The sequence below is a fragment of the Hippoglossus stenolepis genome, chromosome 10 (genome assembly GCF_022539355.2).
Source record: "Hippoglossus stenolepis isolate QCI-W04-F060 chromosome 10, HSTE1.2, whole genome shotgun sequence".
NCBI lineage: Eukaryota > Metazoa > Chordata > Actinopteri > Pleuronectiformes > Pleuronectidae > Hippoglossus > Hippoglossus stenolepis.
Window position 1 is genome coordinate 25,965,224 of NC_061492.1, and position 144,179 is coordinate 26,109,402.

Here is a 144,179-nt window from a genome sequence, read left to right on the forward strand (position 1 = left end):
ATGGGAATAATCTAGAGATTAAGGCTAAACTATGGGAAGGTAGTATAATGGATCCGCAGCAAAAACTGTGTGTGCTCATGTGGAACGGGAGGGGCACTCTGGCTCTGCAGATCGATGGTTCTCTTGGAGTGGGTTGAACAAGCTAAACCCAACAGAGTTCTGATCTGCAGTGACTCAGCATCAGCCCTGCACAGTCTTAAGCTAGGTACATCCAATAATCACCAAGACCTACTCAGTGAAATTACGGAAATACATGCACGATTAGTTAAACAAGGCACTATGGTCACATTCATCTGGATTCCTGCACACATGGGCATTATGGGTAAAGAGAGAGTGGACAAATTAGCCAAGCATGCTGTTAAAAAAATAAAACACAGATATCTCAATTTAACTTTTAAAATCAGAGGGAACGGGTATTGCATGGAAGAAAATCAATAATGAGTGGCAGCAGCACTGGGATCCAGGGACAAGAGGGAGACATCTGCATTCCATACAAAACAGAGTGGGTAATGAGACACTGAAACGTCTGCATGATGGTGGAGTGTGGCGAGAGACGACAAGGCAGGAATCATCTGGGAAACTGTCTTCGGAGAACAGGACTGATGACAATAATCTGACAAGAAAAACCGGACAATGTAGGAACTAAATAACACCAGAGGATGGCAGTAATGCAACAACAAGGATGCAAGCTGCCGTTAAACCCCAAAGAAGAAGAAGCCAGGGGACTGGGATTCTCGTTCTCTAAACGAGACTGGCGTGTCATTAGTACCGCGGATAGTTACGTAATATACGTTATATTTCTAGCGTAGCGGGGCCCAAGTGAAAGGACGTGGTCCCACCGTGAGAGGAAACCCATCAAATCGGATAAGCAAGGGTGGATGCAGTGAGGATATCAAACGAATGATTTCAAGCTATTTAGTCAAGACGATCAATCTACAAACATACACCAGGTGAGATTAAGTACATAATTGTATGATTCGTATTTCTCAAATACTGTTTTTAATGTGTCGGCCTTGTTAGCTATTAGCTAGCTAGCTGATGGTGCATGGCGGCTATAGTTGTTGCTTAGATGTTGTGTTGCATTACACGCTGTACATTTTGGATATGGCCATGTTTCAATTTAAATCTACAAATCACACAGTCAGAAACAGCCCAGCGTAATCGGAAATACGTTTCTTTGGTCAATAAGATAGCTAGGCCAAGATCTGGCTTTTGGCAGGCGCGATCCTTTTGAGTTCATATTCGCTAGCCATTTTAGGTTAAGGTACCCTGTTGAACACTGCAAGAGGGGTTCCAGTGCACCTCTTTGACTACTTGGTAACGTAAGACGCCAACGGACTGTCGGTGGCATTGCTTACTTCGTTTGTTCATCAAGTCTTTCTTTACTACTAGCACCAGTGAAGCCAATAAGCTAATTTAACATGAACTTTGTTGTTATTAGCAAACATTACGAATCACAATTTATCAATTTAATCAGGCCAAGAACCTTGACATGCTTCGTTGCTCCTAGTGTTAAGATGTTTAATCAGATTTCTTAAGATCGGCGTATTAATTCGTCTAACTGTTAAACAGTTTGTGCTAAATTAACTTTAATAGTTGTTGACAAACTTGCTTATATTAGTCATTGTGGTGTCTGCTAGTTAGTTCAACTGAGTGGTCAAGTGTCCAGCTACTTAGCTAAAGGCTTTACGTTTTAAAAAAAGTAAAGTGTGACTGGCAGGCGGTGGTTTGGGGTCTACATTAGTTTTATTGAAAGACAAGTTGACTAACTTTGACCCATTCGTAGTCTTCAAACATGTCTCAGCACTATACTCAGTTTCCACTGTTATGGCAAATCTAAAATAAAAACAAAATAAACTTGACTGAAATGTTGAAATAATATAACAAAGAATATATGTGGAGGAAGCCTTATAAGTGAACATTTTTTGTGTGTATTCTGCAAATGGGCGATTGAAATTTTATTTGTAGGGCTATTTACTTCTGATGATGATATTGTGGACTATAAGTTCAATATGCCTGCTGTTCACTGTGACTCCTGACTTGACAGATTTGATAAAGAAGAAATCAGGAGCTCACGAAATTGTGAGGATTTACATCAGTTCTGCATTGTGTCATAAGAATTAAAAAGCTGTTCTGGTTTTTGTATGTTTGTGGATCTGCCAGCTGCAACTGCAATGTTACTTCAAATGTTGTTGCCACAATGAATTGTGGGGCGTCATTTTTTCCTTTCCTTTTGCCAAGGATGGTCCAGTGTTTCCGATGCTAAAGATAATAAGATTTGAAACACTAAAGCTTGTTTGCTTATCATTTAAAGAATTTCAACAGTCTTATTATGGCGGTCACTGAAAGACATTCGGGTCATTTCCCTCCATTAGGAACCTTCTCTTACTTACTTACTTACTTACTTACTTACTCACTCACCCTCAGGTTCTGGGATCATAAATAAGCTACACAATTCTTTTTTATAATCATCCGCTCATATTGATGAATGTGACTCGGGACAAATGTGATCACTAGAAGTTTCCACAGTAGAATTTAGTCGGGAGGCGGCGCAAGATTTGACGGAGCCGTGTCGCGTTTTCAAATTCTCTTTTCTCTCGATTCTCTTCTTATTCTCTTCTCCTGAAAATGATTTCCTCATGGAAAAACCTGTCAATGATCTGAATGTCTTTAATTTATAATCTAGGACAGCAGGTCTCCATCTGATTGGCCAAATAATTTGACATGCAGAGCGTGAATGCATGGGGCATGAAACACCATTATCGCAGTTCAAGCAGTCTTTTGTGATACGTATATCACGTGAGTTGATATTGCGATAATGATAAATATTCAATATATCGTGCAGCTCTAACTGGAGTCTCAAACAAAACCTGCGCAAGACAAGAGACGGCATCGTCACGTGAGCTACACAAGGCAGGGGATTGGCTGGTTTACTGCCCCCACCCATCAGGAGATGCTGGCACAGTGTGTGCCGTGTATTATATCGGACCCGACTAATCAATTACTAAATTAGTTGCCAACTATTTTTATAATTGATTATAATCGATTTAGTGTTTACAGCCCTAGTTGATACCAGCTCACAGCCCAGCCTAAAAATAAATCAATATATGGAAAACTTTGAGAAGAGTAAAAGTATTATTACACCTGTATTTAGAGCTGTCAACTCATCAGATCACCTGAGACAGATGTTTACATTTGGCCTGGACAGAGACTTTTTTTTTTCTTTTCTTGAGAGTTGGGGTCTTGCCTATTTTTTCCATGTACAGCATGTGGTTCACAGCAAAATGGAGAGTGAAAATGATCGGTCACCACCTCTTTCAAAGTAAAATAATTCCAGCATTGCTGTTGACTGAATCCATTCATTTGTTCTAACAAGGTTTTTATTGTTATTGTAGGACCCGAAGATGCATGGCTTCATACTGTAGAGTCCTGGCTTTTAGTTGAGTAAATAGCCCTACTTTTATTCGAGGAAATACAGTAGTCATTGCAGAAACCTCATGTAGCACTTCTGCTGCTGGCATGCAGGGAGCCATGCACAGCTCCACTGCCCCAGGCAGAGTGCATGGAGCCGGGGCACGGACCCAGGGACCATGGACAGCTCCACTGCCCAAGCCAGACTGCCTACAAAGCCTGGGCAGACACCCAGGGAGCCATGCACAGCTCCACTAAGTCCGCTTACAGTGTTTATTTGGGGTCTTTTCATACATGTTTGGACTGTAAAATGACAAATCATTAATACCGTCGTAATTGTTTCTTATCATTAATTGTATTATTTATCATTACTTCATATAGTTCAATAAATTCTGTATTTTGATTTATCAATTAGTTGATAATTTGGTGGCTTTCATTTTCGGGATAAACAAATCCTTAATTTCCTTGAACCACTCAGATGAAAAAACATCCGTTCCTTCTGCTTTATTGGGTTTCAAATTAGATATTGCTCTTTTGATTTCTTCATCTGTAATTTCTTTAGGAGCTTGTTTTGTTCTTCCTTCACCTTAGGTAATTTTATCTGGTCAAAACATTATTTTATTTTAGTTTTGTCTACTTCGGGCTGCTTATATAGGTTTTTATAGAAGGTTTCTAATTATTGTTGCATATCTTTTAATTTGTAGTATATGGTTTTAGTTATGGGGTCCATTATTTTATAAATGGTGTTTTCTGCCTGTTGCCTTTTTAATCTGTAAGCAAGTAGTTTAGCTGACTTTCCTCCTGATTCCTAATATTTTTGTTTTGTGAAAAAAAAGCTTTTTTTAAAATATAATTTGAATAGATCTCATTTAGTCCATTCTTTTTCTTATCTATTTTTATTTTTGGATTTTGTATCTTTATGCATGTTCAAATTTTTTTTTTAATTAATTGCTCCATTTTTCTTTTCTCTGCTTTTTAAAGGGCCTATGTTTTTCACCTTTCTGGGATTTAATTTCAGGTATTGGTAAACCTAAGATGATATATCAGTGGTTTAAGGTTGAAAAAACTGCTAAGATGTGTATTTCCATGTCCTCTCCTCTGCCTCTCTCTGGAGCTGCAGACAGAACAGGCTGTTTTCGCCTGCCTCTTGAGCCCCTCCTCTGATTTGCTCATTCTGCAGATTGACGATCTCTTTGGTAAACACAGCTAAAAGTCACCGGACTGGTACCGGCTGGGTGGGGCAGAGAGACAAGTGCGATCCCGTATGACTTGTACGCGGGAGGAAGTACGAAACGAGACGTTTCGATAACATATTTCTTAGAATGGACTGAGTGAAAAAGTCCGGAGTGACTGTTTTCATACTTTGAGGGTCCCTACTGACCCCCTTCAAGTAATTACGGATAGTAAAAGCCCAGAAAATTTATTTTACACAATATGGGCCCTTTTAGGTAGAGCAGTAGCCTATAATATCCCCCCTCAGGACAACTTTACATGCATCAAAAAGTATTGGAGAAGACACTACCCCATTATTATTTTCATCAAAATAATCTTTAATATCTTCCCCTATTTGCTGCCTCTTTAAATGTAATATACCTATGTTCAGTCTCCAGGTAGTGGCTTTCTTTTTATGACCTATAGCTAAATCCATTGAGATTGTGATCTGTCAGGTCCATGGTCCCAATATTACAAGTTTTCACTCTATGAAAATCTCTTTCAAATATAAAGAGGTTGTTGAGCCTAGAATACACGGAGTGGGGGTGCGAAAAAAAAAGTATAATCTCTCTTTGTTGGAATTAAATCCCCCCATATGTCTGAAATTCCCACCTCCCTCATTATACATGTAATATTTCTTCTCACCGACTGGGTGAGGTTTTGATGTATCGAGGGTTGGATCTAATCTAACATTAAAATCACCTCCACAAATTAGAATACCCTGGGCTTCTGAAACAAAAAATTCAAAGATTTGTTTATAGAGTGCCCATTTAAATCTGGGTGTATAAACATTCAGAGAGGTAACTAAAACGTCTTGCAAATATCACCGGGCCCAGCACATATCTTCCCTCTGTATCTTTCTTTATAAAAGTTCATTCAATGTTTAAAGGGATAGTTCACCCAAAAATGATAATTCACTCATTATCTACTCACCCCTATGTCGATGGAGGGGTGGGTGAAGTGTTTGAGTCCACAAAACACTGCTGGAGTTTCAGGGGTAGACAGTGTAGCAGCCGAATCCAATATAACTGAAGATATTAGTGATTTATCTTCAGACGTAATAAAACAGAAAAAAAACACAACTCCATACTGCTCCTCTGGTGTCATCCAAGTGTTTGGAAGCCCTAATACTCATATTCAACTCTAAACAGCGTCATTTACACCGTGTTTTAAGCCTAAATGTCCTCTGATTTCCTCCGACGAGGTGTTTTCTGGACTCAAACACTTCACCCACCCCTCCAACTGCATAGGGGTGAGTAGATATGATCAGGGGCGAATTTTCCTTTCCAGACCATTTACATTATCGTCATCGCTTATATCAACGTGAGCAATAGACGTATCGCAAAAGATGGCAAAAACTGCAATAAATGATGATCCATGCGCCATGCACTCACACGCTCTGTATGTATGTGGCCGATCAGATGGAGCCCTGCTGCCCTAGATGATAAATGAAAGACATTCAGATCATTGATGAGGTTTTCTGTCAGTGAATCATTGTCGGAAGAAGAGAATAGAGAGAAAACAGATTTGAAAACAGAGTTGACAGAGCGACGCGGTTCTGTCAAATCTCGCTCCTCCAACTAAATTCTACTGTGGAAACTAATAGTGATTACTTTTGTCCCGGGTCCGATTCATCAATATGAGCGGTTGATTATATAAAAAAATTATGAAGCTTACTGCTCATCACATAATGATCGATACTTTTATTAATGAGTTAAGTCTTTCTTCAGAGCAGCGCATTCATCAGCCGCACTCACTCACTCACTCACACACAGTGCGATCGGACATATGTGTAAACTCAGTATTATTTAACTTTATAAACTTAGTAAATGTATCTAGAGCTGGAGGAGATGGCGGCGCGCTCCGTTTGGTTTGTCGCAGTTGCCGCAGCGCACAGCGTAAATGACAGAGACACAGAAGAGCAGTAAATTGCAGACAGAGCCGCTAAAAATGAAAACAAAATTACTTCATGGCCCAAACGTATATGAAAAGACCCCACATTAACACTGTAAGTGGACTTAGTGGAGCTGTGCATGGCTCCCTGTGTCTGCACCTGACTTGGTTGAGCTGCGGCCGAGCTGTGCGCCTTCTCCCGGCTGTGAAGCTGTATGTAGTCTTTGCGTCCATAGCCAGGGACGGTTTGTTTATTTATCGCAAGTCGTATCGTCATCGCGATATTAAACATTATCGCATGTTTTGCTAATATCGTGCAGCCCTAGTGACTACCTTAATTGACTTATTTTCCATTGTGTTTTTTAACTACGTTTTAAGCCCTTTGCACACCTTTGCATAACACATCATTTACACCCCTTGCGCTAAAGAAAACAGTAACACAAGCATCATATTTAACAAAATAAAAAACAATACCATTATTAGTTAGTTTGACTTCCAATAGTAAGGCCTCTTTTGTTGCCGCATGACTCTGTTGGAGTGGGAGTACAGAGGGAGAGTCCCTACCTCCTGGCTGTGAGAGGGGCCTCTTTGGCTTTGGAGATGGTGGGGCATGCTTGGTTTGGCTCGATTCGGTTGGCGCAGTGCACAGCACGAATGATGGAGACAGGGAGAGGAGCAATAAATTACTGACAAAGAAAATACTGTAAAAATAGAACTTTTCACGGTCCAAACGTGGGCATAACCAGAACTCCCTTTGAGCGGATTTAACCACAGGACACTTGTCAGGTTTTCGCTACACATGTAGGCCCAACTATTGTTCACCAATAGTAGGTCCCAGCACAGGTCTGTGTAGGGCCTAAATGATAATCAACAAATGGTTTTATCAAGAGCAACTGGACTTGGTTTTAGATTCTTAAAGAGGCTCCTTCAATTATGATTGACTGTTGGGGAGAATGATGTATTTACTCTGTGTGATCAATATCAATGGCACTGATGTCCAAGGATTAATATAGCTGTTGCTAATCACTAAACTTGTCTCAACATTCTAAACAAGCTGTTCTGTGTCTACTCAAACTTAACACTTAGTGCTGCCATGTTAAAAACAAACTTTGCAAATAGCACCTAAATGAGTGCCTCGTGTGTAACATTAATAAGGTAGTACATTAATGTGGTATCCTTATTTCCCTTGCCAGTGAACTTGCCAGTGACAATTATGAAATGAAATAAAGTGGACGACTGGAGGAGCCCAGCCCCCTGACCTCCACCTCTTTGAAACATGGCAGGCTTACAGCTTGTCACCCCTGCTACTTCACCCATGGGGCCTTTCTTTGGTCTGCCATGGCAGCAGGAGGCTATCCATGACAACATCTATACACCTAGGAAATATCAGGCAAGGAAGTTTCTATTCACATGCATGTTTACTAGCAGCATACAATTAGACAGTTATTCATTGCTGTTGCTTTGTATTTATGTATTAATTGATGAGTGTATTTATTTATGTTCACACTTTCCTTAATTTTTCTCCACAGGTAGAACTTCTTGAAGCAGCTCTTGAACATAATACTATTGTCTGCTTGAATACTGGCTCAGGGAAGACCTTTATTGCAGTACTTCTAACAAAAGAGCTCTCCCACCAAATCCGTGGACATTATCAAAGAAATGCCAAGAGGACTGTTTTTCTGGTGAACACAGGTAATGCACACATTGACAGCTATGGATCAGGAGTTAGTGCAGGTTGTTAACTAACCAGTAGGTCGGTGGTTTAATCCCTGGCTCATTAAGTGGCAATGTGTCCTTAGGAAAGACGCTGAACCCCCAAATTGCCCCTGACATCCGCTATGTCAGTGTCTGAATGATGAGTGATTAAAAAGCACTGTGTATACAATTAATGAATGTATGGGTGAATGTGACTTGTGATTTGTAAGGTGCTTTGAGTGGTGGATAAGACTAGAAAAGTGCAATATAACTGCAGTCCATTTACCACAATGCCTATTGTTTTGTTGATATTCTATATTTCTATGTGCATTATTCTTTATGGTTTGTTTTCAGAACTGTAAAGAAATTGAAAAAATGGCAATCTTAACCCTCCGCTTTCAGCCAACTCATTCAAATGCACAGTGTTTAAAGGGCCCATATTGTGTAAAATACATTTTCTGGGCTTTTACTATCAGTAGTTAGTTGAAGTAGGGACCCTTAAAGTATGAAAACAGTCACACCGCTGACTTTTTCACTCAGTCCATTCTAAGAAATATGTTATTGAAACATCTCGTTTCGTACTTCCTCCCTCGTATGATGTCATTCGGGATCCCACTCGTCTCTCAGCCCGACCCAGCCGGTACCAGTCCAGCCTCCAGCGGTAGACGTTACTCCGTATTGAAACTCCGTTGTGAAACTCCGTACTGTAATTCGGGACGTTACTCCTACATTGGCCGACTGTCTTGCTAAAACTTGAACAAACATGAGGACGATGTAACTTACCTTTCAGAAACATCCTGTTGTAACTAGGGTTGCAAAATTCCGGGAATATTCAAAGTTGGAAACTTTCCATGGGAATATACGGGAATTAACGGGAATAAACTGGAAATTTTGTGGGTAATTTATACTAACTGTATTTACCTTGTCATATACAGATATAAATATAAACATTTTGTTTTGTCATAAGCTGATTTGAGCCCTGAGGAAACTTTGGGCACTTGACTATATGCTTCTGCACAGTATTTGCAAATGAACACAGCCTTTCCTTCTACATTGGCTGGGGTGAAATGTCTCCACACATGAGATAGTGCACGTGGCATTGTTCTGTAGAGTAAGATGAGGAAAAAGCTTGTAAAAAACACTAATGCAATGCCAGAGATATAAATAGTTAGCTAAACAATTGGAATCGTCTTTAAAAATATTTTACAATTGATGGATAAATGAATAGAAATAGGCTAGATGAACAATCCTCAATCAGCATGCTAATATATTTTCCCCAGTAATATCATCAAAATTTCCTGACTACTGGGCTAATGCAGTAGTGTGGCCTCAATAGCCCTGCTGTAGTGTGCAGGATGCTGGGAATTATCTGTGCATGTGATGGAGAAATGCACAGTACAGGGTTGAAATTCAACGTGCAGCGTGTGCTGCATTCCATACATCTTTAAAATAGAGTTTTGAATGACGTTTTTATTGCTCAGCGTTTAATTTGCGGCAATTTTTTTTTTCAAAATTCCCCAAATTCCCGAGCTTAACTTCCCATGGAAAGTTTCCGGAAAGTTTCCGGAAATTTACCGGAAATTTTCCGCCCCTTTGCAACCCTAGTTGTAACCGACTATGACTATCTGGCTGGTCTTCTATAACGGTTTCCAAACATACCAACGTGACTTTCAGCTGTGTTTACCAGGTGAAAACAGCCTGCTCTGTCTGCAGCTCCAGAGAGAGGCAGAAGAGGGGACATGGAAATACACATTGCAGCAATTTTTTCAACTTTAAACCACGGATATATCGTCTTAGGGGTACTAATACCTCAAATTAAATCCCAGAAAGGTGTAAAATATGGGCCCTTTAAGGTGATTGATCAAACTTGAACTTTTACAAGTGGTTTAATCTTTGTATGGTCTGTATTGTCCAGCTTTGTCTGTAGTTCAGCAAGCAGCTGCAGTCAGGACTCACTCTGACCTTCAGGTGGGAGAGTACACAGATTTGGAGGAAACCTCAGCATGGACTGACCAACGGTGGAGTCAAGAGATAATCGAGAATCAGGTATGTATTTTTTTGCTCATGTTAATAATTTCAATTTGCTTTGCTTTCACGTGTTATGTACCTCGGTGCTGTGACCATCTGGCCTAATTTTCCATTGCTTTAGGAATAGGCTTCATGAAATTCTTCAATTCAGGTGGCCTTTTTATTCATATGTATAGATGTACAGGTGCATTTCAAAAAAGAATATTGTGTTTTTTTTCATAATTAAACAAAAAAAGTGGCCTGCCACTGCATTATTATTCTTGCTACTGCTTCAGGATCAGGGCAGATGCCTATTATGGGTCCGGTCGCCTTTTACTGTGCTGGAGAATCCCGCCGGAGTGTCCTCCCTCCCCGCTTGCCTGGGCTCACTTTGCACAACAATAAACACCAACACTAATCAGAAGTTATTGGACCTGCCCAGTTTTTCAAGTTAACTTTGTGTAGATTTTTGAGGGATGAATTTAAACACATTGAATATAAGACCAACATTTGCATTTATTCACATGTGACACACAACACGAGATACACACAGCCAGGGCATCAAGGTTTATTACCGGAACGATCCCAAATCATGACACCATCCATTAATAACTAAATAAATGTGATTGTCAGTTTGTGTGTGAAGAGTGACGGAGACGAGCTGACACAGACACACACACTGGAGTGTTCATTATTGCAGAAGAGGCAACGCGTCAGACATGGGTATTTTCTTAATGGCTGACATCACATTATTTCTCACTTTGTCATCATTCACTACCTCCCTCAGAACAGCAAACATGCAGTCTTTCATAGTCTCGAGAGTATGTGAACAGCTTCTTCTTTTTTGCTAGAATCCATGCTGCACAGAACAATGCTGCAGTAGGCTTCTCTTGATCCGAACAAGATGTGAAGGAGTTGATCATCATTTGCTCATAGCCAAACATGTAAGGCAGCACAGCATTGATTGGGAGCAGTGTACAGTGGTCTTGAGGTCTGTGTGTCAGCCTGCTCAGCCAGTGCAAGTACCTCAAGTAGAGCCAGATCCAGTTGGTTGTTTTGCAATCAATGCACTTAAGTTCTCACATTTTTCCCCATTACTGCTCTGTTTGACATACAACAGCAAGCAACTAAACATTTGTTATGTTAATGTTCACTTACGCTTAAGGGTCATTGAATGTCAAACCATCACACTTTGAGGGCAGTACAGTCACAAATATTAATAAAAAGAAAAACCAGGCTGATTTGGTCACTTGATACCTATGGAGACAAAATGTCAGACTGAAATTCAGGGAGATATGGACTATCAAGTTTAAAAGATTTTCAGGGGACTGTCTCCCTTAATATACATAACAGAAAAATTATTGTTCTATTATCATTTTAACACTATTCCAGCTATATATTTTACCCAATATAAAATATAACAGCCTTATGTGTGATTATGACAGTTAAAGTTGAATTGTAAAACTACATTTGAATGTTGAGGTCGCAATTAACCTATTGAAAGCAGTGGCTATTCTTAATTTCTGCTCATTCAGTGAATTTGAATTAAAAAGATTCAAAAGAAACCTAACCCTGACTATTAAGAAATATTTAACCTCTTTGAAAAAATAGAAATCATTATGAAATGGTGAGTGTGGCTATTGTGGTGTTGGCCACAAACAAATTGTGTGGGCACTGAGAAACAGAACAATACGATAGATTCCTTGTGAAACTGTAGTCGGTCAGACGTCGTCAGCTGAGTTGGTGGTCCTTCATATGTGGCCCAGGAGGCCTTTTTGTTCACACAGCTAAAAAAATGTGTCCCCATGCGTCCCGGACCACTTCAGAATGTGATCTAAGTGAATGGATCTCAAGATGCATTGAGGATGACCACTTGTAGGATCACTCACTGTTGGCAGTAATACCTTTTTCCCATGTGCATTCTCAACTTTGTCTCATACAGGTGCTGGTCATGACTTGCCACATATTCCTGCATGTTTTGAGGAATAAAATCTTACTGTTGTCTAAACTCAACTTGGTGGTTTTTGATGATTGTCACCTGGCCATTACAGACCACCCCTACTGTGAGATAATGAAGGTGAGATTGTCTCGATGGAAAACATTTCCTTTTGCAGAAGTTGTAAACAGTCATACAGAAAAAATGTGAATGATCTTGCTCTTCTCTATTTCTGCAGCTGTTTGAAGGGTGTTCATGTAGTCCTCGTATCCTGGGTCTCACAGCTTCTCTTCTCAATGGAAAATGTGACCCTTCAGAACTGGAGCAGAAGATCCAGAATTTGGAAACAATCTTGAAGAGCAATGCTGAGACTGCCACCGACCTTGTTGTCCTGGACAGGTACTGTAAGCTAATGTATATTCATTGACCATTTAAGGAACATTATATACAGGGTAGCCACAGGGTTGCAAATCAACCACTTTATACATTGCACTCAGAGATTTAGGTTTTATTCCATTTTTAGTCCATCACTTAGTATTCCTTCCATTATTAGACATAGGTAGTTTTGAGTGCTTTTAGTTCAGAGTTCTCTATTGCTCTGAAGAGAGGATACTGTATTGGTTTTAAAGCAACACAAAGTATTTTTTAACTTAAAAGAAATGTCTTTTAAAATAATTTTGATGGTTGTTATGACCAGTGTTGTGCATGAACTGGTGACATTTTTGATAAAAAGTCATTACCACAAGATTCAAATCTGTTCATTACTGACAACACTGAACGAACTGAACAGAAGGAGCATCTTGGATGAGAAATTAAATGTTTTACTCAATTACAAGATATAGCCTCAAAAAGGGGCTTTCGTTGACACACACTTGCACTGACTGAGTGAGGCCACACAGTGGTAAGAATGCTTGCAATCACTAGTAAATATAATGCCCTATTTCCATGCACCATGGCCCACCGTGCAAAGCGCTTTTAGATGTCTTGTGCCTCGCATCTCTTTCTTTCTCTCTCTTTTTCTCCCTCTGTCTTTCTTTCTCTGCCTTTCTCTCTGTCAAAATGAACAAAAAAATGAAAACCCCACAGACCAACCCATAAAGGGTTGTAGGATCTAAGGATCCTCATTTACCCAAATCAAGAATAAACCTAACAGAAATATAGCCCATGAAAGTTGACTACCAGACCCACCAGAAAAGAAAAACAATAATCTTAGTCATGTTTTTACTAAGAGTGTGTAAAAAAAAGTGTGTAATCTAAATCTAAATTATACGAATTGTTTTCTTCCCGTAGAATGGGCCCTTTTATATGTAAATACTTTATATTTCCATCTCGAGCGGGTCCTCTCTACAGAGTCCGCCATATTTTTATAGTAGTCCAAACTGGACAATCTAAAAACCTTTGAGTTTTATGGCAACTGAAGGCTACCACAGGTTCTGTTTCATGTTTGAAAGGGGAGGGTGAGGGGTATTCAGCTGCAAAATGCAACTTCACCACTAGATGTCACTAAATTCCACACACTGAACCTTTGAATTGGTTGATCTTTATCAGCCAAATTCCGTACACCTAAGGAGAAAATCTGGTTTTGTTCCACATTGTCTGCATAAAAACAACAGGGTTATGATCTGTATAAACCGCTACAGGGACACTAGACGAGCCAATGTATACTATACTTCAAAGGCAAATGTATTTGTTTAGCACATGTCGACAAAAAGGCTTTATATAAAATTGTGTGAATGCAACATAAGACGATACAAAAAAGAAGCATATAAAAATATATTAAAGTAGAAAAACAGAGTTGAATACAGAATAAAACATTTATTATTAAAATATGAAATAAAAGACTGAAGATAGAAGAAGAAATTTGGTAATTGCATGATTTAATAAAAGGCTGTGGCAAACTAAGATTTACAGCAGACATGCAGGTCTCTGGGAGCTTGTTCCACAAATGTGGAGCATAGAAACGGAACGCTGCTTCTCCATGTTTTGTTATTTTTGATTCTGGGGACAGAAAGCAGACCTGTTCCAGACAACCTGAGGGGTCTGGATGGTTTATAACCTAGCAGGAGATCCAAAATATATTTTGTTCCTAAACCATTCAGTGCTTTACAAACCAACAGCAGGATTTTGAAGTCAGTTATTTGACATATATGGAGCCAGTGTAAAGATCTCAGAAATGCAGTGATATGATCCATTTTCTTGTTGATGTTGAGCACTCCAGCAGCAGCATTTTAAATTGGCTGCAGCTTTCTGATAATTTTTTGAGAGACCCGTGAACTCAATAGTTAAGTCAGCAGAATATAAATGCATGGACATGGTGGAAGCATATAGATGTTGAACAGAAGAGGCCCTAAAATGAAGCCTTGAGAAGTTATTTTTGTCCGCTCAGATGTGTAATTACCTATAGACACAAAATAACCCCTATCCTTTAAGTAGGATTCAAACCAGTCTAGTGCTGTGCCAGAGAGTCCTACCCAGTTTTTTAGTCTGTCTAGTACAGATGTAAACTGGTCGATCTGGAAAGCCCTAACTGTCGATACTAGAGGTGTGGAAATTACTCGATTCGTAGATGCATCGCAATGCGGACGACTCTGCATCGATGCAGTGACAGAACATAATCCATTCATGTTTTGCGCTCCGTTCATTGTTTTAGCGATGTCCTGCCGCTGAATAATTATAACCAGCGCTGCTTCAGGACAGACGCTCATTAAAGGTCTGGTCGTCCTTTGTCAGAGTCTCTGTCGTAGTCTGCTTCCTCCTCACTCCCCCTCTGACCTGCGCTCACTTTACACTTTAACAATAAATACCATCACTGATCACAAGATATTAGGACACGTACAGTACTGACGTTTACTTTGTGTTAGTTTGATTTGCTTTTGAGTTTATGAGACGCATGTTTTAATGCACCGTGCGCACGCATCCCCCTGCTACACACAACACGAGACGTAACGTGACGCACACAGTCAGGACATCAGTGTTAAAAGTGACCGGAACGATCCGGAGTAATCATCCGACTTCATCGATTACTAACTAAATACATGTGATTATCAGTTAGTGTGTGAGAGACGACCACACACACACTCCTGCAGACAGAAATCCTTTCCGCAGATTATGACGCAACGCGGTGTTTTAACTTCATTGTTGCAGAAGAAGCGACGCCCCGTTTATCCAGGAACATAAATATGAATTCATCAGGTTTTTATAAAGATCAGTTCTAAATGTGGGTGATTGGAAAACATCAGAGAAGCAGAGTCACTTGTTGACCAGTGGAGTAATGCGCCTCAGTGCAGTGGCGCTGCCAGGCAGGGCCACCTTGATACAGTAAGGGCTATAATCAGAGTTTGTCCTTTTAAGTCTTAGGTGCAGCACACATGTCTAAACTGAATGACTGTCAAATCAGTGTGGAGAGCACTGACCACTGTCATAGACTTACTGTTGTCAGATTTTTTAAAATTGAGTTCATGTTTGTCTGAATGATTGTATTAATTGATGAAAAAGCAGCCAATTAAAGTATTATAGAAAATTATGGATGTGATGCATTGAAATTCATCGAGATGCATCATTGTGCATCCAATCCTTGACTGCCGAATCGTAATCGAATCGTGAAGATGCACACCTCTAGTCAATACTCATGATGCATTGGGACACACTGGCTGCAGTTGCAATGCAGATCTGTGTTAGCACATAGCAGGTCTGCACAGTGTGGGATTTGTCTTTATTCTTTTCTTCCCGGTGGTGCTGTGAGCAGTTGTGGACGCGAACATGGCAGAGTTTGAACCAGAGGAATTTGTTGAGGGTGGTGTGACTGGAAAGGCTCAGGATGCTTATGTTGCGCTAGGTCCAGATGCTACTTACGATTATGATCAGGTTCGGCTCGCAGTGCTGAGGGCGTATGAGCTGGTCCCAGAAGCCTACAGACAGCAGCTACTCATGAGGAGAGTAAAAATATAGCAGGGGGTTTTTACCTTCAAGATGATGTGCTTATGAGAAAGTGCAGGCCCCTGGATCGACCTTCCACTGAGGAGTGGGGTGGATGTGAGCAAATAGTGCTGCCACAAGGTTATCGGGAGGAAGTGTTGCGGCTGGCTCATGAGTCCCTTAGCTGGCCATTTAGGCATCAGAAAGACTCTGATTATTCGACTCTGGTTATTAAGCTAACATTATGGGACAATTCTATTGGCCGCATCTTCACAAGGATGTAGTAGCTTGTTGTCATTCCTTCTATCCTTGTCAGTTGGTAGGAAAGCCCAATCAGAAAGTTCCTGTAGCACCGCTTAAACCTATACCGGTGGTTGAAGAGCCCTTTTCACAGGTAATTATTGATTGTGTCGGTCCTTTGCCTAGGACAAAGAAAGGCAATGAATTCTTGTTGACCATCATGGATGTCACCACACGTTTCCTAGAGGCTGTCACATTACATAACATAAAAGCTTGAACATTTATAGAGGCTCTAGTAACTTTTTTTTCTCCACAGTTTAAATTGCCTTAGCAAGTACAACATGACCATGGGACAAACTTTGTGTTTCTGGCGTTTTTCAGGATGTTATGTGTTAGCTGGGCATTATGCAAGCTTTGTCATCTGCGTATCATCTCCCTCAAGCTCTCAATGGCTCAGTGAGGTCATGTCTTTGCGAGATAATGATGGGCAAGAATGTTAAATTGCAGGATGAAGAATGACATTTGTCACGACTATCAATGGCATTGGGATATATTTGACAGTCGAGCTTTCTAAAAATTAATTCTAAATACTACCTAGAACTGTATGAGTGTCAAACAAGTGCAAGTGGAACCTGTGTGAATCTTGTCAAGTCCCATCAAGACCATCCCTATACAGGTCTTTAAACAATTTCAGGCCTTAAGCGTACCATACAGAATAGGTGGAGTCTGTGAATGTGGGTTGGAGTAAGTTATTCTTTAGTAAGGGAGCTTAAGTTGAAGCTGAAGTAAATGTTCACTTTTTTCTGAATTGGTACCAGATCTTCATGGTGGAAATTACCACTTGGTTATTTGTAAAGCCAGAGGGGCTGGTTGGGTTGGAGGAGGTAAGTAAAGCCGACAGAGAGGACAAGACACAAGACTGTGCCTCTAACTTACACCATGGTGGATCGCTTAAGTTAAACCAAAATTTAATTTTGTGGATGTGTGCTGCCCAATATTACTGTTGGAAATTGGGGATAGATATACCACCATTAAATTTGTATCTCTCCAATAATGATTTGCGGATTGCCTTTCCACACCATAAGAAAGAAGAAATAGTTTTATCAATAGTTTTAAAAAAGCAATTTGGCAAGAACAGGGGGAGACAATGGAACAAAAACAGAATTTTGGGCATGATCATCTTCACTGCATTAATTCTTCCAATCAACGACAAAGGTAAACTTCTCCATCTTTGAAGGTCAGATTTGATTTTGGACAGTAAAGGGGAGAAGTTGACAGAAAAAAGAGACGTTAATGATCTGGTCAAATTGATACAACCAGATTCTTGAAGCCAGATCGGCTCATTTCGGCTATCAGTCTGATTAAGTTGTAGGGCCGAAGCATTGATAGGATAGCATTCACTCTTAGAAATATTTACTTTATACCCTGAGAATGAACCAAATGTCTGCAGGAAGGATAGGATAGGTATAGAATGATATGGATCTGAGACATACAGTAATAGATATCCGCGTAAAGTGATAGCTTAAATTCCATGCCTGATCAGAATATCCCGGCAAAAAAATGGGAGAGGACTTAAAATAGGTGTCTTCCCACATCAGCTTGAATTCGTCCAGAGCCATGACAATGTCGGAAATTGGTATAACTAGCCAGGTCTCTGTAAACCTCTAATGTCGAGTCAATGCTGCTAAATCCATTGCATTCCCTATGACAATGTAAGGGAGGACAGGTCTGTAGCAGTTCCTCCTCGCACGACGCTCGACCTGCTGGGGACATTGGGTCTCCTCGGGCCGCACTGCCGCACAGGGGGTGTAACGATTCTCCAAATCCACGGTTCGGTTCAGACCTCAGGTTTTATTTTGAGGGCTGCACGATATGTCAAATCTATCATCATCGCGATATTAACATGCATGATATATGTACCGCAGAAGATGGTGTTCCATGCGCCATGTATTCAGGCTCTGCGTGTCAATATATTTGGCCAATCAGATGGAGCCCTGCTGCCCTAGATAATAGATTACAGATATCCAGATCTGAATCATTGTCCGAAGAATAGAATAGAGAGAGAACAGAGAACAGCAAGGATGCTCCGTCAAATCTCGATACGCCTCCTCCCGACTTAATTCTACTAAGGAAACTTCTAGTGATCACATTTTTCCGTAGCCAGGGACTGTTTATGATTATTTATCACAAATCTTAACTCTCATAGTCCACTCCTTGTCAGAGGAAAGGTGTCTTTGTTTTAGTCTTAGTTTTTTATCTTTCCTCCACCCTCCCTGACAAAGCAGATGTGATGTTGCATTTATGGTGCACTCCCTCTGCTTTCCTTTCTGCATCCCTTTAGCACCTCGGCCAGCTTCTTTCAGGACCAGGTCATGGCCCCACCTGTCGCACCCCTGAGAGAGCGCGATGTGTTTGAGGTTTGGAGTGTTGCAGAGGGAGCTGCACTCCTTGTTCCCAAACCTCTGCTGGAGGTTCCTAGGACAAGGAACCGTATCATTGGTGGCTCTGTTGAGAAAGCTGAGTGGTATCTTCCACAGGTCAGACCAACTGATTTTCAACAAACCCCGACCCAGATTGTCCAGCATCCATGTCGGACTTGTGACACTTCTTTGATCTTATAGCACTCATCCTCCATCGTTGTCACCTCCGATACCACCATCTCCTTTCACTCTTTCCGGTTGGCCTTAGACCAAAAACGTGATGCCTCTCCCCATCCTAGGCATGCCCTGCCTGTCTAGGCTTTGGTCAATCCTTTTTAGAGCTGCTTCAGCACAGTTCTCATCATGTCTCCCCAGGCTTTTGATGGGTTGCTCAGACATGTGTGACTTTCTCGCCACCGATTATAAAGTTTGTGCTGTCATTACAATGTCCTTGTATGGGCAACAGGCAGCAGGATTTTGAGGGCTTGATCTTCATGTTTGCCCAGGACATCAGCTCAAGCAGTCTTGATTAACATGCTGCTGTCTAGAGGAGGCTGGTGACATTATCCATGTAGCTCCTCAGTGATGTTGGACTCTGTCCGGTTGGTAGCTTGATTTGTCCCACTTTCTGCCTAGTGCCAATGAGGATTACTTCAAAGGCTGCCACTAAAAGGATGGGAGCGATGGCACATCCTATGGCTATTCCATCTGCTAGTTGTTGCCATCCCGGTGGGCAAAGCAGAACTGCAGGCCCTTAAAGTAGTAAAATGTTACTGCGTCCCTGATTTTGTCTCACGATTCAGGTGTGGAGTCAGATGTGAAGATTTCAGGTCAATCCAATGACGTTTGAACCAGAAGGACAACTTCCTGCTTCCAGTAGATGGCACTGTCCCTGAATGAATACACACACACACACACACACACACACACACACACACACACACACACACACACACACACTTTTGCCCCCGCTTCTGTTATCCCACTGTCCTGAATGGGCAGTAACTAGAGAATTTTAACTGAAGTTTATAACAATGGGTGATGTGAACATGTTAGTTCAATTGTATCAAACATGTCCTTTCTTTTTATTTATTTATTTTATAAAGGAGGACAGAGCAAGCTTTGAAGGGGGGCAGACAGAGAGCGGGGGAAGAGATGTAGCACAGGGCCATGGGTCGGAATCAAACCGAGGCCACTACGGGTGAGGCCTAGCCTCAATGGGGCGGGAGCTCTACAAGGTGAGCTATACGCCGCCCCAAACATGCCCTTTCTGTTGCCAGTATAAAACATGGTTCTTTCTGTCACAACTAGGCGGCGCTGTGACTGTTATATTTTATTTGCATAAAGATGTGTTTAGGACGGTTCCTTATCTCACACATGAAGTTTGATAGTGAGGTGGCTGTGGCTGAGGGGTAGAGCAGTCGTCCTCCAGGTCGGCGGCTCAAATCCCAGCCAATGCCGAAGTGTCCTTGGGCAAGATGCTGAACCACGAATGGCCCCTCTTAGATGTTGAATGCACTAATTGTAAGTTGCTTTGGATAAAAGCATCAGCTAAATGTTATGTAATAGTGGTGATGTACTGAGTGTCGCCACGCCATGGTCACACCCCCTGACAAAACTCAAAAGTTTAATTCTATGCAATCACCAACTCTTCTAGGTCTTTTACACGCATCGGGTAAATGGGCTACCCGCAGGAAACCAAAATGTAATGTCAGGGCGGGACCTTTGTAGTATATGTAGGCAGATTGGACAATATACATGGACATTACAAGCACTTCCTAAATGTATAACATGACAGGTACAGCTAGTGGGTGCAGTGACTATTATTGAATATCATCATATGGTTCTGTTCATGGCGGCACCTTTGTTGTACATGTGAAGTTTGAGGCAGATTGGACAGTATACATGGATGTTATAAGCACATACTGTTTTCTGGCGAATCATCGAAATTCTCTGCCAAGCCATGGACACGCCCCCTGACGAAATGTGTACAGAAAATACATATTTTGATCAACACGTCCCTAACCTGACTTATCCCAAAGTTGAAGTCCATCGGCTGAAATCTGTAGGAGTAGGATGTTTTAGTACGAGTAAAAACACACAAAAAATCAAGCCAAATTTGCATGTTCAATCCAAAATGTCCAACTTCCTGTTGGCTGTGGCCAAGAATGGCAAGATGATGTTGTGTGTCTTGGCATGATGCACATTTGTGCCAAATTTCATTTCTCAAGGCCAAAGTAAATTTAATACGAAGACCCTTGGTGGAAATTTTTAAGGGGGACAATGGAACCATTTTTCCTCACCTGCCAAATATTGTGCTTGGGCATCCAAGCTTTTCAATTTCAAATGTCATTGATTCACCAGCATTAGCATAGATGTTATTAGGATATGATAGGTTTGTTACTTTAGTAACTGCATGCAATAGCATTGTTTTTTTTAAGATTTCAACAATGTTATTACAATGGCATCCCCTGCAAAACTTTTTGTCTCGTCTGTATACTTAGACCACTACTGATGATGTAACGGCTTCTTGAAGGGGTGTCCCAATTAGTAAGGAAAGATTTCAAGCACTAACCCTTGTGACTCTGCTTCAAGGGGCAAGATAACCCTCTAAAACAAGGGGTGGGGGTAGGGAGAAGGGGTGAAATGGGATTGGGCCTGGGCTTTAACCGTCACTGTATTCAATAGTGATGTAATTCTTTCCATGTTCCTCACACATCAATGTACTAAGGCTTGTGTGGTGAAAAACCTTGATTTTTAGCCTTTACAATATTTGAGTGAATTTGTATTTGTGTTAATGGATAAACTTTAAAAATGATTCTCCAACATTGAAGTTAAAACGCTGCATTGTATCATAATCTGCGGGACGAACTTCTCAGTTTGAGTTGGATGGCGCCAAGACAGCTGCCTTGTCTCAAGCTCCCCACAGCTCTGCTCTTTTTTTTCTGTTTTTTTGTTATTTAATCTGGATTATGCACACTGACCAAGCTAGCCCTATCATACAATATCATAGAGAACAGCTTTTACACATCAAGTCAATGGTGGAAAACACTTATTCACCATCAAAAGTGAACATGGCGATGTTTACCTGTTATACCTGGAGCACGGAGGTGATGAAGGAAACGAGGGTCGCGGGTCAGAATCCTAGTAAGGCTGTGGAAACATCGAGCTGCATACAGTTATCAACAGAACAGAGACCTGAAAGCCGGAGGCAGCGTTTATTGTGGCCGGGGATTTTAATGACTCAAAGCTGAGGAAGTCCTGCCGAGATACTATCAACACATCAGCTGTCCTACGCGTGGTGAGAACACACTCGACCATGTTTACACACCTTTTCGGGGTGCATATAAGGTCCTCCCTCGCTCCCCATTCCCCATGTCTCAGTTCTGCTGCTGCCTTCCTATAGGCAAAAACTCAAACGTGACAGACCGGTAACTCGGACTAGTGGTGCACCGATGTATCGGCCCTATATCGGTAGCGGCCGATATTCGCCTCGTTTACTGCCATCAGCGTATCGGTAATAAACTTGACTTTCACCGATAACATTGGCCGATGTTCATTGGTATGTTTTCTGCAGCCTGCCAATCTGGAATCCAGATTATGGTACACTGACGCCGGGTTTACACCGGGCGCTGAAGCGCAGCGCAGCGCCAAGGAAAGCCAGATCCACCCCCTGTTAAACCTTTGTGCGGTTCACATGGGCTGCGAGGTGCCGTGCCAGCGCCCTTCACCGATGGTTTTGGCGTGCGAGCGAGCGTATCGCGCCAGGAAACAGACTGAAAAATGATTTTAAACGATATATATATGACATATTTTATATGATATAAATGATCAAATATGCATCCCATACTTTGTATTCCCCTTCTGTTGTCCTGGAGTTTTAATTTTCCCAATTTTCCCAATCACATAATTAAATGTCCCCCTCTGCCCATCCACTACAGCCACACAAGCAGTCATATAGATAAAAAGAGATGGGGGGGGGGCTAAAGGCTTGCTTGGAGAATATGTCATTTACCCCCGACACCCGACATTGAACGGGTTACATACAACAACAAGCGGAGAATCGCGGGCTGACCGGCGCGGAGAAATGCGGGTCCGGTGTGAACATCCATGGCATCTAAAGTTACACTTGTCACTTTTTCTGTTTTTCATATTATTGAAGTAGTAAACAAATATCGGTATCGGCTATCGGCTAGATTGTTGTTTTAAATATCGGTATCGGCCAAGAATTTCCATATCGGTGCATCCCTAACTCGGACCGTTCAGCAACCAATCTGACTCGGCGCTACGTGACTGCTTCAGCACTACGGAGTGGTGGGTGTTTCAGGACAACAACATAAACACATACTCGGACGCGGTCATCAGCTACATCAGCAAATGCATCCATAACGTTGTACCGAAGAATACTGTACGGACATTCCCGAACCAGAAGCACTTGATAATGGTGACATCCATGCCAAACTTAAAGCAAGGACCGACGCCTACAACTCAGGTGATTTGGAGGAGTACAGGAAGTACAGGTGCTATTAGCAGTGTTAAGAGACAGTACAGGGACAAAATGGAGTCTCACTACCAGGGCTCCAACACTAAGAACATGTGGGCTGGACTAAAAACCCTCACAGACTGCAAAAGGAAGACCAGCAGTGCTGAGGTCTGCATATCTCCCATATGAACTGAGCACCTTCTATGCACGCTTTGAGAGCAACTCACGGGAGTGGAGGTACTGTCATCGGCCTGATCACCAGCGACGATGAGATCGTCTGGCGATCATCTGTATAGCCTTAGAACCCTAAGGCTATACAGAGGGTGTTGAAGTCTGCTCAGCACACCACCAGGACAGAGCTGCAATCCATGGAGGACCTCTACACCCAGCGGTTTAGGAAGAAGGCCAACAGGATAATTAAAGATCGCTATCACCCCAGCCATAAACTGTTCTGCCTGCTGCCATCTAGCCGATGGGACCCCAGCATCCAGGCCCGCACCAACAGACTCAGACAGCTTCATCCCCCAGGCCATAAGACTATTAAAACTCCTCAACTACCATAAGATTGTCACTCCTCTAAACTGCCTACTCCTGCAATATGATTGCACCTTGTAATATTTACACTACCACTAATCAGTATTACTTACATTCTTTCATTCATTCTACTCGCTAATATATTTTATTTTAGTTTATAATTTGTATTTTAGGTGTATTTTTATTTAATTTAATTTTATTACTTTAGTTTTATTTAATTTTTTATATTAAATTTTTTTTTTGCTTTTGATTTCAAATATTTGTGCGCATGGCTAGAAGGACGCCTACGACCCAAGAATTTAATTTCCAGCGACTGCTGTATGTAATTGTTGTGCACATGGCAAATTAAGTCTTGAAGTCTCTCCTTTCTGCAGGATTCTGTGTGTCTGCTCATCTTTGTCGATAACTGACTAACACATTTATTTAGTTAATCGATGGTGTCGGATCATAAATGCGGATCATTCTGGTCACTAACCCTGATATCATGGCTCGTCTCTTATTGTGTGTAGCAGATAAGAGCAAAATGTCACACGGTAATAATAAACATCGTGAATTTTACCATGGTTAATTGTAAAATCGGTTATTGTTCCATCTCTAGCCATGGCTACACACGGGATCAGGCATGGTCAAAATCCACCTTGATCATGAATACAGTTAATTCAATGAAGTAGTTTCTGAAATCAACAGATGAATGAAATATGGTAAGACTTGCAAGCCAGTAACACTGTATGCTGAAGTCTAAGCTGAGTTTTGTTTGTCCACCTGTTTCAGATACTCCTCTCAGCCAAGAGAAGTGGTGCTGGACTGCGGCCCCTATTTGGACAAGAGTGGTCTTTCCTCCCATTTGCTGATGGAACTGGACGAAGCTCTCCACTTCCTGAACGATTGCAACATATCTGTTGACAGGGAGGATCGCAATCCTACATTAATTTCCAAACAGGTCAGAGGACTATACCATACTGTTTGTAATTAACACCCAAGACTAATTTAATTACCCATCATCTTGTCTATAGATAAGGTAACTAAAGTCATACTGTTATACTATAGTTGACATGATTTTAAATTAACCTTTTCCACTAGTAGCACTGAAAGGTTTAGGCGCACCACTTACGACATGCAACGCAACACATTCATATTTTTTCCCATTTTAACTGTTTCACTGATAAATGTTTTGGTAATAAATAGAACATTTACAAAATAACAAACAAAACAAGTAAACAAGGAACTTCCTCTTACAGAAGGCCTCTCCTTCCCCCTCCCTTAAGAGCACATCCCCCAGAGGACCACTAGGGTCTGGCACTTCTGAAGGCCAAACCTTGTATTTGGACCTTTTAGCTCTTTAACCCTGACTGAACCTCATCTGTTCAGCCTCATTGACATCAACCTCCTCCAAGCTAGTTCCATCAAAACTTATTCTAATCAGGTCCTCCACTGTGTCCACATGCAGGGACCCATTAAGTCCTGGCTGTGCGCGTCACGTCTTGTGTTGTACTGAGCACAAAATGTTGACCACTCATTTTTCATTGTTTAAATACAGCCTCTCATAATACATAAACTCTTAAGTAAATCAAACAAACTCTAAGTAAACATCATGTACGGATCACTTGTGATGATTGTTACTGTTTATAAGTTAAAGTGAGCGCAATTCAGCAGGAGTGTGGAGGGAGGACAGAGGAAACTCTAACTGCTGCTTCTGCCCTGATCCTGAAGCATTGGCAATGATCATTGCGTGTTGGGGACGGGGCCTTTATGTATGTGTATGCATTTATAGACTCCACCTGGCTCCCAGTCTGAGGAGTCTGGGAGCACACACACATGTTCGGTCGCTCCTGGTATTTCACCTGATAGCCTTCACGTGATGATTTTATATATTTGCAAGTCGCAGTGGTGCGCCTAGTTCTAAAATTTAGTGGCACAGTCTCCCAAAAAATGTACTAAATGGTAGCAGTCTGGAGCCCTGTAAATAATCTCAAAGCACTTTGAATTGAAAGGTCCAGACAATATTGCAGAAAAACCGACAGTGGTGAGAAAAAAACCTCAGCTGGAGAGCACCACACCTGATCACACTGCTGTTTATACTGTCCCTATCCTGTCTAGATCCTGAGTGACTGCCGGGCTGTGCTGCAGGTGCTGGGGCCCTGGTGTGCAGATAAGGCGGCAGGCATTATGGTGCGGGAGCTCCAAAAGTATATCAAACATGAGCAGGAAGAGCTCAACCGTAAGTTCCTGCTCTTCACTGACACCATCCTGCGCAAAGTGCATGCCCTCTGCGAAGAGCACTTCTCCCCCGCTTCACTGGACCTCAAGTATGTCACCCCTAAGGTCTTCCGGCTGCTTGAAATCCTGCACGAATACAAGCCCTTTGAGAGGCAGCAGTTTGAAAGCGTGGAGTGGTACAACAATCGGAACCAGGACAACTATGTGTCCTGGAGTGACTCAGAGGATGACGATGAGGATGAGGAGGTGGAGTCCAAAGAGAGGCCTGAATCCAACTTTCCCTCACCTTTCACCAACATTCTGTGTGGGATCATCTTTGTGGAGAGGCGTTACACAGCTGTTGTTCTCAACCGGTAGGCTTATGTTTTCCTCATTTATGCTCTGGTGTGAGAGTTGTACTTTCAGGTTTTCGATACATTTTTACCAATGAATTACCATTACTTTCAACCAATTTTATCACTCTGGTGTGTAAAATACATTAACCACAATAATTCCCAAATGCATTTGTGTACACATCAGGGACTTGTAATAGTGCAGTCTGTCCTAAAACCAACTACTGAAGTGTTTTCTGTGAAGCAAGAGTTTTGGCGTGGAGGGATGTGTTATTTGGGGGGTTAGGGGTCGGGGGGGGGGAAGCAATGTGACTTTTGCTGTACAAATCTTTGAAAATTGCGAAAAGCAACAAGCGCAGTAACTGCAGCAAGGAACTGTTCTACATGTTGTACATATTTTTTTGTAAAAAGCTGGCAGGAAGGGTTGGAGCATTTGGCACAGGATATGTTACCAGCTCGGTAAATGGGATGATGGTTATGATCAGAAACCGAAACTAAACAAGGATTTCTCCTCTCGCTGTGAACTCCTCCGATGGGGTTTTTTGTCCAGCGTTGTTGGAAACAAGGCTGTTACGTCACTTTCCTCTTCTCAACTAATGTATCAGTTGCTTGCGCACACACAAATTACGTGACTCGCGAGAGGCAGGACTCCATAATTAGATATTGTAGTTTTTACAATTCTTACCGTTATGAAACCGTGACCTTATGAGGAGAGTGGAGGAGGACACAGGAAACTCCAGCTTGGTACAAACCAACCTTCTGATCATTGAGCAGCTGTGGATGATAGAGAAACTGTTTTTACAATTTGTTACCACTTTTCTTCAACAAAGTCACTTACTGTGTGTGTGTGTGTGTGTGTGTGTGTGTGTGTGTGAGATCTCGCTCCGAACACACACAAAAGTGAACGCCACTCACTATCATCATTTGTAAACTGATTCTTCCCTCCTCTCCTGATACAAAAATACAGATGTGTGCAGTAGAGTTTTCTGGATGGGCGGGGGAGTGAGCTGTCTGCTGTGAGAGGGGCATGAGAAGCGAAACTCAGAGAATTTCATGCTGACGGCTTAAAACATTCACATGACAATTTGCCCTCGATGGTCGCGACATAGTCATTTAATACATCTCACGTGGAACAAGTATATTCAATATCACCTACTTCTATGCCTCTGGAATGCCGTCAAGGTATCCTTTCATATCTGGCACAAACATTCACTTGATTTTGGTAGCCAAAGATCAAGGTCACAGTGACCTCACGTCCCTGTGAATGTGCTATTTTAGGACTACCCCTATGGAATTTCATTTCATCTGGTACAATTCACTCAGACTGGCCGTTTAACTGATTAGATTTCCATGATCAAAGGTCAAGGTCACAGTGGCCTCAAAAACAGGTTTTTGGCCTCTTGAATAGAGACTCACGACTGCTTGAGAGAATGCTGTCAAGGCAGGGACAGCAGGTGACATGGAGGTGAGTAAGACAAGGAACCAATGTTGATAATTATAACCAAATAAGGACATCATACCAGTCGAATCCAATTATACAGACTTGGCCTGCATGTATTTGTACTAGGACTCGATTAAAATATTGAATCGCGCCTAATCGCATGATTGTCCATAGTTAACTCGTGATATATTGCAAATTAATCACACATTTTTTTAACTCTTCTAAATGTACCTTTTTAAAGGGCTATTTTTCAAGTTTTAATACTGTTAACATGGAAGTGGATAGATATGCTTGCTTTATACAACGTGTGTTTATTATTTTTGCAACAATCGAAAAACAAAGACAAATTCTATCCGTACTATTCTCCAGAATACCCTCGGAGGTACTGCATGCTCAAAAAATATGCCGAAAGCATAACATGGCAAACTTAAGCCCAACAAGAAACAACAGATGGGCATATTGACAATGTTAATCGGCCTGCAAGCTGTAGCCACCCATTTAGCTATTGCTGTTGAAAGTTGTATGCTTGGCCAGCAAGTGGTATCTAGGACTTGATGTACTCCGATGGTAACTCATTTCATATCGACAGTAAATGCATATAACTTTGGTCTTGTCTCGAGAACCATGAAGCTGAAGTTGCCATTCAAAAGACCCTTTTCTTAATCCATTTGAGGCTCATTTCTGCTTGCCATCCACAACGTTACTGCTCCATAGCTTCCTGATTTCACAAACTAGGGGATGGGCAGAGGGTCATAATCACAGAACGTGCGCACGTTAATCGGAATTCGCGTTAACTAGTTATTATAGTGTTAACTTTGACAGCCCTAATTTGTATCTCAATATTTTACATATTTATATACATTTTATATAATTTGATATACTTATATAATTGTATTGTAAAATATAAAAAAATGAATATATAAAGTTATATAAAATAACCAAGCACTAGACTTACAATAAAGTATAAAACATTGTTTTAAATAGCAAAATACATAAAAAATGTATCGTGTGTTAATGAGTTGTGCGATTTTGGTCCCCCCCCAAAGTTCACTTCATAACTACGGCCTTGCTGAAACCTGTCTGTCTTTTTAAGTGATACGTTTCAGTCTTTCATTCTAAAATAAGAATAACCACATCAGCCAAATATTATAAATGGTAAAATATTATGGTAATTTAATTAATATCACAACTTTATAATGAACACAAACATGTCTGTAGTCAATTGTGCTTAAGAGTGCTCTTGAGTGTGCGTAGATTATATTCTTGCATAAGAACAAATCCCAGATGAGAAATCAGAATCCTCGTAAATACTGCCTGAGTAGGTTTTCAGAAGAAATTTCTTAAGAATGGTTGGTGAAAGAGGCCCTGTGATCTTACTGTCATTTTTTCAAAGATCATAATTTGAAACATCCAATTTTTATGCGATAAAATGTTTCAGTAATTGTTAGAAAGGTGAGCAAAGTTTTTTTTCCTGCTGCTTTTGTATTTCTAAGCACCTTGAGTTTTTACGCTCACAATTGTTTTTCTTTGTCCTTTTAGGTGAGTAACACTGGGTTTAAATTAAATTCGAGGGAAAACACAGAAAATACCACTACCCTTCTTTCACTCCTGACTACAGTAGTGCATTTTTGTTTTGCCTAAACTTTTCACCTTGTTTTCTTATAATTTCCAGGCATATATAACACAATTTTGAAATAACATTACTTTTTTTTCAGGATTCTCATGATCATACAAACTGTACTTAATGCAGTGTACAAAATAGATAATGTTTAGTAAATTCATGTTGCTGGCCTTTAATGTTTAGTAAATGTCTTTTGGCTGTTGTCCATTTTTAAATGTAATTCTGTTAACTTAAATATACTGTTTTTAACACAGAATTCAGTTGACTCTGGGGCTTTGCATGTATGTATATTAGGGATGTAACGGTACGGTATGTATCCAAACCTAAAATTTCCAGTGGGGGCCTTTCGCTTCTGTATGCACGTGTACCCAGAACGAATGCAGCGAGTCAATGTGCGGAACTTATTTGTGTGCATACGGGTCTCAAATTCCGAGGGACAACTTAAGCGAAGGACCAAATGGGCTGTCGAGTGTGAAGACCCTCCCTTATCATTTAAGTCTGCTGTGTGGGAACACTTTAGTTTCACAGTCAACTATAACGACGATGGCATGACAAGTGGATTGTACAAAAGCCGACATTGTGCTACTGCTATCGGATATGTAGCTGGCAACACATTGAACATGCCGAATCGTTAGAAATGGCATCACCAGAGTGATGTCCACTAACATTAAGAATAACACTAACATTCGTGGGACAAGGAAAAAACTAGTTCAGAGCAAACCCAGCTCCCCTCAGCATTAAAGCTCCCACTTGCACATAATTCAGACCGTGTCAAAGCAATAACGAGCGACATAGGTGTTAGTATTTTTTATTTTATGAAAATGTTTATTTTGTCATTTTACCTTTTGTAAAAAATAACTTGGGTAAGAAAGACACAGCCATAGTTAACCAGGATTTAATATATATATATAAATAAAAAATCTGTTAAATGTTTGTGTTCCTACAAAAACGTGCCAATTATTTTCATAATCATTATCCCAATGTGTTATAATTAGCATGCTATCTTATTCTGTGTTTATTCCTCAGTCTTATCAAAGAGGCGGGGAAGCAGGACCCAGACCTGGCTTATATCAGCAGCAACTTCATAACTGGCCAAAGCATTGGCAAAAACCAGCCACGGAACAAACAGATGGAGGTGGAGTTTAGGAAACAAGAGGAGGTACACAGACCATTTGGAAATAACATTCACATGAATATCCATGTTCATGTTTCACACACTTCTCTGTTTTCAATTTTGTTGTTCCTCTCTTTAATTTATTTACTTTGAAATTGTTTGAGGTATGATTGAACTTAAAATGTTTGAGACAAATAAATATATATCAATAGAAAATAAAATGTCATTAGCTGTAATTTAATTAACTTACTAAATGAACGGCTGTAGCAGTTTTGTCATTTTAACTAACTGTCCAGCTAGGCAGCTAACACCACTATATCTTGAATATCTTGATACATGTGGACTAAACTGATAAATTGTCGTACAGAACACAAGGTAAGCTTACTTGAAAGTTGATTTCTGAGATACAAGCCCAAAGAAGTTGACCAATGGAAGAGCAAAAGGAGGGTGCTATAGTGGGTGTAAACCATTATGTTTCTGCCCCCCCTTCCCCTCTCAGGTTCTCCGCAAATTCCGGGCTCATGAAACCAACCTCCTTATTGCCACCAGCATTGTGGAGGAAGGTGTGGATATTCCAAAGTGTAACCTGGTAGTGCGATTTGACCTGCCCACTGAGTACAGGTCCTACGTCCAGTCCAAAGGCAGAGCTCGGGCTCCTGTCTCCAACTATATAATGCTGGCTGACAGTGAGAGGACCAAAGCTTTCGAGGAAGATCTCGCTACATACAAGGCCATAGAGAAGGTAACCCTTTCTCTTTGTACAGTTTGATTTAGTGAGTAGTTAAGTATCTACGTAATGTTAGGAGTGGAAAGTGGAGCAAAATGAGGAAGTGAAAATTATTTTGCTTTTTAAAAGATCCTGAGGAACAAGTGTTCTAAGTCAGTGGAGGTGAGTGACTTTGAAGTGGAGCAGGTTCTGGATGATGACAACACCCTTCCACCTTATGTGCTTCGATCTGAGGATGGAGGTCCCCAGGTCACCATTAACACAGCCATTGGGCACATTAACAGGTATGGTGATGTTTCTCAGTTCACAATCAAGATAACATGAGCACATATTGATCAGCTTCAGCTTTCAACATAGTTTTTTTCTGATGTTCAGGTATTGTGCTCGGCTACCCAGCGATCCATTTACCCACTTGGCACCCAAATGTAAAACTTTGGAGATGCAGGACGGATGCTTCCAGTCCACACTCTACTTACCCATCAATTCCCCTCTGCGAGTCCCTGTTAAGGTGAGGAAGAATATCTACATTTTTAAAATGTCTGTTGCGGAGGCCTACCCTAACAGCTGTAGACACCACAGATGCATAGTTGTTTGTTTTATACTATGCTTGGTAGAGGTGTGCATCTTCACTAGCCTCACGAACAGTCAATGATTCGATTCACGATGCATTTCAATGTATCACATCCACAATTTTATAATTACTGCACATGGCTGCATTTTCATAAATTATTCAAATCAGTCAGACAAGCATTAACTCTGTTTTTTATTTAGAAAGTGCTTTAAAAAGTATTATAGACTGTTACTGTTATTACAATTGTGCTGTAATTTTCAAAATAAGGTTTTCAGTTCAATAAAACAGTGGTCAGTGCTCTCCACACTGATTTGACATTAATTCAGTTTAGACTTATGTGCTGCACATCAAGCTTAAAAGGACGAACTCTAATTATAGCCTTTACTGTATCAAGGTGGCCCTGCCTGGCCCCCCCTGAGCAGCGCCACTACACTGAGGCGCATTACTCCACTGGTCAACAAGTGATTCTGCTCCTCTGTTGTTTTCTAATCACTCATACTTAGAACTGATCTTTATAAAAACCTGCTGAATTCATATTTATGTTCCTGGATAAACGGGGCGTTGCTTCTTCTGCAACAATGAAGTTAAAACACTGCGTTGCGTCGTAATCTGCGGGAAGAACTTCTGTCTGCAGGAGTGTGCGTGTGTGTGGGCTCGTCTCTGTTCCTCTTCACATGAACTGATAATCACTTCTATTTATTTATTAATCGATGATGTCGGATCATGTCTCCGGATCGTACCGGTCACTTTAACCCTGATGTCCTGACTGTGCGAGTGACATTACGTCTCGTGTTGTGTGAAGCAGGGGAATGCTTGTGCACGGTGTTTTTAAACATGTGTCTCAAACTCTAGAGGATCATACAAACACAAAGTTAACTTTAGTAAGTCCTAATAACTTGTGATCAGTGATGTTGTTTATTAAGTGTAGAGTCAGCGCCAGTCAGAGGCGGAGTGAGGAGGAAGCAGACTCCGACCGAGACTCCGACACAGGACGACCGGACCTTTAATGAGTGTCTGTCATGGTCCTGAGGCAGCGGTGTTATAATTATTCATCAGCGGGACATCGCTAAAACAATGAACGTAGCGGTAAACATGAATCGATTATGTTCAGTCACTGCATCGATGCAGAGTCGTCCAAGTCCGCACTGCGATGCATCTTAGAATCAAGAAATTTCCACACCTCAAATGCTCCGAGGACGTGCTCCATACATCACAGTGGATTGAGCATGCCTTCTACGAATGATATCAAAATTTGGACATCTATGCATGAACAGATGCTGTTGTCTGTTCTCTGAATTGTAAAAGTGAGGGTAGCGGGGAATCTCCTTGTGCTGAAAGTATAATGCTGATTTTAGATAGATATGAGTTCCTCAGCACGCATTAATGTGGCATATTCTTTTCAGTCCGTCCTCATATTTAATAAAAACGAATCCCTTTGTCACTTCAGGTTCATTCATTTTATGGATGTGTCATTGACAGGGTCCTACAATGACCTGTGCCAGATTAGCAGAGAAAGCTGTTGCACTAGTATGCTGTGAGAAACTCCACAAAACGGGTAAAACCAGAATTGATATTTTGTAAATGCATGATCTGTAGAACTTTTACACTGCACGTCTGTAATCTCTGGGGAAGTTTTCCCTACATCCATTTTAGCTGCCTATTTTGCTTCCTTTCCTCTCAGGTGAGTTGGATGATCACCTGATGCCCGTGGGGAAGGAGACTGTCAAGTATGAGGAGGAGCTGGACCTTCATGATGAGGAGGAGACCAGTGTCCCAGGCCGACCTGGTTCTACCAAAAGGAGGCAGTGCTACCCTAAAGCTGTAAGAAATGAATTCTGCTTTAGTCTCATTTATTACAATAAGACTTACCTGGCTCTTTCTGGATGTTCAGAATAACTAAGCATCTATAATGAACAATAAAAAGAAAAGTAGAGCCAATATTCATTGAACATATTCCTATGGGTTGTTCATTTGACAAATTGTGAAATACTTTTGACTGTCACTCTGACTGACCTTTTGGATGCTCATTTTATGAGAGATGGACATCTTGCGTGAAGAATGCAAACTTCTGATGTACTCTCAACTAGAAATGTATAATTCACCACCGCTGCATGCTGTCTTAAATATTAAATATTCTACATTGTTAAAATATGAAAGCATCAAAAGTTTTAACTTTTAAGCACTGGTGAATGTTATTTATTGATGAAAATATTATAAAAAGAGATGCAGGTCAGCAAAATAATACATTGATAATGTCGTTGTAAAATAAGACCTATTGAACTTATATATTTATTGTGTCTGTACATTGTGTAGTGCAGCTATTAATATCAATGTTATAGACAAGGTGCCTAATTTATATAACACTGCGTAGGATTCATACTAAATGTCAGCAAATTAACCTAGAGTGGTGAGTACTTGTGTTTGTACTGGGATGGTGCTGTATTGGTATACTGGACTCAGACAAAGATCCAGGATCACAGCTTTATAGAATCTGTATCAGCTGATGAGTCAGTCATCATTATTGGCCAGGAAATCTTCATAGTTGCTGAACACTAATCCTTCTATTCGCATACTCTTCTATCAGTGCCAGTGCATCCACCATGCAGCATTACACACAAGTGTCGGCGCAGTATTTATGTCTACAAAAATCTGAGAGATTACTTCACACACAAGTATCCGAACCTCTATTCCGGAACATCATTTGGAAATGAAAGTTTGGAGGTGAACAGAGTTTATTTATTTTTTGTAAGTGGTCTCCAGTGCCCTCTATGCGCTTGACAGCACAACGTTTGAAGACATGGTCCCCAAGTTACTTTATTGTCTTAGATTTGGCTGCAACGCTGTTTACCCCTGAAACTACAAAAGTGTTTTGTGGTCTCAAACACTTCACCCACCCCTCCATCTAGTGCACTATATAATGATTAGTAGATGATTTCGGACACAGCCCACAAGAACCACAAGCAAAGTGGGAGGGGTCATCACACCCTCTGTCAGTCTCTTTTAGTTTCTGTAATTGTATCGTTTATCATTTCTTGTACTCTACAATGGTAGAAATATCAAGTTGAAATAATCCAAATGATCATTTTATTTTTAATTGTTTAAGTATGTTTAAACGTTTTTTGCTTTACCTTCTGTTGTCAGAAACTTTGTGCTGGAATCCCCCTGCAGGATTTTGTAAATAGTCACCTTCTGTCTTCTCCAGATACCAGTGTGTCTGAGGGACAGTTATGCTGTAGACATATACTATCTATATGTGATTGGGATGGTCCTTACCACCCCTCTCCCAGATGAACTCAACTTCCGCAGAAGGAAGCTCTACCCACCAGAGGACACCACCAGGTGCTTTGGCATCCTTACTGCCAAACCCATACCTCGAGTATGTTGCCTTCCTCTGCTCTTTTAGACAAAGCTAATATGTTTGACTTCTGGGAATACTGTGCATTACTTATTATCAAAACAAAGACATGGCTCCTGAATGTTCCTCTAATCATTGGTCATGGATAGTAATTGATGCTCTTCTTCTGTTGAGATCCCTTATTTCCCAGTGTACACTCGCTCGGGTGAAGTGACCATCTCCATTGAGCTGCAGAAGTCTGGCTTCATGCTCACATCCAACCAGCTCAACCTCATCACCCGCCTGCACCAGTACATCTTTTCCCACATACTCCGCCTGGAGAAACCTGCACTGGAGTTCAAGCCCACGCTAGCAGACTCTGCTTACTGCGTTCTACCTCTGAATGTTGGTGAGTCGATCTACACTCGATGTATTATTTTCCCAGATGTTGGTATGTTTGAGATGTTTTAACTTGGCAGTTCATTACCAATTACTTTCCTCTTTATTCTGGTTGATCGCTTTGTTCAGTTGGGGACTCCAACACACTTGATATGGATTTTAAGTTCATGGAGGACATTGAGAAGTCTGAGGCCCGCACTGGCATTCCTACCACTCAGTACACCAAACAGAACCCCTTCACCTTCAAGTTGGAGGACTACCAGGATGCTGTCATCATTCCAAGGTACCATTACACTATATGAGTGTTCATTTGTTAACAAAAACTATGATGATGAGACCCATTTCTGAACTGTGTGTGCGCTTTAACATGGACATGAACATTCTTAGAAATATGTTATTGAAACGTCGCTTTTCGTACTTGCTGGTCGCGTGTCACTCAAAGTGCAGTCAACCAATCAGAAGAGGGGCTCATTAATAATTAATGAGGCAGGCGAAAACAGCCTGTTCTGTCTGGAGCACCAGAGAGAGGCAGAAGAGAGGACATGGAAATACACATTGCAGCAGTTTTTTCGACTTTAAACCACTGATATATCATCTTAGGGGGACCAATACCTCAAATTAAATCCCAGAAAGGTGTAAAATAAGGGTCCATCCATGTTAAAGGACACACAGTTCAGGAATGGGTCTTTGACAGCTAAATGCACAGCATTTAATGTATAAAATTATTATTATTATTATTATTATTAGGGCCTAGCACCAAAGGTGCGAGAGACCAATTGTTGTGTGGCTAGGGGTACTTGAAAACTCATGAAACTTGGCACATTTATCAAGATATGCTCAACCTAATTTTTAATATGAATTTTGAGCATTGGGTGTGGTCAAATGACTCAAGGGTGCCCCCTAGAGTATTTCCTTTTTTGAAATTCTTTTTACATTTAATTATTTTTAAAGAAATTGCACATGATCCAAAGATATAAATTACACTTTCTGCTAGGGCTCAAAAGCCCTTTTATCAGTATTTTCTGTATTGTACATTTGTAGCCAAAACATTGCAAACTGAGTCGGCACATAATACAGAATCAGTTTGGGACCGACAGAGTGTACAATAATACAGGTATTAAAATATGATATATATATACAAACTTAAAACATTGTTTGAACAGAACTGGGGTGTCCCTCCTAATATTATCCAAGTTGTACCTGATCTGACACTTACAGTGCATCCGGAAAGTATTCACAGCGCTTCCACATTTTGTTATGTTAAAGCCTTATTCCAAAATGGATTTTTTTTTAAATTTCCCCTCAAAATTCTACACACATAATGACAAAGTGAAAAAAGTTTGTATAAAATGTTTGCAACTTTATTCAAAATAAAAAACTAAAAATTGAGCTCTGGTGCATCCTGTATCCACTGATCTTCCTTGAGATGTTTCTACAACATGATTGGAGTCCACCTGTGGTAAATTCAGTTGATTGGACAGGATTTGGAAAGGCACACACCGTCTATATAAGGTCCCACAGTTGACAGTGCATGTCAGAGCACAAACCAAGCCATGAGGTCCAAGGAATTGTCTGTAGACCCCTGAGACAGGATTGTATTGAGGCACAGATCTGGGGAAGGGTACAGAAAAATACCTGCAGCATTGAGCCGATTGAACATCTCTGGAGAGATCTGAAAATGGCTGTGCACCGACGCTCCCCATCCAACCTGTTGGAGCTTGAGAGGTCCTGCAAAGAAGAATGGGAGAAACTGCCCAAAAATAGCTGTGCCAAGCTTGTAGCATCATACTCAAAAAGACTTGATGCTGTAATTGCTGCCAAAGGTGCTTCAACAAAGTATTGAGCAAAGGCTGTGAATACTTAAATTTGCAAACATTTTCAACAAACTTTTTTCACTTTGTCATTATGGGGTATTGTGTGTCGAATTTTGAGGAAAAAATGAATTGAATCCATTTTGGAATAAGGCTGTAACATAACAAAATGTGGAAAAAGTGGAGCGCTGTGAATACTTTCCGGATGCCCTGTAAAAAATACCTGGTGTATGGGAGTGGGGCAGAATTTTAAGGGACAGGGAATATGGATGGGATTGTGATGGTTGATGATTTGTTTTTTATTGTTAGAGACATATGGTGAAAGGATGCTTGAGTTATAGTGAAATAATGTAATGTTTTTCAGATGCTGTTTATATTGATTAGTTGGTGGCTGGTGCGGCTGTTTGGGGACGCTAGTGGGAGTAGTACTCCGAGGTGCTGCACTCGAGCAAGATGTTTCTAGGGGCCGTCTTGAAAGTAAACAGTCAGTCTCGTGCGGCAGAATGTACAACATGCTGTATGTTAGCCACTAGCATTCGGCTGCCCAGCACATTGGGATGGAGCCCATCTTTTGTGAAGAAGGAAGAGTGCCCCCATAACTGATTGAAGTTGTCAACAAAGCCAAAGCATTGAGCTGAGCAGGCGGACTGGAGCCAGCTGTTAAGACTGAGGATTCTGCTGACGCGCCCTACTCCAATGACCAGTTTGAGGATAGGACCGGAGATAAAGACAGATTTACCACAAGTTTTCAAGAAGTGGAGAAGCTGTTCAAAATCCTTCTTGGTGAGCTCAGACTGCTGACTAGCCGTGTCGTTGGTTCCCACATAAACTATCAGTCGGGTTATGGACGGAGGGACTGAGCTCAACAGCCCTGGGAGTTTTCCAAGGATAACTGGGACCGTAAATCCGGGGAGGCTAAGTTACTGCATAGAAGAAGTGGGCTTTCCATAAGCATTTGTGGGGAATAAAGAGGGTGAGGAGAAAACCCCTGTGCGTTAACATGGCAGGAGTGAGCCTGAACTGCTTCCAGGAAGTGGAAGCCACTTACTGAGGAAGTGATGTGCAGGTGAGCTATGTGAGGAAGGAGCGACCTCTGACTTGGAAAAAGGATTCTCTCCCAATTCAGGGCAAGGAAGAGATCCTGAGCGTTGGCGCACAGCCTCTTTCAGCATTCTATGACGGTGTGAGGATGTTGCTCTTGATGGGAACCGCTCAGTCTGATTTGTTACGGGAACACTGATATCCACTTGAGGGACGTGGGGCTCAGGGCCAACAGGTGTTGTTTTCAAAGAGTGATGCTGGGAGGGGAGATCAAGTGCTGCAGATGTATCTGCTGGATGTGCCAGAGAGTCATCAGACAAGGCATTGAAGTGGTTGGAAAAACTTAGTTGGGGTGGTGAGACAGCCTCACCACCCCCAACTAAGACTATATCTTTCAACCCCTGTATGCATGTACAGTATGTACTGATTTGTAAAACAAGTTACTGACCCTCATAACATTGACTAATGGCATACAATGTAATTCATTATAAAATACTTACTTATATAGGGCAAATCTATAATTATACTAAGCCTCCCCTAGACCTAGGGGCAGGGGGATCAACTGCCAAGCTTCTCAGGCTTACAAAACTGCCAGAAATTGGAACCCCAACGATGAAAAACACACCCCAGAGACAATATCTGGCAGGTCTGGCAAAATGCTTGATCAGCGCCACCTATTGAAACGGGAAGTAGTCCTTCTGGTTCAAATGTCATTGGGATAACCTGAATTTTTTTCACAGTCAACTCCAGACCTTGTAACTGAATCGTGAGACATAATCGTCAAGCATCCTTCAACGACACACGATGGACGCAGGAACATGCTCTAACATCCTTCCTGTTGAGTCCCAAGCGAGTGCCTTTTAAGCTGCTTTCAGACATGCATTGGACCCTCTTTGAATAGGGGGGATGCACTTTATTGAACCCGCGTATAGCAGCGATGTTAGAACTGAACTTAACTGCTCCTCTAATAACAAAGCATCCTGGCAGGGTTGCCTACAGACCCCTGCTAGCAAACTGAAGCTTTGTGCTTTTGATTCATACCTGAAGTAATGCAGAGCATCCAAGCGTTTCAACTTCAAATGTCATTGATTCAACTGCATTAGCATAGATGTTATTTGGTTATTATAGGTTTGTTACTTTAGTAACTGCAAACAATAGTGTTGGTTTATTTAAGATCTCAACAATGTTATTACAATGACATCCTCGCAAAACCTTTTGTCTCATCTGTTTACATCGACGGCTACTGATGACGTGTCAGGTTTTCGCGACGACTACTGATGATGTAACGGCTTCTTGAAGTGCTGTCCCAATTCGTAGGGGAAGATTTGAACCATTACCCCTTGTGACTCTGTTTCAAGGGGCAAGATAACCCTCAAGAACAAGGGGTAGGGCCAAGGGGTAGGGCCAAGGGGTGAAATGGGATTGGGCTGTAGAAGACACCGACAAAGATGTCAAGAGAGTTTTAGGTAATAAGAGCTGACACCTGTGTTTGGGTGCTGTAAACAAAATCACGTGATCTACGCAGCAGAGTTAATACGTCACTGCCTGCCTCTGCCTTTTGCACCCAGCTGCTCCACCTCTGCCCTGAATTATACGGCGGATTTAATGCTGTTGTGAGCGTGTCTGTGTAGAGAACCTCCTGCTTGTGTTGTGCATGTCTGAAAGGCAGAGTGGATAAATTTCAGACCCAATTCTATGGGTTTTGTCTGACAACGGCTTTAGTTTATGTTTAGTTGGCCAGAAAGCGGCGGCCTCATCGCAGTTGTGTCACTCCCCCACTGTGGCCAGTCGAGGGCCTGCTCATACCTGCTTGCTGGTCTAGTTATTAATAATTTTCAGTTAGACTCTAGTGTTTCAAATCGTTTCTTTTAGTAAAATGATGATTATAATTGAATGATTAATTTATTGGAAAATGTATAACCAGCCTAGTACAACACTACTGCTTAGAATATGACATAATAGATTCAACATCTCTCTGCCACAGTCCTGACTCTTGTACATTGTTCATTTTGATTGTGGATTATTTTCTGGTCACTTTCTAACCAACTGCAAGGTAAAATTGCATTTTTCAAGACTAAATTGTCAAAATCAGTTGGATGAAGTCTTCTGACTTGCTGACATGCCATGGTGAGCATATTGTGTCGCTTCCGGTTTCATGCTGAAGGTTGGCAGTTCGGCAGTCTTCCCCATCTGCATGCCGAAGTGTCCTTGGGCAAGATGCTGAACCCCGAATTGCCCCTCATAGAACAAAAAAGTGCTGCTAATAGATGCACTGTATGAATGTGTGTGTGAATGGGTGAATGTAAAAAAAAAAAACTGTACTGCTAAGAGCTTTGAGTGGTCATCAAGACTAGAAAAGCGCTATATAAATACGAAACCATTTACCATTCTTCATCTCCTAATTCTGCTATAATCTGACCCACTGAGGCTAATTTGGAGTCACGTCTACACTCATCCCTAGAATTTTTTAAGGCAGTCATCACCATGACAGTCCACAGTTGCAACCAGGAGGCAGAGTTGCAGTTTTACACGCTTCTCTGCTCTATTAGAGCAGCCACCCCACAATGTCCTATAGAAACTGTGTCTGCCCCCCCACAACCTAAATTCATAAAACCAAAATAAATATATTAAAAGTAATATATTCAAACCTAATAAAAGTTGATGTAACCACTATATCGGTACCAAAAAATAGGATGAAATGTGGTTTATTATATATTAGGTCACTCAATCCCAAATCCTCATTAATGATCTGATTACTGACCATCAGTTTGATTTACTGTCTAACTGAAACTTGGCTGCAAAAAGATATAGAATATGTGGGTTTAAATGACTGTGGTTTAAGCTTTATAATAACCTTTACTGTTCTTTTCCCAGGTATCGTAACTTTGACCAGCCTCATCGCTTCTATGTCGCCGATGTGTACACAGACCTGACGCCGCTTAGCAAGTTTCCTTCACCCGAATACGAGACGTTTGCTGAGTACTACAAAACCAAGTACAACCTGGATCTGTCCAACCTAAATCAGCCTCTCCTGGATGTTGATCATACCTCCTCCAGGTCAGTAGTACAGAGATATAAATGAAATATACCTGTAAACTGCTCTCTACTTTCTGTTTACTTTTCCTGAGTTTGTGCAAAAGAACTGGTTCATCAAATTGTCCTAAAGGGGATGTTGTTTTTTGACATCAGAGTATGTTTATATGTTTTGTATTAAAACTTCTTTGCCTTCAGAGGGAGCTATGGGAAGTCCGATAAAATGTCCTTTATTCATTTAATTTTTACCCAGTGCTGACTGTGTCTGAAGGCAACAAGTTTGAAAAGTAAAGATCTGGGGATGTGGAGACAGAAGGAAGTGAGTTTACCAGATCTCTAGCCTGCTGCTAATCTCTACTTAAGGCTAAAAGCTAAAGATAAAATATCAGCGTTTTTGATTATTTTTGACGCTCTCCACATCAATGCTCTCCACATCAATGCACTAAGGCTTGTGAAAAACCCAGCGGGCCCCCTCTTGGCAGCACCACTACACTGAAGTGCAATACTGTCAACAAACGACTGCTCCTCTGCTCTTTTCTAGTCACTCACACGTAGAACTTTATAAAAACCTGCTTAATTCAAATGTGTTATGTGTTGATGGATAAACTGAGCTTTTCACACAAACTGACAATCACATTCATTTAGTTATTAAACGATGATGTCAGATCATGAATCTGGATCGTTCTTGTCACTTTAAGCCTGATATTCTGCCTAGGCACATCACCTCTTGTGTTGTGTGTTGCAGGTGAGCTGCGTGCAAATTGTTGGACTTTTTTTCAATGTGTTTAAATTTGTGTGTCATAAACTCTCAAGCGAATCAAACAAACACATAGTAAACTTCACACATTCACATAACAAACCCACGTCACATGCTGCACCAGCAGTCCTGTGTGTGGGACGCCGTTGCTCACTGGTTGATGCTGGACAGTATGAGCTTTTCACCATGATAATCAACTGCAGTTTTAGTGAAAATTTAAATTTCACACTGTAATCTTAACCGTCATTGTGGTTAATCCTGACCGGTAAGCATTTCATCTTTATTTAAGATGCATTGTGGGTTATGCAGGGGCCAGGTTTGGACAAGGATGAAGAATGAGATGAACAACATCAGTATCCCTGGTTGTGCTGCATTGATTTTTATCGTTATAACTGACCATAGTGAGTTTGATTATATGTTTGACTTGTACTATAGAAATGCAAAACTCTTTTAAAAAACTGTTAAGAATTTTAGCCATTGCTTCATTCTTACAGTCTTGGTCTGATTAGCACCAACCAAATTTTAAAGCACTGTTTCATGAAATCACAGTACTTTGTAAGAATTCCTCCCAATTTTGTTACACACAATTTTAGACAGGGATAAAGTTGGAACTGTTTTTGTTCTCAGACTAAACCTGTTGACCCCTCGGCACCTCAACCAGAAGGGAAAAGCCCTGCCACTCAGCAGTGCAGAGAAGAGGAAGGCCAAGTGGGAGAGCCTGCAGAACAAACAGGTAATACTGCGATCAACAGTATTTTCTTTCTTTCCTCTCTGTCTGTTTATGTGGATCTGAATACCTGGTCAGACAGTTTTTGATTTTCCTAATTATCAAGCCATTCTGAGGCTAGTTGTTTCTATATTTGTTGTGTTCAATACCCATGGTTAAGGTCTGTAACAACTAATTGATTTAATCGTTTATAAAAAATAGTTGGCAACTAATTTAGTAATCAATTAGTCAGGTCTGATATAATACACGGTACACACCGTGCCTGTCTCCGAAATCACCCACTCACTCAGTATTCCCCTACTTCACTATATATATTGAGCTCATTGGGAAAAGAAAAAACGCTTCGGACTCTACTCTGGGAGTTTTCTCTGTGCCGGTAATGACGTCATTGTCACAGGATTATGACGTACAACAACGATGGCTGGTGGAAAATCCCAGAGTAAATTTTTTATGTTTATTTTACACTTATTATTAATACTTTTAATACTATTAATACTAATAAAAGGTAAAAAAAAACATGTTGAAAGACTATCTTCAAATGTAGAAATATACTTGCACAGTTTGATGATGCATTATGTGCAAACAAATAGTGCACTATATAGTGATTAATGAGTAATTTCGCACACTGTGGCAGCGTCTCCTGAGGTGGGGGCAGTAAACCAGAAAATCCCACACCTTGTTTAGCTCAAGTGACGATGCTGTCTATTCTATGGAGTAAACATTTGAAAAATAGTGGAGACAAACACCGCTAATGATACAGCGGAGACTTGTCATCACTGCTCGAACGTCTACTCACAACGCTATCAAACCGGAAGACGTTAAAAGGAATAACTTTGATTATAGCCTTTACTGTATCAGGGTGGCCACACCTGGCCCCACTTAGCAGTGCCACTGCATCGGGCGCATTACTCCACGCTGGTCAACCAGAGAATCTGCTCCTCCGCTCTATTCGAATCACTTACACATAGAACTTTATAATAACATGCTGAAATAATAATCATATTCCTGGATAAACAGGGCATCGCTTCCTCTTGAACACTCAAGTGAAAACAGTGCATTGGCATCATAATCTGCGGGAAGAACTTCTCTCCAGTCCGAGTCTGTGTATACTGACAATCACATTTATTTAGCTATTGATCGATGATGTCGGATCATCTATCTGGATGGTCGCGGTTACTGTCACTCTGATGTCCTGGCTGTGCACGTCATGTTACGTCTCTTGTTTTGTGTGGCAGGTGAACTGTGTGCCTCAAACTCTACATTACTTTTTAATTCCAAATTTAAGCCCAGATCTACCACTCCAGATATCTTCCAAAAAAAAACACTTAGGAGGATTTATTATTTTTTTAATTTGTCAAGAAATTAAATGCACAATATTCACATTAATATCTGTTCAATACAAATATTCATATATATAGAATCTGTGCACAATATTTAGCTTCTCAGTATGTTTTTACATAGTGTTTGCCTTGAAAATGGCCATAAATACAAATACTGTATTTCCTTGTGTAAATTTAGTCCTGTGTACTTAAATAAATACAAGTATTATACAGTATGAAACCGTGCATCTTCCACACCTGCAAATATTTCACAATAAAAGCCCTTTTTAAACAAATTAATAGATTCAGTCAACAGAAACACTGCAGTGTTTTTATCTTGATACTGGTACAGGAAGTGTTGCAAACATTTATGTTTGTGACATAAATTCAACAGATAGACATTAAAACTATAATGAAAGATCATTTTCACTGTCTATTCTGCTGTGAACCCTGTGCCATGTGTATCTGTCGAATATGTGCCGTACATAAATATCCTGTACACATTTAAAAATAAAAGCACTTTCTGCGTTTCTGTTGACCAAATCATCAATTCATTTTTTTCAAACAAGGCTTTGATTGTTATTGCAAGACAGGAAGATGCACAGCTTCATACCGTAGCGTCCTGGCATTAAGTTGAGTACGTACCCCACCGCTGCTGAACCAGACAGACCAGTGTGAACAACAGACAGCCGCGAGACATAGCAGATCCACCTCACAACTGCAGCCTGTGTGTCTCAAGCGTTACAGGGATCGGCATAATTTTTATTTAAAATCCAGCTAATTAATAGGAAACTTTCCACCCACCTTAAAATGCACCACAAAAATGAAGCTGCCTGTAGTGAAATCTAACAATGATTTCAGTAAGAGCTCCACAGACGCTGAGCCAAAACACGTCTTTTCTTGTAAATTATACGGTGTAACTGATAACACTGGTGTCATCACGAGTTTATTACCTGGTGGGAAAATATCCACACAATGGAATCCCAAACACTCAGTGGCCATTTTCATGTCCTTCCAGAGATATTTCAACAGTTTCTGCTCAGGACTCTGGCTGGGGCAATTTTAAGCATGGTCATAGCTGTGTGCTTTGGATCATTTCTCTTTTGGAATATTATGGAGGACGATACATGACTTAAGTATAAATAAATAAATACAGAAATGTATAAATAAATGTCTTAAATATATTTACACATTTATTTATTTACACATTTATTTATTTCTGTATTTCTGTGTCCGTATGCTAATGAGAAAGGCGGTCCTAACCTCAGTCTCATTCAGGATTGGTCAAAGGAGTGTGGTGATCCAGTCCTACTACTTCTGCCTTTCAATGCTGACTGGTGTCCAGTAGCTGTTTGCAGTGTTGAGCTAGTTCACACTTAACATGAACTAGTTCAAGTTCAGAGGGTTAGTTAAGGTTATTTTTTATTGGGATGATTTAGGTGTCAGTAGTCCTGACTGAGCGTCTCATGTTGTACTGAGCACAACATGTTGACGAGTCATTTTTCATGATGTTTAAATGCAGCCTCATAAACTCTGGAGCGAATCAAACAAACACTAAATGACGTCATGTACTGATCAGGTCCTGATAACTAGTGATGAGTGTTTATTAGTTAGAGTGAGATCAGAGAGTAGGAGGTACAAACTACTCCAGCTCAGTACAAACCACTTGCAGCTTCTGCTCTGATCATGAAGCAGCGGCGCTGATCATTGAGCAGATGTGAACAGAGAAACTCTGTGTTTTCACTGTTTCCACTGTTCTACAAAGTCACTGACCGGCTGCTTCACGGAGACGAGCTCTGAATAAATAAATGTGGAAATAAATACAGAAGTAAATGAATCAATGTCTTAAATTTATTTCCACATTTATTTATTTCCACATTTATTTATTTCTGTATTTCTGTGTCCATATGTAAATGAGGTAGGAGGTCCCAACCTCAGTCTCGAGCAGGATTGGTCAACTGAGCCACACACACACACACACACAGGCCCCCGGGGCTACGCCCCCCACACCACCACTCACTCGTTCAGTGACACACGCAGTGAGAATCAGAGATTGTCACCGTGAAGCAGCCGGTCAGTGACTTTGTAGAACAGTGGAAACAGTTAAAACAGTGTTTCTCTGGTCACAGCTGCTCAGTAATCAACGCCGCTGCTTCATGATCAGAGCAGAAGCTGCAGCTGGTTTGTACCGAGCTGGAGTTTCTGTGTCCTCCTCCACTCTGCTCTCAATCCAACTAATAAACACTCATCACTAGTTATCAGGACCTGATCAGTACATGAAGTCACTTAGTGTTAGTTTGAATCGCTCCAGAGTTTATGAGGCTGCATTTAAACATCATGAAAAATGACTTGTCAACATGTTGTGCTCAGTACAACATGAGACGCTCAGTCAGGACTACCGACACCTAAATCATCCCAATAAAAAAATAACCTACCCTAACCCTCTGAACTTGAACTAGTTCATGTTAAGTGTGAACTGGCTCAACACTGCAAACAGCTACTGGACACCAGTCAGCATTGAAAGGCAGAAGTAGTAGGACTGGATCACCACACTCCTGTGACCAATCCTGCATGAGATTGAGGTTAGGCCCACCTTTCTCATTAGCATACGGACACAGAAATACAGAAATGAATAAATGTGGAAATAAATGTGGAAATATATTGAAGACATTTATTTATACATTTCTGTATTTATTTATTTATTTCTGTATTTCTGTATTTATTTCCTTATTTATTTATGTATTTATACTTAAGTGATGTATCGTCCTCCATAGAATATTAACTTTTGGCTCAAACTAAAAAAAGATCTCTGGACCAGGTTTTCATTAATGATGTGTCAGTACTTGCTTTAGATGCTTTTTTGCAAACTTCAAGCAGACTTTCATGTCTCTTGCTGAGGAGACTTCCATTTGCCATGAAGCCAGCTCTAGGAAGAGCCTTGGTTTTTCAAATATATGGCTCCTAGGAACCTTTTTATGCAGTAGAATTTTTTTTTTAAGTCTTTTGCAAATTTGTGCATCTGTGTCTTAGCTCTGCAGGCAGCTCTTTCAACCTCATGTCTTCATTTTTCTGACAGTGTCAGCTATGAGATGCTATACAGACGGTTGGTGTGTTTCTTTCCAATACATCAGTATAGAAACCTCTCAGATGATCAACAGAAATGGGAAGAATCTAAGCTAAAGTTCTACTGTCATAGCAAAGTGTCTGAAAACATGTCAGTGTAATATTTCAGGTTTTCCTTTCCAATAAATTTGTGTCTCTGTGATTGGTTGATTAGTTTAAGTTCACCTTGTCCAATCTAACAGGAATGTTTTGTTAATCAGATCCTGGTTCCAGAGCTGTGTGCCATCCACCCTATCCCTGCCTCCCTGTGGAGGAAAGCAGTGTGTCTGCCGAGCATTCTCTACCGCCTCCACTGCCTCCTGACTGCTGAGGAGCTCAGAGCCCAGACAGCCAGTGAAGCTGGAGTGGGAGCCCAGACCCTCCCACCTGACTTCAGGTCCCTGCTACAAACACTGCACAATACTTGTTTAATAAAGGGACACTGTGTAGAATTTTTAAGGCTCTCTTTGCAAAAATGGGATATAATTCTCATATCTTAGTTATAGTAACTAGAGTGTTTTTGTTACAGTAGAATGAGCCTTGTATATTATAAAATTTCTACATGTACCCCGGGTCTCTGTCCCACAGACATCGCCATGTTACATCGCCATATTGCTACAGATGCCCGGGGCAGACATACCGTTTAGAGGTTGCGTCTCGCAATATACAAATGAAGCAGCACGAATTCAATAGATGAAGAAGAACCGTGCCCGTAAATAACATAGAAGAAGTCGTCGGAACAAGTAGGTAGTTATTAAAAGCTTGTAGAAAGTGTGCCAAAAGACCTTACGTTAAATGACGGATAATACTTGCATGTACAGACGTCGGCAAAGAAGCGAACACGCGACGAGGTGAAATGAATCGCGTCATGATGACAGAAATTAGGATAAACCATACGGTTTTCTCCAGGATTGAAATCTCTGCTGAGAGGCTTTCAGACTGACACTGAAGTCTGCAGTTTTCTGCTGAACAGGTAATTAACCCAATCAATGTAAATTCAATTTGTTGTTTGATAGATCAGTTTTATTACTTACCAGAAATACAATGTTTTTATTCAGTTCGTTGCTAGTATAGTAACATTTACATTGTTCCAGATAGATCCATATTGTTATGCATTCATGCCAAAGATCATAGTTGTGATTGTTGAGACATCCTAGTTTATTTATTTGTATTTGTTTTGTTTCGTGAACTTCCCACCACTTCAGTATGTAAGAGTACACCACTGTGTCATGTAGCACTTATTTTCTTACTGTTCTTTTACAGCTACCAGACAGACCCTGATACATCAAGTCCAATGAAGGCAAAACAACTTGTCTGTTTGTTTCCATTGAAACATCCAGCCTGGATACAAACTTTAATTATATATGAATACCATGCCTTTTTTCAACAGTGAACGACAAACAGTGTGAGAACATAAGACTCAACAACTAAGTGCATTATTTAAATGCACAATCACTGTTCAAAGTAGTTAACATATATCACGTATATCAGATATTGAATGGTTCAAAATTGTGATTTCAGCTTCAGAAGGCCAAAAGATAGTGTCAGTGCCCCGAAATAAAAAATAATACTATGCATACATCTAAGGGCTGCGAGCAAGAGATCTGAATCTCAGAGTCACAAGTGGATTCGGGATGCCTCAAAGTAGGAGCCTTCATCCAGATGACCCCAGAGAACTAGAATTGGTACCCCCCCATAATTGCACCATCCACAACACAATTGCTGCAGACACAAGTCAGGAGACGTCTAGGTAAATAAGTTTATCTTTTTTTGTGTCATATAAACCCTTTTACAAGTAGTGCCAGTTTCACATGAATAAATATGTGAAATTGCTTTATTATATTAATGAGTAATGCAAGTGTTTTCAACAGGAATGTGGAATGATCCAGATGGAAGGTCACGATTCGTTCTTGAAAAGCACAGCAGAATCATGGTGCCTCTCGGGGACACCAACCTGTGTAAACAAATCAGTTTATGTATATAATAAATAAATACAACAAATCTGTTAAATAGTTTTCTTATTGCACTTTTCATTCCAGTGTAAACTCATTTGAACAAATATAAATAATGGGCAATATGAATATATTCATAAAAAATAACAAATAGTAATAAAAATACATTTACAACAGAAATAATAATTGCCCCCCATTATAATCACATGTTTGATGCATATGGAGGTGTGTGAATTGTTACTGTATGAAGGAGGGCCTGGAAGGAAACTCTGTACTGTCCTTGTTTATAGGATCAGGGACAAGATCCAAAACATAGCAGCCGGGGATGACAAGACGGTTTCTCTGGTCTAGAGTGCCATGTTGCCAATAAATAATGTGCTGATATGCTTCATAACAGTACTCCCTGTTGTCATCCCCAGGCGCTCTAATATGGCCTAATATCGCAATGATCTCCCAGTAGTCTGTAAATATATACCCTGCTCAACAAAATTCAGGGAACACTTAAATCACACATCAGAGTCACTTTGTATAATTTGTTGAGAACAATATGACGAAAAAATGGTCAATGGAAACCAAACATTATCAACCAATTGAGGTCTGGATTCAAAACCACACTGAAAATCTAAGTAAAAAAATGTAAATCACATGCTCATCCAACTTGCGTGAATTTCATCCCGGCAATTCATAATGTGGGCATCAGTGAGCTCCTGGCAGTACTTGGCGACTTCGGATACACCGATAAATACCAGGGCCCACTGCACCAGCGTAAGGTCTGACAATCGCTCTCAGGATTTGATGGCACTACCAAACAACAGTCAGGGTACCGTTGGCTATGACATGGAGGTCTGTGCGACCCTCCAAGGATATGTCGGGTTGCCAGCAGGTATCTCCTCCATGCTCGTGAGATTGTGCTGGGAGACACAGCAAACCTACTTGTGACCGTATAACATATGTGAGTAGGGCATGAAGGATGAGGACTCAAAGGACTATTTTTCCTGCTTTTTTCCCTCCTGCAGAAGACATTTAAACACATTAACCGTCTTCTGATCTCCTCTCTGCACTTCTGCTCCATCAGCAATGCAAGACGGAACTGTCTGAGCTCACCCTCTTTCTAAAAACACAAACATTATGATTTATGACATTTTGTGTAGCACAATAAGAGCTATTGAAGTTAGCAGGAAAACATTAACAGTGCAAATAATTATAGTGACACCTAGTGGGCAAAATAGAATGGTGTGAGGGGAGTGGGTAACTAAACAGAAATAACTAATTATAAATTTAACAAAAGAAAATATACCTGCAGAAGACATTAAAACACATTAACCGGCTTCTGATCTCCTCTATGCACTTATGTTCCTAAACATGCAAAACAACAGCATTCACTCTGGGAAATGCTCCAGACTGCCGGAAGTAAAATAGCACCAAAATGTGATCTTTTAAATGTCTATAAAACTTATATTAGCAGTGAAACAAAGCATAAAAACAGCTTGGCAACACAACATAAACAGTTATATGCTATAAATGTTACAACATAAACAGATCAAACTAAAAAGAAATTGATACAATAGCGCAGCAGCATTTTGCCACACAACTTACCCTCAGCAATGCAAGACGTGAAGGACAGAGGGAAGGATCTATGGAAGCCCAAGAAGTGCAGAAGGGACAAAGTGCAAAAACATAATTTCCAGGGGAAACATTAATTAATATAAAGATAAATAAAAATAACTCAGGATGTACTATCCTGGAGGAGCTTGACTACCTGTCCAACCTGATTGTGATGCAGGTACTGCCTAATGCTACCAGTAGTGACAAGGACACTAGCAGAACACAAAACTAGAGAAGACTCAGTCAGGAAGGATAAAGAGAGGGCAGTTGTTCTGTGGCCACCACATGCAAAGTCATTCCCTTTTTGCGAGTTGTCTTGCTTTTGCCTCTTCATTGCACCTGTTGTAGTGGTAGACTCGCACAGTTTTTAGGATCCGAGCCACAGTCTCCTCCTCCTCACTTCTACTCCTGCTCCAGGAACTATCCCTCGTATCTCCCTTACAGATAATTTGCCCCTGCCTGTCTGTTGTCTTCCTCTCCTCCTCTCCCTCTTCATTTTCCTCTCCCTCTTTATCTTACTGTCTTTAGTCTTTGCTGCTATCAGACGAGTCTGTTTGCTAATGTTAGCTTGCATTAGCATTCAGCTAATTCAGTTAACTAACATCAGTAATAAAGGGCTGCCACACAGGGACGTGCACAGACATTTTGGGGGGCAGGGGCTCAAGTGAGAAAAAGGGCACTTCTCATTTATTTATAAAAAAAAAAACATTTTTTAAACAAACAGGTAAATATAGTAGACTTACTAGTAACTTACTTATCAATTTATTTTAATACCTTCACATTCACACAATTGTTAAATACTCAACAGTTCACACAGAGACAATGGTCTTCTTTAGTATCACTAGGTTTATCACAAGAGCAGGCAACAACAAAGGAAACCATGTTTTCTATGCTACTGTAGTTTCTAGTTTATATTTATAGTAGCACACACACAACTAGTAGAATTAATAGTTATTAGATGAGGAGGCTACAATCAAAATGATGGTTACTTTTAAAGGCAGGACACGACAAGCAAAACATTTTTTTTCATGTACTGGAACCTCATTTATAAAACAGTGCGTAGGATTCATACTAATACTAGTACGTGCGCACAAAAAACAGTTCAGCTCAGTGATCCAAGATCACAGATCTATAGAATATATCAGCTGATCAGTCATCGTCATGGTACAAAAAATGTGATCGCTGAAACCCTCATTTCCTCCTCATCCTTCCATTCACGTGTATCCATCACAGAGCATTGCGCACGCGTGTCACCACAGTATTTATATATTTAGAGCAATCGGACCGATTACTTCTCACATCAGTGGATCCGAAAGTGAATAGTTTTTCTTTATTTTTGTGAGTGATCTCCAGTGCGCTCTGTACACCTTATGGCACATTCACGTTCACTGCAGCGATTTTATTATCTTACGGTAATTTGCTGTAAGTTGTTTTATATCTTTTTCAATAGAAGGTTCTTATGGAACAGTTATGTTGCGTGAGCACAACTAAAGCTGATGGTTTTAATGTTAATGATGAAGTGGATCAATAATCTGGCTTCAGTTCAACATCTCATGTCTGCATCGTCATTTTCTCGTCTCCAAAATGTTTGTGCGCATGGGTCAGAGTTTGCGTGGAAGTGCGCACATTCTCCCGTCAAGTTTGTTTTTATAAATCTCAACATTTTCGCGAGAAGTGGCGTACGCACGTTTCAGGCCCCATTTTGTGCGAACGCAATGGATATAAATGAAGCCCCTGGTCAGTTTTAAGATTTTGGTCTATTTTGCTTCCATGTGTTCTTTTACTCTAATGGAAAGAAAACTTCCAAAAATACACATTTCGATGGTGTTTGTTTTACTACCCTCTTCTGTTTGCATCTGTAGATTTCTCCTAAATTCACCAAACTAACTAATCTGCATATTTAAACATGACTTGATGCAAGTCATTAACTGGGGAAGTTCTGTGGTGATATGTTTTAGTTCTTTTTTTTTTTTATCCTATTCATCTGCAGTGCCAATTGGCAAATGTATGCAAAGTTTTGCATTTTAATTAGTTCAAGCCTAGTGTCTTCCCTTAAGTACAGTACATTAACCTTTATGCCCCAACTTATTACATTAGCTAGTAGCTCATGCGTGTACATTAGCGAGACACAAGTTAACTATATTTGTTTTTGTTTTTAGGCTAATTAGCTTTAAACTCGTGGTACTGGTAGCATAGTCCTTTGATCATCACCACTCAGCTCCACACAAGCGAAGAAAAAAACACCGCAACTGGGACAGGAGGTTGGAGGTGCTGCCTGTCTGACGTGACTGTGATGACTGTGTGCTCACTAGAGTTGTGCACCCTCACTAGCCTCACAATTGGTTTACAATTCAGCAGTCAACAATTCAAATGCACAATGATCAATCAATCTAATTTTATATGTATAGCCCATATTCATAAATCACAATTTGTCTCATAGGGCTTTAACGAGGTGTGACATTATCTGCCCTTAACCCTCGACAAGAGTAAGACAAAAAACAGTTTGTAGTATAATGGAAGGTAAATGAATTGAGGAATTATTGTCAATAATGGTAGAGTATCTGAGTAGACATATCAAGCAGTCTTGTTGTAATTATAGTCCACGGTTAGCGTCCACCTCGATCATGGTCCACCACCACCATCAGATGCCAACATGATGCAGGATCCGCCATTACTATTACGATCAGCCAGCAGGATACAGGATCCGCCATTACGATCACAATCTGTGATTCGCGATCCACCATCATAATCCACGATGTGGCTGCAGCCACAGCCCTGGATCTGCGAACGATAAGGCAAAGGGACTCCGGGGAAGAAGTCAAGTCAGTAACATGTATTGATGAGACATTAATTTCTTTGATGTGATAAGGAGGGAGAAGAGGAAGGAGAAGCTGGAAAGAGAAGCTCCGTGTGTCATGTGTCCCTCGACATTCTAGACCTATAGCAGCATAACTAAGAGCAAGCCTGGACCAGCTCTAACTATAAGCTTTATCGTAAAGGAAGGTTTTAAGTCTACTCTTAAACGTACAGATGGTGTCTGCCTCCCGAACTGAAAGTGGGAGATGATTCCACAGGAGAGGAGCTTGATAGCTGAAAGCTCTGGCTTCTACTCTACTTTTAGAGACTTTAGGGACGACAAGTAAGCCTGAACTCTGTGAGCGCAGTGCTGTAGTGGGTTGATAAGGTACTATCAGCTTTTTGAGGTATAATGGTGCCATATGATTAAGGGCCTTGATGGTGAGAAGGCGAATTTTAAATGATATTCTAGATTTAACTTGAAGCCAGAGTAGTGAAGCTAATACAGGAGATATGTGGTCTCTTTTCTTGTTTCTTGTCAGGACACGTGCTGCAGCATTTTGGACAAGCTGCAGAGTCTTTAACGACTTACTGCTGGAGCCTGATAATAAGGAATTGCAATAATCAAGTCTGGAAGTAACAAAGGCGTGGACTAGTTTTTCTGCATCTTTTTGAGACAGGACGGATTTTTGAGATGTTACGTAAGTGAAAGAAGGCGGTCCTAGAAATTTGTTTTAAGTGAGAATTAAAGGACAAATCGGGATCGAAGATCACTCCCAAATTCCTGACTTTCATTGGAAGCAAGGGCAATGTTATCTAGCGCAGCTATATCATTAGATAATGTATCTCTAAGGTGTTTAGGGCCAAGTATTAGAACCTTGGAAAAATTTGGAAAAAAGAGAAAATTGCGGGACATCCAGGTTTTTGTATACTTGAGACATGCTTGAAGTTTAGTTAATTGATTATACTATTCTGGTTTTATTGATAGGTATAACTGGGTGTCATCCACATAGCAGTGGAAATTTACAGAGTGTGTCCTGATAATGTTTCCTATTGGAAGCATATATAATGAGAATAAAATTGGGCCGAGCACAGAACCCTGTGGAACACTGTGGTTAACTTTTGTGCGCATAGATGACTCATTAATTTGCACAAATTAGAATCAATCTGAAAAATAGGATTTAAACCTGTTAGGGGGGTTCCTTTAATGCCAATTAACTATTCTAGTCTCTGTAATAAACATTTATGATCAATAGTGTTGAATGCTGCACTAAGATCTAACAGGACGAGGACAGACACAAATCCCTGATCTGAAGCTATTAGAAGGTCATTAGTGACTTTTGCCAAGGCTGTCTCCGTGCTGTGATTCGCTCTAAACCCCGACTGAAAGTCTTCATATACATTACTTTCCTGGAGAAACTCACACAGCTGATTGGCTACAACCTTTTCAATGATTTTAGACAGGAAGGGGAGGTTGGATATCGGTCTGTAGTTGGCTGAAACATCCAGGTCCAGGGTGTTTTTTTTGTGAAGGGGTTTGATTACAGCTAGCTTAAAGGACTGTGGTACATATCCTGATGATAATGATAATAAAGTAATATTAATTAGGGGCAGAATTTCTTCAAGTAATTTCGTAGGAATGGGATCTAAGATGCAAGTTGTGGGTTTAGAAGATGAGATTATTGTGGTCAGCTGATCAAGGGTGGTCAGAGAGAAGCTGTTTAAATAATTGGTAAGATTCTCAGCTGTTTCTGAGATTTCGGTGCTTGGTGTATTAGTGTCAACTGAGGGCTAGAGATGATAGATTTTATTTCGTTAGAATTAGAATTTTATCATTATGGAAGGTCATAAAGATATTGCTATAAAAGGATGGAGGAATACTGGGTTCGATGCAGGTGTGACTCTCTGTCAGCCTGGCTACAGTGCTGAAGAGAAACCTGGGGTTGTTTTAATTTTCTTCTATTAATGTGGAGTAGTAGGCAGCTCTTGCTTTGTGGAGGGCTTTCTTATATGCTTTAACACTATCTTTCCAGGCTAGGTCATTTTCAACACAGTTGTTGGAGCGCCACTTCCTTTCTAGTTTTCTTGACGCTTGTTTTAATTCATGTGTTTGAATTATACCAGGGAGCTAATTTACTATGTTTTACACGCTTCTTTTTAAGAGGTGTTATGGAGTCTAATGTTAATCGTAATGACTTTACAGAGCTATCGAAGAGATGGTCAATCTCACTGGAGCTAGGGTTTTTAAAGAATTTGTTGGTTATATTGACGGATAATACGGGGTTAAATGTAATTGGAATTACTTCCTTAAATTTAGCTACAGCACTATCAGGCAGATATCTGGAAAAGGAGATTTTTTTATTAGTGGCATGTAGTCTGATAATGAGAAATCGAAGGTTATTAAATTATGGTCTGATAGAATTGTGTTACGTGGAAGTACAATTAGATGTTCAATTTTGACACCGTATGATAGTACAAGGTCAAGTGTGTGGTTACAACAATGAGTGGGTTGGTGTACACACTGACTGAAACCAATTGAGTCTAATACTGAAATGAATGCTACACTATGCACGATGCACTATGCACATGAATGAACACTAAGGCTATCATTATTTTGGCAACATGAATATTAAAGTCACCGACAATAATTATCTGTTTTTAGGACTAGGTTTGATTAAAAACTCAGGGAATTCCGTTAAAAATTCAGAATAAGCCCCAGGAGCACGGTAAACTACAGCAAATGTGATTGGCTGTTGTGATTTCAGACTTTCAAATGAGTTGTAGTTTAGTTAAGGTTTAGGATTAATTGATAGACTGGAGTTTAAAATAGCAGCAACTCCAAAGTCTCGGAGAATGTGTGTATTTATATGACTGGGAGGAGTAGATTCATTTAGACTGACATATTCTTCAGGATGCAGCCAGGTCTCAGTGAGGGACAATAAATCAATATTATGATCTGAGACTAGTTCATTTACTAAAATAGCCTTCGATGACAGTGATCTTACGTTCAAGGGTCCACATTTAATTGTCTGTTTGTTGTGTTGTTGCAGAGGTTGTGTTAATTTTTATTAGGTTTTTGTGTGGAATTCTCCCTCTGTTAATGTTTGATTTAAATAATTTAATGGGACGGTGGACAGACAGAGTCTCTATGGGGTTGTGGTTGTGTGACTGATCCAGAGGGAGCGCAGAGAAGTGTGTAGGACTGCAGCTCTGCGTCCTGGTCCCAACTCTGGGTTGTCTGGGAATACAAGACCATACACACTTGCTTTCACCACTGCTTCTACAACAATAAGCCGGTAAGAGCTAATAACTGTAGCCTGAACTCCTAGCACCGCCCGGTAATGGGTGACTTTTTTTGTAAAAGAAGTGTTCTCCTCTACAATGTGTCTGTGTCTTAAAACTGCCTAAGTTTTAAGGAGAAATTTCTTAAGAATGAATGGTAAACAAAACCTAATGTCTCAGAGATGAAGGGAGCAGCAATGACACCTAGACTAAACACCATCAATGTGAAGCGCACAGTCAGGACATCAGGGTTAAAGTGACCATAATGATCCAGTGTCATGATCCGGATTGTACCATTTTGTTTAGGTCTCTGGGCTGAAATAAATATATTTATCTTCACCTGACACAGTCAGATACAGGCTAGTTAACTGTAGTTAAAGTTTTAAAGTAAAAGAACTTGTTAGACCGATATATTGTGAGAGCTTGTTTCTCTCTTTGATTTGTGGTGAGATGGATCATTTAAGCATTTGAGAACTTCAGAGGGAAAAAGCTTTTAACAACTCATATATTTGAATAAAACAATTTATTTTTCAGAAGCAACATTTTTTCTAAATCACTGGTTTAGTCTTTAACTTTTAACAGCTTGTTATATTATCTATTGTTTGGAATCTTCATTTGAAAAAGAAACTAAAGTTGTCAAATAAATGTAACGGAGTATAAAATACAATAATTATCTCTGAAATGTATCAGGGTAGAAGTATGAAGTAGCATTAATTGTAAATACTAAAGTACAAGTGCTTACATGTTGTGAAACAAAAAATAAATATCAAACAAACACGAAGTAAGCTTCACACATGCACATAACAAATCAATATTGCATGCTGTGGCCACGCACCTGTGTATGGGACATTGTTGCTCACTGTGGTTGATGCAGTTTTTACCATGCGCTTTACACACTGGTAATCAACCGGGGTTTAAATGATCATTTAAATTTCACATGGTAATGCTAGCTGTCAGGACTTTTACCGTGGTTATTCATGAAATGGGTTCGTTCAAGCAATCTTGTTGTATTCATAATTTAGTCAGATGCCACCACAATCCGAGATCACGATTCATGATGTGGCCACAGCCGCGATCCTGAATCGGCAACGATACTGCACAAGGACTGTGGTGAAGAAGTCAGTAACATGTATTGATGAGACATTAATGTGGGATGACATTGGGATTTGTGAATATGGGCTATACAAGAAAATTTGATTGATTGACAAGACCGACCACATGAGACAAATTTTCATATGTTTTATTGGGTTAAATGGTTATTCTCATTTAATGATATAGTGTGTGTGTGTGTGTGTGTGTGTGTGTGCTTGTGCTTGTGCGTGATTTTAGGTAACTGATAACACCAAATGTTTAGCTCTTTCAGGTTTTGTGGGTGCTTGGGGTTTATTATGGGTGCCTAGTGGTAGGCACCAGTAGCTTAATATTCTTAGTTCTTCTTCCGTAAATTTTCGGCGTGCTTCTCCTCCCGCAAATGTTTTCATTTTACAGATAGGACTTATAGTTTTTGAGTAACAAGCATTTGTTTGTGGAGAGCGCTAGAGTGGAGATAAATATCAGCCCCATTGAATCCAATGTTAAATTTCAGAGTACATTTTTGGAATGATAAGTACGTTTCTAAATTGCTTGCACGGCCTCATTTTTTGACTCTAACCAATAATATAGATATCTACTTGTTCGTCAAAGTCTTGTGATTCTCACGGTGTTTTCATTTCACAGATAGGAGTTATAGATTTTGAATTAGAGCATTTTGTTCACGACGTTCAGATTTCTCCCTGGCTCTCTCACACAGGTGCCGTCGTTAGTGAATTACACACGCTGAAGAGGGGGGCCAAAGGGGGAAAGGGAGACAGTGGGATCTTTAACATTGTTGTTTTCTTTGTCTGATGATTTGAACAACAATGTTATTGGATCAGTGGTTGAGACGCTGACTCAGTGATCCACTGGTCGTGAGTTCAAAACCCACTGAAGCCAAAAATATATATTTTTTTTTCTGACATGTCCAGTTACACTCAACTTCAATATTGACTCATCGTTATAGCGCCACCTACTGGTCAGTGTGAAAATGAAGTTTGAGCAATCGACCCCAAAATTCTGTCACATGATCAGAGTCAACACCTGATCAAGTCAAGGCTATCACTATCACTGCATACACACTAATAGTGATAGCGCCACCTAGTGGTCAGTGTGAAAATTAAGTTTGAGCAATCGGTCCCAAATTGCACACACTGACCTGAACAGATGTATGCAGTGATAGTGATAGCGCCACCTACTGATCAAGTCTCTCTCTCTCTCTCTCTCTCTCTCTCTCTCTCTCTCTCTCTCTCTCTCTCTCTAACCAGCCAGTCTCTCTCTCTCTCTCTCTCTCTCTCTCTCTCTCTCTCTCTCTCTCTCTTAAAGCAAGTCTGTCTGTCTCTCTTCCCAAAAAAACAAACAAAGAGTCTCTGTTGTGCCGGCAGCAAGCAAGGCTCCCATTCGAAATTTCTTAGCAGGAGGAATTTTCTAGTTGATACATGATCTCCTGATGACTTGTAATAATATTTATACTTTTTATTTATAGAGCACCTTTCATACATACAATACAGCCTTAAGTGCTTTACAAGAAAATTTAAGACATGAAGTAATATAGATCTATAAGAACATGTTAGCAATGAAACAAATACTTATAAGCATAAAACTAATAAAAGGTATAATACGAAGTATAAAATATAGACAATGGTGTTAAAACTCTTTACATTTATTAAAAGCAAGATAATAGAAATATCAAGACCTATTTCTATGATCTTGCTTTTAATTAGTTTAAAAGAGGGTTAAAACAAATTTAACACTTCAACAGAGGTAGCTTGGCTGATGTGTGGTAGGAGTTTGTTCCAAATATATGGTGCATAACAACAGATAGCTGCTTCCCCAAACTTTTTGTAGTTCATTTTTGGGATATTTAGCAAGCCTGTGGTAGAAGACCCGAGGGAACTGTTAGGAACATAGTCGCATAGTCCTCCTGACAAGGTAGCCACATCTTTGGCTGCAGTGAATGATATTTTTCAAAGTGATACATTATTACAGGACTTAAATTGTTTCATAAAAATCCCAAAGTAATTTCTAAAGATTAACACAAAAATATCAAATAACAAAATCAGGGAGTTTATCATTTTTACTTATATTATTATAGATTATCTTATTTGTTGGTTGACCAATTATGTGTGGTAAATGTTAAATGGTCTGTATTTACATAGTACTTTTCTAGTCTTGATGACAAGTCAAAGCACTTAGCGTTACAGTATTGCCTTTCACCAATTCACACACAAATTCATTTAGCAAATCTATGTGCACACTTTCTCTATCACACATTACTCATACACTGCAAGCACAGCCTGTATCGTTCTTTGTCAATTGTGATAAATAACAAACTTTTTATGGCAACTTAGCCTACACGTCCTTCACATGTTCTACAAATTTAGGAGGATATTTGCCGGGTGGATGTTACAGATGACAAATGTCAATCAAAAGTATTTTCATACCTTTCCAGTGTGGTGGCACTAAACATAATCAAAATCTGTTTGTATGTTGCAGGTATCCAAACCTGGACTTTGGCTGGAAGAGATCCATAGACAGCAAAACATTTATCTCCTGTCCTGAGTCCTGCAGTGAGGATAGCAAGGGTCACTGTAAGCACCAACAGACAATAACCCCTGACCCCAGTTGCCTAACACAACCCGATAGTTACCACTCTTCTCTGCCTGAGCAGGGGGCCCTTGCAGCCCCTGAGTCTGAAGACACCACCTGTACCCACAACCTAATTAATGGCACTGCCTTTGTCGCACACTGTGACAACAGCAGTCACCAAGACAAGCACCTTCTCCAACATGACAACTGCCAATGCTCCCAGCCCAGCTTTCCTGGGCTGCCGAGCCCTGAATCGAAACAAACCACTACCTCAGTTCCTGTGCAGCCCTCACACAGCTTGAAGAAGTCCTGTCCTCCCCAGTCTAGTGAAGGACCTGGGAGGATTTCTGAAAACACAAATAAAGCTACCTCAGTCTGCAGCCGAGTAACCACGGCTTCCAACACTCCCACAGCACCTTCTCCTCACCTTGTGTCTGACTCCCAGCACAGAGTCCAGATAGGCGTCTCCCCCAAAAGTCTGGGGCCCAACCCCGGCCTCATCCTGCAGGCCTTGACCCTGTCAAACGCAAGTGATGGCTTCAACCTGGAGCGGTTAGAGATGCTGGGTGACTCCTTCCTTAAGCATGCCATTACCACATACCTGTTCTGTACCTATCCTGATGCTCACGAGGGACGACTCAGTTACATGCGCAGCAAGAAGGTGAGACTTTGTGACTTATTAATAGCAGCATGGGGTATCATGATAGACATGAAAATTGCACTTATGGACAAATTAAGGACGACTGCATCTATGTTTAAATGTTCAATGTGTAGAATTTAGTGACATCTAGTGTTGAAGTTGCATGTTGCAGCTGAAAACCCTTCGCCTCACCTTCCGCTTCCAAACATGAAAGAGAACCTGTGGTAGCCTTCAGTTGTCATAAAAGCTCAAAAGGTGTTTAGTTTGTCCAGGTTGGAATACTGTAAAAAACATGGCGGCCTCTGTAGAGAGGACCCGCTCCCGATGTTAATATAGAGTATTTAAATATAAAGGGCCCATTCTAGGGTAAAGAAAACAACAATTCGTACAATTTTTAAATGAAAAAACATCACTAGGATTATTTTATATTCAATTAGTGCCCTTTCACCTAAATCTTACACAATGGACCTTTAAGGTGTTTAAAATATTTCTGAAATGATTCTGGCTATATTAAAGAATTTCAGTTGGTCATTACATTAGTGGACGGAAAAGATTCCCACAGACTGTGCAAAGACTTTTATAATTGATTGAAATTCACAGATTTACAGTTTTTAGCCACATCGTGTCTTCATGACCTAGATATCATGTTTTACAGTATTGTAAGTTTGGTAATGCTTTATTTTAGATAGATCACTTTATTGATCCTCAGAGGGAAATTTAATTGTCATAGCAGCCAACTTTATCAAAATACAATAAAATAGAGGGTAAAAAATACACAAGGGGCAGTACATACACACAATCATACATGGATATAATATCAATATTGTGCACCACATCATGTATCACATATGATATAGTAGATGTATTCAAGTATTGTGGAGTGTTTAGTGCAGAAGATAAGAAGTAGAAAGAGCAGAATGTCTAGTGCAGGTTATAAGTGGTAGAACGATTTAGTTTAGTCCAGTTCAGTGACCACAGATCTGGCAGACAGATAGATTATATATCCTGATAGCACCAGGCAGGAACAATTTCCTGTATCGTTTCTTTGAACAGCGGGATTGAATGAGTCTGTTGCTGAAGTTGTTCTTAAGTTAGTCCGCTGTTTAATGAAGGAGGTGAGCAGCATTCTCCATGATTGCCAGCAGTTTTGCCAGCATTCTCTACTCAGCAATCTTCTCCAGGATGACAACCAAGTTTGCCTTCCTGATGAGTTTATTTAGGCTGTTGGTGTTCTTTGCTTTGATGCTGGCACCCCAGCACACCACAGTAAAGAAGTTGGTGCTTGCAACAACAGACTCGTAGAACATCTGGAGCATCTTGTTGCAGACATTGAAGGACCCATGCCTCCTCAGGAAGTACACATTGGGGCGGCTGTGGCTGAGGGGGTAGAGCGGTCATCCTCTAACCAGAAGGTCAGGGTGAGAGTGTCCTGAAGTCGCTACTTGGAGGAACAGTAGGGGGGCTGCACCGGGTGGGCACGAGCCCGAGTCAAACCCATTGAAAAACTGGTTTAACTTGTTTGCTCATTGTGCATTCCCCTCACCTGCACACCCATGTTTCCTGTTGAAGCCAGGGATCTCTTTCTCCTCCAGTTTCCACCTGTACGAGTCCTTGATCTCCTTAAGATCGAATTGAATTGTACCTGCTTGAGTTCTGCTCAGTCCGCTGATCTAAAAGCCCTCTTCTTGTCATTAAGTAGAGCCTTCAGGTCGCTGGTAACCCAGGGTTTACTTTTGGGGTAGCAGCAGAACTCTTTAGTGGGGGTGGAGTTATTCATACACAACCTAATGTACTTGGAGACATAGAGTGCATTCGGAAAGTCCAAAACTCCATTCCCGACCACAATTCCTTGACACCGATAGAATGTCACGGGGTATGGGCAAGATATGGACAAAATCTTCGGTGCTCTGTGCCATTTTTTTATTTTTGCGTCTGTCTTGCATTAGAAGCATCATCAATCCCCCCACTTTCTTGTTGAATCCAGCAGGGGATCCTCTGCTGTGTTCTCACATTGACTTCTGCTGGATTTCAATGGACATTATACTATGAGGCCAGGCTGATTGTTGGGCAGCATTTTCTCCTTTCCTTTCATAAAGGATGGTCCACTTTGTCCTATGACATTTCTATGATTGTGTGTTCACAATGCTGCCAGAGGAGCAAAAAACGCAAGACGACGTGATACCGGGTGCTACTACGACAGAACATGTACATGTATTGAAATGTCAGTTTCCTAGATTCAAGATATTTATGGTCAGACCAGTTATTATAAGTACAATCATGTAAAAAAAACTTTTCTGGGAGCTCCAGTAATAACGGCAGACCATTATTATTAATTATTATTATGATCATAATAATAATTGTTATCATTAATAATGATTATCATCTGAATTTTGCTTAATTTGACATAACTTATATATGTATATAACTTAAATATACAATAATAAAATAACATGTATACTTTGTACAGTATTAAATTAAAATTAAAGCACTAAGCAGTGTTGAACAGGCCCTCACACCCCTGTTTATGTTAGGGTTGAAGGCTGGATGCAGGCTGCTGCAAGTTGTGCACTGTCACAACGACTGGTTACTATGCAAACATGTAAAATGCCGTCTTTTTGCATGTGTGCATTGCACATTTTTTGTCTGTCCACTAAGTAGTGCTGGAGCGCACGCACAAAACATGCATTTTGTTGCAAAGTATCACATGTAGACAGGACCATTCAAATTTCATGTACATGCAATGATGATTGTTACATGTACTTGGAACATAACATGTACATGTAACATAGATAGACAGATATATACTTTATTGAGCCAGAGGGAAATTTAGGCATCCAGTAGCACACAAAACCAGAACTACTAAAAAGCTGTCACTGTTAAGAACTATGTGCTAATGGGGATATTGACAATACAGATGAGTAAGTATAGATGATTGAAAATTTGAGGTGATAGAAGTAGAGTACGGTAACACAAGTAACTCAGCCTGAGTACTGATAACAAATATATATATATACAGATTTAAAGGGGACATATCATGCAAATTCCACTTTGTTAGTGCTTCTACAGGTTAATGTGGGTATCTGGCATGTCTACCAACCCAAAAACTCTGGGAAAAAAACACTTGCACGTTTTGTTATGGTTCCTCTAAGTCAGAAACGTCATGCTTGAGTGACTGGAATGAGCTTCCTGTGTATTGTGTCGTAACAATACACTGGAAGTCTCCCTACATGGCCTTGGCCCACCCCCCACCTCATCCCCCCCGCCCCCCCACACTCGTTACGCCGGGTTTACACCGGACGCAGCGAGGCTGCGAGGCAGCGCAGCGCCGTTCCCAAGCGTGCAGCCGCCTGGCTGTTCACACGGGACGAGCATTTCTCCGCTGGTCAGCCCGCGATTCACTCACATGTGGCATTTGTCTGGATCGTTGGGACTGGGAGGCTGCAGCAGTTGCTCGGGCGCGACCGCTCGCTCTCCCATGCGTGAGCTGGAATTTGTGTCAGCGCCACACAGCCAGCAGTGTGGAAGACTTCCGCAGTGTTCAGCACTACTGTAACAGTGGCACAAACAGAGCCCCCCCACTCGTTACGCCAGGTTTACACCGGACGCGGAAGCGCCGCGCCGCACAGCGCCGTTCTCAAGCGCGCATCCGCCTGGCTGTTCACACGGGACGCGCATTTCTCCGCGCTGCTCAGCCCGCGATTCTGCTTTCTCCGCTTGTTGTTGTACCCGTTGAATGTCGGGGTTCGGGGGTAAATGATGGTCTTCATAGCCCCCCCCCCCCCTCTCTTTCTCTCTCTGTCTGTCTGCTTGTAGTGGATGGGCAGAGGGGGACATTTAATTATGTGATTGGGAAAATTAAAACTCCAGGACAACAGAAGGGGAATACAAAGAAAGCAGTGCTAGAATACAAATTTTAATTAAAACTAGAGATTTACAAAATATCAAATCAAATAAAGATAAACAGGCAGTAATGGTGACAGTCTGGCAGCCTAGTAGCATGATTAAAAGAGGGCACTCGCAGCAACTGACTGGTAAAATATCAGCAGCAATTTTCTGCGGATGTTAAAGGACGAGCCTCCTCAGGAAATATAGCCGGCTCTGCCCCTTTCTTTGGAGGGTCTCTGTGTTTGCTGACCAGTCCAGTCTATCGTCCAGCTGCAGTCCGAGGTATTTGTACGTCCCGACTACCTCAACATCAGCCCCCTCTATGGAGACTGACTGTAGATGTGGTCTGGTCCTCCGGAAGTCCACAACCATTTCTTTGGTCTTGGAGGTGTTCAACTTGGAGGTGTTCAACTGTAGATGGTTCGACCTCCACCATTTCACAAAGTCCTCCACCAGACTCATTTACTCTCCTTCCGTCCCTGATGCACACCACGATCGCAGTGTTATCTGAGTACTGCTGACTGTGGCATGAGTGGGGATGGAACTCAGAAGTGTAGAGGGTAAACAAGACAGGAGAGAGCACAGTCCCCTACGGTGCACCAGTGCTACTGACCACAGTCTCAGAGTTGTTTGTCCACCCTCATCTCTTTTTCGCAGTAGGAGGGTTTGGATGATAATGAAGGCGCTGGAAAAATAAAAAAACATAATCCTCACAGCACCACTCCCTTTGTCCAGGTGAGAGTAAGCCCTGTGTAGCAGAAACAGACTTGGAAACACTGGATTATTTAGCCAAAGATGTGCTACTTTGACCAGGCATGCACTCTTAACAAATGACTGTATTCGCAGGCACACACAGTGACCCACTACAGTTTAAACGTTGATTTGTTTGAAATGTCCACCACAATATCCACACTGATCACCACATGTTAACCAATGATCGATACTTTTGTTCAATGAGTAAGATCTTTCTTAATAGCATTAATATCATTAATTCAGCCCGTCCTGACTTTGCTTGCTCTGTTCCTCTCTTGTGCACACAGACACACACAAAAACATGCAGTCACACACACAAAAGTTGTCATGCGACACATCTTCAAACTCAGACTGGGTAAAAACAACAGAATTTGTAAACTTGGGCAATGTATTGAGCCAGAGGAGACGGCAGGGCGCGCTCGGTTTGTTTCAATTCGGTTGGCAGTGCACAGTGCAAATGATAGACATAGAGAGGAGAAGTAAATTACAGACAGATCCGGTAAAAATGGTGAAAAAAAAAAGAAACTTTTTTATGGTCCAAACTTGTATGAAAAGACCTAAAATACAGACTGCAAGTGGAATACTTGATCGCTATATCAGCGATCACTATATACGGTTTCCACTGTATTTTTCTACGTAGACACTAAAATAATAGTCCATGTGTGGCAGGCTGCACCCCTCAGTCAGTGAACATTGTGATGGCTGTCTTTGACGGACATCGTCCTTCAGCCCAACCCTATTCTCAATTACTATTTAGAAAGCAATCTGAGTTTACTATTATTCAAGGTAAAATATTAAGGCACCTTTCTTATTGCTATAGCTGTTTTCAGACATGGCCTGCGGGTAAAATTCAGAGAATTTGGTCCGGAGTTTACCCAGAGTTTGCCTTTCACATATGTGCAACGCAGCTGGAGGTTCTCTGCGTTCACAACAGCAACATTACCTCCGCATTATTCAAGCAAGAGGTAGAGCGTCCGGGTGCAGCAGGCAGAGGCAGGAAGTGATGTATTAACTCTGCTGCGGAGATCGTGTGGTTTTCTTTCTCTTATCACCACAAACTCAATATCTTCATGGGTGTCTTATACATCTGCTTACACGTCTGCTTACACGTCTGCTGTAAGTGTCTGTCTTTTCTTTGTTTGTTTTATTTTTTGGGTCTCTCGCGTGTTAGAAGCTCGATTTAACCCCCCTCTCGCTCGTGGTGAATCCAGCGGGGGATGACCCGCTGTGTTCACACATCAAATTCTCCTGACTTTCTGTAGACTTTATACTAGGAGGCCAGGTGGAGAAAGTCTGCAGATAATCCGGAGCCTCTCAGACGTTTACGTTCACACATGCACCTTTTTCCGCAGAAAATATGGAGAATCTGCAGAGCATATGTCTGCAGGATGCGTAGCAGCATTTTAGCAGAGCAACAACAGAAGTTTCACTGCACTGTTGCAATCAGTTAGAACACTTTTGCAGCAATCAGATTCCAACGCACAATCACTGCAATTCAATCTGCAAAAGGAAGAAGATATACACTACCGTTCAAAAGTTTGGGGTCACCCAGACAATTTCGTGTTTTCCATGAAAACTCACACTTTTATTTATCAAATGAGTTGCAAAATGAATAGAAAATATAGTCAAGACATTGACGAGGTTAGAAATAATGATTTTTATTTGAAATATTAATTTTGTTCTTCAAACTTTGCTTTCGTCAAAGAATGCTCCATTTGCAGCTATTACAGCATTGCAGACCTTTGGCATTCTAGCTGTTAATTTGTTGAGGTAATCTGTAGAAATGTCACCCCACGCTTCCTGAAGCACCTCCCACAAGTTGGATTGGCTTGATGGGCACTTCTTGCGTACCATACGGTCAAGCTGCTCCCACAACAACTCAATGGGGTTGAGGTCTGGTGACTGCGCTGGCCACTCCATTACAGACAGCATACCAGCTGCCTGCTTCTTCCCTAAATAGTTCTTGCATAATTTGGAGGTGTGCTTTGGGTCATTGTCCTGTTGTAGGAGGAAATTGGCTCCAATCAAGCGCTGTCCACAGGGTATGGCATGGCGTTGCAAAATGGAGTGATAGCCTTCCTTATTTAAAATCCCTTTTACCTTGTACAAATCTCCCACTTTACCAGCACCAAAGCAGCCCCAGACCATCACATTACCTCCACCATGCTTGACAGATGGCGTCAGGCACTCTTCCAGCATCTTTTCACCTGTTCTGCGTCTCACAAATGTTCTTCTGTGTGATCCAAACACCTCAAACTTTGATTCGTCTGTCCATAACACTTTTTTCCAATCTTCCTCTGTCCAATGTCTGTGTTCTTTTGCCCATATCAATCTTTTTCTTTTATTGGCCAGTCTCAGATATGGCTTTTCTTTGCCACTCTGCCTAGAAGGCCAGCATCCCGAGTCGCCTCTTCACTGTAGACGTTGACACTGGCGTTTTGCGGGTACCATTTAAAGAAGCTGCCAGTTGAGGACCTGTGAGGCGTCTATTTCTCAAACTAGAGACTCTAATATACTTGTCTTCTTGCTGAGTTGTGCACCGGGGCCTCCCACTCCTTTGTTCGTTTGTGCTGTTCTCTGAAGGGAGTAGTACACACCGTTGTAGGAAATTTTCAGTTTCTTTGCAATTTCTCGCATGGAATAGCCTTCATTTCTAAGAACAAGAATAGACTGGCGAGTTTCACATGAAAGTTCTCTTTTTCTGGCCATTTTGAGAGTATAATCGAACCCACAAATGTGATGCTCCAGATACTCAACTAGCTCAAAGGAAGGCCAGTTTTATACCTTATCTCACCAGCAAAACAGTTTTCAGCTGTGCTAACATAATTGCACAAGGGTTTTCAAGGGTTTTCTAATCATCCATTAGTCTTCGAAGGCGATTAGCAAACACAATGTACCATTAGAACACTGGAGTGATAGTTGCTGGAAATGGGCCTCTATACACCTATGTAGATATTTCATTAAAAACCAGACGTTTCCACCTAGAATAGTCATTTACCACATTAACAATGTATAGAGTGTATTTCTGATTAATTTAATGTTATCTTCATTGAAAAAAACAGTGCTTTTCTTTGAAAAATAAGGACATTTCTAAGTGACCCCAAACTTTTGAACGGTAGTGTACTAACACCTCTTGTGTAGACATAGTATAGGAGCACATTGTGTTACTAATGATAGTGTGTAAAGGTGTTAAATGGGTACTTCCGTCTGTCTGTTATCCAGGTGAGCAACTGTAACCTGTATCGTCTGGGGAGGAAGAAGGGGCTCCCAAGCAGGATGGTGGTGTCCATCTTTGACCCCCCTGTGAATTGGCTCCCTCCTGGCTACGTGGTCAACCAAGACAAATGCATCATTGACAAACAGGATTTAGGGGTTGGTAAACTTGCAGCTGAATGCTTTTTTCTCACTGAACTTATGTATTCACTTTGTTCATCTCCTCTTCTTGTCTCTGCTGTGTGACTACATGTATAGGAGCTGGGATTGTACATTTGCAGAATAAGTAAATGTTTCTTAGCCTTAATTAATAATTGGTATGCATAAGGGTAGGCCTTAAAGAGATAGTTCACCGATAAATGAAAATGTACTCATTATCTACTCACCACTATGCCGATGGAGGGGTGGGTGAAGTGTTTGAGTCCACAAAACACTTTTGGAGTTTCAGGGGTAAACAGTGTTGCAGCCAAATCCAATACAATTGAAGTAACTGGGGGACCACTTCTTCAAACTGAAAACAAAACATAAAATGCCTCCATACTGCTCCTGTGGTGTCATCCAAGTGTCCGTAAGCCCCGACATTCAATTATACTCGAAACGGCGTGATTTACACCATATTATTAGCCCTCACACACTTCACACACACTCTCGCCCAAGGGTATTTAGACCAAAAACATGGTGTAAATGATGACACCACAGGAGCAGTATGGAAGCATTTTATGTTTTGTTTCTGTAGTTTATTTTTTTTTCTTCACATTTGAAGACGTCGTCCCCCAGTTACTTCAATTGTATTGGATTTGGCTGCAATGCTGTTTATCCCTGGAACTCAAACATCCATCCCTTAAATGGCATTGTGGTGAGTGAATTTTCATTTTTTGGTTAACTATCGCTTTAATATTTACTGAAGATTTACTTAGCTTACTGAAAGGTCATACAGTATTGTTTTTGTTCAGTTATTTATACATTTATATCTTTCATGGATGTTGTGATTATTTTGATGTACTCAGACCACTAGAGGGCAGAGTTCTACCTTGTCTGGCAACACATTATGTTTTAAGTCTAGCAGCCATTAGCCCACAGATGCAATAAAATATGTCTCGACCTGACCTGATACTCATAGTTATCTCTAGTGCCTACATTAAAATGTTCCATAAAAGACCCTGCTACAAGCACAGACTTAATTTTTGTTGGTCCATTTATAACAATCCAGAGACTTTAATATTTAAGTTCTCCTTGTTCAAGAGCTGCACACAAATATGAGTAAAAGATATAAGCATACTTGTAGATTATTAAATGGACACTTCCTGTCTATTCTACAGTAAGTAAATGTATTCATACTAACCTGTTTTTCTTACTGTGATTTTTGTTTCTTTTTGTAACATCCATACCGCAAATACATAGTAGCTTGCCTCTGAGTCATGGGTGGTTTGGCCATACAGCATAGGCTTGTTAAAACATGGTAATCTGGTTGAGTTTTAGACATCATGTTAACCACATGACAGACAACTCATGTTGGCTCCTTTACAAAGGTTGTTTTAAACAGGGATATAGTTTTCTTTTTACTCTATCTCTGCTTTCCTTTCTGTTTGTGGCAATCATCCAGGCCAAAGAAGAGCTTCTGGTCAATGGGCAATCTGGGAACGACGATGATGAGAATGATGAGGAGGGTGAAGAAGTGGATGAAGGCGGTGAGGTAATGCTGAAGGATGAACCAAATGAGGGCAACGTGGAAGATGATCTGGAGTACTACAAGGAACACATTAAATTCATTGATAACATGTTGCTGGGATCTGGTGCATTTGCAAAGAAGATCTCTTTGAGTGTTCTCCCTCCATCTCCCACCGTGGCCTCGGCTTCCTCACCCGTAATGGAGTCTCCATATGAATGGAAGGCCCCCAAGAAGCCCCTCCATACCTCCTCAGCCCACCACCCCTCTGAGCCGGCAGCCAGCGGGCCCTTAGCCGAAGAGTTTGACTACAGTTCGTGGGATGCCATGTGCTACCTGGACCCCAGCAAGGCCGGAGACGAGGATGACTTTGTGGTGGGTTTTTGGAATCCATCGGAGGAGAACTGTGGAGTTGAGCTTGGCAAGCAGTCAATCTCCTACGATCTGCACACAGAGCAGTGTATTGCAGACAAGAGCATTGCTGACTGTGTGGAGGCTTTGCTTGGCTGCTACCTAACCAGCTGTGGAGAAAGAGCTGCCCAGATGTTCCTCTGCTCATTGGGCCTCAAGGTGAGCTATGACATTCCACACTGTTCTTTCTCAATGAATAGTCCCAGCTGCTGCTTAAACGCCAGCTGTGAATTACTGAGATGCTTAAATTATGAAACAGCATTAAGAAATGTAATGGTCCTATTCAATGAAAATTTGTCCACAAGCAAAAAAGATTCTAAATATTAGTGGGAGCCGCCGGGAGATCAAAAGTTGTAGGTGAAGGCAACATGGGATGAAGTTAGACAATTGGCCACATGCAACATCTGTTAGTATGAACAAGTTTGCTCTTATGTGATTTAGGAGAACTCACCAAATTTCTTGTATTCTAATTTCATGACCTGTCGTTGGTGACAAGAGAAATTAAAACGCTGTTCAAATCAAGTTTTTCAATAATGGATCCTATCTTATTAGTTCGAAGCAAATATATCATAAATTCCTCATGTACCTGCTAAATGTCCAGGAGAGCATACGACTCATTTTTGCGGCAAAATAGTCAGGATGCACACACAGAGATGGATTATCACTATTTTCTCCAGGTGATGATTGCAGAAAAGCAGAGCCAACAGTTGGTGTTCTCAAGGTTAGATGTATATGCCTTGACACAGCTGGTGGCTGCTCTACACGTCAGAGATGGCATGTAAAATTATTTTAACATGCTGAATATTATATAATAATGCAGTAGATGAAGGAGTTCCATTTACTGCTCCAGCACCAATAGAAAACATGCAAACTGTTACATCACAAATTTTGTCATCCAGTTTCATCAGTGACATAGACTTGACCATGACCTCCTGCCACTGCAGTCATCGATCGCCTTGCTGTGTTTCTGTGATTATTTTTTTTATATATTTTCTTATTTAACAAATTTGTCTTTATTTCAGTGACAGTGCAGCCCGCTTTTGACACAACATTTACAGCTTATGCAGCGTTTCTTTACTCTGTCTCTTAATTCCTCTTCTGACACTGCTAAAAAATTCTAGAGTTTCCTCCCTGGATCTCTGGAAGCAGGACTTCAATGTCCGAGCTCATCAAGTTCTCCCATTAACTCTTTTATGTCATTTTCATGAATGAACACTTCTGACATTGGATAGGAAGTTTAGCCTTATATGGTTTTATTGGGTTTTTGCTACCCTCTTTGAGTGCTCACTCAAATACGCCCATTCATTATGTTTCATAGTCATTTATAGAATTTCCTGAATATAAAAGCGTTTTTTAAATCTGACGTGGCATGTTTGTATGAACACTCCATATTAACAAATTAAGGAGAAATTTAGGATATGAATAAGAATGTGTTCTTGCATGAGGCCCAATGTTCTTTACTGTGCTATCAAGTGGTTTGGGAAAAAACCTTACTCGAGACAACAAGAGTGCATCCCTCTAGTTAAGTTCAAGACATTTGGACAATCTATGACTTGAAGCTATTACGGAGAACCCTGGAGGAACATGACAGAAATATTATATACAATGTAATATATATATTACAATATAAAACATCACATGGGCTAGGATGAGGATCAATCCATCAAAGTCAAGAAACATCTCTATCATCATAGGTAAAAGGTCAGAACGTAGGTTCTACATCGAAGGAGAACCCATTCCAACTCTCTGAGAAACCTTTTAAAAGCAGGTTCAGTGTCCGAACAGTAGATGGCGGTAAAGCACTTTGATGTTGGTTGCCACCCGCAAAATCACAATATCATCATCAGAACTAAATACTTGTATAAAAGTTATTTGAATCTACTGATTGTGGAATGTACACAATCATTTTTTTCTCCAGTGTTTTCTCCAATGTATATGCCTCACATTATATTATTTCAACAATTCAGTCCTGTCAGTGCACAGCACAGAGTACTGTACATTTTGTTCCTATCTTTTGGTATAAATAAAGTTGTTTTAAATATAAAGAGTGTAATTGGAGTCAGATTTTCTCCGCATAGTGGTTCTCCTTCCCTTCTCTTTCACATCTTTCCTCGACCTTGTGACGTATTCCATCAGAGTCAAGGAATAGTGCGGAGAAAAGGAGATTATTTTGACTTTCTGAACACAGCCAATGACTAGAAGAAATTTGCTAGCTACCCCGACTGATGTGGCCACTAACAGAAATCGACGTTCCCTCACAAGAGTTGAGAGCATGAAGAGAATGATCAGCTCCTATGTTAGAAAATGGTTAGGAGTCTCAAGATGTAAGAGCAACATTGGACTGTATGGAAACGGCATTCCTCAAGCTATTTAAAGGGCCCATATTGTGTAAAGTAACCCCAGCCTGTACCAGTCCAGCCTCCGAACCCACAACTCCCGCTCCCCACCCCTCCACACCAAACTTGACGTAGACATTACTCCGTATTGAAACTCCATACTGTAACTCGGGACGTTACTATTGGCTGACTTTCCTGCTAAAACTTGAACAAACATGAGGACTGTGTAACTTACCATTCAGAAACATCCTGTTGTAACCGACTGTAAATATGTGGCTGGTCTTCTATAACAGTATCCAAACATAATGTGACTTTCAGCTGTTTACCAGAGAGATCGTCAAATGCGCCAGAATAAGACCGGTGATAGGCCTGGTCGCGTGTCACTCAAAGTGCAGTCAGCCAATCAGAGGAGGGGCTAATGGAAGCGAGGAGATTCAGCTTTCTGCTTAGACCCAACCAAGTACTCAAATGCCTGGCTGCAACAATTGAAACAAAGAAAACTGCTGCCAATGCCCTGCCCTCTAAAACATTGAGCTCAGTTCGAAGGACACCTTTTGTCCGAGAAAGGGGAGCAGGGACAAAGAGGGCCTATTATAAAATAATATAATTCAATAATAATAATTTTTTTTCATTCAATGCAGTGTAACTAATATTGAAACCCGCTGAAATGACAACACAGCAACAGTCGATTAGTTTGCAGTTTAGAGAGCTGCAGAGTGTGGGTGTTGAAGTAGGATTGCTCAAAGGACTGAAAATCCACGGACAAGCACTGCACCAGACCATAAAAGAAAAATCACGGACTGCAGAAAGCTGCAGACATTATCTCTGGAGCAGGAGGAAAGATACCAACTGGGCTCCAAGATGTTAGAGACCTACACCCAGGTCTGATCAACCTGTGGTGGGCTTGCCCTAGAAGAGGGTGTATTGTGATTAAAGGGCAGAAACACCTGTTGACGCAAGTGTACATGATAAGGTGTCAACTGTTGACTGACATGAGGAAAATAAGTCACTGCACCTGGCAAATTAATCCAGCACATAACTCCCACAAATTTTGGTAGTGAACCTTAGAGGTGCTGGTAAATAGATTAGCTAGCTGTTTGCTCCTTATTTCATGTCTTTATGCTAAGCTAGGATGACCATGTCCTGACTCCAGCTCTGTATGTACCTCACAGACATGAGTCATGTCAATGTTCATCTCAGTTTTTGAGAGACTATGAATATGCCTATTTACTAAAATGTTGGATTATTCATGTTTAAAGATAACAGTATCTGCATGACTGATGTATTAAGATTTTTTTTTTCTACAGGTGTTACCGTTGGAGAGAGGGAGCCTAACAGGAGCTCTGGGGCAAAGCTGTCAGACAACAACTATTGACCTGTGTTATGGCTGGTTAAAGATCCCACCCCGCTGCATGCTGGACCATCCAGATGCAGAGCAAACTCTAAACCACCTCATTTCCGGCTTTGAAAACTTTGAAAGAAAGATCAACTACACCTTTCAGAATAAGGCTTACCTCCTGCAAGCCTTTACCCATGCATCTTACCATTACAACACCATTACAGGTTAGAATTCACCACACAGTATCAGGACACCTTTATTGTAGATTTTTGCACAGTTGAGAAAGTTCCAAATAATGTATTTTGGGTACAATTATAAAGAAATGTTTAGGAAAAGGTTGTTTTTTGAAAAATAAATTCCATTCTGGAAGAAAACGAATTCCACAAGTGGTGAATACAAGTAAGATAATAAACTACAAGCACTGCTAACAATCAGTAATATAAATCCCTGCTCTTACTTTTCACCATAGTGAATAGGATTCAAACAATTGGATTTATGGGTTAAAAGAGACAAATTATATCACACCAGGTCAGTGTTTTAGGGGTTGCCTATGTCTGAAAATATGTGAATTCAGATTTGGAGTCCCAACTTATATCAGATGGGGGATCTCATGGAATTAGACCAGCCCCTCCTTTTGGGCAAGCATGGTGCAGTAGGAAGATGTTGAGGCGATCCAAAAACGCACCATGCTCTGTTGTTGGCTACAGAGAGGAGCACATCGACTCCCAGCCTCAGAGGACACGAGACCCTCTGAACCCTTTGAACTCAATAAACCTTAATAATTAACAGAAGTACTGAAAACGTTTTACAAATATTATGAAAACAAAAATCTTAAACAGAATGTGATGACATCACAATTGTACAACATAATGAGATAGAAGACAGAGGCCTCGACTTTCTGCTGCAAAAAGAATGATTTGTAATTTGTAATAACAATTTGTAGTTGTAAATCAACCTTGTAGAATAAATCGGCATGAGAAATTCTATTTTCATTTAAATTGTACAAATATCTATATTTGTAAAAATGTGTGTAGAAAATATGCACTTTTCATGAATCCAAATCATTTTTACGCATGCACATTATTTATGAATGTATCTTAACAAGTTTAAAATCTTATTGACCCTAATTTGAGCCCATAATTTATCAACAGAATCAGTAAAAAAAAATATTTTTAAAGGGGACATAGCATGCCCATTTTACCACAAGTTGATATGGTTCCTTGGGGTCTTAATGAAATGTCTGTAACATACTTTGGTCAAAATACCACAAGGATCATTTCAAACAGCACCCTTTTTACCCTGTATAAAACAGCCCTCCACAGAGTGACCTGTTTTGAGTGCCTGTTCCTTTAAATGCTAATGAGCCAGCTCCCCCCTCCCCCTCTCCCCCCATGATTTTAAACGATATAAATTACATATTTTATATGATATAAATTATCAAATATGCATCCCATACTTTGTATTCCCCTTCTGTTGTCCTGGAGTTTTAATTTTCCCAATCACATAATTAAATGTCCCCTCTGCCCATCCACTACAAGCACACAAGCAGACAGACAGAAAGAGAGGGGTGGGGGGGCTATGAAGACCATCATTTACCCCCGAACCCCGACATTCAACGGGTACAACAACAAGCGGAGAAAGCAGAATCGCGGGCTGACCTTATATATACAGTCTATGGGGCTGACCAGCGCGGAGAAATGCTCGTCCCGTGTGAACAGCCAGGCGGCTGCGCGCTTGAGAACGGCGCTGCGCTGCCTCGCAGCGGCGCTTCCGCGTCCGGTGTAAACCCGGCGTAACGAGTGGGGGGGCTCTGCGTGTTTGTGCCAGTGTTACAGTAGTGCTGAACACTGCGGAAGTCTTCCACACTGCTGGCTGTGTGGCGCTGACACAAATTCCAGCTCACGCATGGGAGAGCGAGCAGCCGCTCCCGAGCAACTGCTGCAGCCTCCCAGTCCCAACGATCCAGACAAATGCCACATGTGAGTGAATCGCGGGCTGACCAGCGGAGAAATGCTCGTCCCGTGTGAACAGCCAGGCGGCTGCGTGCTTGGGAACGGCGCTGCGCTGCCTCGCTGCGTCCGGCGTAACGAGTGTGGGGGGACAGGGGGGGGGATGAGGTGGGGGGTGGGCCAAGGCCATGTAGGGAGACTTCCAGTGTATTGTTACGACACAATACACAGGAAGCTCATTCCAGTCACTCAAGCATGACGTTTCTGACTTAGAGGAACCATAACAAAACGCGCGAGTGTTTTTTTCCCCAGAGTTTTTGGGTTGGTAGACATGCCAGATACCCACATTAACCTGTAGAAGCACTAACAAAGTGGAGTTTGTATGCTATGTCCCCTTTAACAAATACAAATCTTTGATCCTTGAAATCCAAAACTTTCTCATGCCAATTTATTTTACAGGTTCACATAGGTTGATTTATTCCTACAAACATTGGAATTATTTTTGAACATCACATTTATAATCAATATGTCTCAGTATGTCTCTATTTTGAGTCCAGATTTATGTTGCAGGTTGTGATTCTGCAGTGGCATTTGTTTCTGAATTTTTGAATAAAGAAGAAACTTTCTTATTCCTTCTCTTCAGATTGTTACCAGCGGCTTGAGTTCCTTGGTGATGCAATTTTAGACTACCTCATAACAAAGCACCTTTATGAAGACCCACGGCAGCATTCACCTGGTGTGCTGACGGACTTGCGCTCAGCACTCGTTAACAACACCATCTTTGCCTCTCTGGCTGTCAAGTACGACTACCACAAGTACTTCAAGGCCATCTCACCTGAGCTTTTCCAGGTCATTGACGACTTTGTGCAGTTTCAGTTGGAGAAGAATGAGATGCAAGGCATGGATTCTGAGGTGAGTTGTTTTTACCAAGAGCACAACTAGCATGCTGAACAACAAAGCTCTGAACTAATCTCTGCTGTTAGGGTTTTCCCCCCATAAAAAAATTCTCCATCAAAAAAATCTGCCCGAATAGCAAAGCACTTTTATGCTTTAATGAAATTGTTTCAATGTCTTCTGTTCTTAAGAGAAAATGAAGTTGGCTTTAATTTGCAGAAATGTGGTACCACTCCACAGTCAGTTGTCAGTACTGAACCAGGTAACCAGTAACCCCATATCCAGATTTTTGTTTGACCACATCCCCATCTGATGTAATAAGGTTCAGCCAAGTTAACACCTAAATCTGATGATGATCTTATGCTGTTGTTATTTATATAGGAAGATGGTTGTACTGAGGATTGTGTTAATGTTGGTATTTATGAATAAGTTTAAGTCAATGATGGGGGTTATCGTCGCTGTAAGATTGCATTCCGTTTCCCCCTTGAGGGATCAATTCCATTGTATCGTAAAAATAAGTATGATGTTTACGATGATAACATGTACAGTGGCCAATAAGGACTTGACTTTCGGTTGTGACTTAACCTTTTCCCAGCCAATGAAGAATGCAGTAACATGGGGCCTTATGCAAGAAATGTTTGGACGAACACATTTTCTCGTATTTTGAGTTTTCTTACAGGAAATGGTGCACGGTTAGTGTGGTGAAGGTCGAGTGGATGTGTGTGGTTCACAGCAAAATAGACAATGAAAATGATCTTTAAACACAGTTTTAATGTCTATCGAATATGTCACAAACAAAAACACTTCATGTACCTGTTCCACTACCTTTTTCAAAGTAAAAGTACTTTAAAAACTATGTAATAACTAGCGTTTTGGTCAACTGAATCCATTAATTTGTCTTAACAAGGTGTATATTGTTATTGTAGGGCGGGAAGATCAATCAAATTTTATTTTTATAGCACATATTTACAAATCACAATTTGTCTCGTAGGGCTTAACAAAGTGCGACATCCCATGTCCTAAACCCTCAACACGAGTAAGAAAACCAAAAGTAAAAACTATTAACAGGGGGGTAAGAAACTTAGAAACCTAAGAGAGAGCCACATGTGATAGATCCCTCTCCCAGGATGGACAAAAGTGCAATAGATGCCGTGTGTAGCTAAACACATCAACAAAATAAAACAATATTTACAACATTGATTAGAAGCTGTGTCAATTTTCAAGTGTCTTCCACAGTCTTCAGCTCTGGCCAGTGTGTGTTTGGGGGGTGGATAGCACTTTTGTCTATATCATCTAACTACTTTGTGTTCTTTTCATACTAGCTGCGACGCTCTGAGGAAGACGAGGAGAAGGAGGAGGACATTGAGGTTCCTAAGGCCATGGGGGATATCTTTGAGTCGTTAGCCGGAGCAATTTACATGGATAGCATGATGTCATTGGAGAGGGTTTGGCAAGTGTATTATCCCATGATGAGGCCACTTATAGGTGAGGAATAGAGAAAGCACATCTATTAATTTTTTTTTTTTTTTTTTCTGTCATGATTGTTGACCAGTTCATGCTGACTATTTGTGTGCTAGATATGATAGATAGATATGTTGAAAATGTTTATGTTGATGGGGCTCTTATCTCAACACTCCACCCCCTCATCTTACAGAGAAATTCTCTGCCAATGTGCCACGCTCTCCTGTGAGGGAGCTTCTGGAGATGGAACCAGAAACTGCCAAGTTCAGGTAGATCAGCACTGACACTCAACAATATTTACCCTGCACTCCAGCATAGCTGTGTGTGCGTGCGCAGATATCTTTGTGAGGACCATTTTGAGCCTAGACTTTATGGAGTGAGGAGATTTTGAGAAAGTGAGACCTTTTGGCCAGTCCTCAGTTTCTGACCCACTTTTAATGGGCTGTTTGGTTAAGACTTGCTTTTCAGGTAAAAGTTAGGGCCAGGTTAGGTTTATAATAAGGATTACAGTATGGTATTAAGTTGTGATGGTTAAGGTTTAGATAAGGTGTTAGGGAATGCATTATGCCAGTGAGTCTGAGGTTGCGTGTTGTGTGTGCACACAAAAGGTCAAGGTTAACTTATATGTTTCAAAATCCCAATATGAAATGGCAGACCATACATGCCTCTTGGTCAATGTCCATTTTGGAGCGAGTTTGAGTAATTTACATGAAATTAATAGTGATTCAGAAGTTTTAAAATAGAAGCAACTTTTTTTTCATTGGAAATAGACAACAATATAAACACTTTTATTTTTACTCCCATTTTGTATGTGTTTAAGTCAAAGATTTAAGATTTCTTCTGTGCACACAAAACGCTAATTTCTCTCAAATTCCGTTCACAAATGTGTTAAAATCTGTATAAGTGAACACTTCCCTTTGCTAAAATAATCCATCCACCTGGCAGGTGAGGCATATCAAGATACTGATTAAAGAGTTATTATTGCACAGGTGTGACTTGAAGTAGTCACAATAAAAGGCCTCTCTAGAATTTGAAGTTCTTTTATACAACACAATGCCACAAGGTGCAATCGCATGCTTACTGCACGAATGTCCACCAGAGTTATTGCCCCTAAACTGAATGTTCATTACGCTACCATAAATTCTTCATTCTGAGAATTTGGCAGTTCTTGCATGGCCTGCATACTCACCAGACATGACACCTAAGCTGCTTTCAGACATGCACTGGACTCCGCAATTCCACCTTATTTTATCCGGAGGAGGTGCATGTGTAAACTCAAATGTCCTAGTGAGACACGCTGTAGTTTCTGCGGACTTTACCTGCCTCGCCTCCTAGTATAAAGTCCGTAGAAATCAAGGAGAAGTCGATGTGTGAACACAGCGGGGGATACCCAGCTGGATTAATCGCAAGCGAGTGGGGGGGGTTAATGATGCTTCTAAGGCACGACGGATGAAAATATGAAAAATTAAATAAATATCTCCCAGTAAAAGAGAGGTATCACACACATAGAAGATACCGACGAAGATTTCCAGAGAGTTTGTGGTGATAAGAGCTGAACAGTGTCGGGCTGCTGTAAACAAAATCACATGATCGCAGCAGCTGAGTTAATGTCACTTCCTGCCTCTGCCTGCTGCACCAGGCTGCTCCACCTCTCGCCTAAATAATGCGGAGGATTTGATGCTGTTGTGAAAGTGTCTGTGCAGAGAACCTCCCGCTGTGTTGTGCATGTGGGAAAGGAAAACTGTGGGTAAACTCTGTTGCCAATTCTCTGGATTTTACCCAGAGGTCATGTCTGAAAATAGCTCTATTGAGCATGTTTTGGATACTTTGGATTGACGTGGATGACAGCGGGTTCCAATTCCTGTCAATATCCAGCAACTTTGCATAGCCATTGAAGAGGAGTGGACCAATATTCCACAGGCCGCAGTCAATGGTTTTCTGAACCCTATGTGAAACTAGTTCAGTGCCTAACAAAGGTCTCTCTTCAAGATAAAGTGCACATTTTGGAGTGGCCTTTTATTTTGGAGAGGTTGTGGCTGAGGGGGTTGGGCGGTCGATCTCCAACCAGAAGGCTGGTGGTTCAATCTGCATGCCAAAGTGTCCTCGGGCAAGAGCCCCAAATGGCCCCCTCATAGATGTTGGATAACTGGAAGTCGCTTTGGATAAAGCGTCACCTAAATAACATGTTATCTAATGCAATGTAATGTAATGTAATTTTGACCAGTCCAAGACACATCTTGGCAAAGGGGAGGTGCTCACTAATACAGATTTTAACAAATTTGAGAACAAAATTTGAGAGAAACAAGCGTTTTGTTTGCATACAGGACATCTTAATTCTTTTACTTCAATTCAAGAAAAATGGGATTGTATGAGTTTAGTTGAGGTTATATGTATTGGTCTGTAAATAGTTGGAATAGAAGAAAAGGAAAAATGAATGAACTGAAAAAAAAAAATGTCCCCCTCTGGTTACCTTAACACAATTGTAAATCATGACTAAATAAGTAATGGCTGGAAATGATAGATACTTAAAATGGAGAAGTGAGAGCAGGAGAGTGTGTATGACATGTCCATGTTGTTCTGATGGCATTAGTGCTGCAAAAATGTAAGTTATACTTTACATTACATGTCATTTAGCTGAGGCTTTTATCCAAAGCAATTTACAATTATTGCATTCAACGTCTATGAAGGGCCATTTCAGCATCTTGCCACAGGACACTTCGGCATGGGCTGGGACACGAGCTGCTGACCTTCTGGTTAGATGACAACTGCTCTACCCCTTCAGCCACAGCCCCCTCATACTGAATTTATAAAGTCAAAAGCTGAACATGGAGAAAATGTTGGGATTGTGTGAGATGAGAGACAAGGGGGAAATCAAAAATATAGGTCTGTCTCTAATACCAACTTGTGTCAAATCAAAGCCTGGGTCTTACTGCAGTTGAGGTGAATAAAGTTCCTGTTAGAGTAACTGTTAGAGCCCATTCCCCCTGCTGCATATAGATATATTGTCTGAATGTGTGTGTGAATGACAAAACTGTAACTTGAAGCATTTTGAGTGGTCATCAAGAACAGAAAAGTGCTATATAAGTACAGTGAAGCCATTATCTCTGTTCTCTGAACCTAAAATTGGTTGTCCTGAATAACAAAGTCATACAAAGCAAATTATCAACAGTCTCTTAGTTGTTAATTGTAAGCAACGTTGTCGGAACCATGAACAAAGTTAAGTCAATTTGGTTATATTGACAGACAAAAGTGACAGACAAGACAATGGAATATAAATAAAATAATAAGGATTGAAAAGAACCACTCAAATTTAGTTTTAATATTAAAAGTCAGCACAAGGACAATATTTTACGGTAGCCCTAAACAGACATGGAATCATACATTATATTTCCTCTGTTTTACCGTGATAACGAATACATTTCACTTATCTCGTGAAAACAAGATAATTAACTCGTTATCTCGAGATAACAAACCTTTGTTTTCCCGAGATGACAGGATAAATAACACGGGATAATTAATTTGAGCATGCGGAACATGGAGTGCCAGCCAGTACACTGTACTTATGTAGCTGCTCAGTGATGAAGTTCACAACCAAATGGATGTCAGTTGGATTGTGCCGCCGATAAAGCCGAAGCCTTGCTAAGTGTCTTCTCAGGTGAAGCACACTCATATATAGGTTATATCTGAAAGCAAGGCATAAAGCAATGTCGGCCTGTGTCAGGCCTTGAAACCTGACATTGCTACACTGAATGTAACAGTTCCTGTAATGATGGGCTTTATGTAGACTTATCTCGTGATAACGAGTTATTTATCCCATTATCTCGGGAAAACAAAGGTTTGTTATCTCGAGATAACGACTTAATTATCTCATTATTACGAGATAGCAACAGAAATTAACTAGTTCTGACGGGAAAACCGAGGAAAAAAACTGTATGATCCATGTCCGTTTAGGACTTCCGTACTATTTAAAGAAACAAAGGTTTTTTATTAAATATTTTTGCACTGTTGTCTGATGATGATAAACAAGCTATTAGGAATGTAATCTGAAGTAATGACTGTTTCAGAGAGAAGAGGAGAGAAATGGATAATGTGAGGAGGTTGAAGTGACTAAAACGTTCATTCATAATCATGGAAAATATTAGTGTGTATATTTTGCTAGTAAGACATATGATTTAGCTTAACTAAATGAACACCTATTTGTCAGAATTTCTATTTTGAAACCAGAGTGGGAACACATAAACTACAATAACACCATTTCACTGATCTATAAAAATGTCTATAGCTCTTTATTATTTCTCACTTGGTACCTTGATAACGACAGAAGTTTTTATATCTGCAGTCTGAAACCCTGTTTCCTCCCCTCTGTTTGCAGCCCTGCAGAGAGAACGTATGATGGAAAGGTGCGGGTGACGGTGGAGGTAGTTGGCAAGGGCAAGTTTAAAGGAGTTGGCCGCAGTTACCGGATCGCCAAGTCAGCAGCGGCAAGACGAGCTCTGCGTAGCCTCAAAGCCAATCAACCTCAGGTCAATAACTGAGCTCCTCCTCTTCGCTCAGTATTAGCACCTAAGCTATTGACACTACAGAAGAAAATGCAACATCGACTTCCCAGCACAGACTGATGCAAGCCCTGTATCTTCAGCCTGCAATGGCACAGCCAGGGCAACTGTGTGAAGATGCAACAAAAGAAGCAGACTGAGCTCACAACAGACAGAACAGTGGCTCTCTTACATTTTAGTTTTTCTTTTTTCGCGCAAACACAATCTTTACTTTCCCTCTATTTTGTGTAATCACATGAGTACTTTATTAACATTTAGTCAATTGTTTAAAAAAAAAGGTTAGGTCACAGTATCCTATTTCTCAGTTTTTTTTGTTAACCTTTATGTCAGTGAGTTGAGACTTATGCTTATTGTGTAGTATTAGACTGTACATAGTATAATCAAATTGTAAATCAAAGTAGGTAAGAAAAAAAATAAAAATATAACTAAACTCCTCAGCCTCTGCACTAGTGCCAATCAGTTTAGAAGTGTTTTTTAAACGCTAATAGCAGACATGGCTAACAGAGACCTCTGTCGGAAATCTGTCTTGAAATGGTATTCTAAATGGTATTTTTAATAATTTTTGCACTTATTAGGATCTGTTATATTGACAACTGTGTGGTTACACTGACACCAAAATCATATTTGTAGCCGATGAATATATATAAAAAAAATGTATAAAGATTTAAATTGCGTAAATGATATTCTTGCCTTTGATGCTAAAACTCACCCTCATACTGCAACATGAATAGGGATTTCAACATTCCCAGTTACTGTACTTTAAATTCATTTTTAACTGCACTTGAGGTTGCATGGTCTTGTAGCTTAGGTATAAACCAACAAAACCAACCAAACAACTGGATGGCTTCTATACATTTTCTATGGCTGTAACTCAAAGTGAGTGAAAGCAACATTAGATGTCTCTGGCATTATCTTAGGAATTTGGCTTAACATGTTTTTTGATATCAAGAATGGATGGAATTGAAATATTAATTACTTACTCGCTAAATGTCTTTCCATGGAGCAACTCATTCAGTTTTGATCTAAAAAGAAAGACATGAGATATAAAATATACAATATGCTGCAACATTTTCTACAAATTGGAAACTTGTGTCAAAGATGCATAGAATCTTTACGAATACAGCAAATTAATTTCAACACACTAGTGTTCCTCACATCCCATACCAACCAAAGCTATAGCAGATTTGATACTTTGAGGCTTAAGTCGATTCCTAGGGATAAGGATACCAGCCTTTTTTTTTTTTCTGACAAATTTTGCCTCTCACTAAATGTCTTGTTTTTCATCAGAAAGCCCTTATTTCACTTGAATACCTCAGTTAATTGCATGCATTTTCTTTTTTCTTTTTCTTTTGTTTGGTGCTATGTTTTTGTATTAAGCTTGAATTTCTCATCTTTTTGCACTGTAACTATAATACCTCTTTATTATACTTTTTTAAATCTGTTTGATTTGGTTGTCCTGTTTGTCAACCTTCAATCTGTAAAAGATTTGATTATTTCTTGAGGGGACATAGGAAATGTATTCACTGCACGTAAGCCTAACTCTTTCAGCTCTTTTGGCTATTAGTGTTAAGAGAAAATCTTTTTTTGAATTCTGTGTTAATTGAACAGAAATAATCTATCAGATGAGGGTCAGTGCTTGTAGAAGTAATCAGATTGCACTCTTAAACGTTAAATATACTCCAAAAAATAGGCAGAGTGGAAAAGAGAATATAGTTATGTCGTTCCTAAATTGTGTTTGTACAGCAATGTTAAATCTAATTCAGTCACATTCTTACCGCAATACTTCTACCTCAAAGGACAGTGCACTCAGTGCTCATTTGTGGACAAAACTGCTATTCAATTTTGTGAGTGATGGTGACAGACAGTCTGCTTCCTGTGATAACCACCTACATCACATATACAGTATACAGTATATTACAGACATCTGGTTGTGTAATTCAACAATTAGTCATTTGTGTCTGCCCAAACATTGCTAAACAACTGGGCAAAACTAGGTTCCTCATTTGGTAATTATCTGTGGCCGATTTGATTAATTCCAAATACATGTGGTTTTACGTGATGTATCAGTTAAATATAATATTGAACTGAAGTGATAGGGGACCATGAACTTGCTGTATTGTTTTTTTTAATAGACTGAGGGGCAGCACAACTAGCTCTAAACAGAAAACTAGCAATATTATCCACCTGTTAAAATTAGTCTTCATTCTGTTTAGCTCAGTTTTTGTTTCCTGAAAACTGCTGCTGCAGGAAACCAGGTTGATGAGAGTAGACTTGGCATATTTTAGTATATAGGACTATATGGTGAATATCCCTTGTATGTTTGAAGGTCTTCGGCACAATTTAGGTTACCAACTACCAATAGATGTTAGCAGGTGTTAGGGACATAACCTCAGTTGTGTACCCTAGCATCATCAAGTGTTTTGGCCTTGTAATCAACGATAGATGCCAAACTTGAGGATACGCTGAGGCTAAAGGAAAATATGACTGTCTACTGGCTTGTATGGCAGTACTATGGAAGCCATGTGGCCCGCTCAGTAGATCAGACATCATTACCTCTACGCCTTTTAAACTACAGTAAAAGCTGTCCCATTTTAGACATGACAAGATGGAGAATATCCCTTGTATGTAATTAATGCCACCAGTTGATGTTAGCAGATGTTAGTGACCACCAGCGGATGTTAGGGACATATCTTCAGCTGTGTACCTTTGCGTCATCAGGTGTTTCGGCCTTTCAATAACAAGACACCCTCTTCTAAGGTAGGACCACCACAAGTTAATCAGACCTGGGTGCATGTCCCTAGCATCTTGGGGCCCAGTTGGGATCTTTCCTCCTGATCCAGAGTCATTGGCTGCAGCATTCTGCAGTGTGTGATGTTTCTTTCATGGTCTGTTGCAGGGCTTGTCCGAGGATCCCCAGATCTTTGATCAACCTGATGGTGGATGTTGCAATGAAACTCCAGTCAATCTCCACAGGGCAAACTATTGCTTTCCAACCATGTTGCTCTGCCTCAAATGCCATGTCTGCATATTGCAGCCTTTTCCTCTCATTTGCTTTATCAACAGTATCCTCCCAGGTTACTGTCAATTCCTCAGAAGTAGAGGACGTGCAAGGTGGCCCACGTCCACCAACATTTCCCAGTCTCAGGACTCTGAGAGGGTCATCTCCAGCCTTGTTTTGGTGCTTTTAAACTCCTCTACGAGACTTGAGATAGGCAGCTCGAGGATGCCGTGTCCATACAGGCCAATGTTGCTTAGACATCTTGGGACCCCTAACCACTTTCTCACATAGGAGTTGATCATTCTCTCCATGTTCTCAACTCTTGTGAGGGGAAAGTCGACTACTGTAAGTGGCCACATCATTCGGGGTAATAGGCCAAACTGTAAGCACCAGAGCTTTAGTTTGCCATTAAGCAGGGACTGGTCGATGTTCTTAAGGCCGCTGCTGACATCCTGCTTCAGATGCTGGACCTGCTCGCAGTCTTTAATGCTTGCACGGTAGCATCGTCCAAGATTTCTCAGACACGGTTGGAATGGGTTCTCCATTAATGTAGAACCTATGGTCTGATCTTTTACCTTTGATTATTGAGATGCTTCTTGATTTTGATGGATTAATCCTCATTCGGACGAAATTGGCTAATGTTTGAGGATTCCTCCTCTTTTAGAATCAGTACTTCTCCAGCTCTGCGCCAAGCTTTGGGTATAATTTGTTTCACCCATGCCACTCATTTATTTCCACAAGAAATGTAGAACATCAGGAGCATTCCTATATACCCTGTACAGGACACTGTTCGGGACCTCGGGCTGATGACGCTCTTGCCCGCCTCACTGCGTTCACCACCTTTTTCCATTTCGGCGGGTTCACATCCATTTGGTGTTCTGGTTGCTCAATGGGTGGGATATCAGATGGAACTGCTACCGGATCATATCCCTTTGGATCAGAGTGTGTTTTATCCAGGTGTTCTTCTAAGTCCTGCTTCGAGGTCCTCAGGGTTCCTCCCTTTGTGGTGAAGAGAGATTTCACAAACTTGAAGTGGTCTTTAAAGAAACGTTTTCTTGCTCGTTCTTTTCTTTTCTGAGCTGTTCTTAGGTCGGCTTTTGACTTTCTCCTGGAGTATGTTAATAATAAAGTCAATCCAAAATGAACAAAAAAATACACGGAGTTCTGTGGAGCAGGAGGGAAATGCAGAGTTGGTAATAAGGTCACTATGAGTGTCTGTTTTGTATGACACTTATTTGATTTATTGTTTTTAAATTAAGTAGTTATTTATGCAGTTCTATGGTCATATTACTCAGGGCCTTATGTCGTGTAACTTAGAATCTAGTTTTAAAGCCTTTATTATTCTATTTAATATTGTGCTCACAGGGTCCATATTCTTAAATGAATGCTTAGTCATGTTTGTTATTTGCAACAGTTAATTCAATTAAACCAGATACAGCATATATTGGTCCTGTATTCAGAATCTTTGGCCTGTGCTAATTCCTTTTACAAGGAAGAGTAATCTGAGACCAGAAGACTAGCAACTTGGGCTGCACCCAATCAGATACCAAGTGTTAACCTGAGTCTCAGTTTGGTCTGTATATAAGAATACAGAATACAAAACATTAAAATATCATTTTAACTAACTGGAAAAAAATACTTATATTAAGACTAGGAACAACTATTTTTGACATGACAATATTTAAATTTATAGTTCCCGTATTTGAGTTGATGTTGTAGCTTTAAACCCTCATTTCAGTAGGCTCATGTTTTGAATTCAGAAAGCATGAATTGTGTTTTATTCTTGTTCTTTGTTGGGGCAGCTGAATTTCTATGATATAATTTTTGGTCTTGAAGAAACCATGGGAGTCTTAAAGTGTGAATATTTAAAATATCTTTCAGTTACTGCATAAAACTTCGGTACATCAAGGCATTTCCCAGTTTGAGATGAATAAAGTACATCTATCCATCTATCGTCTACCCATGTCTATCCATGTTTGTCTGTCCATCTCTCCTATCTCTCTCACAAACAGAGTGCAATCTCTCATGACTTCTCAAGCAGGTGTCTGACCCTTTAGGTTTAAGTAAATAAACCTGCTATTAGTTTCTTCATTAGTGCAGGACATTATCAGACTTATGATTTGCAGTGAATATGGCCCTCCAGTCACAAACCCTCTAATATCTCAGTCTGACTCACACAACACATAACATGAGTTTTTATTTTAAAGAATGTGAAATCAAAAGTATGGTGCCACACCCATTCTATTTTTGGTTTGGGATGAAAATAAGGATCACAAATAATCTTGTCAGCCTCAAGTGGCATCAATATCCAACAACCTCTTACTTTTTCTTCATGTTTTTCATCTTTGAGGAGGAAGTTGTGTGTTGGAATGCTGAAATTGAAGTACTCCTTCAGTATTCAGAGTGGACTGCATTTTGTTGTACTAGCATTTATTTTTTTATTTTTGTACATGTAGCACAATTGAGCATTGCACTGGGGCACCATACTTTACCTCATGTCAGAGTGTGAAAGGGATTGGAAGATGGAGGGGAAAAGTGTATATATGATGCCATATAAGGTTAAGGGGACTAACCTGTGTTTCAGTATTGAGGGGCTTTGGGAAGGGAGTAGGAAATTCGCCTGCATGTTGTCTTTTGAAGAAAACACTGTGTAAAGGATCTTTGAAATTTGGGCTAAATGGATGGATGTCATGTAGACTGGTGTCCTGCCTTAAACAATCTTCTGACTACTTTGAAATGGATGTCAGTCAATCGATACTCCCAGGCTCTTTTTTTACTGTTTGTTTTAACTACAAAACAGAACTCCCCCAGTCCTCTTTAAGGAACCTAATGGGAAAATCCACTCAAATTTGCGCCTTTACATAAATAGTAGACCAGTGAACTGTGGCTGTCACTTATCCCTTTTTTAATTTAAATAATTTTGTGTTTTAAAAAAACAAACAATCTGATCTGTTATAACTCAGTAGTGCTTCTATTTGCAGCCTGGCAGGGGTTTCCTAAAATGTACAGTCTTTGACTCTCCTATCAGTAACCTTGACTTTTGTTATTTTTTATTAATGCACAGTGGAGTAAACTAACAGATACTGAGGATGGTGTGTGTGTGTGTGTGTGTGTGTGTGTGTGTGTGTGTGTGTGTGTGTGTGTGTGTGTGTGTGTGTGTGTGTGTGTGTGTGTGTGTGTGTGTGTGTGTGTGTGAGAGACAACAAAACATGTGGATAAAATCTGGCCTTTATGCTGCCTTTTGTGACTTCTTTACAGTAGTTTTGAAGTGACATTCATAATGTTTGTTACTTTTGTTCACATCTAGTGGTCTTAAGTATTCCAAAATCTATTTTGGAGTGGACCTTATCTGAAGGCTACTCCGATGCATTCTTTAAAATTTGAGGATTCTGAAATGGGACACAGCTAGAAATAGTAAAGAAACAGCTTTATCTGCTTCTTTGTTTTTGTTAAACCAACATGGCGGTTCCAGAGGGAAGCATATTGCTCTTTGATTCTGAAAGACAAAAATACTAATGTATGTGGTCTTTGCCTTTGATGGTTTAAACTGTTAAACTTTGCTATCATACTGTTGTCATTAAATTTGCAATTCACAGGTATTCATGCCGCTTGGACTTGATCAGGTTTAAATTGAATACATTATATAACATTTAATCCCTGTCGATGTAATCAGGACTTTTTGATGCATATCAACAGAAAAAAAATGTAAAGGTCAAACAAACTTATCTCCCATAGGCTAATATTTGGCATCAATTAAAAATCGAGGATTAATGGTGAGACCTCACTGGCTTAGTCTCCGTCCACTCTGAAAATGTAGATACAGATCATCAGCATCTAAGGAGTTAAGCTGTGCAGGTCTCTTTTTGTCCCCCTTGACTTGTGCTGCCCATAGATGCACTGTATGACTTTTTTTTTTTTACATTTTGGACCATATCTGAATAAATTGGTGGATCCAGGAAAACAAAATTCACTTATTTTGTAGTGTTTCCTACAGAATCAATTAAATTGATGTTACACAAAGGTCACTCGCACAACAGATTCCGAGCGACGGACTAAAGGGAGAAAGACAGGTTCTCGCTGCTATAGAATGCAGCAATTAAACGAAGCACCAAGTTAGAGATCTCTTATGTTATTATGAGAAGTGTAAAAAATATTTGGTTCATTATGAAAGTAATGCGTAAAATTTGAATATGTTATTAACAGGAAACACTGCTTTGACATGCCCAGATAGAGCACTAGTCTAGGTGGAATGTGCTCTCAACTACACATTGCATTATTTTAAGGAGACACAAACCAAACAAGTTGGAATCAAACCACTGGCTTAAATTTTTATATTTTGTGAGCTTACTATTGTTATTTTATGTGAAATATTAAGCAATAGGAACTGTAGCTGTCAGTTAAATGTAGTCAAGTGAGAAGTACAATTTTTACTGCTGAAGTGTAGTGGTAGAGAAGAACAAAATTAAAATACTCAGGTAAAGCACATAAAGTTTAGCTTGAGTCCAGTGCTTCAGTAAATATACACATTTACCTTCATCTTTGCTGGGTGTTAGGTCATCTACTCTAGCTACATGTTGGCATGCCAAAGGCTAAATGAAGATACTGCTTTATGCAGTAATTGAATTTATCCTTAGGTAGGGTTTCTCATTCAGACACAACCATCCCTTTTATTATTTTACATTGACTAAGAAGTATTCCAATTACTTGGGTTTGTATTTTTTTGTTTTTATTTTTCAAGTTTTCAAAGCTGACTAGTAAATCATATGCGTATGGGTTAGGAGATGGTCATCGAGGGGATTATACAGGATTAGATTGATGGTCCTGGATCAGGAGTTCTAAAAACAGGACTTAGATTCAGTTGCTTCAGTTGATTGAGAGTTAGCTGCTGTTGGATTTATATTTGTTCTAAAAGGGTCCATATTGTGTAAAATAAATGTGCTGGGCTTTTACTATCTGTAATTACTTGAAGGGGGTCAGGAGTGACCCTCAAAGTATGAAAACAGTCACTCTGCGGACTTTTTCACTAAGTCCATTCTAAGAAATATGTTATCGAAACGTAGCATTTCATACTTCCTCTCCATATGATGTCGTCATGTAATCGCAATCTTCTCTCAGCCCCAACCAGCCGGTACCAGTCCAGCCTCTGAACCCACCACCCTCGCTCCTCACCACCTCGCTGTCCGTCCAATGACCACTGTCAAAAAGTCATATTTATATCCACTTTGATTCAGAAGTCTATTAGACGTGTATTTGTATGTATCTCTCATCAACGCTTGGCGAGATACTCAGAGGAATGAAAATGAGAAGAAAGATGAACAAACTGGACTGTTGTGTTGGTGCGTTATTCAACAGTACTAGTGTTTTCGCGTGGATTTTTCCTTTAAGGTGATGTTTAAGTGCTGAGCAGCAAAACACCAGTAGAGCGGATCTTAGAAATGAGTGATGAACTGCTGTCAGTAGAGGGAATTATACACCATTACAAACCGCGACAAATTTTTAAGGGACATGGAATGTCAAACGGAAATTGAACTACTCACTCATACTGTAATACTGACTTGCAGTTGTTTTTAGTCTGCACCTTATGGATCACAAACAACTTTTTTCTTTTTTATAATTGTAGCCCACTATATCTTCAATAAAAGTAATGGAATGGTCATTGACTTTTTGTTGGTGGGGGTTTTGCAGGAATGATTTTAATACAAGCTACAAAGGCCTGTGTTTGTGATTTCTGAAGGCCTTGTGAGACTGATGTTGTTTGTGACATGATGTTGATTAGAAACAGATAAAGTAAATTATGCAAGATGTCTATGAAGTTTCCTTTATTATGGAAACTTCTGTTGCCCAGATGATCAATTTGAAAGTTCACACTATTGAAGGTGATGGTTTAAAAAATATTATTGAATGAAGAATTCAACCTAACACTGCCTGAATTCCTTTATTAAAATGTGATTGTCTGCCAAACCAACAAACAAATTCACATTAAAGATAATACTTTAACACAGACAGTAAATCCATGGGCTATAATAAGGTAAAGGTAAATTAATTATCTATATTATGGTAAAATCTCAGATGAGGTTAAAGAGGACCTATTATGCTTGTTTTTGGGGTTCATAATTGTAATTTAGGTGACTACTTGAAAATGTTTACAGGCTCCAATGTCCAGAAAATGTTAGTTTCTTCTTACTCCTCCATCTCATCGGCCGCAGCAGCCGCTTTCAGCTCTCATGCAGCGCTCCCTCCGCACCTCGCTAGAAAGCCAAGTCTTCTCTTATTGACCAGCAGTTCCACCATTTCAGAAGTGTCCATTAAGGAAGTCCTCTACAGGCCTGGAGCCGGCTACACAGAATGGGTAGAACAAATGAAATAATGAGAAATTATTACTTTACTCAAAATATCTTTTTTTGTAAATGTAAGAAAATACAGACATATATACACAAATAAACAGCTCAAACAAATTAAGGGAACACTTAAATCATCAGATCTTGATGAACGAATTATTCAAGTTGAAAATCTTTACTGATGTACATTGTATAACAACATGACAAAATGACGTAACAACGTTCAATGGAAACCAAAATCATCAACCCATTTAGGGGCTGGATTCAAAACCACACCGAAAATCAAAGTAACATTTTTTATCGAAGCCTCATCCAACTTGCATGAATTTCATCATGGCAATTCATAATGTGACTCAGTGGTGTGTATGGCCTCCGTGTGCCTGTATGCACTCCCGACAACGTCTGGGCGTGCTCCTGATGAGTCGGTGGATGGTGTTCTGAGGGATTTCCTCCCAGACATGGATGTCATAGCCGTTGACATCCATGCCATAGACCTCGATGTCATAGCCAACGGCCAGCTCATCTCACCAAGGAAACCTCCTCGCAATTCAAGCTCTACCAACCCTTCAAGCAGCGACGCGATGTCCTGCTGGAGAACTTCAAACAGCAACTGAGCCCAACAGAACCACAAAGGCAGTAGCCACACAACCAGCAAGAAGATTTCACAGGACTGCGAACTGCACAGCAACCTCTTTTCCCTTTCCACGGACGGGTAACACAACTGGGCTTAATAATTATACTAGGCTAAGCAAGACTGTTTATTCAATTCTGTGTGATGTTTATAAGTTTGATTTGTGGGGTTGTGATATTTTGGTTATAAGTTATTGGAAAGTAATGTTAGTCTGTTATGCTCTTCACAGTCTTTTGTTGCATCCACTCTACACTCTTTCTCTAACTTGGAATCAACATACACAGAGACACACATGTCTCTTCACCTCATTATCTCTACATGTCGTAAACATTCCAATAGGGGGGGAAGGGTGTTATATTTTTGGCCAGCCGCCATTTTGAAAGCACGCTGACTCACACAGACACACACACATGCATACTCACATACCTATCTTTGTTTAGTAAGTACACCGTTAGTAATTTGTGTTTTTATACTTTATTATATTCATAGTAAATGTTTTTCTTTCACAAATGTTTTTTTATTAATGTTGCATAAGTGAATTTTGCCAACCTCTACACTGTCAAGAACTCCATATCCTTCAACTTAGCTAACTATCTATATGGTAATTTTGGTTATAGTTATTAATTTAATTGTTAATCAGAGTTCCAAATTTGTAGTTAGTACTTTTATGAGACTTAATCAATAAATTGGCTATCTTTTCCCTTCCTTTGAAGGGTGGTGCCCCGAGGTAACTTTAATCAATTAAAGTTATTATTTAATAATAAATATTAATATTTAATATTTTATTTTGATAACCAAATTTATTGAAGGCCGAAAGGCACACCATTTTATGGTATGTTTAATGCATTATTGCACATGCTCTTGAAACCTTCTTGCGGCCTCACGTAGGGATGTGTCATCCTGGAGGAGCTAGTCTACCTGTGCAACCTGATTGGGCTGCAGGTACCGCCTCATGTTACCAGTAGTGACAAGGACACTAACAGAACACAAAACGAGAGAAGAATCAGTCAGGAAGGATAAGGAGAGAAAAATGGCTGTGGTTACTGTTATGGAAGATTTCTGGAAGCTGGTGAAAGGAAAACTCAGGCAGCAGCTGATGTCTTATGCAGAAGCTCCAGAATGATCATCAATGATAAGTATTCTTTATATATTAAGGGCAAGTGATGAATAAAGGGAACTACTATGTATATTGAAACACACAATGTAAATCAACTTAAACACACATCACATTTAAACTTTTATCATTCAATTCAGTTCTATTTGTATAGCGCCAAATCTTCCTTTTAATTCAGGGTGGGGATCCTTTTCTCATATCAGTGGTGTCTAGGTAGAGAAGCCTTTGACCTTGGCCATGCTCTCACACTTCCCCAAACACGACAGACAGCTGCACTACGTATCAAGGAGAGGAGACAGTGTCTCCGAAAATTCCATCAAAATCAGTATTGATCTTATGATCAATAAGAGGGGATTGTTATGGAATTTTCTGGAAGCTGGTGAAAGGAGAACTCAGGCAGCAGCTGATGTCTTATGCAGAAGATTTTAATGCAGGCGTGATGCATCAAGGAGACCAGAAGGTGCAACAATATGCAAACGCAGAGCAACAAGAGCAATTGTCACCCCCAAGACTGAAGATGCCTCCCACAGCATCCCCATATACTGTATCTCCCTCTACTTGCGTCACCCATTCTAACAGTACATCCGTTAATGGCTAGAATTGCTGTCACTCTCTATGTTCCATGTAGGTGTTTGCATCCTATAAGATAGTTAAGCCTAAAGTATGCATTCCTAATTCCTTTAGCCCCGTTCACAAAAATTGCTTTTGAAGAAATATTAAACTTTTGACTCAGGATATATGTTACCATCAGTAAACGTTGATGGGATGTATTAGGTTAGTATTCCAGCTTTTCTTCTTGCGTGTGTGTGTGTGTGTTTGTTTTATTTATGAATTGCCTCACAGGCTGGATCAAACCGTCTTGCCGGATATTCCCCACCCCTGCTCCAATTGAATCTTTGAAATCTAACCACTCATATTGTATGGGTCAATTACCAACTGACCCGGAGCTTTAGACCTTCACACCCTTGAGACACTTTAATAATCACATCAAATAGGAACACTAAAATGTATTAAAACAAAAGACAAGCTCAAACAAAGTGAAACTGGGAATGATTAATACAAATTGTTATATATGATTAATCACAAAAAGGTAACAGTCCTGTAAATCATGTAGAATGTCTTATTTATCTAAGGAATCAAAGCAACAGAGGCACACTGTGGCAGTTGACCATGCCACAGCGCTCCCCCACACACAGCCAGAGACACAACTGTTGCTTTTCAGCATGTTTTATTAACTCCAAAAACAAACTCAAAAACTCTAAACATAAAGCACCAGCAATTTCTGCTGGCGACTGGCTTTGCAGCTCAGTGTCCCATGTGTGGCTTCCTGACTGTCTCTGTGTCTCTGAGTCTCTCCCCTGAGGCAGCTCAGCCGCTTCCTTTTAAGCTCTCACCTGCGCTGATTGAATCTCTGGTGCAGGTGAAGGTGCTCTCCCAGCCCCCTCACCTCCACATACACTTATTAGACAAAAAATTCACTGTCTGATTACTAGAAATCACAATTGTAATGGAAAGCATGAGGGATTTGTCTACAGGTAGAAACAAACATGGATGGCCCCACCCACAGGGAGTGAAGTCATGCAGGAATATCTCCATCGTCTTCTCAGAAAGATTCATTTAATTTACCTTTACCTATGAAACGTCCAATCAGTTTCAGGCTTTGGGTCGGGCATCTCATATGCCACACTTACATACTTGGAGGTCTGTAATCAGCCTTATTATAAAAAATGTGAATAAACATTGGAGAATGCATCAAACTCAGCATATCTTAACAGATCCAGTCAAAGGTCATTATCTGCGTGTTTGTCTTTGCTGATAGGGAATTCAGAGGTTCATGGTTTTAGTCATGTCTGCTTTGTTCGTCTCATCTCCTCTAAACCACGTCAGTGTCATTCTGCTTAGCAGTTCATTTAGCTCTTTTTATTCTATTTGTGTGCACTTCGAACAGTACGAAAAAACCCTAAACGGACATGGAATCATACATAATATTTCCTCTGTTTTCCCGTGATACGTTAATTGTAGTTATCTCGTTATCTTGAGATACAAGCTATAGACAAGTTCCATAGGGTTATGGTTAGGGTCCAGCGGCTTCTAAAATACAATGAGGGCAAGGCTCCATGGGGAAAAGGAACAACAACAACTATTGTTACCCTGGTTCTTTCTGATTGTTCTGAAAAGAATCTCTTCCCACAGCTGCACAGCCACATGTTTGAGTCGTGTGTTCTAGCTTATCATGTCCATGTTCTGGTGAAGATGGCTTCTGCGTGGTATTGCAAAATTAGATTGAATCCCATAGCAAGACGAGAGAAAGAGAATAATAATAATAATAATACATCGTATTTATACAGCGCTTTTCAAAACTCTCAAAGACGCTGTACATGGTGAAGGATAAAATAAGGAGACAATAGACTCTTTAATACAAATAAAAAGAGAATGATAATAGTGAGGTATACAAAAAATAAACCAAACAATAAATAAAAACATGAGGTGGGGGGGTTTAGCTGGGGAAGGCAAGTCTGAAGAGGTGGGTTGAGGCATTTTTGATGTGGGGTGGTAATGAGTTCCAGAGAGAGGGGGTGGCGACTGAAAATGCCCTGTCACCCCAGGTTCGGTGCTTGGTCCTAGGGAAATGAAGGAGGTAGGCATTAGCAGATCTGAGGTGCCGGGTAGGGGTGTGCTGGTGGAGAAGGTCGGAAAGGTAGGGGGGAGCCAGGTTGTTGAGGGTCTTATAGGTGGTGAGTAGGATCTTAAAGGTTATCCTGTATTTTACCGGGAGCCAGTGGAGATCATGGAGGACTGGGGTGATGTGATCAGTTAAGCGGGTACTGGTAAGTAGGCGGGTAGCAGAGTTCTGGACATACAAGAATTTGTGAAGGACTTTGTTTGTGGCACCAAAGAGTAAACTGTTGCAGTAGTGAAGTCTGGATGTTACAAAAGCATGAATGAGTGTTTCTGCAGCAGTAGGTGAAGGTGAGGGTTGGAGAAGATAACAGAAGGCAAGGTAGTTCGCAAAAAACTCACAAAATAATCAATTTTTATAGAGATTTGTTGGTCATTTCTGAGGCTGGTGGCTGGATATTCTCCATCTTGTCCTATGTTCTAAACTGAAAGACCTTTTGACTCTGTTACCTGTGACAGTAGGTGTTAACTTTAAAAAGGCACAGAGGGTGGGCCACATGGCTAGTACTGCCCTACAAGCCAGTAGACAGTCAGATTTACCTTTAGCCTCAGTGTACCCTCAGGTTCGGCTTGTAACGCTTTTGCAATTAAAAGCCCGGAACACCTGATGATGCTAAAGTAGACAAATGAAGATATGTCACTAACATCCACCGGAGTCTGCATAAACAGGACCAAGGTGATATTGATGTGTTAACTGTATCATATAAAATACATATGCAAGCTCCCTGTTCATTTTTATGTAGATAGTTTTAAAGGATTGTTTTTACAAGTCAAGGAACAGTTCACTGTATATTAAAATATTCACCCCAAAAAATCTAAAGAATGTAAAAAAAAAAAAATTCTGATAATCAAATTTTTTTATGCACAGTTCAAATCCATGGCTCTGTGGATCAAGTTCTGGGGTAGTTCTAGATATTCTGAATCGTTACTACTTGTTCTGACCACTTTTTTTTCATTAGGTCAAGGGATAATATTAAAGTTATACCAATATTTGATGGGACATTAGATTCTTTTTTGATTAAATGATATAATGAAATGTGTAATTTTAGTCAAGGGATGCATTGTTTTAATTATTCAGAATTGAAACTATAGATTTTGTTGCATTAAGTGATGCTATTTAATTTTCTCACCATCACCCACCCTCTCTTTTCACCTTTGTATATGTGTTCTCCAATGTTGTATCTTTGTATTTTATCTTTTTTCTCTCTCCTTACGTCCTGTACGTACATCTTGTACCCACGCTTTTCAGTTTCTTGTATGTTTTTCCCCTATTATATGTTCCCACTTATGGCCTGCACCTTGTTGTGGTGAGCTGGCTTTGAACCAAGACAGGCCAAAGTGAACATTTTCTCTTAGTGATTTTAACCTGTCACATTTGTTGTATGGTACACTTGAGAAAAGTTACAACATTATGATGTGTACCTTAGGAAAAGAGGGCATTAACTGTTTCAAAAGACATTGACATTTTGCCAAATTTATGACACTGGGGGGCGCCAAATAGCTTTCAAAAATCAATAGCACCTCCCCCACAGTTTTTTCTTGATGTGATGACTGTTAAAATTGTACTTCCAGTTGATCCGCTGCTGAATGTAAGACTCATTACAAATCTTCAGGTAGAAAGTGTAATCTGACAGTATAATTATTTTAAATGTTTCAGTATCAGGTCCTCTCTCTAAATTTGTTAACAAGGGACAGAAGAATCAGAATCAGAAATACTTTATTGATCCCAGGGGGAAATTTTGTTTGTTACAATAGCTCCATGCAAGAGTAGAAAATATAAGCATATAAAGATTAAAAAATATATATAAAATAAAATAAAATTTGAAATATATACAATATGTGCGTTCTGTACATTGAGTATTTAGTGCAAGCATGGATATGTGCGGATATTGCTGGCATTGTAATGAGTCCAGTCTGTTGACTCAGAGTGTCTGACACTCAGAGGGAGGAGTTGTATAGTTGGATGGCCACAGGCAGGAATGACTTCCTGTGGCGCTCTGTGGTGCATGTGGTGCAGTGTTTGACCAGCACGTCATGGAGAGGGTGGGAGACATTGTCCACGATGGCATGTAACTTAGACACCGCTGTCAGAGAGTCCAGGTCCACCCCCACATCGTCACTGGCCTTGTGGATCATTTTGTTGAGTCAAAACATCCTCAGCATAGTCTGGCAGATGTTGAAGGACCTCAGTCTCCTCAGGAAATAGAGGCGGCTCTGGCCCTTCTTGTAGAAGGCATCAGTGTTCTTAGCCCAATCCAGTTTACGGTCTATGAACACTCCCAGATATTTATACTACTGAGCTAACCATGTATCGTAGAGCACTGTGGGCGTGGCTCAGCTGTCAGCCTTCACTCGGCCCACCTCAGCTCAACTCGCGCTCCTCCTCTTTGACCATTAATGGATTAGCTAGGAACTAGGAGGAGTCAGGCACCGGCAAGATGGTGACGGGTGGCGCCTACTATGAGCCTCAAATTCACTCTTTAGAATCCAATGGGTGACGTCATGGACACTACGTCCATTTTATATACAGTCTATGGATTTAACCCTGGTGAGGGCAAAGATTAGGCAGAGTTGGATTAGCGGCTATATTTTGAAGGTGTTTGTGAGTGATTAAAGACTACTCTATTCTGCATTGCAGAGGCGCTAGGAAAGTGCTACAGGGATGTAGAGTTGTTGTTATGGTTATATCTTTGCCTGCAGAGATTGTCACTCCAATGTTGTCCTGTTGAAAAAGCTGCTCTGATTGAAAATTTATTTTTCTCAAAATTAGTACTGCTCAAAAACTGATCATAGGGCTTAATCAATCAATCAAATTTTATTTATATAGCCCATAATCACAAATCACAATTTATCTCATAAAACTTAACAAGTTGCATCATCCTCTGCCCTTAACCCTCAACAAGAATATAGGGAAAAACTACCAATAATCCCTATTACCAGGGGGGAAAAATGTAGAAACCTCAGAGAGAGCCACATGTGAGGGATCCCTCTCCCAGGACAGACAGAAGTGCAATAGATTCCACGTGTAACTGAGAACATCAGCAAGATAACAGTATTTACAACATTGATTAGATGAAACACTTTGTAACATATTGGAAAGTGTGTCTATGTTTTTAAAGTATTTGTACATCAGGAAATGTCTGATAGAGATGAAGGGAGCAGCAATGCCAAATTACTTTGTAACTAGACTTGCAAGCAAGTATGAGCATGCCCTCGCCTGTCGACAGTGGGGGAGTGACACGACCACGCCGAAGCTGCCGCGTCCCAGCTAACACACCCACCAAGAGGCACTCACTTGGGAAGGATGTTAGAGCTCGTCCCTGCAGTCTGGAGTCGGCTGTGAGAAGTTCAGTTATTCCATTGAAATTTGAACCAGAGAGGTGGTGTAGTGGTGTTATTGAGCCATTCTGCCTCAGCAGCCAAATATTGTCCTTAGGATGTATCCACGTAGTGACTCTCACTGTACATGTCAAATTTTAGGCAGATTGAAGCATGTGCAATGATGTTACAACCACTTCCTATTTGGTGTTCCATCAAAGGTCACGACATCACCGTTCAATGTAAAGGCTTAAGTGTCACAACATGGTGTCACCAGCCTCTCAGGGCTTCACTGATCAATTTTGAGGTGGATCAAAGGAAAAAGCTAGGTACAGCATGTCAAAGTATAAAACATGGTACTTCCTGTCACAGCTAGGGGGGACTGTCACTATAATAGTATATTGGAACATAGATGTCTTCCGGGCGAGTTCATTATCACACATAAGAAGTTTGACAATGATTGGAGTAAAAACATAGAAGTTACAGCTACTTGAAGGTTAATAGCGAGACATCAAGATTCGCCGCCATGCCATGTATTGCATCACCAACTTTTTTAGGCTCTCCTGACAAAATTTTACATGCGTCGGGTAAATGGGCTGGCCGCAGGACACCAAAATATAAAACATGACATTTCCTGTTACAGGTAGGGCGCGCTATGACGCTTTCTGAATATTAGCTTATGGATCTGTTCAAGGATGATCTGTATTTGTATCATTACTTTTTACTTTTCTCTACTGCTTTGTCCTCACAAAACATATGTAAAGGTGCTAAACAAATATAAGCCATTATTATTTATTATTATGAAATCTTTAGGAGGAGTAGGATTTTGTAGCACGGTCAAAACTCATGATACACGTGTGACTAATTTAATTTCTCTAGGCGAGAGTAGATCAATAGAAAGCAAGCGGCAGCAACCCGGGCTGAGCGATGAGGCCAATGCGTACAAAAAGCTGCAGTTCACTGGGTGGCCACTTGAGGCTGGCTCCAAGAAGGAGTCAATTCCCATTGACTCCCATGTTAAAAAGCCCGACTTTAGAGCAGAATTTTTTTCTAACTCACTCGTTTAAATTATATAGAGGTTTGAAATTATGAATAATTATCACTTGATGGACAGGTGACGTCCCCGTTAGCTCGCCACTCCAGCTCCTAGCCTGTTGCCTGCTCGGCTTCACCTGAGCTAACAGGCTAATCCCCGTCACTGAACACGACCTGAGTCCGTGGAGAAGTTTTCACTCACATATCGGATGAATAATACGGTTTGATGTTCGGCTGGTTCTCCTGACGGGGAAGTTAAAGACGTCTGCGCTCCTGTTTCTGTGGTAAGTAAAATACTGTATTTTATTAATGTGTTAGTAGTGATTAGCAGGTATCGGTGTCTCTGTACCTGGCTTGTTAGCTTAGCTCCGCTAGCCTGCAGGCAAGATACCAGCAGTAATGGAGATGCTAACGAGACCGTACGGGAGTTATTAAACCGACATGAACCGGTCCACACAGCAGAGAGAAGCATTAGACTACGTTATTGTTAGTAACTTCAGTATTAATGTCATATTAGATTATTGTTCAAGAAATAATGTTAGTGCAGCTGCTGCAGTGGGAAACTCGTTGAGCTGAACTTTGTTATTGTGGCTGTACGGTAAAGTAACGTTGAATTTAAATAGTTAAATTTTTACAACAAACACAGATTATTATTCTGCAGAAACAGATTTACTATGATCAACTCAAACATAAGTATTTAAAGTCACATCTGCATTTTAAGAGCAGCTGTTTAAAGTAGCATTACGTCTCCTAAAGCTTTATTCAGAGTATTGGTGTTAATGTGTTACAGTGAAAACTAAACCAGTCGGCTACATTCAGTTTACATCGTTAATCTTAAACAGACTTTACTGAATCTGTCTTTCGTGTGTTAAATAAGTGGACATGCAGAATAATGTATTTTTTTGTCACATATAAATAAATTATAGGAAGTGTAACTTTACTAGAATCGACAGTCACATAGAGAACCTGAGGCTGATGTCCACCACCTATTTCCTAAGCTGAAGTGATTATGATCTGATGAACTTTGAAGTAATACACTTTTATTTTTACCATGTAAAAGTCTGTTAAGGAGTTAACCTGGCACATGTATGACTTTACATATCTGTGTATTTGTGTTGAATGTTCCTCTAGGTGACTCAGACAGCCTGCACCTGTGGATGTCCAACATGAGACACAACTGGAATCCAACCAGACTGAACACTGAGAGTCATCACTTCAACACTGACTCCAGGTACAGACCTGTTGTCATAACCTACTAACAATCAAAGCAAAGTATTGCACATAATACATAATGCATTAAATTATATATGCAATACTATTAATGTGGAAGAACTCCATACTGCACATTCATTGTCTTGGTAGTCCACTGTTTAATCCAAAACCATATTCAAATACATAGTTGAATATCCACAGAAAATAAGGATACAAACTTTGTTCATAAGTAACACTTCCTCTACAATAATGCCATACTTTTATGTTTCCTGTCATGTTATTAGGGACGGACGAGCCTGAAGGACACAGCTGTGCTGACCGTGTTCTGTCTCTTATGGCAAAGAAGAAAAATAAAACACTGGGTTTATATCTAAAGTGTATCAAATCAGAAAGTAAAGAATGAACATGGTTATAACCGTGTTCATTGTTTTTACCAACCATAATGAATATAGAAATTGACTCAATATTATCCATGACACTTAGCAATGACCACCAACTCTAAACAGTTGCAGGCCATCTTTAGTTAAGGGAGCAAAACATGAAGTGTTGTGCAGATGAAGCTGGTGCAGGTCGTCCTCATGTTGACCAGCCTGAAGCTGCCGATCTCCACCATGTTGCTGCTGCCACAGTGGATGCTGAGGACATCAGGTGCTGCAGTGCTTCATGTAATGAAAGATTAAACTCACTATAAAGGATGTTTTATGTTGTGTATGTTCCAGCCAAGACTGGTTCTTACAGTTTATTCTGTGTTCAGCAGGTGGAAGCACCACAGATTTCAGACAGAACCAATGTACTGGGCTCTGGGTTTGTACCCTCATGGTTAAATGCACATATTTAAGTCGCTTTGGATAAAAGCGTCAGCTAAATGTAATGTAATGTACTGAAAGAAATAAAACATTGTACAAATAGATAAAATGTCTTTCTACCTCATCTGTAATATTCAAGGTGATAATCTCTCACAGTGCTGTTGATAACAGTCCACATCAAGTCCCTTGACTTCTCTCAGTGTGAAAACATAATTATATAATAAATATGAGAACTGTTTACAACACTGGTGTGTGGAGATTATAATCATATCTAAACTGTCTAATTCACTGTAAATTCCATAACAGGCTAAATAAACGAGGTGGTAATAGTAATGGTGGTTATACGAGCCTGTATCAGAACATTTGTGAAACATATAGTTACTATCACATGCAATTTACACATGTAGCGTATTGATATTAACTTATTAAAATCAAGTGACAACCAAACCCACGACTCTGTAGTAATGTAGTTAATTTGCTTCAATCTGTTCATTAGACGTGTTAAATAAACGGTAACTTACAACAATTACATATTTAAAACCACTTGAGGCATGTAAGCATATGATTATGATAATAGATAAAGCTTTGTTGTATAGTTTCAAGGTTACTTACCTTTAGTGAGTTCGTTGTAAAGACTGCGACCATCCCGAAACAACAACACCGCAGCCGGTTTGCGGCAGCGGGTAGCATGTAGCCTAGCTCCTTAGCCTGAGCTAACCAGGTAACGTTGAGCTCTGCGGGCGTGGCTCAGCTGTCACTCTTCACTCGCACTCCTCCTCTTTGCCAATTTATTGGTTAGCCAGGAACTAGGAGTCAGCACCGGCAAGGTGACGTCACGGACACTACGTCCATCTATATATACAGTCTATGATAGAAAGCACCTCATTGAATGTAAGCAAGGGGGGGTTGTGCCATTTTTGGACGCACTTTCCTGAACACTGAGTGTTTCCTGAGTTTTACAATATGTTGAGTTTCATTTATAAGAAGACGAGGAAGAAGAAGAAGAATCAGAGCAAAAACAATTCCTTGCACTGTCAGTGCTCGGGCCCTGAAGAAAAAATAGGCAGGGACTCTTGTCGTACATTTGAAGTTTGGAGTAGATTGCCCCATGTATGTCCAAGATGAAACTGATGATTCCTCAGGAAAGGAGCTTGATAGCAGAAAGCTCTGGCTCCTACTCTACTTTTAGAGACTTTAGGGATAACAAGTAAGCCTGGGAGCGCAGTGCTCTAGTGGGGTGATATGGTGCTATGAGCTCTTCAAGGTATGATGGTGCCATACTATTAAGGGACTTGTAGGTGAGGAGGAGAATTTTAAATTCTAATCAAGTCTGGATGTAACAAAGGCGTGGACACATTTTTTTGAGACAGGACATGTCTGATATTTGAGATGTTACGTAAGTGAAAGAAGGCAATCCAAGATATTTGTTTTAAGTGAGAATCAAAGGACAAATCGGGATCAAAGATCACTCCCAAATTCCTGACTGTTTCATTGGAAGCAAGGGCAATGCCATCTAGCAGCTATAACATTAGATAATGTATCTCTAAGGTGTTTAGGGCTGAGTATTAGAAACTGTGTTTTATCTGAGTTTAATAAGAGAAAATTGCGAGTCATCCAGGTTATTATGTCCTTGAGACATGCTTGGAGTTTAGTTAATTGCTGACACTGTTCTGGTTTTATTGACAAGTATAACTGAGTGTCATCCCCATAGCAGTGGAAATTTACAGAGTGTGTCCTGATAATGTTTCCTAGTGGAAGCATATATAATGAGAATAAAATTGGGCTGAGGAACACTGTGGTTAACTTTGGTGCGCACTGATGACTCATTACTAATTGCATAAATTGGAATTGATCTGTATATAGGATTTAAACCAGTTCAGGGTGGTTCCTTTAATACCAATTAACTATTCTCTGTAATAAAATTTGATGGTCAATAGTGTTGAATGCTGCACTAAGATCTAACAGGACGAGGACAGACACAAACCCCTGATCTGAAGCTATTAGAAGGTCATTAGTGACTTTTGCCAAGGCTGTCTCCGTGCTGGGATGAGCTCTAAACCCTGACTGAAAGTCTTCATATAGATTGCTTTCCTAGAGAAATCCACACAGCTGATACAACTGCTACAACTTTCTTGAGGATTTTAGACAGGAAGGGGAGGTTCGATATTGTTCTGTACTTGGCTAAAACCTCTGAGTCCAGAGTGGGCTTTTTGAGAAGGGGTTTAACTACAGCTAGCTTAAAAGACATTTAGCTTTAGCCAGCAGCATCAGTTTGGACTCGATGTCGCCCGCTCTGGCCCCTGGCATGCAATTGACTATGGTCGCTGTGTTCGCTAACCTCACATTTCTTAAGGCTGAGTCACCAATGATCAGAGTTTACTTCAACGGGTGTGTTGTTGAGTGTAGAAAATCAGTATGAAACATGAACTGGTGTGTCCTTAATTGTGGGCTTTGATTCAGAACTATTCCCCCTCCGGACAGTCACCCAGCCGCCCTGGGCTTCCGGCTGCTCGGGAGAAGTCGAGGGGCTGCTAGCAGGGGATAAGCTGGGTGGATCCGCAGCAGCTAACGTGGCTTGGCTAACAACAGTTAACAACGGTTCCAAATCGTTAAGCGACAATGGTTGCCCTCCTGGAGTCCAGAACCAGGCCCAGAAATGTGTTCACTTGGGATGGCTGGAACTTGTTCTTTTTGAAGAAATGGCGGAAACCCATTATTCAAGTTGCTCCAAAAGCAGGGCCACCTACAGGGCAGCCTTGGGGACTGCACCGTTTAGCTGTCTTTCACTCTATACAGTCGTGAGGAGCTATTTTAGGGTTCACTGTCTTTACCTAAAGACACAGAGCTGGGGATCGAACCAGGGACCTTCTGGTTAGTGTACGCCCTGAACCACAGCCTCCCTGGTACATGTTCGGGGATTCAAAAGGAAGTGCCAGTGCTTCTGTCAGATGGGTACTTGGAAGCAGTGTTCGTTACTTCGTTTTACATCAATGCCACCAAGACAAAGGAGATGGTGATATACTTTCGCAGGAAGTCGCCCCAGACCAGAGAGGTGAACATCCAGGATGTGGACATTGAGATCGTGAAGGACTACAGATACCTGGGTGTTCACCTCAACAACAAACTGGACTGGTCCACAAACAAAGACGTCCTTTACAAGAGGGGCCAGAGTCGTCTCCATCTGCTGAGGAGACTGAGGTCCTTCGGAGTGTGCAGGACAATATTAAGGACTTTTTATGACACTGTGGTGCCTTCCGCAGTGTTCTACGCCATTGTCTGCTGGGGGTTTGGATGAAGTGAGAGGGACAGGAAACGACTAAATATACTGGTTAGGAGAGCTAGCTCAGTCTTGGACTGCCCTCTGGATTCCACTGAGGAGGTGGGTGACAGGAGGAATTAAATTCAAAGAATTCAATCATCGACAAAACCTCTCACCCCCTTCATGACACAGTGGGGGCCCTTAGCAGCTCTATCTGCAGCAGACTGCTCCACCCACAGTGCAAGAAGGAACACTTCTGCAGGTCCTTCATTCCTAGTGCTGTCAGTCTGTACAACACCATCCAGAAGGGAAAATAAATGCTGCTCTGGTCATGTTACTTACACTATTTGCATTATTTTTAAGAGAAAGCTACTTTTTGCACATTTGTTTTTATGTACAAACTAGGGCTGTCAAACAATTAAACATTTTAATCAGATTAATCACAGGGTAGCTGTGATTAATCACGATTAGTCACCATTTCTAAATGCCCGAAAAATCCCCATTTTCTATGTATATTGTTGTGGGAACGGAAAGATAAATGACAGAAAGCAGATATATACATTTAACATTATTTTTTTTATTGATGACAAGTCCAAATGATAGTTATTAAGATTGAAAAATAAAATAAAATCTAACTAAAACATACCACGCCATAATTCAATTTTGCTGTCTCTTTGCTATGCCTCTGAGCAAACATAGGATGTTATTTAGAATCTTTTTTTTTTTATCAAACTCAAAGATGACCTTTATCCTAAACAATTGCGGCCTTTGCTCTTTTTATTTTTTTTTTTAGCAAATATAGGATGGATGAATAAAACTTTTTTCATTTCTTTTTTAAATCAAACAAACAACCAAACCTTTACACAATTAAATGTGAATGCAGATGAAAATGAACTAGTTCACGTTCATAGTTCATTTTTTATTGGGATGATTTAGGTGACAAACGTACGATCACGTGTTTGGTTATGACTCAATGGTGTCGGATCATGTCTGTGTGTCGCTCCCCTCATTTTAACACTGAGTCCTGACTGTGAGCGTCACGTCTCGTGTTGCACTGAGCACAACATGTTGAGTCATTTTCATGATGTTTAAATGCAGCCTCATAAACTCTGGAGCGAATCAAACAAACACTAAGTTACTTCATGTACTGATCAGGTCCTGATAACTAGTGATGAGTGTTTATTAGTTCAAGTGAGAGCAGAGTGGAGGAGGACACAGAAACTCCAGCTCGGTACAAACCAGCTGCAGCTTCTGCTCTGATCATGATGCAGCTGATCACTGAGCAGCTGTGACCAGAGAAACTCTGTGTTTCACTGTTCTTCTACAAAGTCACTGACCGGCTGCTTAATGTGAACGAGCTCTGATCTCACTGCGTGTGTGCGGGTATGGGTACATGGAACGGGTCATTCTGCGCATGCGTTAAAAAATATATTTTGACAGCCCTAGAACAAACGTTTTATTCTTATGTACAAACCAGATTTTACTTGCCCGTACAATCATCCTGTGTGTATATAATGTACATATTCAGCATTTTTTTATTTAACTTTAGTTCTTTATTTTTATTTTATTGTCCTTTTTATATTTCTTTATTCTCTTGTCTACCTCATTCTGACCCGCCTAATGCTGTAACAAGTGAGTTTCCCCTGTGTGTGGATCAATAAAGTTTATCTTATCTTATCTTATCTTACCCAAGACCCAGAATGGGAAAAGTCCTCTGTCCTGTTTGGGGAGTACAACCACTCTCCCCCTCTCCTATGGCTTTCTTCTGATAGTGATAAATTCTGTCCGCAGCACATGTGCATATTGAGGGTTGGTCACAATAGTGAAAGGGGTCAACCTCGATACAGAAGAACAACTACAAATGGTAGCCATGGGACATGATGAACACCACCCAAGGGTCAGTCCCCAGAAAAAATTGACTTGACGGGAAAATTTGCGCATTTCCACGCAAACTCTGACCCATGCATACAAACATTTTGGAGATGGGAAAGTGGCGATGCAGATGTGAGGTGGTGAACTGAAGCCAGATTATTGATCCACTTCATCTTTAACATTAAAACCAACAGCTTTAGTTGTGCTAGCGCAACATAACTGTTCCACACAAACCTTTATAATTGCAAAATATATAAAACATTGTACAGCAAATTATGTTCAGATACCATTAAACAGCGGAGTAACAGAGCCGAGTCATTAACAGTTTTTAATAATATCTTCTAACACTGTGTATCATCAAATCGCTGCAGTAAACGTGACTGTGCCATCAGGCGCACAGAGCGCACTGGAGATCACTCAAAAAAAATAAAGAAATACTATTCACTTTCCAAAACATATCCCAGAGTGGAGGTTAGGATCCACTGATGTGAAGTAATTGGTCCGATTGCTCGAAATACATAAATACTTCTGTGACACTGGTGCGTAATGCTGCGTGATGGATGCACGCGAATGGAAGGATGAGGAGGAAACAAGGGTTCAGCGATCACAAAGATTTTTTGACCCATGATGATAAATGATCAGCTAATATAGATTATATTAGTCTTTGATCTTTGTGCTGAACTGAGTCCAGTATCACACAGATCGGCCGATGGAACCGAACCATCCCAGTACAAACACAAGCATATAATAATAATTATTTAAAATTTTATAGATTAGGGACATGACAACTGCTCTGAATTTTAGAATCCTGCAGTTTTGGATGATTAAAATATAAACAGGTGATTAACAAGTTCCCCCACATTCTGACAGTGTTTGTTTTTTTGCCTCCACCTTTGAATTGGATCTTTTTATATTTCATGCTCTGTTCTTTCTATCGTCGTTAACTCTCACTCACAGTATTAACAGCAGCAGCAGCAATGTATCAGTGTATTTTCTTTATTAATCACATCACTGCTGTCCCATAAAAGTAGCATGTGCTACAACCCAGCCCCTCCTGAGGCATCTGCTAGCTCCTTTCTTAAGGTGGGAGAGGCATGAGAACGCCATCTGAAGTCTACCTTCCTGTTCCTGACCGGACATGTTAAAAAGTTAGAGACAAATGATGGTGCCATTGTTAGCCAATGTGTCTGTGTAGTCATAGCTCAGCTAGGGTAGCATGCCATCCATAGCACCACAACTCCTGCTGGGGCTGGTAGCTTGTCCAAGAACAAAGCTTTTGTTCACATCCTTCTCAAATCCAGAGATGGTTGCCATGAGGTTTTGAGGGAGGGCAATAGCCAGAGCCCTGGCTGACCTGCCAATGACCTCTTCTAAACACCAAGCTAATTATCCTTTCAAGGTGCTGCCTGACATTTGCTACCCACAGGATAATTAGTTATCCTTAGAAGAGAAGATAGTCTCTGAGTCCGGGTCCTCTCCCTCTAGCTCCTCATCTAACACTGGAGAGGGAGGGAGGGACTAACATGAACTTCTGTCAGCCAGGGGATGGGGGAGGGCCGGGTGACCTGCCGGGGCCCAGAACACTGCCTCCATCCCTTTGAATCTTGCCTCAGTCTCCCAAATATTCCTTTTTGATTTTCCCAGTAAATGTTGCAGGCTTACTTCCCAAACGGCAGCATTCACAACCTATACAACCCTATGGCGTGGAAAGCTGGAAAAGGCTGACCCCACTTGACTTGATTTTGAACCAGCAGGGAGACAGGCATTATTTTATGTACTATTTTAGAAATATTGCAGGCAGATGATCACCACAAATGTCTCTTTTGTGATAATTTTTCCTAATTTTCTTTCTTCTATCGAATTAGGTTTCTCCTTCATTTTTCTCTCTAAAATATACACAATAATGCTCATGTAAATGGCCACTGATTAGCACTTTCACAATAGTGGAATAGAAAGGCAGACTCTCTACTATCTGAGCTACACAGATATCAAATCAAAACAAATCAAATATAATTTATTGTCCTCATGGGGAAATTTGTCTTGGGCCAAAGTGCTAGAGCAGCTGCAGAACAGTAAATTGTACAACAAACAACAAAAAAAACAGTACACAAGGACATATCATGTAAGACCCAGAATAATAATGCAAAATAAAAGTGAGTTGAATATTGCACCTTCCCTAAAAAAACTTAAAATGATAGAATTAATGATGACAAAAACCAAATTTAAAATGTGCCAGACAAAGTGCAAAGGTTAATGAGATAGTGATAATAACTCAATTATTAGTAGTGGTGCACCGATGTATCGGCCGTATATCGGTAGCGGCCGATATTCGCCTCGTTTACTGCCATCGGCGTATCGGTAATAAACTTGACTTTCACTGATAACATTGGCCGATGTTCATTGGTATGTTTTCTGCAGCCTGCCAATCTGGCATCCAGATTATGGTACACTGACGCCGGGTTTACACCGGGCGCTGAAGCGCAGCGCAGCGCCAAGGAAAGCCAGGCGCCTCCCATCCACCCCCCTGTTAAACCTTTGTGCGGTTCACATGGGCTGCGATGCGCCGTGCCGTGCCAGCGCCCTTCACCGCTGGTTGCGCCGTGCGAGCGAGCGTATCGCGCCAGGAAACAGACTGAAAAATGATTTTAAACGATGTAAATGACATATTTTATATGATATAAATGATCAAATACGCATCCCATACTTTGTATTCCCCTTCTGTTGTCCTGAAGTTTTAATTTTCCCAATTTTCCCAATTTTCCCAATCACATAATTAAATGTCCCCCTCTGCCCATCCACTACAGCCACACAAGCAGTCATATAGATAAAAAGAGAGAGGTGGGGGGGCTAAAGGCTTGCTTGGAGAATATGTCATTTACCCCCGACACCCGACATTGAACGGGTTACATACAACAACAAGCGGAGAATCGCGGGCTGACCGGCGCGGAGAAATGCGGGTCCGGTGTGAACATCCATGGCATCTAAAGTTACACTTGTCAATTTTTCTGTTTTTCATATTATTCAAGTAATAAACAAATATCGGTATCGTTATCGGCTATCGGCTAGATTGTTGTATTAAATATCGGTATCGGCCAAGAATTTCCATATCGGTGCATCCCTAATTATTAGTGATAAATGAGTTTCCTTATTGGGTAGTGTGATAGACGTTGGGATGTATGAGAGCTTGAGGCAGTTGGTTTTACACTTAAAGGCTCTGTAACGTCTGGCTGAATGTAACTGGTCAAATTCGGAGAACAGCATGTGTGACAGGTCATTGAGGATCCTGTGTGCAAGTCTGACCACAGAACCTTCGTAGATGGTTTAAGGGGAAGGATCCTTTTTGCCTATCACTTTAATAGCCATTTTTACCATGTTCTCAATTTTTTATTTTAGCTGGACTGTGAGAGTAGTGAACCCTTCTGCCATTCGGTATCTAATTATGCTTTCTAGCAAAGCAACTTAAACTATCAACATGATGTCAGTGCTCAGACCAAACAGTCTAAGTCTGCGTAGTAAGTGCAGCCTTTTAGCTAACTTTACACACAAAAAGTCTACATGGCCACTCCATTTCGGATTACAGTGCAGCTCCATCCACAGATATTTAAAAGTGCTCACCTGCTGGAAAACTTTGTCACTGATTATGACCGGGGCATGGACTCTCACCTCTCTGGGATCGAATATCATCTCCTTCGTCTTTTTGATGTTAAAAATTAGATGATGATTGTCATACCAGTCTTTAAAGGTTTCAATCTCATCCAGGTACAGTGTGGGGCAGTCATCCCTGTGCAACAAGCTTAAAATAAGTATCATTAAAAAATATGATGATGGAAGTATGTGGTCATCTGCTCCTGCATTCATTAATGTATAGCGTGTAGAGCAAAGGAGAGCTCACACAGCCTTGTGGTAACCCGTGCTACAGTATTTGACCCTGGATAGTGAGTTATTTACCTTCACCTGCTGGAACCATTTTATGATAAAAGGATTTACATGCATGTCGTTTAGCATCTGGACCAGTGGGTATAGTTGCCTAGCTCACTGAGGATATCATTGAAACGTGGAGTAGTCATACCTCAGTCTCAGAAATTCTTTCAGTCTACAATCTTCACTTAGTGGCATCCATGTTAATTTGTTTTTTATCCTAATTACTTGTATGTATAGGGGTTAGTATAACTCCAATCAGTATACAGCTTTTACATTTCACCTTATTGCTTAGTCCCAAAAACAAAACAAAAACCCCCAAAAAACCAAATCTTATTTTCATGAACAAAATGATCTCTGTACAATAAGAATGTACCGTATTGTCCATTCACATCTATGATCTCATCTATTACCTTGGTTTTCAGCAGGATATCTGACTGATGTTGATGATGGGCCTCTGTCTTATATCTTGTTTTAATTAAGTAAGAAGATAACACACAAGACAATAGGAGGTCAATTACGGAGTTACAGAAATAATAACAAACTATACTTTTAAAAATGATTACCTTTTCTCTTTGTCCCTGTCTTTCTCTTACTCTCCTCATTTGTCCCTGTTTTCTCTTTCTCTCCCTTGAATGTTTTTATTTTCATGTCTTTCTCTTAAAAAGGCGCTCACATTTTTTTTAAATCATCATGTAAAGGCCATCATGTGAAATACCAGGAGCGTGTAAAAATGTATGTGTGTGTGTGTGTGTGTGTGTGTGTTCGTGCGCGTTCACACCCCACTCGCTCAGAGCGACGCACGCAGTGAGATAATAGGACAGTTCTGTGAAGCAGCCGGTCAGTGACTTTGTTGAAGAACAGTGGAAATGGTGAAAACACAGCGTTTCTCTCTGATCATTGCTGCTTCATGATCAGAGCAGAAGCTGCAGTTGGTTTGTACCGAGCTGAAGTTTCTGTGTCCTCCTCCACTCTGACCTGCTCTCTCTCAACCTTCACTGGTTATCAGGACCTGATCAGCACATGAAGTAACTTAGTGTTTGTTTGATTCGCTGCAGAGTTTATGAGGCTGCATTTAAACATCATGAAAAATTACTTGTCAACATTTTGTGCTCAGTACAACAGGAGACGTGACGCTCACAGTCAGGACTCAGTGTTAAAGTGACCGGAGCGACACGATTCATGATCCGACACCATCGATTAATGACTGAACACATGATCATAAGTTTGTCATCTAAATCATCCCATAGAAAAACGGAACAAATGAACGTGAACTAGTTCATTTTCATCTGGATGAACTGAACTTTGAACTCGTTCTTTTGAAGTGTGAACTGGCTCACCACTGCTCGTCCGTTTGTGTTTACGCCCCGAATCACTTCCGTGGACGCGCTCATGGAATAGGGGGGAGGGGGGGTTGCTGAGACAGTAGTCACTCATAAATTATAGGCATTCTGATGCCATTTTAGCGTCTAGATTTTTGGAATAAATTAATTTATTAACGAAGAGTAAAAAAAAACATTAGACCTTTGCCTAATGGTTAAGTCCGCCTCTGGTTCCACAGGAAAGGAGCCTGGTAGCTGAAGTCTCTTCCTCCTATTGTTAGGATTTTAATAATATAATTAGACACTATAGCCCCGAAAAGGATCGATTTTACGCGCACCATGTTTGTACCTTAACAGAAAGAATTAATGTGTGTGTGTCTGTGAAGATGGCAATGAAACTGAACTCTAAACAAATGCAGTATGTTAGACGGGTGGGGGCAGGGGGAGTTTGGGCTGAATATGTGGGAGAATGTGTGGCCTTCACATAGTGACTGTTAGTAGCCGTTGCTGGCTGGTTTTAATCTTGAAGTTGGTTAGTGTGTGTGTGTGCGTCACATCGCAGTTCAGTCTCACACCTGTCTGATAATGCCTGTTGTGGAGACTGTACATCTGTGGCATACAATACACTGTACTTTAACTTGTTCTCATACCTAACTTACTATATTACAGCCTAAACTCCATTAGCTTTATTCAAACATCACACATACATGAATGCACTGTTTTCCTAAGAAACTGTGACCTACCCTTAGAAAGAATTCAAGCAGCTGCCACTAGGTTCTAAAGGACAGATAGGAAAGGCGTTGTTTTGTCTAGAAAATGCGCATGCTTACGCATCTCACTCCAATGAACAACAACACCATATCTGCAAAAATACTGAAGACCCACAAGGCTTCAGCTGAAGGCCTGTCTGTAAAACATGAAACCAAACACTGTCAGAATGTGAAGATTTTCCCAGCTACTGTCACAGGAGGGGCGAACCTGGGAGTGGCTCCTCATCATTCGCAGACTCCAGGGCCAAGAGGATGGGACCACGCCTGCGCACCAGCAAGGGAGAGCCAAGGTCTGAACCATGGTGACTCCCCCTCGTTATTGACCTATGAAGTTATACCTACTATTATAAGTACTGTACCCGTCGTCCGTTCGGGGCGACTCTTGACTACCCCATGCTACTAACTTAGCCGAGGCTGTGTATTGAGTGCCCATAGCTATGTGCACATAGCTATGCTGTACCTTTTCATTGCTTCTGAATAAATACTTGTTGAACCAAACCGAGACCGGCTCTTCTCATATCTCGGGATAAAAGAACACGACACTATTCAACTCTTACAGACTCTAGAAACCACAAGGCTTGTTTTTAGGGAGCAACATTATCTATTTGGATAATATAGAGCCATGAGTTCTTTAATATATGATGGGGCTTGATTGTTAAAGGCTGAGGACAAATGACCAAGAAGATGATCCAATGATCAGGAGATGATCAGAAGATTACGCAGCAGGAAAATGCTTGTCCAAACTTGAACTTAATAAATATTCAACTACTTATTATTAAAAGGATGGTGCTTTGACTATTTTAACGAAAAGCCAGAAGTGCTCTTGTAAGATAAACTTTGAATCTTTTGAATTTACTTTATCTGATTACTGAAGGTTTGACATCACTTGAATTTCAGATTGGAGTCCATAAAATGTCTTTGCAAATGAATACATTTGTTGTGGGAGGAGATCAAATCTTTTTTATGCTTGTGCTAAAATGAAATGCACAATTAGTTGGAATACATTGAGAGTGAAATGCAATGACAACCACAGCCTGCAACCAGTGCCAATTGATATATTATTATTATCAGTAGAAGGTTTTCTTCTGAAAACCTTCTACTGACAATAATAATATATCAACTAGGAGAGTTGACATGACTCTAGCAACACACACACACACACACACACACACACACACACTAATGGTGAGAGTGTCCCTTTCCATCAGCCAACCTAATATCATACTTTTACCCTGTGATTCACCCCCTCTAGTTCAGCTGGGCTCATATCATATTTAAAAGTTGCAATGATTGAGTCCCCTCTGTTGATGGCATATTTCTCATTTCAGTTAAATCAAAGAGACGTGGTGTCAGGCCTAACCATCACTCATTACCATCATCGCTGGAGTACAGGGTGCAATTTACCTGTGGAGATGTGGTAATGTTGAATGGAAATAGACAAGAGCAGGAGCTGAAATGTTATTTTTAATTATGTAGCACCTCTCCAACCGTTCCCATGCTGTTACCCAGGCCTTCCACGCTCAAGCCTCATTTCAGTATTTGTGTGTCATCAGAAAGTGGGAAAGACGGAAAGTATTTGAATGCTAGCGAAAAACCTGTTTAGGTAGAGGGGGGTGAACGTCCTGTCTAAGCGCACTCTGCTCAAGCAAATCAACACAGCAGCAGACGGAGTATCAAGGAAAGTTGACACTGTGTTGATTATCTGCTTAAGTATGTTCTCTCAGTTCATTTTCCTACGTGTTAACGCTCTCAAAAGCTTCAAACAACAGCTTGATTCTCTTTTACTTCTGGTTTGTGATAGTTTCCAATATGGAGTCGAAAGCTGCTATGAGCTATCAACTGCTGCTGGCAATAGCAACTGAAGCTGCAGACAGAAGCAGTCTAAGGCTTTAGAGAGAATCATTCAAAACAACTTAGTAAGGACTTTGCTTTTCCTCATCTTGTCCTCTTACTAAGCTTTCAAATGAATTAAAGGGAGCACTGGGAACAAGAGATAGTGAGAGGTTGTAGTTTGAACAAAGATGGAGTGAGTATATGGACTGAGAACCCACCTGGGGATACACCACTACCCATACAGAGCTTACATACACTTTACAAGAATTCTATAGTAAACAAATAATGATTCATTAAATGAATGATCAGAATTTGTATACTGATATATGTCATAGAAACCCATTCATAGTGGCATATACTGAGTGTAATTGTACCTAGACTTGCAAGCAAGTATGAGGGGGCCCTCACCTGGCGACAGTGGGGAAGTAACACGACCACCCTGAGGCCGCCTGTCCAACATGCCCGAGAAGAGCCACTCATTAAAACATGATATCAGTAGCATCTCTAGGCTTCCCTGGCCAATTTTGAAGTGGATCAAATGAAAACACAAGGCGTAGCATGTTACACTATAAATCATGGTACTTCCTGACACAACTAGGAGATGCTGTGACCATTATATAATATGGTTATAGAGATGTGTTCAGGCTTGGGCCCTTATATGAAGTTTGACTTGTTGACTATTTGATTGGAAGAAAAAAAAAAAAAACAAGTTACAGCTATTTGAAGTTTCATTTCAAAATTCGACACCAAACCATGTACATGCCCCATGATGAATAGTTTAATTGTATTGTATCACCAACTCATTTAGGCTCTCCTGACCAAATTTCAAATGCATTGGGCACTATGACTATCCTTGAATATTATCAAATCGATCTGTTCAGGGTGGGACCTTTGTCGTAACTGTGAAATTTGAGGCAGATTGGACAATAGGTTGTAGGCACTTCCTGTTTTCTGGTGAATCAGCCCCCTGACAATAACCCACCTAAAATATACATTTTACTCAGAACGTCCCTAAAATTACATATACCACAGTTGAAGTCGATCAGATGAAATCTGTAGGAGGAGTAGGACTTTTTTAGCACGTTTTGTAGCACTAACCCCAAAATCATGCCAAATATGTGTTTGAGGCACAATAAGCCATGAGACAGTAAGGGGTACAATGATTTCATGGATAAAATCCAAGCTGAGAAAGACTTTTATATGCTCCTTATGTTTTTTTATGTGTTCGTGTAAATAAAAGAGAGTTCATTTGAATACAAATTTAGGGTACAGTATTATTCATTGCCAGTGTAATTGTTAGGAAGCAACACCTGTAAATCGGCAGCAGGTTGTCAGTGTTGCTACATGAGCAGTGTATGTGTAGGAATCGTCACAGGGAAGTCTTGCGTGAACGAGTGAGATAATGAGATTATCTGTGTACAAGATGAAAGCAGACAACACTGTGTAGCGATTGTCAACATAAAGTCATATTTTTTGCATTTTGCAGGTTAGCTGGTAATGTCATTTAGGTACCCTGGGCTAGGTGTATGTGTACTTTTGTGTGTGTTTAGTGATTCAAGTGCTCATGATATACAGTATATCGTTTTCGAGTAAGATTAGCCAGTTATCCTCTAGTGTAGCATAAGGATCATGGTGGTAGTTATGACAATGAGACTTTGTCGCTCACATTAGCATTTCATTCATTAGTTTTATTAAGAAATATGGTGATATGCAGAGTGAATGTATGTATGTATGGACGAATGAATGTATGGAAACATATAGACATATTTAATTCTAGAGAGTTTAGAAAATGGCGCTATATATATTGTTTTCATGCATTTGGTAATTTTTTAAGGTTTATGGTGAATGACTTTATTGTACAGCATGAACAAGTGAGATAATAAGATTCTCTGTTTACCAGATGAAAGCAGACAACACTGTGTAGCGATTGTCAACATAAATATATATTTTTGCATTTTGTAGAAAATTCATTTAATGTGTAGCACCAGATTGAGCCTGTGTGACATCACGTTCAATCCAAAATGGCTAACTTCCAGTCGGATGTGGCGAAGAGTTAAAGGGATAACTCATCCAAAAATGAAAATTCCCTCATTATCTCCTCACCCCTATGCCGATGGAGGGGTGGGTGAAGTGTTTGAGTCCACAAAACACTTCTGGAGTCTCAGGGGTAAACTTTGTTAGAGCAGAATCCGATACAATGGAAGTCAATGCGTCCTTCTTCAGACGTAATAAAACAACAGAAAAAGCATAACATGCCTCCATACTGCTCCTGTGGTGTCATCCAAGTGTCCGCAAGCCCCGACATTCATATTCAACTCAAAACAAGGTCATTTACACCAAGTTTTTAGCCTAAATGTCCGGTGATATCTTCAGACGAGGTGCATTCAGGGACTTTCGGAAATGCTAACGTCTGCTAGCGTAGCCCCTTCTGGTGGACTTTTTTAAAACACAGTGGATATGACCTCGTTTCAAGTAGCTGTAACTTCCATGATTTGCTCCAATTACTGTCAAACTTCATATGTGTGATATATGTCCCGCCAAGAACACATAATAAATATGAAAATGGTTATTATAAATACTATAATAGTCACAGTCAAATCTCATTGGAATAACCTGAATTTTTCACAGCCGACTCTCGGATTGGCTGACTGCACTTTATCAGGCCTATCACTGGTCTCATTCTGGCGCATTGACGATGTCTCTGGTAAACACAGCTGAAAGTCACATTGTTATGTTTGGATACAGCTATAGAAGACCAGCCACATATTCACAGTTGCTTACAACATGATGTTTCTGAACGGTAAGTTCAGAAACATTAAATGAAACAACAATCACCAGAGCACAAACTACCATATGAAATTAAACACTCAGACAAGAGAAAAGGACAGGGCTGGGACTTACCAGGGCGACAAAAACCAAAGGAAAAAGGGAAGGATTAATAAACTAACCACCCGTGACACTGCACACCAACAAAACGGGTCGTGAATAAAATGCCACCACCAGGGATTGGGCCACCTCAGGCCCACAGCACCTGTCCAACAATAAAAAGATAATTAAAACATGTCACAAGTGTTAAATCAATGCTGGTGAAAGCAAACAAATCATTGAAAACAAAATAACAAAATAAACTGTAGTGGAAAACTATTTTGTAGTTGAAAAGTAACTTTTTGTATACCTGTCTGAGACTTTTATGACCCGAACTGTTTGTGACCTGAAACCTATATGACCTTTCTAAATACCTTTATGACCTTTCTATTACTTATTGACTGTCCAAGAACCTAATTTTCGTCTGCTTTATCTTCAAAGGAAACATATGCAAATCAGTTTCCTGTGTCTTAATTCCTGTGACCTGATGTTGCCAGCCTGTCAAAACATACAGGCATCAAGTGGGACTCGGGAAAACTTAGCTTAATAAAAGCACATGCAGTTCATGCGGAGAAGATAATTAAACATGGAGAAAAGAAGAAGAAGAAAAGAGAGACTGATCTCCATAAAGCCTCACTGACAATGTTCAGAGGTACATCGCGGACGCAATAGAGGAAGATTTCAAGGACGAAGGGGAGACCGCATGTGGAATGATGATCCAGACATTTGTTTTCACTGTGGAGAGAAGGGACATTGGGCAAAAAAATAATTGTCCGAAGAAACAGCAACCTTACAAGGCTGATAGAACCAAGGCGGGGATGGAGGAGAGGGAGGAACCAGCATCTTTGAACAGAGAACGAGACTGTGAGGAACACATCAAGAGGGTGAATGCACCACACCAACACAAACACTTAATAGAGAAGTAAAAGATTTTTTAGAAAAGAAAGACAAACTACTGATATCAGATGCTTATGCACATTCTGTCATCAAGAATAATATGTTTGACACACCTCCTAAAATGAGGATGATTTGTTAGATCTGTGTTGGATTCAGGAAACACCGTGGTTGAAAAATTCACGACTCCCTTAATATGTAGTGATAGCATCACAGAAAAATTCAAGTGTTCATTTTTGCTATCATCATGTTGTCCAATTATTTTGATTCACATCCATCAACACAAGACACATTCAGTCACACTAAGAACAGACACCACATATATTCATCCAGAAGATTTACACTGCACTGCACACATACACGAAGGGAAAGATGCAGGTTTTGAAAAAAGATGGTTTAGAGAAAGTTGTAAAGAAAGTTGTTTGAGAGAGAAGCTAACTCTAAGTTACATGTTCTGGAATGAACATAGATGTGCTGTAATTTTACTCAAACCAGAAAATAAGTCACCCTCTCAGTTCCTTCACAGATGTTCAGAGGATGCTTTCCTTTATGTCTTGCTGTCAAAACACAAAAATTATAAAGATTTGGTTCCGTGGATAAAAAAATGGTTCAATGCTGACATTTGGAAAAAAAGACATCAGATCCTGTGGTTCAACACAGGGGTAAATGGTCTGTCCATCATATGTCTGTGTCCTGTTTTGATGAGATGCTGCATCGCATCGAACCGTTCATACAGAATGGAAGGACCCACAGCAGCTTGGTCAGTTTGCAAGAGAGACTTGACTTTGAGAGTCTGCAAAGCAGCGAGGGCACATTGTACGCTAAGGAGATTGGAACGGAGGGGTTGGGTGCCAGACAACAGTTAGAGGGGCCAGGGGCAAGGGGAGGTTGTGCTCTGAACTCTCAAGTAATGCTCAGTAAACATCAGTATTGATTGTGACTCAAACTTTTAAAAATTGGATGATAAGAAGTGAGTAAACCACCAGAAATAGCTGCGCGTCATAATTGTGGTGCCCCCTCATGCACTGGCTGTGCGTGGTCGGAGCAGCGGCTCTGCATACCCCCACCGCATCCATGCACAGAGCATTAACAAGAACTGAGGAAACATTATCATAAGTCTCATAAATTTGAAATGAGGAAACACCAAAGGCAGCTAAATAAAGAAAGATGATAGAAAATGTCCCTGAACAGCATCAAAGCTAATTTGGCTGATTCTGACTCTTCACCAGTGATGTCATTTGAAACCCAGACCACTGATGATGAAACATAAACGGACCAAATCAAGGCTCCTTTTTGGGTTGAATTGGCTCAGGCCTCTCAGCTTTCACCCTCAGCTGTTAAATACCTTCCCAGAGCCACAAGGGCAAAGCTGTTGCATTGTGAGGCCTTTAATGAAGTGTTTTCAGATGGAAAGGCCTTTCAGACTGTCCAACGCTTCTATCAACCCCCCTTAAGTCCAGACTTAAACTCATTTCAGATCAGTGGTGGCTTGTCAATATGGGGCGCTGGGGCATAGCCCCCTCCAACATCCTGAGAAATAGGCCTATTTAAAAATTAAACATAATTTAATTAGATAATAATAATTTACTTGTATAATGCACCTAGTAGACCGTACTGAGCATTCAGTAGAAATTGTTTTCAAATTTTATTTGGTCAATTTCTGTCCAAATACATATACTTCCTGATGTGAGGTGCTGTCAAAATCAGAGTGAATGTAAGTTCTTAAACTTTTGTCAACCACAGGACCTGGGCTGCTCTTTAATTGGTTGCTGCAGATTTTCCACGGGACGCAGCTCTCTGCGCCCCAGACACACTTTTATTTACAGCGTCACTGAGTTTCTACCGCTGCAAGCTGACCGGCAAAGATATGGTGACTTCAAGGGGAACTGCGGTGTTCAATCGAAGAAAACGTGAGCTTGGTCCGGATCGACCTGATATATAGATTCAGCAGCCAGCTTAAGAGAACTACCTAAGACTTGTCCAGGCCCACACCACCCTTCCTAAATTGCCCATCCCATTAATTTTTCCTTTCCTGTGTTTAATGAAGCTGTGATATATATATACATATATATATATATATATTTGGCCAGCCATATCCCACTCTTATACCACCCCTGATGATAATGGCTCAATAACTGTTTCCCTTTAATTTGCTACATGAGCAATGGCTGGAGACCCACAGGCCCTTGCTCTGTGGATATTTCACAGTAACCTAATTTGCACTTGCTGCATGTAATGCACACCAATGTACAGAGGGAGGGGAGGTAGCTGTACAGGTCAGTGGCAGGCTTCTGCATAGATGGGGGTACTGAAAAGGGGGTTCTCTTTGCATCACAAAATGGGCACCTCAAGGGGTTAGGGGGCAAAGGCAACAGCGAGGCCACCCCAGCAAGTAACGAGGTGTTGCTAGACCTGCTTTTCAGAGTCGAATTACATCAGAGCTCATGAGAGCCATTGTAAACACGAATATACTGGTTGCCAAAATGGTATTTGAGAGAAAACAATAATACTCCTATACAAAAATGATGTAAAAAAGGCATAGATACAGAGTTTTTTTACTTTCTGAAATCTGATTTAACATTTTATTATCCTCTATAAAGCTAAATTTGTAATACACTTAAACATATTGCTACTCAGCAAGCAGTCACATTGTTGAGATCCACAAAACAATATTTACATTCTAGTATTTTAATTCTAGTCAAGATTCTAAGTTTAAAGGAAAGGTGCATTAAACAGCTAAATACTATTCCTAAAGGCTAAATTTAAAAGACGTTTTATTTTCAAAATGTTTAAATGAAGGAAGCATGATACCTGAATTTTCATCATTGGTATCACACAGAATTAATAGATAATAATACAAAATACTGTAATTCTTACTTTAGTGCAAAAAATCCGACTGAGGGTAAAACGTGAGTAAACGGGGGTAGCCTGTTTTAATGCATAATTTACATAGAGAATTAAAATAACAATGAACAAAAAAAGGACAACAATTATTCTCACCTCCAAATGTATTAGTCCAGGTGCATAGTTTTGGTTTAGATTTTTCTCTATCTCAAAAAAATAAAAAATGCCTTGCACCTCCATTTCGGGGAACAGGTGCGCAGGAGAGGGACGAGTAGATCAAAACCTGTGAAAGAGCACTGTCTATATTGCAATCAGTGATTTATTATGCTACGTTTCGGTACTTCAATACTACCTAATACCGAAACATCGTAAAAGCCTGTTTTAAAGCATAATTCTCATTCATGATTATAATAACAATTGGCAGGCTGCCTCTGTTGGGTGGGTTGCCTCTGCTGAAATGTGTCCTTTTGTGTTGATTGTACTAAAATGACTGTGGAAACTAATTTCCCCCAGGGGACAGTAAAGTCTAAGTCTAATGAATCACTGATTGCAAGTTGCAACCGTGTGCGTGAGTTCTTTCACAAGATTTATACCTACCTTCCTCTTGATACAGTGAGATGAATTAAATTTAGTTTGTGGTGCTTGCAGGATTACAAGATCAACTTTAATGAGTACACCTCTAGATGTGTTCACAGAGAAGCCAGTGGGATATCCTGAGTAAATGAACCTTTAAAATGTCTTTTTCCAGACATCTGATGCGACCCCTTAAGGTAATGCAGGTATTTTTATTTCTGTTAATATGGTGAGTGTGTGTTTTATCTTAACACAAAAAAACTTTTTGCCTGGGCTTCCAAACAGTGTCAGAGCTGGTAGTCCAGATGCCTGAGAAATCACAGAGTCCCTCTCTGTGAACTGTTGGTGCCATTTCAGGCATGCTGTTTATTTTCACCGTTTCACACAAGAATTTTAATTTATTTTATCATCCTTTCATTTTTCTCAGTAATGCTGACTGTTGTTTAAGGATACGCCTCCACCCCCCTGACAATTACTGTGTCAGGAAGCGTGATCTTAAACATCTGCAGCCACTGGGGGAGATTTAACTGCATCCTGTAAACACATCCATATGAACCAATGTTATGTAGCCTATAGAGCTGCATACAAACCACTCATCTCTGTCATCACAGTGGGGAATAATGTCACCTGTTCTACTGATAGACTGATGATGATTTAACACTGTGAATCAATAAATAATAGTGTAAGACAAGATCGTCTTGTAAATAGTATTGTTGCTAGTAACAATAAAACATACTTACCTCCAGGTTGTAATTAATCCGCAGACAACACCTCTTGTGCAATTTTTCTGCAGGTTTTTGTATTTGCCAAGTCACAGCTGAAGACTCGGTCTAGATTAGCATTCTTAGCTGGGAAATACCTCCCTGTTACATTGTGACTATTTTTGTGGCAATGCCTTTGGAGTACGTCTTTGTTTAAGGTCTGAGCCTATCCTATAAGAGCGACTCAGCCAAACACACATGGGCAGTGTCAGCCATAATTAGTTTTGACAGGGGCATTTAGTGGTTGTAATTCAAATCTAATTCAGAACATCTTAACCCTGAAGTCTGTCAAGACGCTTGAAATGCACTGGAACATTCATGGTCCCAATCAGATCTGCATTTGTGTGGCAGCACGCTGATGTGTCAACAAAGCCAGTTAGAAAAACAGAAACAGACAACTCATTTACAGTACAGAGCGAAATTGGTTCGAGGCAGCAGAATGTGCACTGTTTAAGTCCTTCCACACACAAAAAGCAAGATAAATACTGAAAATCTGCTTTAGATTTTGGGCCTGCCACAATTATTACATTTACTGCACAAGCCTTTTTTAGTGTCATACTTTTTTAGGTCTGAACTAATCTATAATATAACAAAACATCATCATCAGATGTGAAGAAGAAAAAAACAAAGGTTTCCACTTTAAAGTCAAATATTGATTTAGATTACATCATTTTGCTTTTGTTTCGGTTTCTGTAATCCTCCTTGTCTGACTCAAAGAGGTGACAGATATGCCCCTTCATTTCAAATAAGTGCATTTACTGTCTACTTTGAACAATAACTTGTAAACAATAAAAGTTTGCCACTGTACTTATCGTGGTTACATCTGATTGTGGATTATAATTACAACTAGATACTCATATATACCATTAGCAATATCGCTATCATTGCAATTGTTAGTATTTTTATTTTGTTGACGTGCTCTGCTACAGGCAGCATTTGTTGCACTTCTGTACATCCTATAGAGGGATGCCTCTCATGTGACTCTCAATGTTTTTTTTGTCTTTTCCCCCTGTAATAGGTGTTTATCCTTACTCTTGCTGAGGGTTAAGGGCAGAGGATGACACAACCTGTTAAGCCCTATGAGACAAATTGTGATTTTTGAATATGGGCTGTAAAAATAAAATTTGATTGATCGATGATTCATACAAAGGTAAGGAAGCAACGATAGACGTTTTTTGATTGAAAACCTCTTTTAGACCTGCACCTTGTTTTACATTTGCTGTTGTTGATGATACATTTTAACTGCACACCACAACAACAATTTTACTATGTCAGACCTTTCAACATGGCACAAGTTTTAACTCAATTCTGTCATCATAATAAAACAACTACAGGTTACACACACATACACACACACACACACAAGTTTTAAATTCATTAATGAAAGCAGTCTGGTAAATGCATCACTTAATTAATCTCTTTTCTGCACAAAGAAAAAAGTGTCATCTCAGTCTATAAAAATAGACTGGTTGTTATAATGAAAATTAGAGAAATATGAATAGATGTAAAGATGTTTATCAGCACCATTTAATAACAATATTTTCTGAAAGTACAAGATATGTATTGTGACATTTTACAAATAAATGAACTTTGACATATTCGAACTGTGTATTTGACATAAGCATCTTAGAAGAATAAGCACTCACATCTACTTTTGGTAAAACATATTCAATATTCAAAATTTTATTAGACCAAATACTTAATATGATTATTTTTCTGAAATCTTCATTACATTCTAACCATAAATCTGCACATAATCAATGATTTACAGATTCACATGGTCTTTAGAATGTCTGTCTTTTTTAATAACACCCTGCTTCAAAGCAGTCATGCGTTGCCAACAAAATTATCATCATTCAGTGAAGAAAAATCATCTGCCAGAGACTACTTGTAATTTTCTTTAAAGTGAAATCAGTATGCAAAGATTTGAAGAGCAGGGGAAAGCCAGCTGTCAGAGAGCATGCATTTAAACCTGTGTATTTGTATTTCTCCCATAATATAACACTTCTGTTAAGTGACACATGATTGATGATGCAGGGGTTGAGGTGGCTTTCCTAACCCCCCTAAGTGCTCTAACAATAAATTAGAGCTTTTATCATTGTAACATGTCTATTACAAGATGTGGTAATGGCCCCTCGTTTTATCAAATTATTTGTGTGTCTGAATAATTTTCAAAAATGATTGAACGTGCAGTGCCCATTCACAATACACTTAGAGGTGTTTATGGCTTACTTTGTGAAATGGCAGTAATTGCTTAATTGCTCATCTGTTAGTGGCTGTGTTTTCAGAGTAAAACGTACCGTATGACTTTTGATGAGTTTCAGTGGAATTATCCAAAGTAAAACCAAATGTTCACTGTGAGGTTTTAATTGCTAAGTTGAAAACGCAAGTGGGTTCGTAGGATTTTTTTTTTTACAGTGCACATATGATACCCTATTCAAGCTCGTAAAAAATGATCAGATCTAAAGGAAGAACACATCAAAGAAAAGTAAAGTAATTTACAGTTACATCTCTGGCTTTGTATGGTTTATCCCAGCAACAATATGATATGGTACAGCAAGTCATACTGTACTTCCAACCCAGATTTGCTTTGAGAAGTGAAAAAAGGAGAAAAAGTTTGCAATAAGTATAGGTGTCGGCTCTTCATGCTCAAGCAGTTCTCTGGGTACAGTGATCTGCATGCCAACCGTTCTATACTCTTTGTTATTAAGCAGGTCCAAGCAAAACATAAAGGGATAGTGTGTTTTTAATATGAGTAATGCATTAACCTGCTAAGGAAAAGTTCATGTTAAACGAATGGGCTCAGACAGAACAAGATTTATGGCGATGGCTACAGAAATTATGCTTTTCTTCCCCCAAAGGCACTTTAATTGTGTAATTATTGCCAGCTGCTTTTCATTTGTGGTTGCTGTTAATTAGAGCCTGGGGTCTGCAGTTCAAGTGCTTGGTCTCTCTCTCTCGCTCTCTCTCTCTCTCTCTCTCTCTCTCTCTCTCTCTCTCTCTCTCTGATAAGTCCAGTTGTCCTGGGGCAGCAGCGCCAGCCTGAGATGATTAGCCAAATCCTCAGCAAAATTCATTTGTTATTCAAGCTTTACCCAGCAGCCTCCCACTGGGCCAGAGAAAGAACCCCGGAGCCAAACTTTTTCCACCTCCTCCACTGCTTATCCCTCCAACTCATCATCTACAATTGTCCTCAAATAAGAAGCATCAATATTTGTGTTTGTTTTCCTTATGAGGCACACAAATACAGGGAAAACATATCAGAAGAGTGGAGCCAAGCAGCCCAGGCAACTGAAAATCGGAATTAATTCACATTTCACATTAGATTCCATCAAGCAAGAAGTGCTGGGGTAGATGTGGAGGTGGATGCATTTACAGCATAAGTTTTAATCTTCTGCCACCATTAAAGGACTTTAATGAAAAAGGGTTAAAGCCTTAGGATCAGTTACAGTATTTAATCAATATCGCTTTTCCTTTGAGGTCACAGGGGGAGCTGAAGCCAATCCCGGATGACATTGGAAAAGAGGCAGTGTACACTCTGGATAGATTGCCAGCATATCGCAAGTCAATCAAATTTTATTTGTATAGGCCATATTCACAAATCACAATTTGCCTCTAAGGGCTTGACAAGGAGTGACACCCTCAGCCCTTTACCCTCGACAAGAGTAAGTCCAAACTACCCAAAAAAACTTTAAATCAAGGAAAATAAACATAGAATCCTCATAGAGAGCTGCAAGTGCGCGATCCCAATGGACAGAGGTGCAATAGAGAAAAACTGAGAAAATCTGAAAAACAACAATAATTACAACATTCATGAGAAAATACAGTGTCTTGCTTAAATGGAGAGATGTATCAATGTTAAAAGTAACCATACAAAAGAAAGTTTCTGAGAGAGATGATGGTAATTGTAACTAGACTTTCAAACAACTATGAGCAGGCCCTTGCCTGGCGAGAGTGGGGAAGTGATGCTGGCGCACAGAATCGACTGGAAGTGGATAAGCTAGCGGATGTTTGCATGTCAGAATGTCCATGAACGCACCTCGTAGGAATATAAAAGCAGATATTTAGGCTAAAAAGAGGGTGTAAATGACCTCGTTTCGAATGTTTCAAATGCCGGGGCTTGCGGACACTCGGATCACAACCACACAGTATGGAGGCATATTATGTTTTTTTCAGTTGTTTTATTACGTCAGAAGATGGACTGACCATTGACTTCAATTGTATTGGATTCTGCAGCAACAAAGTTTACCCGTGAGACTCCATAAGTGTTTTTTCGACTCAAACACTTCACCCACTCCTCCATCGGCATAGTGGTGAGTAGATAATGAGTCGATTTTCATTTTTAGGTGAACTATCCACAGTATGGCGTCACCAGCGTCTAACAGCTTCCCCGACCAGTTTAGAGGTGGATTGTGGTAAAAGCTAGGCTAGACATTTTCTGTTATAGTTAGGGGCCGCTATGACTATTGTTGAATATCATCATATGGATCTGTTCAGGGCAAGACCTTTGTAGTAAATGTGAAGTTTGAGGCAGATTGGACAATAAACATGGACGTTATAAGCGCTTCAATCACCGAAATTTTTCGCCATGCCACGGCCACGCCCCCTAACAAAAAGTCATCGAAAATAAAAAATTTGGTCAAAAGTCCATAACATGACATATATCAAATGTGAAGTTGATTGAATGAAATTGCACTGTTGCAGGGGTAGAATTTTGTAGCACGCATGAAAACACCAAAAATGTAACCAAATTTGCATGTTCAATCCAAAATGTCTTCATGTTGGGTGTGGCAAAGAGTAGCATGAGGAATTTTTGTGCATCTTGGCATGATACCAATGTGATACCACGTGTGCCAAATTTCATTTCTCTAGGTGAAAATAAATGAATAAGAAGACCCAGTGAAAATATGTAGGGGGCGTTATCGAGGCCATTTGTGGACACATTAAAATGCGTACATTTCACCAGACCTAATGCGCCTGCAAAATTTGCTGAATTTTTCCGTGTTTAGGGACCCAAAAAGGCAATTAATTTATCAGAAGAAGAATTGGAGCAATTCCAATAGGGTCCTTGCAGCGGTTGTTGCTCGGGCCCTAATAGTAATAATAATAATCAAAGCAATTCCAAAAGGACCCACGCACTGTTAGTGTGCGGGCCCTCATGATAGCGGTATTGCCAGTAATGGTAGTATATGTGAGTAAACATATTGTAGATCCAAGCAATCTAGTTGTATTAATGGATCATGATCGTGGTGGCTGCTGACCACGATATTATAACGATTTGATTTTAACTGTTGATTCAGGAGATTCTTCTGTCCTAGTGCTCCTAGACCTGACGGCCGCTTTCTACACGGTCGATCACACAATCCTAATATCATGTCTGGAAAACTTTGTAGGGATTAAAGGTACGGCACTCAGGTGGTTTGAGTCTTACTTAACAGATAGGAGTTTCTCTGTCCACCTGGGTGACTACTCCTCTCGGAAGGCCCCCCTTACATATGGGGTACCTCAAGGATCCGTTCTAGGCCCTGTCCTTTTCTCCCTATATATGCTGCCCCTAGCATAATTTTTTGAAAAATATAAAGTCTCCTTTCACTGCTTTGCAGACGACATTCAAATATACTTGCCCCTGAACCATAAAACTAAGACATCACTGCAGCCCCTGCTTGACTGCTTAAATTACATAAAATCATGGACGGATTAAAACGTCCTCAAATTAAACAACAATAAGAATCAGAACTGCAAGATGTGGTCAATCTTGGGCCTTTGGCTCCTAATACTCACTCCACTGTAAAGAGTCTTGGTGTTCTTTTTGACAAGGATTTTAATTTTGAAAAGCAAATTTCCTCAGTAGTCAGACGTTGCTTTTTTCAACTGCGACAAATAGCCAAGGTAAAGGCCTACCTCCCACAAAAAGACCTAGAGAGAGTTATCCATGCGTTCATAACCTCCCGTCTTGATTATTGTAATTCCCTGTATGTAGGCTTAGACAAATCCTCCATTAAACGCCTGCAGCTATTCCAAAATGCTGCTGCTCGCCTGCTGACTAGGAAAAAAAAGAGAGACCATATCACACCCATGTTGCGCCCCCTACACTGGCTTCCTGTTTGTCACAGGATGGTTTTTAAAATCGTACTTTTAACTTTTAAATCTCTTAACGGACTGGCACCGTCTTACTTACCCGAACTTCTCTTTATGCACACTCCAGTTAGGAAACTGAGATCAGCCACTCAATTGCTCCTTGACAAACCTCAGACAAGGCTACTAACCAGAGGTGATCACGCCTTCGCAGTAGCCGCCCCAAACCTGTTGAACAACCTACCACTTCACATTAGATCTGCCCCGTCTTTAACACACTTTAAATCACTACTAAAAACACACCTGTTCTCATAGGCTTTCTCCTCGAGTTGAGTACGTTTCATCGCAGCTGATTTTATTTATCTTATCGTATATCTTATATTTTATTTTATTTAAATTTTTATTAATTTTACATTAATAATTGCATTTTATTACTTGCACTATGATGTATTATGTTTTTACTGTCCTTTTGTTGTACCATTACACCTGTAAAGCACTTTGGTCAACCAAGTTGTTTTAAATGTGTTATAGAAATAAAACTGACATTGACATTGACCATGGACTATGATTACAACAAGACTGCTTGATATACAATATTTCTCCTCAGATACTCGACCATTACCGACAATAATCCATCAATTCATTGACCTTCCATTATGCTACAAAGTGTTTATTCTAATCAATGCTGCTAAAACCCTTATCTTTCTGATGTTCTCCTTTACACGTGGCATCTATTGCACTTCTGTCCGTCCTGGGAGAGGGATCCCTCACATGTGGCTCTCTCTGAGGTTTCTACCTTCTTTTTACCCTGTTAAAAGGGTTTTTTTGTAGTTTTTCCTTACTCTTGTTGAGGGTTAAGGGCAGAGGATGTCACACCTTGTTAAAGCCCTATGAGACAAATTGTGATTCGTGAATATGGGCTATAAAAATAAAATTGGATTGATTGATGATCAGAGGCTATCACAATCAGCTGTGATCCGGAATCTGCAATAATGAAGCAGAAGAATTATGTGGAATGAGTACAATGTAATGAGAATTTCCATGTATAATGAAAGATAAATATATATATCCCACATTAAGGGAGATACGAGACTCCAGCTCTCTTTGCTTGCAGGTATATTAGAACTGTACACAGGTTATTGTAAGCCGTAACCCAGGGGCGGCTCCTGGCATAGGACTAGGGCGCAAAATGCAGAGAGGGTGCCACAAGAGGCTGATTTATCATGATGTGATACATGCAATGTTAACCAATGCAGTAACGTCAAACCATCATCCTCTAATCCTGGGGACACAGAGGAGGCAGAAGCGCCGCGAAGCTCCACGAAAAGCTGTCCACCTCCTTTCCGCGCCCATGTTAATCAATTGGGCTGTTCACACCGGCAGCGAAGCGCCGGAAAGCGCCGGGAAGCGTCGCGGCCGGCTCGAGATCAGTGTTGGTTTCGGGGTCTCGGGGTCTGTTCTATTTTTTTCGCTGACCACGAGCGAATTGGGCCGGAAAACACACTGAAATTCCCATACTTCTGATTTCCCCGCTGTTCTCTTGGAGTTTCAGTTTCCCAGATTTTTCCTCCCACATGATGAAATTTCCCCATCTTTAATTATGTACTTATTCCACACATTTGTCAGTTGTGTCTAAACAGACAGACACACACAAGCACACATATATGCTGCCCCTAGCATAAAGTTTTGAAAAATATAATGTCTCCTTTCACTGCTTTGCAGACGACATTCAAATATACTTGCCCCTGAACCATAAAACTAAGACATCACTGCAGCCCCTGCTTGACTGCTTAAATTACATAAAATCATGGATGGGTTAAAACTTCCTCAAATTAAACAACAATAAGACTGAGGTTATCATATTTGGACAATCAGAACTGCAAGTTGTGGACAATCTTGGGCCTACAATCTATTGTGGGGGGGACCTTGCGTAGGTGAGTCACCTACCTAATTTTTTTGTTAACTTGTTTTATTAACTAATGAATGTAACCTCTGGAGTGAAGGAAGGAATTTGCATTTGTGTGTGTGGGGGTTGGGCACTTCCAGTTTTGCGTGTGTATGTTGGGGGGCCTGGGGGCACTCATTGGTAGCTGGAACAGGCTTACATGTCTCAACGCCGACTTGTTCACTGACATTATAAAAAATCCAGTTACTAAAATAAGCAATCCTCCTAACTCAGCTGAGCTCTAATAATAAAACACATTATAACAGTCTAGGGCTGCACAATTATGGCCAAAATCATAATCACGATTATTTTGATCAATATTGAGATCACGATTATTTATCACGATTATTCATTAATTTTAGGGACAACATATTTTTATTGCACTTTCACGTTTAAATGAACAAGAACACTGCTTCCACTTCCATTGTTGTGCTACATTCTGGCTAATGTACAAATCTTTGCATCAGACTGGTCCTTATCACAGTGCATCTTGTAGAAGGAAAATATAAATAAAATAGTATCAACACTTTTTACCCAAAATTAAATCAACAGAGCACTGCTTTCACTTCCATGTTGTGCTACATTCCAGCTAATGTACACGTCTTTGCATCAAAATAAAACTTATACGGTTCTTATTCACCTGAAGCAAAATATAAATACAAATTTTACCCAAAATAAAGGGCTAACTAAAAATAAATATGCCATCACAGAATGCAACCAAATGAAAACAATTCCGGCCTATGCAGAAAAGGCAATAACAAGGTGTTAGGCCTACAGGTTTTTGGCAAGAAGCACCAGCCTGTCGACATTTTTCTGGCTTGAGAGATGAGCGAAGGCAGGTCACTACATTTCCCCTCTCTGAGGGGGAACTTGTGGCCGGAATTCAAAAGTACTTTTTTGCCAGCTTTGAGAGTCGTGGGTACTGTCTCTGGTGTTCCCTCCACCAGTCCAGAGGGTCCTCCTCACTGTCAAGGTTGGCACACTGTATGTAAGACTGTAGCTCAGAGGCTACAGCTTGTTGTTCCTGGTGGGGAGAGGATCTTGGTGTGGTTCCCTCAGCGGTCTTGAACAAGCTCCCCAAGGTCTTCTTTTTCTTTGAAGTGCTGGGTGCATCCTCTGCAGCCTCAACGTGGGGATCAGTTGGGCCCATCTCCTTGAAAAGAGTATGGTAAATAAAATATGAATGTAATCTAATGAAACATATTTAACATCCATATCCAGAAAGTAGATTACAGCACATTAAATCACTTGATTTCATAGCACATTTTAATCCACTTCATTTCATTAATTTATAATAAATTCTGTATGTAATCACAATAATTACTAACCATGCTCGCAGACGCAGCCATCTCAGAAGTAAGTCTGGCTTGGATTGGTCCAACCCTGTCTACACTAACGTATCTCAGCCTGAACCGTGGATCAAGAGCAGAGGCCATGTCAAGCAGTTCTTCTGTCCCAGGATCCTTGTATTTTTCATCCAGGTAGCTCAGGATTTTGGTCTTGATGGTGGTTGTTAGGCCTGGATCATCATCGTTCACTTTCAGGATAGAGGAGCTGAAAAGGTGGAGGACTGGCTTGACAAAGGAAACACTGACATACTTCTCACTGGAAAGCGCATCAGTAAACTCAGTCAGAGGGCGGAGGGATTTGTTGATGGCTTCCAGTACGTCAGTGTCCTGCCATGTTGGGATGAGGTGTCGGGCCTTTCTGTCAGTGGACAAGACTTGAGAGATGGCCCTCTGCTGCTCCAAGACTCTTGTTATCATTGCCTGCCTTGATCCCCACCTTGTGGGGCACTCAGTCTTCAGTGCATGCTCTGGAAGCTTCGGCTCCTTTTGTGCCTGTGCTAGCTCCTTTTTACGCCTCCAGCTGTAGGAGAAACTGCTCACGAGCTTTTTGCAGATCCCCACTGCACGGTCAATCCGAGGATCTCTCATTGCATTCTCTAAAAAAGAACATGAGAGTCATATGTAAAATTAAAACACAGAATAAAACCTTATATACACTCTTCCTTTTGAATGTTTTATTTTCACGTGTTCTTTTAAGATGTTTTCTTTTTTATTATTGATCTTACTCACCTATTGCTAGATGGAGCCTGTGGCCAAAGCACTGGAGCCTAGTCCATTTATTCAGAGAAGCTGCCTTGATGACGTTAGATCCGTTGTCTGTTGTAATGCAGACAAGTCTCTCCTCCTGCAAGCTCCAAGAGGCCATCGCTTCCCTCAGTCCCTGGGCAATCGACTCTCCTGTGTGGTCTTGTGGGAAAAATGACGTCTGCAAGCATCGACTCTTCATTGCAAAATTACCGTCGATGTAGTGAATTGTCAGGGACATGTACGGCTCCATTGTTCTGCTTGACCATAGGTCAGTCGTAGTCGCAAAATACTCTGTGACATCCCTTTGTATTCCCCCCCCCAACGTTTTTCATACAGTGCACGTAATGCCCCTTTGGAGAAATAATTGCGCGAGGATCACGTATCTCTTGTCTAGTGTCTTGACCATTTTCTGAAGCCTTCATTGCTCACAGTATTTATTGGACACATGTCTTTGGCCAAATGAAATGCGATTGCATCTGTTATTTCAGTGTTCTTTGGGAGGTGGATGGATGCGCTGTCGCGCTATGCAGGGTCGCTGTTATGGTTTTCTGGGTTGACGTTGGACATGGACGGAGATTCAGTGAGGTAACGTTAGCTTTGGCCTTAATGCATTCGTCGTACTGTGGTTTGTGGTGATTTTTCAGGTGGTTGAACAAGTTAGTTGTATTGCTATGCGGCGCAGACACAACTCTAACGCACTCTGTGCATATGATTTGTTCTTGGTTAACATCACTTGCCCTAAATCCCAAAAACTTCCAGACAACGGATGATGATCCTTTTCGAGGGACTAGCTCCTCGCCTTCTGCTCCTGACATTTGATTTACCTTTCACACGACACCCATGACCGTCTGCTCTCTGTTCTGTTGTCTGTCTCTCTACTCTTCTACTAATACCGGAGTCGACTGCAGACAGAACTTTTTTTGAGGCTGCTGCTGCAGGGTGCGCGCATGACACCTCCCATCTCGTTCTCCCCCTGGTGGTTGGCCGACTGTTAGTTGAGGAAGCGCTTGATTTGATATGTAGCAGAGCATGCATTTTAAACGTCAATATCGCTGACGATCATGCTCATTTAATTGTGGCAGCCAAAATTGTGATCGCGATTAAAATTCGATTAATTGTGCAGCCCTATAACAGTCCAACATTAAAATGTTAACCAGTCCGTTACTGTATATATATTGGTTGCACAGACATACATATATATATATATATATATATACACACACTGCTCAGAAAAAGTAAGGTAACACTTAAATCACACCTTAGCTCTCGATGAACGAATTAGTTAAAAATCTTTTGTTGTATACATTGTAGAGACAAAATGATGTAACAACGGTCAACGGAAACCAAAATCATGCCCAGAGTACACACTGAGGCCGGGCATTGTCCTACAACAGGAGGAACCCAAGACCCGCTGCACCAGCGTAGGGTCTGACAATCGCTCTGAGGATTTAATCCCGGTACCTAACAGCAGTCAGGCTACCTTTGGCTATGACATGGAGGTCTGTGCAACCCTGGGGCTGGAGTGTGGTAGTGGAGCAGGTCGGTGAGGTAGGAGGGGGCCTGGTTATGGAGGGGTAATATGATCACAGCAGCGGGAGTGGCTGAGCAGGTGAGGAGCAGAGCTCTGGATGTGCTGTAGTTTATTTAGTACTTTGGATGATGTGCCATAGAGAATACTGTTGCAATCGTCGATTCTGAAGGTGATGAAAGCGTGGATCAAAGTTTCAGCAGCAGAGGAGGAGAGTGATGGGCGGAGACAGGCTATGTTTTTTAGGTGGAAAAAGGCAGTTCTGGTGATTTGGTTAACATGGTTTCGAAGGAGAGGTTGCTATCAAACATGACTCCGAGGTTGCGGATGTGTGGGGAGGGAGAAAGAATGGAGTTGTCGATGGTGAGGCAGAAGTTGTGACTGGTTTAAGTGAGGGATTGGGACAGATGATGATCATGTCCGATTTGTCACAGTTTAGTTCGAGGAAGTTGATTTGCATCCATGATTTAATGTCAGTGGAATGAGTTGCAGAGGTGATGGATTTAGTGGAGATGGAGAGCTGGACGTCATCTGCTTAGCAGTGGAAGTGGAGACAATGTTAACGTATGATATTACCTAGTTGGAGCCAGTAGAGGATGAACAGGAGAGGACCAAGCACCGAACCCTGGGGGACGCCTTGGGAAAGAGGAGCAGTGGAGGAGGTGCAGTTGTGGATATTGATGAACTGTTGTCAGTTTGTAAGATATGATTTAAGCCAGGAGAGAGCAGTACCGGTGATGTTGAGGGAGGATTTGAGGTGGGAAAGACATTTTTTGTGGTTGATGATGTCGAAAGCTGCAGTGAGGTCGAGGAGAATGAGGATGTTGAGGTGACCCGAGTCTGAGGAGAGGAGGAAGTCGTTTGTGACTTTGAGGAGGGCTGTTTCTGTGCTGTGCTGTGCTGTGAGCGGAAACCGGATTCAAATGGCTCGAACAGATCGTTGGAGATGAGGTGAGCTTTGAGTTGTGAGGCGACAACACGTTCCAGTATTTTGGACAGAAAGGGAAGTTTGGAGATGGGCCGGAAATTGCTCATGGTGTCGGGGTCAAGTCCAGGTTTTTTGAGGATGGGGGTGACAGCAGCCAGTTTTAGTGTATTGGTTACTGAACCGAAGCTGATGGACGAGTTAATGATTACTGTGATGAGATGGCTGGGAGACAGTCCTTGACAAGATTGGATGGGATGGAGTCCAGGATACAAGTGGAGCTTCTCATTCCTACCGTGAAGTTGGACTCCATCGGGGGACACAGGGGAGAACTGAGAAAGGGGCTGAGGGGTGGAAGAAGGGGGGGCAGGTGGAGCAACTGAGAGGGCTGGGGAGGTTTTCAGGTTGCTCTAAATGGTATCAATTTTTGTTTGGAAAAATGAAAGGAAAGACTTGCACTTGCTCACTGTGAAGGATTTGGAGGTGTTGTCCCTGGGATTGAGGATTTTGTTTATTGTGGAGAAGAGAGCCTTGGGGTTGGAGGAACCATAGTTTATGAGGTGTGAGTAGTAGGTGGACCGGGCTGAGATAAGAGCATCTTTATATTGTTGAAGGTAGCCGGTGTGAGCTTGGAGATGGACTGTTAAACCAGTTTTCTTGCAGTCTTTCAAGCTGGCGCCTATGGGATTCCATTTGATGGAGTTCAGGAGTATACCATGGAGCTGAGTGTGTGAATGAGACAGTTCAGGCTTTAATGGGAGCCAGCTGATCAAGACAGGAGGAGAGTGGGTCATTGTAGTAGTTGACAAGATTGGAGGGATTATCAGACAGCGGGGGAGGGGAGGCAGACATTGTACTGGCGAGAGAGGCTGAAAGAGTTGTGGGGGAGATAGATTTAAGATTTCTGAAGGATATATTGCGCTTGTCTTTTGGGATTGGGAGAGGGATGTCAATGTCCATGGTGATTGCCAGGTGGTCAGAGATATTGAGGTTGAGGCGATGTATTGTGAGACCAGTAGAACAGACCAAATACAGGATGTGACCTGTGAGTGGAGAAGTTTATGTGTTGCGTGAAGTTGAAGCAATGCAGCAGTTCCAGGAATTCTGTGGCAGATTTACAGTCAGTGTTATCAATGTGGATGTTAAAATCTCCTAGGAGGAGAACGGAAGGTGAGATGGCACATAGCTGGGTCAGAAAATCAGAGAAGTCAGAGAGAAAGGAGGGGTTGGCTTGGGGGGGGCAGTAGATAACAGCAGTTTGTTGTGGTGATGTAATGAGGAAGTTTGGGTGCGACAGGATCATAGGGATGGGATGGAATTAGGGGACGTGAAGTTGTACCAAGAGCTGGGTGTCCGTGAAAGGAGAAGCGATGAGCGTCCCAGGAGTATCCACTGGATGATCCACAGCATAACAGCTGCAAGACGGTGGCCTTTCTGGCAAGACAGTCCGGTGAGGAGGAGCTGCAGGCCGGAGGGGCCACCAGCCAGTTAGCCTGACAATCCTGCCTGGAGAATGGAGGTCAGTCTGGTGATGTGGTGGCTAGCGGAGAATACCAACCCAAGCAGGCTAACCGCGCCGGGATGGAAAGATCCCGGCAGGATAAGAAGGTGGGCTCGTGCCGGCTAGCAATGCGGCAGGCAGGGATGAGAAGATTGACCGCTCCGGCAGCAGGAAAACGATGCAGCGCCGCGAACCAAACCCGAGTCCCGGAGCCAATAAGGAGGTAACTTTTGGCACATGGAAACAGCGAGCTGATCTGGTGATGCTATTTGTGTAGTTTGGATAATAGACGGTAGCATTTAGCCGCAAACACGTAGCTCAACTTTATCGCCTAATTTCAGTGATAAAGGGCAGAACTAAGGATCAGGATCAGGTATGGAGTGGCAGCCAAAAGTGCACCAGCATCCGCCATCTTGTAAGTAATCTGCTGGGAGTCATTTTGTAGGGCTCTGGCGGTGCTCCTCCTGTTCCTCTTCGCACAAAGGAGCAGATACTGGAAGTAACATGACCAGAGCAGAATTTATTTAACATTTCGGATGGTGTTGTAGAGTCTGACAGCAGTGGGAATGAAGGACCTGCGAAAGCGTTTCTTCTCGCACTGTGGGTGGAGTAGTCTGCTGCTGAAAGAGCTGCTAAGGGCCCCCACGCTGTCATGTAGGGGGTGAGAGGTGTCATAAATAGTCTGCTGCACACTCCAAAGGACCTCAGTCTCCTCAGCAGATGGAGACGACTCTTTCCCTTCTTGTATCCTAGATGTAAACCTGTATGGTCTGGGGCGACCTCATGCGAAAGTCTATCACCATCTCCCTTGTCATGGTGGCGTTGATGGAAAGGTGATTCAGTTCACAAAAGTGGACAAAGTCAGTGTTGATCCCCCTTTACTCCAGTTTGTTGCCCTGCGATACACGACCAACGATGGCTGTGTCATCAGAGAACTTCTGGATATGACAGCTGTCTGTGTTGTGTCTGAAGTCTGATGTGTATATGGTGAACAGGAAAGGAGAAAGCACTGTCCCTTGTGGGGCTCCTGTGCTGCAAACTACCACATCCGACACACAGTCATGAAGCCTCACATACTGTGGTCTGTCGGTGAGGTAGTCGATGGTCCATGCATCGATGGTCCATGCAGCCAGGTATGGATTTATGGTGGGCATAGAGTCAGGGAAGGAGGGCAGGGGGCTGGCAGGCCATGGAGCAGACTGATGGTTAACAGGCTAGATGTTAGCATCCTGAGACTGAGACTTGGGCAAGGAAAGTGTTCAGTCTTTTCTCGACCACACTAAGATATGGGACAAAGTGACTCACTCAAGGTCTCTCTTTAAACCAGGTCTGAAGGGCAGAAATCATCCTGAGGAGGACAGTTCGCAGCTGGGAGCCCGAACAGGTCAGCTCATCCACCACCCCCTCAAATTCACAAACCTTGTGAAAAAAAGGGCGAAGCTCTGCTGGGTACATGTTTTGTTCAGTTCGTACCGTCACAGAATGTAGAGCAGGAGGACCCAACTCAGAAGTCACAGGTTCAGGTGAAGAAACAAAGATTGTCCTGTAATGCAGGCCGATTTCAATACATAGAAAAATAAGTGCAGAAGAAAAGAAGGGTTCATAATTCAAAATCAAAATAATCTAAACACAAAAAGTCTAAAGAACGGGAACACAACTGATAGGGAACCAGACAAACAAGACAAACTGACAAAGACCAAGAGAAGCACAGAGACTTATATTCACAAGGGAAGCAGGAATATATGCCAAATCTTAATCTTAATAAAAATAATAGGCAAGAGCTAATCAAATAAACAAAAGAAGGATAACTCTAGGAACTACAATGTGCCAGATTAAACGTTCTGTAACACAAGAACATGGATGGGACTTTCATTCATGAGCCACAAAATGAGTTAATTTACAGGTATAATTTACCTCATATCTTTAAATTTTACAATTCTGCCCAATGTCTCTGTGAATTGAGATAACTATATATATGAATTATGATGCACCCTATGTCAAATCTGAATAATAATATGCCATACATCGAAAAATGGTAAATAGTCTGTATATATATATAGTGCTTCTCTGGTTTTGATGACCACTCAAAGCGCTTAACAGTGAAGTTTTTGACACATATCACACATACATTCTTTGTGCAGCACAGCCTTCAGGGGCAATTTGGGGTTCCCAAAGACACTTGGGCATGTGGAATGGGAAAGACTGGGATTGAACCCCGACCTTCTGGTTAAAAGACGACCCCGCTCAATAGCCTAAGCCCCAGCCGCCTCGAATAAACAACATTGAAAAACTTGTCAAGTCAAAATTTAAGGAAAACCGGTGACACAAACAACTAGCCTTCCACGTTTCCTTTTCAGTTTACAGAGTCTCTGTGAAGGGCGCAAACCAAAATCAAAATGACTTGTGCTGGAGCTGTACTAAGTGCTAATATTTCTCTATGTGTGCTCTGGGCTCTGGCCAGCCAAATGGTAAAACACCACTAAGCAAAAGTAAGCATCCCACCAGCCTTTAAAGTTTCACAAGTGAATATGAATGCTTTTTTCCCTCTCACAAGACACTATCCTTTTGGCACTCAAAAGGAAAACTAAAGGATGAAAACATTTCTGGAGACATTGGCATCACACAGGCTTCCCAGCAAGCTTTGAGTTTATGCATGTGGGTTTGTGTGATTGTGTGTGAAAGAGTTGACAGGTCTGACAGGGGCTTGATATTTTACTCATGGAAATGATGCCCTCACCCAGCCATCAGTGTCACATAGTCTCACTGGGTGTCCATCACAGGCTTTGTAAGGAATAAAAAAACAAAATGTGGAAGAAACATGTTATAAAAAGGATGTTTTTCATGTTTGGAGTGCCCAGCCGATTGGCCTGTCAGCGGGGGAAGTGATGAGACACACATGTGATTACCTATGCATTAAGGAAGATGATAAGGGCCTTGCAGCTTAGGAATGCTTCAAAATAGCTGTGGAACAAGGCAGCCTTGTATTGAATAGTAGAGGACTGTTTAGTTGAAGCTTATGTATTCCAGCTTTCATAATGCTGGATGAGATACCTCTGATTGAAATTGTTGAGTAATGCACCAAAACAAATATTTTGAATTGCGAGGCTCTCAGCTCACTTTGCTTTCCTGAACTATAAAAAGCAGCTCAACTGTCAGAACATTTTTGTTGAGGAAATTGCAACTCAGTGTTGATATTGTGCTGATGGTCACAAATCAATCAATGTATGTGAAACACTGAGATGTGTAAAAATACTTTGAGTTCACTATGAAACTTGTGGGTCAGAGGACGTCAGTTTAGTAGGTGGTCTTTCAGTGTGAACTAGAACACATTTACATTAACTTTGGTAAAATAATGTGGGCACATGAATTCTTACCCACCTCTAAATGTTGTCTGATTGATCAGATCTCAATTGCATCCCCAGTGCATCTTAGATTGTTCACATCTGCACTTAAAGGTTCAGTGTGTAACAATTCGTACAATTTAGATGATTACACACTAGTGAAAACATTAGTAGGATAATATTATATTCAATTTATGCCAATAGATGCCTTTCATCCAAATCTTACACACTGAACCTAAGATCTGTCCACAGGTGATTGGAACACCTGAGATGGATTTGATACCAGGTCTGAACAGGGCCATAGTTGAAGTTAAAAGCAGTTATTGTCATATGTACCCTCCCTGTACAATGAAATTCTTTCTTTGCCTTCCACTATGAATACCGTTAAGAGTTAAACAAATATCAAAGAAAAATATAAAAATATATTAAGAGTAAAAGATATAAGCATGTTATATACAGTAAAACATCTGTGCAATGTAGTATAATAGACAGTAGTGTAGATTTTGTTATGGTAGAGTAGTCCAGCCAGTTCAGCTCATTGTTTATTCATTCTGAATATTTGGTTTCTGTTAAGAATATTTGTTTCTCTGTTTGTGTTTTAAATTAGGATCAACTTTAGTTGATAAATGCATTTGTTTAACTTAATATATTTTCATTCAAATATTTGTTTCGTTGTTGCTTGTTTGCCTTGATTTCTAATCCTTGTTTTCTTTGAGGTTCCCTTCCTAGTTGAGGCTGGTGCTCATGAATGCCTGCACATGAATGCCACATCTCCACCAGATGGTTTCAATGTGGACTAAACCATGTAGGAATGAGGAATAGGGGGATGGGAGCCAATGGTTTTCTTTTGTATTTTCTCTTTCACCCAGCCTTAATTAATATTAACTCTAGCCTTAATAATTTGTTGTAGAGTTATTGTACTCTTTAATGTATTAATTTAAAGACACATTTTAACATATTTAAATGCTTTTGTTTGAGGTTGATGCTCAGTTTTGTGTATCGATGCCATGTATCTTTATCTTGTGAGAAAGTTCCTGGACTTCTGGTCTAATTGTTGCACTTCCATTCTCCCAGACTGACTGCTCACATCCTCAGTTTAAATGGTTATGGTTTTATATTATGCTTTTCTAGACTTGATGACCACTCAAAGCTCTTTACAGTACAGTTTTACATTCACCCATTCACACACACATTCACACAGTGCATCTATTAGCAGCACTTTGTTGTTCTATGACGGGCAATTTGGGGTTCAGCATCTTGCCCAAGGACACTTCAGCATGCAGATGGGGAAGACTAGGGATTGAACTGCCAACCTTCAGGTTGGAGGATGACCGCTCTACCCCTCAGCCACAGCCACCCCAAAGGGTTTAAAGGGTTGAAACATCAATCCCTAACAGACCCCCAGCAATTTGAAGCTGCTCACTCTCTCAACCTCAGGCCCACAGATGATCAGCAGCCGATGAGTTCTCCTCTCCTTTCTCGTGTCCACGATCATCTCATTGTTCTACTCACACCATGTCACCAGACTTGCCACCTCACTCACATGTTGTTTTAACATTGCCAGAAATGACTCATCAGCAGATTTCAGGAGTATTGTCCTTTTGAGAGGCGTATGTGAACACTGTGTAGAGCATGGGGCACAGTGTGGAGTTGAATCCAAGGTTTCCAAACAGTTTGTTAGTGAGCTTGTTGGGGATGACTGTATTAAAAGCAGAGCTGTAGTCTATGAAAAGCATCCTGAAGTAGGCGTCTATTTTTTCTAGGTGGGAGAGGGCTATGTGAAGGGCTGCAGAGAGGTACTTCTATTAGGGCGGTAGGCGTACTGCAAGGAGTGCAGCGTCTCAGGTATAGTGCTCTGAATGTGGCCCAGAACCACTCTCTCTGAGTCTTTACTCTTTGTGTGGTTATTAAGACAAGAAAAGTGCAGTACAGACCATTTATCATTTTACAGATAATTTAGGCCACCAAAGCTCAACTCAGAAGGGCCAACTCCTCCAGTGAAGACCAAGCCTTTTGCCTACACATGAAGAGCTACA

The 144,179-nt window shown here is 40.7% G+C and overlaps 1 protein-coding gene and 1 pseudogene across 5 annotated transcripts; one reads left to right on the forward strand and one right to left on the reverse strand.

The window, feature by feature from the left end:
- Window positions 1–763: 763 nt before the first annotated feature.
- Window positions 764–90,287, forward strand: dicer1 (dicer 1, ribonuclease type III). Of its 5 annotated transcripts, XM_035168402.2 has the most exons (28): window positions 767–950; window positions 7,710–7,906; window positions 8,046–8,208; window positions 10,127–10,257; window positions 12,161–12,295; window positions 12,393–12,553; window positions 24,518–24,686; window positions 25,844–26,316; window positions 30,384–30,516; window positions 30,971–31,213; window positions 31,328–31,482; window positions 31,574–31,706; window positions 33,249–33,324; window positions 33,451–33,590; window positions 34,972–35,145; window positions 35,299–35,512; window positions 35,632–35,785; window positions 41,229–41,411; window positions 42,772–42,877; window positions 47,514–47,689; window positions 60,495–61,248; window positions 69,088–69,237; window positions 70,682–71,314; window positions 74,799–75,054; window positions 77,423–77,691; window positions 78,996–79,158; window positions 79,328–79,403; window positions 83,507–90,287. In XM_035168402.2, the coding sequence occupies exons 2-28, from the start codon at window positions 7,793–7,795 to the stop codon at window positions 83,667–83,669; spliced, it is 5,697 nt and encodes a 1,898-aa protein (XP_035024293.1). In that variant the 5' UTR covers window positions 767–950; window positions 7,710–7,792; the 3' UTR covers window positions 83,670–90,287. The 5 variants fall into 5 exon arrangements, 3 of the variants coding, with proteins under 3 accessions (XP_047197699.1, XP_047197698.1, XP_035024293.1); XR_007033011.1 differs by lacking the exons at window positions 60,495–61,248; window positions 69,088–69,237; window positions 70,682–71,314; ... (3 more) ...; window positions 79,328–79,403; window positions 83,507–90,287 and adding exons at window positions 47,881–48,697; window positions 48,814–52,153 and having other exon boundaries at window positions 764–950; XR_007033010.1 differs by lacking the exons at window positions 60,495–61,248; window positions 69,088–69,237; window positions 70,682–71,314; ... (3 more) ...; window positions 79,328–79,403; window positions 83,507–90,287 and adding exons at window positions 47,881–48,265; window positions 48,556–52,153 and having other exon boundaries at window positions 764–950.
- Window positions 90,288–97,268: 6,981 nt separating this feature from the next.
- On the reverse strand, window positions 97,269–139,956 carry LOC118116754 (annotated as a pseudogene).
- Between the last annotated feature and the right edge of the window lie 4,223 nt (window positions 139,957–144,179).

Excerpts from the sequence above, each read along its gene's own strand:
- dicer1 (XM_035168402.2), top strand. The coding sequence starts at position 7,793 with ATGGCAGGCTTACAGCTTGTCACCCCTGCTACTTCACCCATGGGGCCT. Across the intron at positions 10,258-12,160 it reads AAGAGATAATCGAGAATCAG|GTGCTGGTCATGACTTGCCA; the intron begins GTATGTATTTTT and ends TGTCTCATACAG. Across the intron at positions 79,404-83,506 it reads CCAGAAACTGCCAAGTTCAG|CCCTGCAGAGAGAACGTATG; the intron begins GTAGATCAGCAC and ends CTCTGTTTGCAG.